Source organism: Apus apus, chromosome 6, assembly GCF_020740795.1.
Source record: "Apus apus isolate bApuApu2 chromosome 6, bApuApu2.pri.cur, whole genome shotgun sequence".
NCBI lineage: Eukaryota > Metazoa > Chordata > Aves > Apodiformes > Apodidae > Apus > Apus apus.
Genome location: NC_067287.1, coordinates 19,099,265 through 19,212,029, shown reverse-complemented (window position 1 = coordinate 19,212,029; position 112,765 = coordinate 19,099,265). Strand labels below are relative to the sequence as shown.

The 112,765-nt window shown below is 37.5% G+C and overlaps 1 protein-coding gene and 1 long non-coding RNA gene across 7 annotated transcripts; one reads left to right on the top strand and one right to left on the bottom strand.

Moving 5' to 3' along the window:
- Positions 1–8,087: 8,087 nt before the first annotated feature.
- Positions 8,088–26,865, bottom strand: LOC127386265 (uncharacterized). Its single transcript, XR_007889846.1, has 6 exons — positions 26,550–26,865; positions 26,182–26,238; positions 23,446–23,515; positions 13,395–13,482; positions 11,194–11,372; positions 8,088–9,389 (listed from the first exon to the last, which is right to left on the bottom strand). It is a non-coding gene; the product is annotated as an uncharacterized LOC127386265 (long non-coding RNA).
- On the top strand, positions 26,393–105,583 carry COBLL1 (cordon-bleu WH2 repeat protein like 1). Of its 6 annotated transcripts, none has more exons than XM_051623036.1 (14): positions 26,393–26,408; positions 70,447–70,623; positions 76,423–76,624; positions 77,464–77,692; positions 79,369–79,407; positions 80,288–80,382; positions 80,502–80,741; positions 88,868–89,012; positions 89,541–89,609; positions 94,199–94,457; positions 96,745–96,830; positions 98,197–99,812; positions 100,423–100,605; positions 104,035–105,583. In XM_051623036.1, the coding sequence occupies exons 2-14, from the start codon at positions 70,532–70,534 to the stop codon at positions 104,119–104,121; spliced, it is 3,342 nt and encodes a 1,113-aa protein (XP_051478996.1). In that variant the 5' UTR covers positions 26,393–26,408; positions 70,447–70,531; the 3' UTR covers positions 104,122–105,583. The 6 variants fall into 6 exon arrangements, with proteins under 6 accessions (XP_051478996.1, XP_051478992.1, XP_051478991.1 ...); XM_051623032.1 differs by lacking the exon at positions 26,393–26,408 and adding an exon at positions 27,154–27,604 and having other exon boundaries at positions 70,450–70,623; XM_051623031.1 differs by lacking the exon at positions 26,393–26,408 and adding an exon at positions 27,154–27,604.
- Positions 105,584–112,765: the final 7,182 nt, after the last annotated feature.

The window sequence follows — 112,765 nt, the reverse complement described above, 5'->3', positions numbered from 1 at the left end:
ATTCTAAACTTGGTTATCATTCTAGTCTTCTGTTTCAATAGCCTCAATAGATGGTGATTTATTTTTGTTATAGTTTGCTAAGTTTTGGTGATTTGTTATGTTTTCTAAAATTAATAGTAAGGATTGATGTGTATGTATATGTGTACATATATACATATATATATGCAAACATACACACCCAAATGCCTATAGAATGTGAGTAATTTAAAATTTAGTATGATACAGAGTATACTCATATTATTCAGTGCTGGGATTTTGAGAATGTTTTGGTAGTGAATCAAACCATGTACCATGAGTTAGTCTTTGCATTATTGTGATCACTGTGGTTCTTTTCACCAGTCATTCTTTGACAACTGGATATATACTGCTTACTCCATTCGTATGCTGCTAAATGACATGATGTTTTTTGTTTCCAGTTTGTCCTGCATGACAAAGCTATTTCATTCAAGACTTGTAGCTGAATAGATCTTTAAGCAAGGGTCACTAGATGGTGATAATACTCATAACACACTTTTTTAAAGCAGTGCTTTCATAATAAAAAATTTAAGTATTATAGATTTTAAGGGGTAGTGGGATTTTTTTGTTTGTTTTATGTTTCTTTTTAAGTTATAAGTCTATTAGAACTGGGTGTGTTACTCTGTTTTAATTTCCCTACATGGAGTCAATTTTGAAGGTGATTATTTATCTGCTTTCCAGGTATCATAGAATCATAGAATGCTTTGAGTTGGAAGGGGCTTAAAGATAAGCTAGTTCCAACCCTCCTGAATGGGCAGGGACATCTCCCACTAGATCAGGTTGCTCAGAGACCCATCCAGCCTGGCCCTGAACAATTCCAGGGATGGGGTGACCACAGCTTCGCTGGGTGACCTGTTCCAGTGTCTCAGCACCCTCACAGTAAAGAATTCCTTCTTAATATCTAACCTAAATCTTCCCTCTTCCAGTTTTAATCCATTATGCCTTGTCCTATCACTCGTAAAAACCCCCTCCTCAGCTTTCCTGTAGCCCCTTCTGGTACTGGAAGGTCACTATGAGGTCTTCCCAGAACCTTCTTTTCTATGGGTTGAACAACCCCAACTGTCTCAGCCTGTCCTCATAGGAGAGGTGCTCCAGCCCCCTTATATCTTCATGGCCCTCCTCTGGACCTTCCCCAGAACCTCCATGTCCTTAGGTTGGGGGATCCAGAACTGGACACAGTACTCCATGTGGGGTCTCAAAAGAGCTGAGTAAAGGGGGAGAATCACCTAGTACTATTGACAGAGAATAGATCCAGGAAAAGCTGATTTTGTCTTAGCTGTGGATGAGTGATCACTGTGCCAAATGGAATTAAATAATATTTCCTCATGGCAACTAATAAGGTCTTTCTGATTAATCAGAAATCTCTCATGAGCATTTCTGTTTTGGTTTGGTTTTGATATTATAAAATTTATTTTGTTGAAATATGTTACCCTGTTTCAAGTATTCATTACAAGCTATCCTTGATTTAGAGGCTCAATAGAAAAATGTTTAGGATGCATTGTAGTATTGCCTGCTCAACTTTAAGATTCTACTGAGGCTGTGTCAATATTAAATAATGTTTACATGTCCTTTGTGAAGGACGTGTCTTTCTGTGCCTTCTTTATAAATGCAAATTCAAAGAATATTTGGTTTATGATGTTTTTTAATTTGAAAAGTATTAAGTCTGAGGTAGTAATGGTCAGTTAAGTGTTTTCATTGCCGATAAAGCTTATTTTGCTCTTAAAAGTTTATTTGGCCAAAACTAATTGCTTTCACTTAATCTGGTGCTCAGTGGGTTGTTTTTTTTAATTAATTTGCAGGGGGACAATGGAGTTCTCCTAAGCATAAGTATAATGAAAAAGGAAAGTCAGAAGTTGTGGATGCCAGATTTTAAAGTTACCTGCTATTTGGCTTTATAGCAGCTTTGATCTGCTCCTTTTCAGTATTACATAGTGTAACTTACCTTTATTGAAATAGCAAATAATAATTTGCTATAGGCTTTCCTAGAAGATTGGAACACAGGAAGAAGCACCTTTTTATTTCATAATAAAAATTGTGATGGTCAATGATTTTTGGAAGCAGTTAAGGCTCCCAAAGGTAGAGCTGTAGCTGTCATCAACAGCAATACAGAAAGCATTTAAGGACTGAAAATAAATTTGTTATAAATATGACAGTAGGTAAGTCTTGATGCAATAGAAAAGAACAGTATGTTAACTTAAAAGGAAACATTACATCGAAGAAAGTACAACCACACTAAAGAACTGCTAGCAAATATGCTTAATTTAAGCTTCAAACAGAGGTGTCTTTCTGTGACTATAAAAAATAAGGCAAATGCAGCAATTTACAATCTGCTAGTTTTAACGGAGCTCACTGAGAACAAATAAAAACCGGTTGCTGCCTTTGTTATACTATTGGACTGATTTTTGCACTGAAGATTATACTTTAGATTTATTGTTATAAAGGTGGTTTGGTTGGTAAGCTAGAGGTATTTAGCATTGTGTATCTAGTGAGCAAATCACAACCTCTGGCTCTTATATTTCAGTATCATGAAGTTTTCTTTTTCATCTTACTATATTTTCAGGTCTTAATCTTGTTTTGGCTTGTTAACAGTGCAGACTGGGGGTTGTTCTAGCTTGGTAAAAATTCACTGAGGTGCTGTCACTGGCTTCAGCATGTGCAGGATCTCTCACCTCTCATAGTACTTCAAGAAGAAGTGTGCTGTGCCCAGAAGTGGAAGGAGGGCTGGAAGCAGTGGTATCTCTGATTTCAAATGGTCTGCTGTGACAGGACTTCATGGAGTCCAGGTGGAGGGAGAACAGCAATGCTCCACAAACACTTGCTAGCAGGGTTTCAAATTAAGAGCTGGAAGTGTGACTCACTGTTTTCTTTCAAGTTTCTCTCTCCAGCTGAGAAGGAATTTCAGGGCACCAGATGTACAGTTACCACTGTAATTGTAGACAGTTTCTAACTTTCTAGAGCACTGTGCTTTTTATCAGTCACAGGCTTCTGGACATTGGCAAAATAGTTTCTCCTGAAAGACTGCCAAATGAGCAAACCCCGTGTACCACCATGAACTCCTTAGAGTATTTTGCTTCCTCCTCAAATATCCCTATGCAGGGGGGGCAGAATGGGTCAGGTTTCACATATGAAATCTTTATATCTTATATCACATACCTTATCTGGGTTTGATGTGGGAAGGATATGTATTTATTTAGTAGATAAACTATGTAATATCGGTGACTCGATAGCAAACAGGACTTAATGTGGTGTGAGGCTTTATTTGTACTCTGGTGTGAACACTGAATAGAAGTTAGAGAGAAAGACAAAGAAGTAGCAAACTAAACAAATAAATTATGAGTGCAAAACATGAAACTTAAGACATTCCCATAGTAGGAAGGAGGAACAAATCAAAAAGCAAACATAATGCACAGGTTTATATTTTTATCGTAGTTGTTTTACCTGGAGATCTAATTGCAAAAAGCACTTCTTGAGTTTCAGCCTAAACACCATGTTGCAACACTTGTTATTTAGATAATTTTTTTATTTAGAATTGGCATAAATTCTAGAGAGTACAGGATTTGATTTTGGGCCAGTGAAGGAAATGAGCAGAAGCTGTCCAGTTTCTGTCATTCAGACCTATTGGAGAAGGCAAGATTCAGGTACATGCTTGGTACAAATTCCACTTTTGTCTCAAAACGCTTCATGGAGAGAAATCACATTTTATTATTCCTCTTCCTCCTTATTTTTCCTTTTTCCTTCTAACTAAACATTGATTCTAGGTGCTTCATAAGACAATATGATATGGAAAAGATGTAGTTGTGTAGAATTCCAAAATCATGTGCAGCAGGTATTCAGGAAGACTTCAGGAAGGTCTGAATTTCCACATGTGATTTTTTTTAAAGGACATAGTGGCCACTAAACAGTGGAAATTCCCAATAAAATTCATGGACTTGCTGAATTCACACAAGTGCAGAAGTAGTGAGCTGAAGATGAAATAAACTAAGTAAAAATTACTATTAGTCTCTGTGGGAATAAATTACAGATTCCTTTTTGTAAAAACTGCATTAGATGGCATCATGCAAATCAGCTTTCAGGGGGAAGCTTATGTCTGCCACAAGCGGTATACTTGGCAGTCTCAGCTGTAGCAGGTAGAAAGCTCTACACTGAGATAATTCCACACATCCCACTCCAGTTACCTCCTATTTTCCTTTGACTCTCCAGTGGGATCCTTTGTCTTGGTGTAGCAGGAGAACTGACAATGGGAATATTCATGTTCTGCTAAGATTTACTGAGATTACATGGTGGTATGTTGTATGCATCTCTCTTGTTTCTAGAGGCAGGGGCTGTCTTAGGTTTTTTTCTGTGTTCATGTACTGCTTAATGCAGTGGCTTCTGATTGATGACAGGGTGACCTAGGTGCTGTACTAGCATAAGCCATAATTATTATACTTTGGCCATATTCTGCTGTTTATCTGTATTTTGTCCCTGTCATGAATAAGTAACACAAAAATGTCACTGGGTAACACAGGTTCCCTTTGCTTCTATTTTTGATTCAATTATTTTTTTTGGTAAAGAGGTTAGAAGGTGTCTCTATACTTGCTTCACTGCATTTTGTGGCTCTTCTGAAAAGGACACAGGTGTCAAATACCTTATTTATGTAGCCAATAGCAGTTATTCTAGTTTTTGTAGTGCTGCATGAGTACTCTGCTTACTATACAGAATATATTGAAATACAGTGTAGTCCTTGTCCTCTTAGAACTAATTAGCTCATCCAAGTAGGCAGGGCTGAAGTCACATGACATTTGATGAAGTGACAGCAGTCTAATTTTAGCCTTCTTTCATATCTGTTAATTTGCAAAGATAATTTTGAGGCCAAAAGACAAGTATTTTATTTTAAAGCCAAAACTGACTGCTTGGACAAAATGTAATATTAAGATAGACCCTACATGGCATGTAAGTTACATGATTATAGGGTTTTATATTTCAGTCTCTTTCCCTCTACTGAGCATTAGCTTTTTCCTTTTATCCTACCTTTAATGAACTTTAGCAAGTAAGTTTCAGGCTCTTTTCTATCATATTGCAAGAGATAATGTTTGTTGAAATGAAGCAAATACAAATATCTTCCTAGGCTGTTTGACTGAAGTCAATTGACTAGTCACCAACATTAAAAGAAATGGAAAAGATGATAAAATGTGAGAATATTCAAGCAATGTTCAGGTCACATAAATACACTTTTGCTCATTTACTCCTTCTCTTTCCATCTTCTCTCTTTATTTTTCACAGAAAGGATTGTCTGTCTTTTGAATCAGGTCCTTTCATATCCCAGCTCAGTGCTCTGATATATGAAGTGCAAAGTTATTTTCCATCTGTTTTTCTTTACATTAAAATTCTTGGCAGTGGCCTGCTACAGAATAATAGATGTCTTAAAATAATGTGAATTTTCACAGAAGGATTATTACCTTCCCAGGGCTGTGTAGCTAACAGTCTTCCAGAGGAGAGATAAATCCCTAAAATTAAATTTTGAAGGAAGGTATAAGAGAATACCTTAACACAGTCTTTTACAGCATTTTAAATTAACGGCTGACACCAAGCATTTGTAACAGAGCCAATATGCCTGCATTGTGAGGCAAAGGATGTTCTCAGACTCCATTCATATATTTAACAGCATATATTAATCTGAGGATGATTAAAGGACTGCAACACTTGCCTTATGAGGAAAGGCCAAGAGACCTGGGGCTTTTCAGCTTAGAGAGGAGAAGACTGAGGGGAGATCTAATTAACGTCTATAAATACATGAGAGCTGGGCATCAAGAAGGCAGGGACAACCTCTTTTCACTTGTGCCCTGTGACAGGACAAGGGGTAATGAATTCGAACTCAAGCATAGGAAGTTCCACCTCAATATGAGGAAGAACTTCTTTACTGTGAGGGTTACAGAGCACTGGAACAGGCTCCCCAGAGAGGCTGTGGAGTCCCTTTCTCTGGAGACTTTCAAGACCTGTCTGGATACCTTTCTGAGTGATTTGCCCTAGTGTGTGATTTGGGGTATTTTTTTGTTAGTTTGTTTTTCTTTTGGTCGTGCTCTGGCAGGGGGATTGGATTCGATGATCTTCGGAGGTCCCTTCCATTGCCTAATATTCTGTGATTAAATCTGTTCCCATCCAATGACTGAGCAGTAGGATGAAAAACAAAAAGATTGCTCTTTCTAATAAAATGGTTTTTATTGTTGTTGTTTTTTTTCTAATGTTTAAACTGTACAAAAAAAATGGTATAGCCCATTTTGTCCAGCTATCTAATTATCAAAGAAGAGTTTATAGCATGCTAGTCCTTCCAGAGACTTTGTGAGCCATCATGAAGTCTGCCTGGAGAGGTGGGAGAAATGTGAAATTACCCAGTTATCATAGGATAATTGACCTTCTCAGTCTTTCAGAAATCAGATATAATTTAATCCAGGTTTCACAGAAGGGTAGGTCTGAATGGTAAAAGGCAAATATAGCTTTGGTGACATATCAAATAATTGCTGGTAGACTTTGTTGGACTTTTCTATGGAAAAAGCAGATGGATGCAGCAATCTTAAACCAGCACATTAGAGAGAGGAAGTGGAGCTAGCCCCCATTTTCTTAATAATAGGTTCAGCTTCAAAAGCAGTGGGAATCCATGGCATAACACACATTTCTGTCCTTGTAATTCTTGCCTTCAGCCCTGTGTTCCTAGTCTATTGCATTAAGTGGTTACAGAGCACTGTAGTAGAAAAAAGCAATGAGAGTGAGTGAGCTGGATCAGAGTTGTAGCTTTGGAGGCAGAGACAGGAGTGTGGAAGCTTTAACAGAAAAGGGTGTAGCTGTCAATCCTGTGGATCAGCAGGTACACTGAAGACCAATGCCATGATACTTTGAGGAGAGGTTGCTCATTGTGAAACTGGACTGTATTTCATTTCTTGCATGTGCAAAATACAGGTAACAGGGTACAGGAAGCTTGTTATTTTAATTTAAGAACTGATACTTTTACCTACTTTCTGCAAATAACCAATCTTGTATTGCCTTAACAATACCAATAGTAAAGATACTAACAATTCTTGCTGTAAACAAATTCAAGCTTTTGGAATTTATTTAGTCACCACAATCTACTCTGAAGTCCACTGCAACTATTGACTAAAAAGTCAGGGAAATGCAGAAGGCTGCAAGGAAACTTGAAACTAGTCTTTCACTTTGGCAGCATCTGCTGTTATTAAACATCATCAGAACCAGCAAATCAAAATAAGTATTTAAAATGCAAGTCTTCTTTAATACACCCATAACAGCCGGTAATAGTAAAGAACTGTGGACTTCTTAGAGCAGAATTAGCTCTGAAAGATTTTCTGAGTTCTGTTGCATGCTGCTTGGTATTATTAATTGTTGCTAGTCGGTTCCCACCTTCTTTTATTAGGATGCAGTTCCTCCTTAGATGGACTTTGTATTGTAATTTTTTTTCCTTGGAAGACTCTGAAACTTGCCAGAGGCTTCCAAGAAGGCTTATATCTTGGAACTAAAGCAGGATGCAACTAGAAAAACATCCTGGAACTTTAGTAGGGCATGAAAAGAGCCTCCTGTAACTGCGGAAGGAAATTTGTTGAAAATTTGCAAATACTCCCAACTGATGGTTAATGCTTCCAAAACTGGAGAAAAAACCAAAACACCCAATGTTGTGCTTGTTGTGCTGTAGTTAGATATAAGCTGGGAACTCACTTGGAACTTGTTCATGACATTGATATTTTAACAATGTAAACTGCATTTCATTCACTATATTTTTTTAATGGTGAGATAAGAGTGTTTCACAAATAATTATTGCTTAGGATGAGACTTAGTAACTTGTGCAACAGCTTCCAGCCATTTCCTGTAATAGGCAGGATGGTGCCACTGCAGAATTATGAAATAACAGATCCTGTGCATGAGGATGTCACTGGGCTCTAGACAGAGTATCACAGGACTGGTACAAGTTTATGAAGAATATCACTGTGATGGAAGAAGCTGCTAGTATGAAAAGATAGAGAACTAGATGCATTGAGGCAACTAGATATGCTGTTGTGTTAAAACTTTTACTTCTGTATAGAACCATGATAAATAAAAAATTGTCTATATCTTTTAATTGTAATATGCATAGAAAAGAGCACAAAGCAAATCTTAGAACTTTTGCAAAAGCAAACAAAACAAACCCCAAAAAGCCCCCACAACAAAAAACTCCAAAACAAAAAACAAAACCAAACTAAAACCAAAACAAGCTTAATTAGTATATTAAAGGAATTGCAGAAACATTTATGTTAACTTTATTTAAGGATCTTCACTTTTGGACTAACTCTGCTATCAGTATTCTTGTAAAAGAAACTCGGTACCAATGCCCTTGGGATTCCTGCACATTACCACTGGGTTAAGAATTAATTGCACTTCCTGTTTTTAGAACCATCTTGATCCAGACCAAGAACTTGGATTTTTTTCTTCTGTATGAAGTATTAGTGTTCCTTGAAGTATCGAGCATATTTCAATTCTGAAAAGACTCCATTCATGAACAGTAACCTTCTGCATGCTCTTTTACTTGGATTTAAGTTTTTGGGAGCTTCCCCAGGATTCCATGGTCTCAATCCTGAACATACATGATTAACTTAAAATTCAGAAGCATGCTATTTACTTAAAAAAAGAAAAAAGTGTTGGAATATTGTAGGAATCAAGATTTTACTCTGGTAAGAGTCTATGGTGAAATATTAACCAATACAGAATATACCCAGATTGACTGCAGTATTGTGGGCAGTACAATTAATAATTCAATTCATAGTTGCTAGTGCCTGTTCAATAATTCAATAGCTGTTCAGCATCACAACAGACCAGCATTTTATAGCTAGGCTTTGCAGGTTTCATCTTCAGTTTGATAATGGAACTAATTTTTATTGAAATTATTTGATCTTTAAAAATAGTTCAGTTCATTATATCTAGCTGTGGTATTCAAGTATTTTTGTCAGAAGCATGGGAAGAAACTGGCAAGATTCAAATTCTCTCTTCTAAACTAGGCATTACAAGGCAATTCAAACTGGAAATAAGTTTTTTAACAGAAAGCAAATACAGATTTCTTACATTACAAAATATTTTGGTAAGTGCAAATAAGCAAATACTTATTTAGTGGTCTAGGGAGAAGGAGAAAAGAATAAGGCTTCAGATTTGCTAATAGTTAACCCCATCAGAATCCATGCTTCTAACATGGGGCCTTGTCATCTTGTTCTAGAGGATATGATAGATGCTTCTTTTTCTAGAACGAAGTAAGGAGAAAGACAGGAAAAGTATATGGCACTGTATTGTTAGGAGCAAGAGGCGAGCAAGAAGTAAGCGTCATGATACATTTGAGGGTGAAGTTCTGTCTCTGATCTGAGAATCTGCAAGAAAAAAGATGGCAGCGACATCTCTTCTTTCATTCCTGACGAGTAGAGGTGACATATGGTATGTTAAGATGAAAACAGTGGCCAAGTTACTTTCATTTGAAGTGTACTGTAGAAACCTTTTCAGTTTAAAAACATCACTGTGACAGGCATATCTCAACCCATGGTAATGGCAGAGCAGTGTTTTAACCTTTCCAGCACATCTTCTCCACAGCCATCTATTATTACATGAATTCTGTTATTTCCTCTAGCATGATGGTAGTGCATGGCTCGTGGGAACTTTTAATATGTAAGAAAGTAAATGGTAAATCAGTCCAGATTGATACATATCTAGATGTTACAGCAGTTGAGAAATGGAGTGGTTGTTCTAGAAGCAGACCAGCAGATGGTGCTGAAAAATTAATCGCAGCATAACTGAGTAGTGTTGGTGAATTTTCAGTTAATTTATTTTTCTTTTTTACTTATGGAATGGTTATTACACACGTTTCTTAATTAAATAAAAATGTGAATAAGGATGGAAGAACAGAATACATAATATTTCTTGGAAATCAATCTCTGATCCCATACTAGTTTTCTTCTAGTGATAATTTTGGGGTTTATTTCATCATTTATCTTATTATAATACTTAATTTCAGTTTAAATATTAGCAGTTTGATCTTAAAACGCTAGCTTTCCTCCTAATTAAACTGAGATGGTTTGCCTTGTAGATTTAAGAATAATTGTATTGATATTTGGAGGAGTGGCGGAAGCTGCAGATAATAGTTAATACATTTTAAAAAATTAGATGTTCCTGCTTGAACTGAAGTTAAGCTGCAAAGATGCATCAGTAATCTTAAGAGCCTTGGGAATTTTATACACAATTTATTAACCATAAAACCTTAGGCAAATTGGAAATGTCAGTGTTAATTCATATTCACAAAAGAAGTATTGAGTTGTGTTAAAATGCAGTAAACTTAACATGCTCTGCCATCCTCTTGAGTGTCAGTCTGGGGCTGTGACAACCTGTTGACATGCTATATTCTAGATGCTGTGAGTGAAATGCCCAGGTACTGTGAAAGCTGGCGGCTTTGCAGTCCCTGCTTTCTTGGATATTTCACTTGCAGACATCTTGATAAATAACGCACTTCAGTTTATGCAACAAAGTGTGAAAAGGAACCTAGCTAGGCAGCTTTGGTAAACCCCACCCAAGGCGTAGAGTCAGTTTTTCATTAAATGCATTGGCAAGTTAATGAAGCTGTTTTGTTTGAACAGTAAAAGCTTAACATTGACAGTAACTGCCTTGAGGTTGCTGTACTGGAAAGACGAGAGAGATTTGACAAAGAATAAAAAAATGTGACAACTAGTATACTGGTGGTGGCATTTTTGAAGGAAGAACAAATGAGACCTTTCTCTGATAGGACAGGGGCATATACAGTGCTGGCTTCAACATCAGTGGTGAGAGCTAGAGAACTCATTATTGATGTAAAAAGTATATGACAAGTAACAAATCTTGGGCTATGTAGATTCCAGGAAAATGCAAGTAAAGTTCACACTACAGTGGAGTGTAGGAAGTAGAAATTCTGTGTGCGTGCATGCACACACAAAACAAAACCAAAACCACCCATAGATTCTTTGGAAAGGAGAACATGCAATTTAGAAACAGGAAAAACTTGCAAAACAGATAGTGTACACAGTATGCAAATAAAACAAGGTACTGGTCTTTGTCCCTTGCTGCTAAGCCATTTGTTATAGACATGGAAAGTTTAAGAGTATTAGGGTTACAACACATGCATTGAGGAAAAAAAAAAGAGTCAAGACTTACCTGCTTTCTCTTAGGTTGCACATAAAAGTCGAGGCATTGACACAGGACCTTAAAAAGAGCATTTTCAAATAATCATAGCTCTTATAGTTGCTCTGTATAATCCTCAGGGCTTGGCACAGCTGCAGCATCCATGGGAAGCACATTTCTGTACGGTTTTCTGCTGTAAATTACTGTGATTGCTTCATTTCCAGCAGAAAAAAAAATAATAAAAATTTACTAAAATCTAAGTTAGGATTCAATTAAAATCTGTGTAAGCATATGTACAATGTGATTTTCATCTAGAACTATATGATCTTTATGGTCCCTTACAACCCAAACCATTCTATGATTCATGGTCCTCAAGCAGGACTTAAGGTCTTTGAGAGACTGAGAATGAAATCAGACTACCCAGAAATTCCAAAGTCATATATATGGAGACTGACTAACTTTAAGTATGCTCTAGGCATGAAGAGAAAAAGAAAAGTATTGTTATAACTGCCAGTGTCACAATAATTCAGTTTGGAAATTGTGTGTGCTGTGACATGTCTTTGAACTCAAAGCTGATCAAAGTTTTCTGCTCCTCAGTTCTTACTCTGCTTGCAGCTTAGGCTCCTGTATGTAGAACACCTCTCTTTGCTTTTTAAAATGCAGGAATTAAGCCATTTTTGTTTTTAGTGGACACACAAGCATTGTAATGGTGTATATGGGTTTTGTGGACTGAACTTCATGGCAGAGTTAGGGTCAAATATCAGAAGTCATTTATTTATACAGCTAGAGCCTTTGAATGCAGCTGCTGGTCTGTACTGCATACAAAGCTAGGAATCAAGGCAATTGGTCAGAGTCAATCTAGCAAGATATTTTGGGCATGTTCTCTAGGAAGTGGCCAGGAGCTCCTTTGGAAATAACAAGGATGATTGTGATTATTAAAACTAAGCATGGTCATAGATTTTTCTTTGTCACACTGCCAGAGTTTCTTGGATTTGATTTTTAGTGCTTTTGTTGCTTTGTTACTCATCTTGCATATGACATTTACTGCACTCCACATGGTGTCCATCAGTCCTTTAAAAGCCCTGTTTCCTGCTCTGAATTCATAATAGTCTTCAGTTTTATTCACATTCGTCTTTGGCTAGGGGATGAGAGCATTCTTCTCTTAAACTGAGTGCATATATTTATATTTTTGTTGATCTCACCCACAATAGACACGGCCATTTGGAAAGTCAGCATGAATATGCTGAGATGGAGGTCATGGGGCTGAATGTCAGTGAGTTCAGGCACACAGTAGTTGCTGACTGCTTTTTTTTCTGTGGAGAATGGGAGATTGCTGTGACAGAGGCTCTGAAACCTCTGGCAATGTGTAGTGGACAGAAACATCAGCAGGCACAGAGCAGGGCTATATAAGCCTGATGGTTTAGCATCTGTTTTGATAATAGCTTCAACACAAAGCTGTTTTCACCTGATACTTGTGGGCTACATAACAGATGGTGTCCCCCACACTAAACTTCAGGAAAATGCAGTACTGATTACCTCAAAACCCGCCTCTTGCAGTAGCTTATTTGGGCTCTAGAGAGAGGGGACTGGTCTGTATCGGAGGCCAAATAGCATGGAACTGGTTATGTCCACAGTTCTTATCCATTGATCCTTGGTGTCCCCTGGACAAAAGAGAGCACTGCTCTGGCTCTTGGCATAATTTGTGTGTGCATGCATGTGTGTGTAAGAGAGAGAAATATTTTTTTTCTCCCCAAAATATTTAAAATGGTGTGAAAGATGTGCAGCAACTCATGGGTTAACTAAAGACACGCATAGATAACATTTTACAGAGGGTATGGGAAGAAATGCTAGCTGGTACAGTCAAACCACGCCAGGAGTGTTTTAGCAATTAAGCAGCATTGATGAGTTCAGTCTTGCTCCATGTTCCTATAGAATTCAGCAATATAGACACAGCCTGCCTTTATGACCGGTGAGCAGTCTGTAATTGATGATCAACTGTCTATCAACATATTAGGAGATACCACTGTACCACTTACAATTTTCAGACAATGTCAGCACAGGCTAATAATGACCAATATATACTTATTTTTATTACCTTCTTGATAAATAGACAAAACTGAAATCAATCCTAGAATTACAGCAGTTTTTTGTTCTACCTGCAGAGGGCATTCATACTATTCAGTACATCATTCCTCTGTAGTTGACACTGAATTCAGGGGATTATTTATGTTTACCTCAGTTATGGGTGCATGAATCAGGAGCTTTGTGATCCTTGGTTTACTGAGCGTCCCTGCTTTCTGTAAAGACTCTGACAACCTATAGCTGGGGATATATGAAACAGTTGAAAAATGTGGTTGTGAGAAGAGTTCCAAGAGATGGTCAGAAGTTTTTGTAAGCAAAAATACGATTTTGTTTGCTGCATTACTTTTCAATTCTAAAGTTTTAAAAATTGTTATTACTGGCTTTGAATTATTTGCATTTTTATAATTTTTTAATGCTTAGTTTGTTCACAGTGCTAAACTCTTAAACTCCTTTTCAATTAAGCTGCTCCACAGAGCTTGCACTGAACTTGCAGAGAGCAACAAAGGTTGCAAATACAAAAATTTTGGAAAAGACATGATGAAAAAAAGCTAGAGTGTAGAAAGATGGTATTTTATGTTCTTGGAACCAAGAAGTGTAAGAGGAAAGAGATTGTTTTATTAGGGCTATTAGTCAAAATAACTTTTAAGCATTTGTTTGTTTTAATTTTATTATGAAAACGATTATTGTTTTCTTGAAGAGGGAGCATGCCCCTTTGGGAGGCTCACTAAGTATCTTCATAAAGGTTCTCCCCATCCTGGAAGTGGTGAGGGCAAGGAATGTAGACTAGCTGGAAGAACAGGTCTGATAAATGGTAAACCAGGCCCATTGAATCAGACAATGGCAACTGCTAACAAACACTGGCAGGGCAGTATTAGCCTGCACAAGAGAAGAGCTGAAGTACAGAACACTTGAGATCCTGTTCATGAGATAGTTGTTGATCCTTACATGCCCCTGAAAGAGGACTGTTAGAAAGCAGTCTGTAACTGTTGAGAATAGGGCTTTAAGAAACAGAGAAAGAGAGGAACAAAGGGCATTTCTGCCTCTTTTCCCGACTAGTCATTCTACTTTTGGGCATTCATTCTTATCACAAGCCATAAAACAATATTTGGAGGAAGTCTGTATTCATCGTGTCAGTGTGATTGTGAAGTATATCACTGACAGTCCAGAACACTGAGATGAGATTAGGTGCTTGTCAGGAAGGTCATCCTTGGCAGCAGACTCACCTGTATTGCAGAATGCAGCTTGTATTCATGAAGCTGAGAGTGACTGAATGCTATATTCCAATTTTTAAGTGCCTGTCAGCTCTTCCTTTAGATGTGTGTATTTCCACAGTCTCTTCATACTGCCTCAAGCGGGTTGACACGCAGCTTTCTCTTCTGAACTCTCATCAGCTCTCTGACAAAGCTTATTGATTATTCCTTAGTGGTACATACGTAATAAATATTTAAGTGCAGTCACTGCAGATGGTGTGCTAAGACTTGCTGCTCTCAATAATATTTTTTATACAGAGCCTTTCAGCTTATTCACACTTCCAGTTAATAGTTTATGAGCCTTAACAATTTTAAAAGTGACAAGGGTTACAGTAATTGCCAGGTGGAAGAAATTCAGGAAAGCTTTTCTTGCTGGATGACAGATCTCTTTCTGTAGAATCCCCCAGTCCTTACAGTGGGCTCTATAATATTTCAGTAAATTAGGCTTAAGATGCCTAGTGCATGTATCTAGACACGGAGACACAAAAAATACTCTTAGGTCTGTTGGGTCAGATGTTACTATAGAGATTTAATTGTAACAGTTACCTGACTTTTGTATGCTTATGGGTAGTGAAAGGGAGGATGGGAGGAGTTGCTGGAACTTGCTGTTTGCTGTCATTTTGGCAGGAGATCCTACCCATTTTTTTATTCTTCTTTTCTGTTTCATGTACTGCAGCTTAAACATGAATACTATTCAAACAGAGTCTGCTGGTGAAGTAGATCCTGAAGTAGGTAAGAGCGAGATTTCTAGAAGTGGGAAAAGACATTACCACCCCCTTCCTTTACCACCATTTCTATCATGGCAATCATAAAAAGTTGAATAGATTAGGTTATAATTCCACTGTTGCAAATAGGTCCCATTTTTTGGTCATACCTACTATGTAAATTTGAGGCCTGACTAAGAGGTGTTGATCTGACTCTAAAAAAACAGTAAAATTGCTGTGTTTTTTCATTGGACAAGGTGAAACTACTTCGAATCTCTGGGGAGTATATTTGGTCTTACTGAGACTTCTCACATAAAAAAGATAAACTGTATGCAAAAGCTAAAACACTACAATCAGGTCATGAGATTTTCCTGTAAATTCCAGCATGCCTTTTTCTCCTTCAATAAATGAAATCCTTTCTGTTAATCTGTAACTGAAGCCGACTGTTTGCAAATGAAATGCTACAGTTCTAATCAGATTTCTGTCTACTGTGGCATTTTGCAGTGCGTGATACTTGCTGGTGTCTGGTGCAACCTGGAGAGATCTCTGGAAAGGCAGGTTTACTGGATCAACACAAGCAGTGAGCTGTGTTGCATGGAAGGATTTAAGAAACATTATTTCACTTTCTTCTTCCTGGCATCAGGTTAAAGTTGTCATGACTTAAGCACATAACAGAGTCCTGGTGTTCTCTGTCATATCGTACTGAACTTGGATAGCTTTTCTGTGCTGTGCTCTTGTTTTTTACCTGGATAATATTTGACCTGCACAGTCATCAGAGAAAGCTTCCTGATCTTAGGGTTTTTTTAAGAAACTGTATACAGCTTAGATTTTGGTTTGTAACAGTTAGCTACACATAATTGCTACAGCTCTTAAGAGAAGATTCTCTTCACAGTGGCTGTGATAATGAATTCTGAAAACTGTCCTCACTAGCTCCCCCATCTTCTATTTTTCTGAAGATTGCAAAGTGCTTCTTTTCTCATCATAAGCCCCAGATGTCTAAGATTCTTCCACAGAAGTAACTTTCAGAATATATCTTGTGATTTAATTTGGAGTTAAGAGTGAGACTCGCCCACATGGATGCGTTCCTGTGTGATGTGCTCTAGATGACCCTGCTCTGGCAGGGGGGTTGGACTAGATGATCTTTTGAGGTCCCTTCCAACCCCTAGGATTCTATGATTCTATGATTCTATGACTCAGTGAAAACTGGATAAATGGATGTGTGTAAAGATAGAACTTCAGTATCTTACAAAACTGTTGCTCTGAAACCTGCCTCCTGACTTTTTTTCTCCTTCAACATTGTGGTTCAAATCTTTATCTGAACTTAGGGAAAATTCTGGAATATGTTAAAAAATGAGACTGAAAGAGCTGTCAGTTAGGGGTGATCTTTCCAATGATCAGAAATCGTTATTGGTCCAGACATGTATATAGCACAGATGGAAATCCTGGTACAAATTCCCTCAAAAGATAGGACAGCAGTTTCCAGCTGTCTGCCTCGTGCAGGTGAACAGGCTTCTCATTAAAGTTTCAGTCATAAACTATGCTTGAAAAAACTGCTATTAAGTAGCATCAGGACTAGAAGTCTTAAAAGTATACAGGATAGCACTATGTCATGTATAAAGCAATGTACATGTCCTCAATAATAGAACTTACTAGGAAAAAGGAAGAAAAAAATAGTTTAAGGTAATTCCCCCTTCCTCATTACTCGCCATCTAAGTCCTGTCTTCTACCTGCTTTTTGTGAACTAATTTAAAGAGAAATGGGGACTTAAAATGGTTGTGACCTTTTGAAAAATTTGACTTCTTAGCCTGAATGGTAGGAAGAAGGAAAAAATTGAAAATACCTATGCTTGAACCTTGAAACATCAGGTAAATCTGCACCCCTAAGAACTGCAAAGGATCTTGCCCTTGAAGCCAGTGGGTTGGGCTTCATCCATGGTGTCTGACTGTTAGGCATTGGTGAGTAAGTAGAACAGGTTCTCTTTGTAGAGTAATTTCTGTTATTCTTTACTGGAGAAACAATGCATAAGTTTGTGTCTCCTTGACTCTTAAAATACCACAGACTCATTTTATTGTTTGCTTTGTTGTCAACAGAACATGTATTTAGTCTGATATGCAATTCATAAGCATTATATTAACTGAAGAAATATATTAATTATTAATCCGGTTAATTATCAGTTGTTTAAATCTTTATGAACTACAGTTTAATTTTTGTCAGCTACAAATTTATTCTGTAACAGCTACAATTTTTATTATAAGAAGGAGTAAAAATCCTTCATATTTTATTGAAAAACATGGTAAAAAAAAAAATTATATTCAGTAATTCCAACAAAACATTGCAGTAGTCTAAGTAATTAGAAATGTAGTTGTCTCTGCTATTTCAGTTTGAAAGGCCTCCATTCACATTCACTGTCTTTCAGGTTTATGTAGGAGTGATAGCTGCTTGATGAAGCTTCAGCACTTTGCTTCTGTTCTTTTCATACATGAAGACAGTAACAAATCCGATTTCCTGACTCACACAATTGATCAGTCATCAGTGTGCAGACCTCGAAGAGTTCCAGAATTAAACTCTCTCAGTCTTGACTAAGGATGAATTGTGGCAAAATTTGTCCTGCATTTTTCTTCGTGCAGTCTGCATGTTTTTCATCAGTGGTGTGTGAAGTGGAAAAAGGGAAAAAAGGTGGCTTCAAAAAAAAGAAAAAAAAAAAAGGAGTAGTTTATTTGCTAGAAATTATCATAGAATCATAGAATTGTTTTGGTTGGAAAGATCTTCATCAAGAGACAAGTGTTAGTTTACTTGAAGAATGATTGTGTGACTCAACCCAGATTGAATTATGGTGACTAAAGTCAACAGATGCTTATTTCTCAAATACAGTTTTACAAGTAGTAAAATAAAATGAGATGACTTAGGGTGAATATTTCCCTATATTTTCTCCTGTTTCTGCATCTGGGCAGCTCAACCCTGTTTCAATCTTTTCTCTTTAACTGTTTGGCCTAAATAGACTCTGATGCATTTAATTAACATATACATGTTTATCTGTGTGAATCTTAGCCTGGAATGAAGCCCAGGAACTTGTATCTGACTATAATAGGCTGCTTTTTAAGGTTTAACCAGGTCAATAAGTATTTCATACAGTGCTAGGGAGAAATAAAACACCTCCTTGTCCCAGTGCTGTCAGTTTCACAAACACTGGCCTCAGAGTTGTTAATAAGGCCATTCAGCATTGCCACTTTACACAGAGCTTCTAAAGTCAGTACCCAAGCAGTCCATTCAGCACAGCTGTAATTCACCTTCTAACACCATCAAACTGCCTTTACTAGCTCTTTGAATGCCTAATGCTTGAAAGGTGTGGTGCATTACAATGTAAAAAATAGGACTGTAGGCAAATTACAGTAGGTTCAAAGAAACCACAGACATCTATAGCTCACTTTTGCCTTTATTAAAAAACGAGGCTTTTCTATTTTAAAGTCAGATCTCCAAAATATCTACTAAAGAACCTCAGAACATAAGAATAGCCTCTCTGGGTCAGACCAAATGTCTTATCTAGCCTGGTATCCTATCTCAGACAATGTCAAAAAATGGATGATAAGGGAACACTATAAATGAAGGGAAAGCATATACACTTCCACAAGTATTCTTATCATCAAGCAATCTGTGGTTCAGGAACTTCCTGAGCCAGAGATGGTGCTTTGTAGTTAATAACTTTGGATGGATTTCTTTTCCATTAACTTACCCAGTCTTCTCCATGAAGAGAGAGGAGAGATAAAACTAGTGTTTTTTTCATCTTCTGACCTTTCTTTCTGGGAAAATGCTGGCTCCGTTCCACAAAGTCAGAAATAGCTGTAGTGTTGTTACAGCAGCTGAGGGCCCTATAGGAGCTGAGGCTCCAGTATAGAATGACAATGGCCATTTCTCATATCCTGGCACAAATGTGTGGCACTGGAGCCACACATTGGTCATGGAGTGAGACTGACTGATGCATTAAAAGTATTTTTGCTGTACATTTGAATTTTCTCAAAAGGTTTAAAAATAGCTTTTATGCACTACTTAAAAGTTGATTCTTTAGATCTTTTAATTGTGTAATTGTACTGCCAGGCATGAAACATTGCTCAGTTTTATAAATGTGGTCTAAAGCTCAAGTCCCATTGGTTGATCTAAGGGCATTTCTGTTTGCTGGTTCCATATGGAGCATTTAAAGCTCCAGCGCAGCTTGATTATTATTTTTATTTGTTTTTAATGAAAATATCTGGAAAATGTCATACAACTTTTGTCTCTAAATAGTACACTGTACTTTTAACTAGTATACTTAACTAGAGTGAATTAATAGAAGGTAATGTACAGTAACAAGCAACGTAAGCTGCTGCATGTATACATAATAACTAGCAAGTGAGAATTCTAAGCATCACTCTAGTTGTTTTCATGCCACAGTAAACAGAACAAAACCAAAGTAGATTGCTAGGCCTTTTTTTCCTTCCTGACTGTGTCAAGGTTACAAATGAAACTTTCGAAGCTGTGCCATACTTCGTGTGTAGTAAACAGTAACTTTAGCATAGCAGTTTGGAGGGAAGGGAGAATGAAGTAACAGCAGCTCTGATTTCAGGAAGAGTGCTTCCCATGGTGTATTAACACAATCCTTCAATTTAAAAAATGGGAAAACTATGCTAGAAAATGCTCCATACATTTCTTAAATAAAATTAAACTTAGCTAGAACCTGAAGCATTTAAAGATGCTGAGTATATATATACTGTGGTTTGTTACATGAATAGCAAAGGGTTTGCATGCAAGTTTTGTTTTTATGCAACACACACAAAGGCTAGACAACTTTTTCAGTCTGTGTTGCTCTGGACTTTTAGTTATGTGTGAGACTACCTTGCTGCTTAATTACCATTTTTGTTTACAGGGCAGATACAGTGATATGTGAATTGGTGCGTACATGCCAGAGAATATACTCATGCTACCCTTGAGCTGTCCTGTCCTATGCACTGCTGCTAAGAGATACAGAATTTAGCTTCCACAGTCTCCAGGAAACCTCACTCTGAAAATTAGTTGCTAGCCCATGCTGAGCTTCATGCAGCTGCAATTTTCAAACTGACTTTGACATGTCTGCACAAGCTGTGCTGACTACACGTAGATGATCACTAATGAGGTAACACTTTAAGGAGACAATGGCAAGCTGCAGAAAAGAAACAGAGTCAAACCTAGGCTTTGAAATTACTTGACAGTATTTATGCAAACTCTCCAACTCAGATCAGTAATAATTTTCAGTTGAAGACTGCAAAGAATTTCTGCAACTGGTGTTTCATCTCTCCCTGATAAGGCAAATACTAGACATAACAGCTCCTGTCTGTGTTCATTCTTGATTCTTAGAATCATAGAACAAGTGATAGACTCAGAAAGTGTTTTTGAAAAGGTTGTGGGAATTATCACAGTTGGTAAACTTGACCAGGTTCTCTGACAAAAACTTTTATGTAAGTGTCTTTAATGACTTTTATTCAGACTTTTATTGGGAAAAAAAAAAAAAATCCAGCTTTCTGAAAGCTTAGATCACTAATAATTTCTGGATCTGTGAAGCAGCATATGTACCTACAGTGTAACTTAAATAAAACTTGGTGCAGTGTGGTATTCTTGAAATTGCCACCATTTGAAGGTGGGATGAGCCTTTTTTTCAACAAAGAGATTTCTCCAGGTCCCTAGAATACACTGTATGCACATATGTGACCAGAATTATTTTGGATTTTTTTGAGCTGAACATTCCTGTACCATCTGGTGTTTAAAACAGACAAAATAAATACTTCTCTTTGGAGCTCTGTTGTGGAGGCCATTCCAGCAGCAGGTCCCTGCATCATACCTGACAGAGCGTGCTGCACACCGAGCAGTGTCCCTTCTCTTGGTAGCATTCTGGAGGAGGAGCACCTCTTCCTTCTCTCCTCCCCACTTACTCAGTTATCTAATCAGAGTGTGCATTTCATAACATCTGAGTTAAGGATTTAACTCCCTCTCCATGCTTCAAAAGCATCGTAATGTACAGCGTTGGATTCCACCTAAATGTACGTAGTGCCTTAGAGGTTGTCCAGAAAGCTTGAGCCCTGTAAAGTTACCCAGGCTAGTTCTGGGCCAGCTAGCTAAAGCACCAGGAGATACAAATCTGTACACTGTAAAGCTTCTCCTGGGCTAATATATCTTGCTTTCATATAACCATAGCAATATAGCTTTTAGAACTTAATGCAGCTCCTCTACTGATAGCTTAGCTATTGCTACATTTTCTTTATCTCTGTTGAAGAAATTCCCAGCTCTCTTCTGGATCTAAGTGTATCTTTCTAACAGAAAAAGGAGATTATGTTTCTTGTAGAATTATTTTATGACATAAGAAGACATAAGCTAAAGCTTTACTAATCACTTTAACAAATATTATTAATGTATTTTTTTCAGAGGTGCTTTTCTTCACAAATATTTTTTAGTGTTTAGACTTTACAAAGCAGTGTTGAGGATTTTTGCACAGCATGCTTTCCTAGTTACATTTGAACATTCGTAATTTGTAAAATGTAGTGAACTTGTGGTTTCTTCTAAACTTTAGGTAAGTTTAACATTTAAATTCACTCATATCTGTTCTTCATTGCAACTATTGTGGTTTACATCATTTGAAAGCATTAGGCAAAGCTGTTTTAAAAAATAATTAACACTGCAACAAGATTCTTCAGGGCATATGTGATTCTATATCTTAAATCACTCACTACTCCACATCATCTGAAGCTTTCTAATATTACTCAAGTGCAATCTTATTCCACATGAATACCTCACTAATTGTTATTTAATGCATTCCCCAAAATACCGTTCAACAAGCAAAATAACTTACAAATCGTGACATGTAATGTGGTAAAACATTCACCTTTATGATCCAAAGGCAAACATAAAACTCAAGCAAAGTAAACACATATAGATAGCAATTGGAATGCATTGTAGTATCATGCTAACGTTAAAGGACATTGTATCTCTAAGAAAGCAAATGCCTGTAAGGTAACAGTAGGAGTACAATATATTTGAGACATTATTATGGAAATTTATTTTTTTTTAATCTGACCCTGCATTTACTACTATATGTAGTGGCAAATAAAAAAATTACTTACTCCTATTTCTGAGAGTATATGGGGTACCTTTTTGTAGTCTCATTTGTGGTTCATTTATCAGCTCAAAGCATTAAACAGGCAACTGCATTGCTTACAATTTAGAATAATGTGATCCATCTCCTTCTCAGGGTAAAACCTGTCTTTGTGTAGATGGTCAGCATAGATATGACCTACATATATATTATTAAAATATAACATTAAACACAAGGACTGAACGATAGTATCTGTGTAATCCTGTTAAGTTTAGCAGTCTGTGACACTTTAGTTACTGTAAATTGACTCCTTTGCAAAGCAGTGCAACAGTACAAACCCAGCTGTAAGGTAATTTTATTACTACTTTGGACTACATAAATAGGAGAGTTCTAACTTGAACTAGTGTTTGACTTTTTTTTGTTGTGTAAGAAGAGGTAAATAATTCTTTTATATATTCCATTACACCTCAACAATCATCTAGTCCAAGCGGTCAGGCAGTTGGACTAGATGTTTTTTGTAGGTCCCTCCCAACTGAACTATTCTGTTCTATTTAAAAAAAATCAGTAGCCCTACCATAAACTGAATGTAAATCCAGCAACATACTGCATAGGATGTCTTTATGCTTAGTTGTTTACCAAATCCATGTATCAGTGCCCTACTTGGTAAATCCCTGGTGCTAATTTTGAGCCTGCTCATTTTAAAAACAGTTTTATGTTTTTTATGTACTTAAAAATATAGCATCCACCCAGGATGATTCCTTTTATTATCGTCATCCAGTTTTCTTTACAACCATCTGCTATGAGAGTAGAGAATACAACTAATTGTGATGTAAAGTTGCACTATCGAGTTGTGCAGTTAATGAGCTGTGATTTTAGTGAATTGCACCATCTCCAGGCACTCAGGTTATTTCACATGAGGAATAGAAATAATAATTTTTACTTCTTTGTGGTGGTAACATTTCACTATTTAGAAACGCTCCTTAGAAAAAGGTGGTAACAAAATGCTTACTATTCCTTTTTTTGTATTTATAGATGAGATGTGTATAGTGTTCTTCAATTAAGTGCTGTTTAGATGGGCACCAAATCCTGTCCCTGTGCCTACAGCAATACTTTCAGTGGCTATGTACATGTGTGTGCATGCTTTCCAAAACCTCACCTGCATACTGGAATGCAAACACAGAAAGGGCAGCTGTTCAGTGGGACGTGATGTAAGCTGATTGCCTCCTCTATAGAAAAAAATACATACAGATTTAGTTTTCAGTTAAGCAAGACTTCTTGTTTAATGTTGATGCTATAAGGATAAAAACCTGTTTTTTATCATGCCTGCTATACTGGCAGAACAAAACAGCTCAGCTGTTTTCTAATATATCTTAATTATACATCATAAAACTAATTCGACAAGGAAAACACCCTTCAATTCCGTATTCTATTTCACACTGACATTGCACAATATTATTCAAAACAACTACTGTGATACAGCATGATTTTTTATGTACAAAACTATATTAAGAGACCATTCAGGCTACATCTGTACATCAGGAGATGCCACTAATATGCTGTTCTATAGAAATACATTTAATAAGAAAGACCTTGTAAACAGACCTTTAAAATAGTGAGGAATATTGTAATACTCCTATGGTCTATGTAACACTTTCAGTAACTGTCACCACAGGCAATAATGGGCATACCTGTTTGAAAATCACACAGTCTGTTATATTTCTACAGCATCTTTCATCCCAAAATATTTGTATTCCACATTTCTGGCACCTTCTTGAAGAGAGGTGAGCAACCACCAGCACTGTCCTGCCTTGTATGTGGGTGGAGGTATGGAAATTTTCCCAAAGCCATCTGGGACAACTTCTGACTGTCATGAAAAATTCCATGGGATATTACTGCTTCTTCAGAACAGGCAAGACTTTGTTTTTAGTTATTTAACTTGTATGAAAACCCCATACTTAGTAAGCTGCCTGGAACTCCACGTCTCTACTTAAGTTAGTGGTTCTTCAAATAGCAGTTGGAATTAACTGTTCTCACTACAAGTACACCTTGAAGGTTATGCTAACAGTAATCAGAACTGGGTAATAATCTGCAAACATTTATACTGAATATACAATGGCATCAAATAAATTCACTAAGTGAAATGGGTGGCAACTAGTCACACATAAACAAAGGATGACATTATTGCAAGTGTGCAATTAATAACCTGCCACTTGGTTAACTGCTACAATGCTATCTTCACAGATCAGCTTGAAAAAGCTAGGGAGCTAAATGTTCTTTCTTTCAGCCATTCAATAGGAGAGACATGAATAGTGTGTTAATAGCTCACTTGGTATTCTCTGCTTATTGTGTATGAGAGTTACATTTGCTTTTTATGAGCAACACCTTGAGTTCAGCACAAAATTGGCAACTTCATAAAAAAAGAAAAATAAAAGAAGTATTTGACTCTGTCAACATTTTTTCAACTCAAACACAGAACTGGTCCTCTACTGTTAAACAAAAAAACCCAAACCACACAAAACAACAGACAAAACAAAACCCCCAACAAAATGCCATAGGAATCTAGAATTGTTTTTTAAAAACTGAGTTCCCTAGGAGAAATGGTATCTCCAGTATCTCATAAAAGCAACTATTTTAAGTCTAGTCACCATAAAACTGTCAGTGCAGAACATAGCCTGCAGACATTAAAGTTTAGAGCCTACAGTGGTTCTAGTGATCAGCATTTCATATGTGCTTAGTTAACAACTGTGATTTGAATAAGGCAAGTGGTAGTTTAGGAACACAAGCATAACTGCTCCATTCTTAAGTGAGATGGGCATTACTGAATTAGCTGCTTTTGTAGATAATTCCCCAGTCTCCATTGGGATTTGCCACCAGGAATAATTTTTTAAAGGTCATCTGCCTGTTGTCAGTTTTCTCCCTGGCATTGCTGAGTTTCTCTATGAGCCCATGTGAGCTGTTCAACAGATTGCTTTGTGGCATTAGTACTGGCTAAAAGAATTAGACTATAGCATATAGTCATTTTCAGATGAGATTTTAAAGAGAATGTTGTAACAGTACATTATCTGTTGGTGTTCCAGCAAAATTTCTTAGAAGGCATGACAACATCACACCAATTTATGTAATTATTCTAATATACAATCAGCTACAATGGTCTTCAGTTGAAACAGCACTGTAGTGTTGAATCATCTCACACCTTTGCAACATGTGAGTTTCATTACCATTTAGAAGGCACAGTCACTTACTTAGTGGTTTTTCCCAAGAAGTAACTGGTTGGAAACACAAACTTCTTTTGTACCTAAACTGAGACTCTGCTCTGAATGCAGAAAGTTACCCTGCCCTTACTGCAGAAACAGTCAACACACAAAGCAATTATTTGTCAGTCTTTAGCCTAGGCAGTGGCCAAACAATTTGAGGAGCATGAGAAAAGACTGTCTAAAGAGAAAAAGGGTCAGAGACTTACATAAGGTCTTCAGTAGGATTGTTCTTGAGATTCTTCTTATTGATCAATTTGTTGAACACTGTCTCATTGAAAACTGGACCCTGGAAATTCCACCCGACTCATCAGTGATTAATTTTTGGGTTTAAGAAGTGTACATAGATTAATGGGGTGTGCCTGATAATGGCATGTGGTTATTCAGGGTGTGAACAACCTCTAGGGTCTGTTAAAACAGGCAGCTTCAGGGTTATTTAATCTTAAAGATGCTGAAAATAGAAGCAGAAGAAAACCTTTACTGAAGAAGCACAGTAAAAATGAGAAAGGCATACAGGGAGAAGCAAAATGCTATTGAAATACAGTATCTGGATGATACTACATCCAGTGTTATACTAGACAATGTCCTTATAATGAATAATATTAACATAGAATGGTCAATTATAAATTTTTTCCACTTACATGATCTTGGAACTAGTCAGGAAAAGGACATTCTAAAAGCAATGTTCCACTTCTTCCCTATTAAAAAAAAACAACAAAACCAAACATAAATTATTTGTAGTTGGCTATTTTTTAACTTCTGTTAAGCACCGGCCAAAGTATTATCTGCATAAAGAGTTGTATTTTACTAGGCAATACCGTCTCCTGATCACAGGGCGCAGCTGGGAAGGCGCTCTGTGCTGACACCGGTAAGTAGCTCGTACTGCCAGGTCTGCACACGAGATACTGCAGAGGAGCAGTTGAGCGCAGGGGAGGCTGAAGTGCCGTCATTCTCAAAGAGCAAACTGAAGATCCAGCTGAATCCCCTCTTCACACCGGTAGTTAGTTACCCGTGACATGGGTGGGTCAAGCTGTGCTTCGTCTGCTGCAGCCAGCTCCAGGGGCTCGCCGGCTGCTCGCCCATCCCCGCGGCCGAGGCGGGGTGCGGGGGGTGGGTGAGCCTGGGGGTGTGGGAGACAACTGCACGGAAACTTCAGCGCACGCAGCCGGGACAGGTGCCGGGCGCGCTCGGCCACGGGCACAGGGCGAGCTGGCCTTGGTCGCTGAGCGAAACGGGTCACTCGGGGGCGCTGGACCCACCGCGGGCTCGCACCGCAGCCCCCGCTCCGGGCTGCCAGGCCCGGCCCGGCCCGGGCTCGCCCTGGCTCTCCCCACCTGTAGGGGCTTCGCTCCGCTCCCTGGTGGCTGGAATGGGGAAGGGCGGAGTCTGAGGCAGCCGCCGGGACGCTTTGCTCCGGGAGAGGAAAATTCCAGCCGAGAGGAGGGGCTCTGCCCCCGCTGGCCGCTGCCAGCCCGCGGCCGGGGCCCGGGCGGAGCGGAGTCGGTGCGGCGGGCGGGCAGCGGGGCGCCGCGGGAGGGAGAGCCCGGTGTGTGGGGGCGGGCAGGCAGCGAGAGGGAGGGAGGAGCGGGGAGCTGGGACGGGAACGGGGAGTCTATGTTTTTCTGCGGGTGCTGGAAGGGGGAAGGTCCCGCGTTTCAAGTTTCTTGCCGCGAAGTTTTTCTTTTTTTTTTTTTTTTTTTAATTATTTTTTAAATTTTTTTTATTTCCCCCCCCGCCCAAGCTGTGGTTGAGCGAGCGGCCGCCCCAGCGCGGGCAGCCCGGCGGGGCCGTGTGTGTGGCCACGGCCGCCGCCCCGGGCAGGCGCCCACGGCCGCGCTCCGCAGAGCGGGGCATGCCTGGGCTGCGGGGCGAGGCGGCGCCGGGGGCGGCAGCGCGGGGCCGCCCTCCTCAGCCCGCCCCGAGCAGGTGAGGCGGGGAGCCGAGGCGGAGTGCGGGCGGGTCCCAGCGGCTGCGCCCGCCCTGCCCCTGAGAGCCGACCTGCGCTCACCCGGCTGCCGGCATGGAAGGACGCGTTCAGCAGGCGGCTGCCCCGCCGCCCTCCGGGTAAGCGCAGCTCGCCGCAGGGGTGGGAGGCCCAGGCGGGCAGCCGGTGGGAGCCGCGGTCATGCCCGGCCGTGTGTGAGGCCGGGTGAGGCGAGGTGCGAGAGGGCGACTCGGGATGGGGAGGCCGGCGCTGTGCGCGTCCGGAGGTGAGGTGCGGCGTTCGAGAGGCTCCCGGCGGCGCGGGGCGAGTGCGTGTGCCCCTTCCCGGGCTGCGCCGGCGGAGCAGGGTGCGGGGCGGAAGCTGCGCGCGGGGCTGCAGCGCCTCAGCCGGGCTGGGGAGGTGGGAGCGGGAGGCGGGCGCAGATGGAGCAGCGCGACCGTTAAACGGTGTCGGCGCGGCGGGAGCAGCCGGTGGAGCGGGGCGGTGACCCCCCCGCCTCGACCGCACCTCGGCGGGTCCCGGGCTGGGAATGGGCTCCCCCGGGACAAGCCCGCCTGGCCTTCGGGTCGCGGGCGCCCTTCTCGGCGGTGCCCGGCTGAGCAGCGGCGTGCGGGCTGTGCCAGCCCTCGCCCCTGGCCTGGGGCATTTCCGCGGGGACGAGCTGTGACCTGCCTGTCGGCGTTGCCGTCCGGGTGTCTTTGCCGGGCTCTTGCCAAAAACCGCTAGTGCGATACCTGTCGGTATCGGCTCCTCTGAAATCTCCATGGGGAGGTGTGCCTGTGCCAGCTTTTAGTTCTCTGTACAAAAGCGGTGGTAGAGGTGTGGGAGGGCTGGGCAGTTCCCAGCGTTTTGGTAACTGCCCCCACTGGACAAGAGAAAATAAATAAATTACACAAGTAGTATCTGTTGGGAGAAATAAAAGGGTTTGTTTCTTTAAGTGTTAGGTTCCTCTCATGGATTGCTTGTAATCTGTGAGAAAGAATGGAACTTTAAGGAATGTAATTTGAAATCTAAGTGAAAGTACCCCAGTTATAGATCAGGAGGATGGATTAATTGTATTTCTGACCAGGTGAGTATAACATAAACAGGTGCAGTCCATAGTAATTTACTGCAGTATTTGCAGATGAGTTTGAAGTCACGGCTGTAGTGAATACGGAAGAGACGTAGAGGAGGGATATTTAGTCGCTTAGAGCCTTGTGGCAGTTCTACATTTACGTGTGGCCGTTGAGAAATGAAGTTTGTATTGTTAATCAATGTAGAAGGTATAATTACTGCATTTTTAAGGCTTTGGGTCTTTGGGACTTGAAACCCAGTTGAAGGCACTGAGCGTATGATAATAGTGCATGATACCAGGTTAGGAAGTGACTAAAACAGTATGTCTTGAAGGCCCTCAGTTTTACTTGTGGACAGGAACACGAAAACAAGCAAAAAGGGACAACTGACATTCTGGTTTTTCTGTCAGCTGCTCTGGGCCTGTTGCCTGCCATAAAGCTGTTGGTTATACTGAATTTTGGCTGCTGCTTGACTTCTCTAAGTCAGGAAAAGTAATCTGTTCCCTTAATGTGACTTGGAGCATCTGTCAGCATTCACATCTCAGTTTTGATAAACATGTAGCTAACAGCAGTGCTTATTTGTGTTAGCCCTGCAGATATGTTTTCAGGCCTTTTTATCAGCTGTTCCCATATAATTTGATACTTAGGAAATCAATTTACCATTCCTTTCTTGTTACAAGAGTTCTTTATTGGCAGTCTTAATTATTTCCTGAAGATGATCTCATTTACTCATCGAGATGCTGGATTTGAGGAGAAAAATACGGATGTACCACCAAAAAGGGCAACTCCCAGTTTACTGAAAATGATCCACAGATACTTTTTTTTAATAGTAAGCAGTACTGAGGTTCTCTCTCTGAGATGATAGGAAAAATTGTGCAATCTGGGAAGATTTGCAGTAGAAATAGCAATTTTCTTTAAATGAATTACCATTGTATCTCTTCTTAACCTGTCTAGCCAGGTAGAGAATGTTGTCATCAGCTGAAAACTGTTTACCAGTAAATGTGTTCTTAAATCATTGTTTGAAGTTACATATTTACTGATAACTCTTCACAGCTTATAAAGTCTATTTATGCTAAGTGCCAAGAAGGCTAGAGGTGTTAAAGGTGTTTTGTCAATTTTCAAGCATTGATGTTTGTTTAGCCTTGGAACTTCTATATAGTGTTATCATTGGTCACCCTTCAATGTGGAATTTTGTTATCAGTTTTATGGGGACAAGCTTTGGGAAAGGATCCTGTAACTACATGCTGGAAGGCAGTGTTTTTTCACACAGGGATATGCTTTTCTGTAGAAAATTCATTCATTAAAACTGGTTGTGAATAAAACTGCTTGGAAGGGGGAAAGGTGCAAGGGTATATACCAGTGGTATTTTCACTGTGCAATCGAAGTATATCAGTAAAGATTTTGAAAAACAGCCTCTGCTGGAGTTTTTAATATAATTGAATAGAAGGTGTGCCCAGTAACAGGCTGGATTGTTTTTGGAATATGGTGAATAGGAGGTGTGTCCACTGACTAGCTGGACATGACACATAATTTCTTCTGGTAGCAGAAGAAAGTTGTCTGGACCTACTTTTAAGGCATTTTATAACTCGTCTGTTTTGCCTTGAATCTGAGCGCAGTGCACTCCTGCCAGGCCAGTTGACAGAGTCTGTTCTTGTTCATCACAGAGCTGAACTGGCTTCGTGTATTGGCTACATTACAGGATGATAGGAAAAATGTGTGTTTTAATACTAAAAAAAAAAAAAAAGTGGCTATGGTTGGTATCCTTCCTCAGGAACACAACTTTCCTACTGTTGCTGGATAGCAATCCTGTACCCTGGAGTAAATAATTTTTCTACATTACCAAGTAGATTCACTAGTTGACACAGGCTTTTACCATTAAGAACTCTGTTTTAAGTTAATATTTTGTTAAAATACTGGAGCATATTTGAATTTCAGTAAATGGAGGATTTTCTTCCCTTGAGATATTAGAATGCACATTGAGGTCCACCTTTAATTAAATTATAATAAGTTTCTGATAATTTTACTTTATTTAATTTGTTTTCTTATACTAAAAGTTTTATGCTTTTTCAATAATAACAGCTTTGGACCTAAACAAATGCCCTTTGTTTTGTAATTTTCTTTTTGTGTGTCTAATGAAAACATGCTTAGGAGATACAGCTGCTCTCCAGAAGCTGAAGGTAGTGATGATTGTATTGGGGCAGGGGCAAAGCCATCCTAAGCCTTGGTTAACTTACTGCCAGAAACACTCCTCATGTGTGTCTTCATGCTCTCATTCCCTGATTGCTTGGCCTGGTGAATATATTTGAAATGTTTAATAAGAACAGGAGATAAGCCTTTTTTTTTTTTTTTTTTTTTTTTTTTTAATATGGTTAAGGCTGACTGCGGGAGTGAGAGGTATTTTCGGGGAAAAAACAGAGAATTTAGCTTTTTTCTTGTGTGTGTAACCATTGCGTTGTTATAAAATAATTTCAATCAGATTGTGGATCTCTGGAGATGTCAGCTGTGGTTTAGTGTTGAGAAGTGTCTGGCATCAAGCTTAGAATACTGATTTGAACTCTCTGTCTCTCTTTCATGTTTTTGATTGAGTCAGTTCACAACATAGCCTCAGGTTTGTTCAAATAGAAATTAAAGTCCTTCCTGTTGTGGAGTGTGGGATGAGAGAGAAAGTGTAGCAGCATCTTCAAACCAAGCATTTTATTGCCAAGCCACAGCAGTACTTTGGAGGGTATGTGTGTCTAAATTTGCTCAGGTTGGTGAAATTTAGGTTGGGGTTGATAATACAGATTTATCTTGCAATGAATTAGCAGTTGCTATTGCTCTGTAGACTACATTAATGTATTCATATATTTATGAATAAATGCAGGGCCTTTTGTACTTGTGATACTAGATGGTTGCACTATCTAGGGTCAGAAGTTAGGCTGGCCTGAGTGTAACAAGCAGTCCAATACAAGGTGTGCTTTATCTTAGACTGAAGACTTGGAGGGGGAAAATGAGCTATTTTTCTCTGACTCTGAAGTCAGAAATGCTGAATTCAGCAATAGCAAAACGGAAAGAACTTTGAGAATTCGTGACAATAGTGTTTGCTGGATGTTTGAAACAGGTAGTTAGCTACTTTGTGGGTGGATCCCCATCAGGAGCCGCCTGAATACTAATCATTCCAGGAGGTAATTTGCCAACTGAGTTCTGAACATACATGTAATACTTCTTGAGGTGATTGTGTTGTTCTTTTTAGTGTATCTGCCTTCACCACCACAGCAGTGCCATGAACTGAATGTTGTATTTAAAAGCTGATGCGATTACTCAAACTTTGTCAAGTCTGATGTCATAGCTGGATGCCTATCAAGTAATCAGTGTTCACTGTTGGAGTGTGTTGCTGTGGGAATGAGATCAAGGAAACATTAGGGGGTTGAGGAATGTGGATACTAGGGTGAAAAAATGTGTAGGAGGGTAATACACAAATAGAGAAAACAGCAGAGTTATTTCAAAGCTTTGTCCAGTTGTGAGGGTATCCTGTGAAAAGGAAAAGTGAGAGGTAGTAATCAGTGAGGCATCAAAAGCATGTGAGGGGAAAAAGTGCTTTTGTCTGGAAGGTGGGTTTCAGTGTTATCTTAGGATAGGTTCCTTTCTATTGTTGCTGTTTTTTTCTGGTGAAATTTAAAGGCGATTACAGTGTTTACGTAAACCTGAAGATCACTGTTTATGTTGAGTAAGTGCATCTGCGTTGGGTGGAAGAAGAAAAGAGCCCATTGTAGGGAACCAAAAGCTTAGACTCCAGAGGAAAGGGAGATCTTTACAGGATTCCTGTAATCAGACAGATTAAAATACTCCTAGTGAGTTAAGTCACAAATAATTTTTTTCTCCTGTAATCTGGCAACATCTAAATGGTTCTTCCTTCATGAAGTCCAGTGTTGCTTCTGACTTTCTTGACTGTAGCTTGGAAGAAAGTGTTTAAATGTGCAAGTTATTTTAGCTTGACTGCTGTTATTTCTAGCTGCCACTGTTGTAGTTTTCTGTGTGCTGGGGAGCAGCAGATGCCAAATTATCCAGACAGCCATGGGAGTTGTAACAATGTTAGCGCCTGCCCAAATAAATACTTCCCCCCTCCCCAGAAATTAACAAGTCAATACGAAGAGTTGCTCTCTTTAAATAGAGTGGATACAAGGAATGTCGAGTGTTCTCTTTTAGGGCTGCTTGCACGTTAAAACATCTGATTTTGTGTTTTCTTCCCTGTTCACCTGGCTCTCGCTTCCCCGACAGCTGACGTGCTATGCTGACTTTAAGTTCACGTAGCTGCCTGCTGTTTGAGAGAGTTGCTCTTTACTGTGGGTATTTGCTGTCAAAATGTATTGCTCTAAAACTCGGCTGACGTAAGGGCATTAGAGGATGACAGGAAGCCAAGATGTTGGCTCCTAGATTCCTGTAGAGTTCTGTGGACATGCCCAGCACTAGCACAATGAGGAGGAAAGTCTGACTGTGCAGCATGCAACAATGGGGAGTTCAAGGGGAAAACCACCCCCTGCTGTTTTGAGCTGGAATGAGCAATTAAAAACTTGGTTTCACCTGAATTGTCTCTCAAGGTAAGGTCCCATGATTGAAAATGCAAGTCTTTGTATGAAAGTAAACTTATCTTTTGCTAATTGGAGTTCCAATAGATTTATTCTGACACAGAGTCTGCATGGTGATGGACTAGTGGATAAAAGTGCATATTTTTCATAGTTTAAGAAACATTTTTATGCATCGTTATGGAGTTTGGGAGTTTGTTTTTTATTTGCTAGGAGGTCACACTATTCAGAAGGGGCATATACATTTCTATATGTTGCTTGCTGGTTGTAAATTACCATAATCCCTAATCTATCTGTAAAATGTCTCCCTGGGGAGTCTGCATATATGTCGACTGTGCTGTAAGACCAGGGTTGTCAGGATTGCTGTTTTCAGTTAAAGAAAGTAGAGCACATGAATATTTTTAGCTAAGCATGGGCTTTCTTCTGAGAAAAAACACTGACTGCATTGGAAGCTTTAGTTCTACGGAGGTTTTAATTGAAGAAATAGCTTCCAAACTGTACTTTCTTAGCTGTACTTTTAAAAATCCGTTCTGCACATTTACTTGAATTTTACTTCTGTTTCAAAAATATAGCTGCTTGGTTTGGAAAACATAGATCGATCTTATTTAGTAACAGACAAAACAAATAAACCTCTTCTCTTCCCCAGACAATGCAAGCAATTACTGTGTGCTAAATAAGAAATATTTGGAGCTTGAATTTTTCTCAAATACCAACAATGGTACAGTTGTTGTTCTTTACCCTACATCTCTTCTACAAAGTGATACTGCCTTAAGGAAACTCCAGAACCACTCTGTCTCAAAATAGCAGCATGCAGACTGTATTTTTCTTTAAAATCATATCCCTTTTTGGTTTAATATTACTGAATATTTATTGTTTTAAATATTTTGTTCTTTTAATGAACCTTGGTTTTCTCTTGGGAATCAGTTTTACCTTTGGGCATTTTACCTGGCTTTCTTGTCAGACCTTCAGATGCATTGTCTTTCAAAGGCTAAGGCTCTGTACACAGATTTTTAGCAGGTAACTTTTAAATGCTTTGCTATTGGAAAGGTGAAAGGATCTCTTTTAGCTTTCTCTATAATACAGGCATATTATTGACCAAGTTTCCTGGAGGAAAGAATACAGTGTGTAAAACTTGGGGTTTGTCGTTACTATTTTACCATCTGTTTAAGTATCACTGTATTGCTCTTGACCTTTATAAGACCTAGTACAGTCATTCAGTACTGTCAAACTAGACTGATAAAACAACTGGATGTAATACTGCAGGTAGATCATCTACTGAAGTATTGTTTAACTGTCCGTGTCACAGCAATGTTGAAAGCTTTTTTTTTTTTCTTGAAAGGAGCAATATTTTATCTCTGGATCTAGTAAAAAAATGTCTGTTAGTAACAAAGTTGAGAAAACAGGTGTTTACAACTTGTCATGCTGAGCTGTAACTCCTTCAGGGCAAAAATAAAGTACATCTTTCTACAGGACTAGCTGTGGACTTAAACCTTTTGTTCTTCACATGAAAAATTCATGTTGTGCAGAATTAAATATGAAACAATTCTGGCTTTGAGAGCTTAGAAACTATTTGTGTGGATGGATGTTTTTTTTAGTTCTGTAGTTTGTAAGACAAACAAGACGTTAGTTGTGAATTAGGTGGAGTTTCCAGAAGTGGAATTTGTAGTGATTCTCAGGAGTTTGTGTAAAACCAGGAATTCAAGCCATGACAGAAATACAGGCTTTGACTTTTTTTTTTTTTTTAAATTTAGAAACTTTAATTCCTCAAAAATCAGGTACTGCTAAGTGTTGAAAGTTCCCCTACTTTCATTTCTTAAGAGTTATTTCTTTCTCCATCTACTCTTTGAAGCCTCCAAATAGAAATTTTTCAGTATCCTCTGCTGGTCTCTGATTCGTGGTCTCTCACTTCCCCTTGCCTGCAATTTGGATCCTCTCCTTCCACCCACACTGCAAAACAGGTTCACTAATTCCATCCTTGGCACCCTTCTTCAGGTATTTTTACCCCATTCAGTTTTCGAAGTACTCGCTACTTGGAGAAAGTTGTTTAGCTGAATCTTAAACTTCAATGGGCTACTGATTCTTTTCTAAAATCCTTTCTCGGAGATCATGATAGGAACTTTGAAGAATTGTAACAATTCTGAAGGCACCTTAACTATTGTGGTTTTTAACATTTGGGAGCTGGAGTGGTCTTTCCCCATCTGTTTTTATTGGTGGCAGATACTCTTGAAGACAACACATGGGTTTTCGGTGTTGTTGTGTTTTTTTTCTTCCTCCTCTTAAATTGTTTTGCAATGTATGACACTGTCCTGAAACTCTTTGATAGACTCTTCTAGCTTTTTTGGATTCCTTTTTTGTCTGTTTTTTAAATTTTGAGATTTAAAAAGGACCTTTAAAAAGTCCTTCAGCTTGGTCCTTCTGTTTGTTTTTGTCTTTTTTTGGTGTTTGTTTTTCTTATGTGTGTGTCCTATCCTGCCTGTGTCTGTTTTCTCTTCCCCTGACTTCACCCTGAAACTATGGATTCTTCTTTTGAAATGTGACTTTGTGTTTAAATATTATGTATCACATTTTACCCTAGGTTAATGCATCTTATTCGCTTGTACTTACATGGGCATGGAGACTATTTTTGCTACAGTGTTCAAGGGAAGAAGAGCTTCCCAGGCCCTTTCATATTGCACTTTAAAGAGCGGTCACTGGCTGTTTCTGCAGTTGCTGTTCTGCTCACTTATCTGTGGTTGAGTAATGCCTTAGACATCACAGGACTTGGAACTGAGATCTTAAGGCAGCAGTGATAGCTAGAGACATGAAATAGGATTTATTTTTTTCTCTGTTCAGCTTTGTTGACTTTGCTGGGTTAATAGCAGTAATGCTGTCCTTCAGAATTAAATATATTTCATGTCTGCATGACAGGTTATCAGGATGTTTGTTGTAGAAATGAACTGATGGAACTGGGTCAGATGTGTCTCTATTCCTTCAGCTCCTAAATGTTTCTCTTTTGTTTTTTGTTGGTTGGGTTTGTTGTGGGATGCAGAGGGGGATCCATTATTCTTCTGAAGTGATATGTTTAAGGTTCAGAGGATTTTGAAATCTGTGTAAGTTCTGTTTTGTTTGGTTGTTCTTCTGCAGTGCAGGACACACAACTAACGCCTCCACACACCTCTCTGCCCTGTAGGTATGATTGAGTTAGTCTCAACATACCAGGCAATGCTTATTCACTTTTCTGGAAAAGGAAGGTGAAAATCTAGAAGGTATGGAAAACGAAAGCATCTTATAAGTATTCCTTTGAAGCTGATTGTCAATAATGAGGGGGATAGGAGAGAATCTGAAGCATCTTATTTTGGAAGTGTAATAAGGATCCGACATCATTGTCTGAACTGTTGGGATCACTGTCCTATTTCTAAGCATCTTTCTTTGACTGTACTCGTATTTCCACTGCCCAAACATTCTCAAAAACTTTCCAGTCTGCCTCCCCAAACATGTTGCTTTAATGCCTCTTTATCTGTAAATCTCAAATAAAGGAGAAGGAAGGAAATGAAATTAATTGTAAACGTAAGAGGAGACCTTAAAAATATACTATGTTTGATTTTATAAAAAATAAAATAAAATAATGGGGTTTGGTTTGGAAATATCCAAACAAATCAGTCGGGTTTGTTTTTTTTTTCCTTTCTGGTGGTGTTCTTTGAAATACTGCTTATAGGCTTCTGTCTTTTTTTTTCTTCTCACTTTTACTTACTAAAATTTTCCGGGATTCTGTAGCTTAATTATATAAAGCCTGCCAGCTAATGGGTTTACAGGATTTTTTAATATTATTTTTTTTGGAGGCTGATTGCCAGCACTTAATGCAGAAGAAGTTTTTATGGTAGAACTGAGAATGTTTAGGAACAATGACACATAACAAACATTTCATCCTGTACAATGCCAAGCAGTATTTTGGACACATTTATACACATTGACTGTAGATGGAAATTTAAAAATCATTTGGTACCCTGACTGAGTGGTCTCATGGAAAGATCTGTATGGTGTTAGTCAAAGCTCTTCCTCTCTGCAAAAGAGACAAATGTCCTGCATGCTGTCTCCACTGGAGAACTTCTGAATTTTCCTTCACATTTCCCAAATGAAATCTGTCTATACTCTGACAAGCTGATGCTGCCTCTTCATATTTTTGGTGCAGAGCTCAGTAGAAGGAAATGAAGTATCCAGTGAACTGTTTTTTTTGTAAACACATGTTTTCCAGAACCATTTGGAAGAACTTTAGCAATTTTAGATAGCAATAACCTTGCAAAATCCTGCCCTGAAAGGTAAGTGTGCAGTTCATTTGCCAACAGCAGACTCTCAGAAAGGAAAATGGTTGTGTATGTAAAGAGTTTTTCTATTACTTGTAAACAAAAAAAAATCCAATATAAGAAGTAATAATATTGTGAGGTTTTAACTTTCATTTAGAAATAAAAGCACTGTGAGATCTGGAAAACTCTATTTACAGTTAGTGGCGTCTCCCACATCCTGTCACTTCACATTTCACATTTGTCATACACTGAGAATGTTTCCTTCAGCCAGTTTGTGGTATTGTCTGAATAAATGGTCAATATCGTAGAAAGATCTTCAGTGTGTTTGTAAAAGAGCATGTGATCCTTTATCAAAGATAGGAAAGGATAGCTAAACGTGGTATAGCTTTTGTTAAAATTGTCAAATTAAGTAATGAAACTCAAACCAATAAAAAGACTTTTGGCTTCTGACAGTAAAATAAGATCTGTCAGGAAATGTGAATCACATCCTCAAACTGATGTAGCCGTAACAATATTATGTTCCATTGTGTTGATCATTTGCTTTGATTAACAAGTATTTTTTGGTTAAATACCTAAATGGCAGTAAGAAAGAAGTGGCTTGGTGACCCCTCCTGAGAAAGACTGATTAACTGGATATAGAGATTCACTCTTTATCCCCACCCCTTTTGTTTGTTTGTTTTGATAGTAGTCAAATAATTAACAGAAGTTGCATACCTGTCTCCTTCCCTCAAGTACAGTCTAGGTGGAAGAAAATTTCAGTGTCTTCTGAACTGAGTAGGCTTGCTGCTTTTGAGCTGGTGCAGTAAGTTTGTTGCAGCTTATTTGTCCTTTCCTTTGGTTAGAAGTCAGGGATAAGCTGCTTGTAATCCCAAAAGTCTGAGGTCATTACTTTTTCTCTTTGTAGGTTACGTAAGATTTTTGATTGGTTAGGCCCTCTTCCTTGCCTGTATTCATCTTAGGACATTCAGTTTGGAAATGTTTTTGAATTTCTGGATCCAAAGAGAGCCTTTCTGCTTTAAGCTAGCAGTGCTGTCGTGGAAACTATAGCTATGTAATAAAAATTCCAAAAATTCTGGTTGTTGTCATTTTATGTCTGTCAAAAGAACATCTGGCACAACTTGAATCTCTTCTCCAATATGAAGACAGAGGTTTTTTTCCATGGATTTCCTCCTTTGGACAGTGTTCAAAACCCAACCTTTACTTATTGGGAGAGAGAAAATGTAGTGTTTAGGAGAGGTCAGTGGGGTTTGTGTTACTGGCACTTAGAGTTTTACATGGTTGAGTGAGGGTGAACATTTCCATTTCACAGAGTTTGCAGCTGAATTTTAGCATTCTGTTTGTGTCTCTCTTTGTTTCTCTCTGTGTAGATAGCTGCATGTAACTTTTTTTTTCCCCCAGATTGATTGCTCTGTTTTTGAGCATGTTAACTTCAGTTTTATAGCAGTGCTGTGAAGCACTGATCTGTTGCAGTTAAGTTCAAGGAGTCAGGACAAATTTTGGAGAGATTTTAGCAATGTAACTGTCTGCAGCTTGTCTCTGACCTAGCTCCTACCACTAAGTACAAGAGTAGAAGCTCTGATCCAGGTGATGTTCTACACACTTGTCACTGAAGCTTCTATTACTGTAGCTGCCTTGGTGGTAGTTTTGCTTGTCTTTCCCCCTTAATCCCTACTGCCCATCCCACTCCAGGCCTTTTTTGTCCAATGTAGGCAAGGTTCTCTAGTTCTCTTGAACCAGATTCATTAGCTTCTAATGGTGAAGTTTTCCCCATTTTGGTCTTAGTAATTGCCTATTTCTTTCCGCTGACAATCTCGTGGCATGCTGCTTACCACTTGCTTGAAGATGAATTGGTAAAAACCATTAATTTCTTATATCTACAACTAGCAATACATTCTTCCTAAGGTTTTAGTGATTTAATGTATTCAACAAGCAACAATTTCTTCTAAAATTGTTTTGAAAAACTGTGGTGGTGAACAGTTAAGCACTCTTGGTCTTTCTATTTCTAAAGCATGACAACGTGTGAATGGCATGTTCATGAGTTACTGCATGGTTACAGAGTATGAGCATGTAAATAATTCAAAATTATATTTGACTGGTTAATGGGTAGGAATGTGGAAAATTCTGGATTTCTGACAGGATTTTGACTGTGATAACACAGGACACAATTCTTAAATACTTAAAATAATCTGAAAGGTGTCTAATAAATTTTTTTTATACATATGTTCTCTGTTTACAGAGATTCTCTTATATTCAGAGAAAAGTTCTAAATCCAGGGAGAACATATAAAGACTGTTTTAGATCTTAGGAATGTATGTGTGTTTTAAGGGCTTTAGAAGATGTTAGAACTTATGTCATTTGAGCAGTATTTCTGTCCTTTCCTCTGAAAGCCATAAAGTAAGAAAATACTTTTGCTCTGAACTTTTTAAGGTGTTTTTACATTACTTCCTGGTGGCAGAAATGTGTTACTTTTATTAGTTAATATTTATAAACTGAAGTCGCCACATTTCAAAGTACTTAATATAGATCTATATACTCTGTAATTCAGGTAGGTACCATATTTTCAGAAGCAAAGAACTAGGAAGATAAAATGCTGCTAAATTGGAGGGTGCTGTTTCTCATAATGCGAAGGCACCCAGAGGAACTCTGATAAATAAAGCCCATAGACAAACTGCCCAGCTGTACTTTAAGATGAAAACAGGATGTTGGTTGTATTGCTGGAGGACTACAGTATAAATCAAAGGATATGCTATTATTGCTGTGTGAGGAAGCTGTACTCCCTTAGAGTAGTTCTGTATATAAAAGAATGGTAATTGCCATGCTTATCAAGGACTGGCAGTTCTCTTTTTCCAATCATGACCTGGTGAATCCACCTCTAGTTCATGACTTAAAACAAAACATTGCCATTTATTTTAATTCCCTATTCAATAGGAGAAACAGAATGTGGTTATTTTTATCTCTTTATGGTTCCTTAGATTATGCAAATAGAAAACCCCTTTCCTGTATTTAAGCCAAAGGCTGTTTCTGAGGGGGGTGTGGATTGTTTCCCCAGTGTCTTTTAAAACCCTGCCAGTTCAAGTTGTGGCCAGGTGGCTTTCTCTCCTTGCCAGTGTCTGACCTTTCCTTCTTGTAACTGCTTTTTCACTTATAGTGCCTTACATTTTTGTTTTATAGGTTCACCTGTTTTTTGTTTATTCTCATGAGGTCTTTTAAAGCACTCTTCTGCCCTATTCCACTCAGTGTACAATTCTACTCTTTCTCTGACTGGAGTGGTATTGCCTTTTATTTTTTTAAGTTAATTTAAGATTTTTTATTCTTCTAAGCACTATATCCAAGTACATTTGCTCTCTTTAGGAAGAAAGGATATCAAATTACTTTTCTGGTTTTTGTCTTCCACCAGTTTATTTATTCTTCAGGGAAATCAGAGAATTGTTTGTTTTGGAGTGGACCTTTGAAGAATAGTTAGTCCAAGCCCTATGGAAGTCTGCGGTGCACTGTAGAATAGTCTGTTATTTAAGAATTATAGGTAAGTTTCTCTTAGGTAGATTTGCTGAATCTGGGACAACAGTAAGTATATGGATAGACTAAATTGATGTTTCTGTAATATTACATGTGTTTTTTTATAGAACATTTTTGAGTTAAGTCCTCAGAACCAGAACTATTTTGGTAGTGATTATAGCATGGCAGTTTACACTGGTTAGTAGAGAGTGGTGGGCCGCTTAGTGTTTGTACTCAACTGCAGAGTTAGCCTCCCTTCAGTAAGACTCCTTGTGAATTGGATTTGAAACCAGTCCTGAGGCCTACACAGTAGAAGAGCAAAGAGTCTGATAAGGAAGTGAGAAGGCAATGGTGAGTCAGATATGCAGAACTGTAAGGGAAAGAAGGTGTGCCTCACTCTCAGAGTCTTCACTCTTGAAGGCTTTACAGCATAAACAGTATCGTTTTAATATTTATTTTACTTTACACTGAATTATAAATTCCTCTTTCAAATGCATAGTTTTCATGAAGTTTGATATTCAGAATGACTCTTCTATTATTTGCCATCTCTTACCTACTTTTCACTGAAGTTCAGTGAGAGAATGATGTTGCAGGAACTGTTTAGGCTTATGGAACAAGTCTTCGTAATACCTAAGGAAAAAAATGTCTATAATACGGTGTTCCAGAAGACATTTTAGTCTTGTTGTTTAGATGGTAGAACATTTAAATAGCAACTTCTTTCAAGGGCTAAATGCTACTGTTATTTTGAAGCATTATAATTGCTCTTACAAATTTTCGCAATCGAGAGAACTGGTTGTTTTAGGTTAAGCAAGGTACACTCCTGGTGTTTGAGCTGTTTTCTGAATCACGCTTCAGCTGCCATGTTGTTTGTGTATGCTAGAAAGCTGCTCAGTTAAAAGTACTGGATGCAGGATAGTCTCAGGAGATACCTATTTGAGCACTTTCCATTACTTTTTTTAACATAAGTGCTCATAAAATAGCTTTAAGACTGGGGTGTCACTATATGCCAGTATCAATCAATGGATGTATTTCTGAAGAAGTAAGGCCTCACTAAATCTGCTTCTTTCTGATTTTTCACAGGGGTCAAATAGGAGGAAGAAATCTCAGTTTTGAATTTGATTTGTAGTTGTACTAAACAGTTGTAGGAAGGAATTAATCAAGAATGAAATCTGTTTGTTTGAAACACAATGAGTTGTGTAGTACAGATTGAGTTCTCTTGAAAGTACTTGGGAGGATACCTTATTACATGTAGCGATATGTTCACTCTGTGGAGGGAGAACCTTTTCTGGGGCCAGAAACTAATTTATTTGAAAGCGTATTTGTCAGTTATCAGATGCGCAAGTGTCTGTAGCGGTGGTTCATCAAATAAAGGTATGTAATGATTTGTGGTAGACCAGTGATTTTGGAAATGTATATAACTTTTAAGTAGTCATGCCCTGTAGATACTAAAGATAAATGTTAAGCTCTAGCTGTTCATGTAAACACAGTGTCCTTTAACACGTTGGAAGTGTGGCTATTGGGGGACATGCTGTGGAATTACCCTGATGTGACCTTGTGACTGGTGGATTTGAAAAGCATTAAGCATTATTTGCACTGGTCCAGTACTCTGAAGGACTCTTAATTATGCTACCACTATTATTTTTCCTGCAACTTCTTATCTCAGTTACGCATTCACACAGACAGTTCTTACTGTGTAAGTTGTATTGTACCTTAAAATGATGGTGACTTTTTGTTTGTAAATTTTTGAGCAAGTATCACAACTTTTCATCCACAAAGCAAATAGCTGTTTATTTTGATTAAACCTTGGCAAGTATGTAAATTCCTCAGCAGGGCACTGGTTTTGAAGAGCTACTTATGTTCCAGTGAGAAATCTTTTGAACAGATTGTTTTAGAACATGTGATTATTTTTTTTTAAAAAAACTTTTTTTCCTGCTTCTGTACTACATTATCTGCACTGATTTACTCCTTTCCTCCAGGATACACATTTGCATGAAATATCCGGTCTTCTGTTTATTTAGTTCCTGCTGCTTGTTGCTTCTATGCGGTCTGCTTTGACGTTACCATTAACAGAAAAAATAACTGAAATCCTGGGAATTAAATCAAGAAGAAATTAAATACAAGCAGCTGATAAGTTCTGGTGGTTCTTTCACTAATCAAGCTTCTGTTTTGACATTCAAAGATCATCAGTAGAAAAAATAAATAACAATATCAAAAAGCCCCAGAAAGTGTATCTTTTTCTCAGCATCTCCAGTTCTTCATGGAAGGCCTTAAACTACAGCAGGCAGGGATACTACTGGTTCCTATTGTTAAATGTTGGCTTTCTGATCAGAAAAAGTGTTTGCTGGAAGATACTCTAACCAGGCTTGAGTCAATTTTTATTTATATGATTTGTTTTGGCTAATTGTCTTTTAAGTAAAATATTTATAATATAGCAAAGCAGTTCATAGTCCCAGCTGATATACCCCAACTGCTATTTAAAATTGGTCTGCTAGTGTAAGGATTCTTACTGCAATTAGTGCAGTACTGAAATAGTAGTAACTATAAGAGATCACTCAACTTGCCTTTAAGCTTAATCACATACAGCAAATCCAGTAAAGGTTAACAGTGGTAGTTCTGAGATCTGCTTAGTTTCTTTATATCGTATCATATTATAATGTTGTTTGACATAAAAAAGACTGGTGTGACATAAAATTGGCATATCAAATGATTGAAAGGCTTGATTGCAATGTTATCTGCTTAATGTCATTTTAAATATCTAGACTTGCTAATTTGTTCTGATTTGAATGTAACAGTGTCACACTCAAAGGCAGCGGATGCCAAGAAAGGAAGGAGATGATTTACATCCCTCAAGCTTCCATAAGTGGACATTTCAGATTGGAATGTGGCTATAAAATATTCTGATTTTTCAGAAGGAGCCACATGATAAAACAGGGTGGGATACCAAGGCCTGTAGCTGAGTCCTTTGGCAATAACATGTCTGTGTACCTTTTTCAAAGTGTAGGAAAAGATCTGGTCTGTCTTGGCAAGCAGCCAGCTTCTTTCAGTTTCTACTGTCTAGAGTTTGATGTACTTATGTGTTTAAAAAAGCCAAAAAGCTTCAGGCTAGTATCATAAACAAGTTCTGCTGTACATCTTGAGACTGTGCTCTCCTGTTGCTAGCTCAGACTAACCTGAAGATCTAGTTAGAAGACCAGATATAACAATACCAAGCCTTAGTATTGGTGAATATATGGAATTGTGTTGTACTGTGCTGATGAAATTAAGCTATCCATGCATCTGTCCATATTTTTTTGTGGCCTATAAGCAAGAATATGTTTTGCCGGTGAAAGGATCTAACTCAATTCTAATAGTGGTTAGTCATTTACTCATTTGACTTGTTCTGTGGATTTACATAAGCTCATACATTCTTTATGTGAGTATACTCACTGCCGGTGTTTGAGTTGAAGCATTTTTCTTTGTTTTCTAGAACTTAATCTTACAAGTTCTGTGTTTTCAGATAGCAGTGTTGTATATGTTGTCACTCTTGGTAGTTACCAACAGTAGAAATAATCTGCCAAACATTAAACTAATTCTGATTGCACACTTTCTTAAACACAGCTTCTAAAGAAAGCTAAATGTCTTGTATTCCGAGTACACAAGCCACTATGCACAATATAAATTTTCTTCTTCGGGAATCTAGTGGCAGCTGTCACTGACCACAGTGTGGAGTTTCACATAAGCTCAAGAAGGATGGATTGTTCTTCCTTGTGTCTGTTTGTGTTCTTGTTCACTTCCTGTTCCTCTCACAAGAAGCATGGAAGGCTGGGACTTCTAGCCAGTGTTACCCAGTGGGATGTTGCGAGTTTGCCCACTGTGAGCAAGTTATTTTTTAAAAAAAACCTAAAAGAGTATGTACAGGAGTGAACAACCTGAAGAGGTGGTTTCACCCCTCCAATGAATAAGGTGAGGATTTGGCAGTGTAAGGTTTATGGTTGAACTCAATGATCTTAAGAGTCTTTTCCAAGCTAAATTATTCTATGATTCTGTCTTTTCCTTCAGCAGTCACTTAGTTGCATTACTTAGTATTGGTTGTGAAGAAGGTATTTTATAGACAACCGTTTTTTAGCCTTGTTAATTTTCTTCTTTGTTTAGAAAACAAATTCAGCAGGGCTGTTAGTGAGTAGTTAGAAGGTGTGGTCTAGTACTTCATACTGTGCTTTGCAGTGGGATCCATTGAGGCTGTATAGTCAGTGACTGGTCCTTAGGTGTAGAAGATGGTGAAAGTTTGGTGGATGTTATTAAGAGGAGGAGAAGGGTGAAGGCATGAAGAATAAGGCTGTTTCCTCTGTACCTACTGTAAGCCCTAATTTGACGTGTGAATTCTGGTATCTCCTAGCCATAAGTCTCAGCTTACTTGGTCCTCTGTACGTACCTGAAGAGACAAGTAAAGCCATAGCCTGTTTTTCTAATCCCTATCTGTATGACTGAGTCAATGCTAGGCTAACTGTGTCTAACAAACTTAATTTGTGGCTGTCCCTGTACTTTAACATAAAACCACTTATGTATTATGGTAGGTGCAGTTACTTGATTACATCAATTTTTCATACACATTCACTCTTTAGTTCTACTGAAATTGTCTCCATGTATGCAGGCTACATTTTCAAACTGAGTAGAAGTCCAGGAATGGAAATACCTTTTTGATCCACAAGAAAACCTTGATAGCTGTTATTAATCTCTATTTTAACTAGATGATAAATAAATGTATTTCCCTTAGAAAATACAGAAAGTTAATGTGTTAGTCATGTCAGCAAGAGACAGACACAAGAATGTCATAGTGTGATGAGGCTTCTCCAACTTTTTTTTTGGACTCACGGGAGTGATGTGTTCATGTCTAAACAGTTAAGTTTTTAATTTAGCAGAATTTGTACCTGTAAAGTATGCCTGTACTGTTCAGTGAAATAGGACCTTTTAGCTCATGCTGCCAAGCATACCATACTAGCAATACAGATATTTTTATTTTCTGGATATTTTTTTTTTATCTTGCAGTAATTGGCTGTTCATTTAAAGGAAGCCATTTATATTCTAAAAATGACGGACAGTTGTGTAGCCAAGTGACCTAGAGAAGATGAGTTCCCATGGTCTACGTGTATGGACAAGTGAGGGGGACCAGAAATTGTTCTTTGTCCAATAGTTCAGTTGTGCATGGCCTCAAGGGAACATGTGGCCATGCTCCTTGTACTGTTAACTTTGCATGGGAATGTAAGAATCTGTCTCACAGTGCCTGTCTAGAGATAGCTGTGTGTGGGGGTTGTTCTGTTTTTTAAAAATTTGTTTTCTTGTATCTCAGTTCCTGTGGGTTGTATAGAAATTTGGGCTACATATTAATTTCACTTCTGAGTAAAAGCCTAAAATTGTGTGATACTGCAGGTGTTAAAAATTGGACATAAATGCCTTGCATTACAGTGATAAAAGCTGTTATTTACGTTCTTGAACAAATACTTCATTGTAGGATATTTGAAAAATTAAGGGAACTTCTTAGTCTTCTGTATAAATAAATAGGTATGAAGTTCTCAGATACCTGAGATGTGGCAACATAGATTTTTTGTTTGGTTTGGTGGTTGGTTTTTTTGTTTGTTTGTTTGGTTTGGTTTTTTTGTTTGTTTAGTTTTTTGTTTGTTTGTTTTGTTCTACAGTGGGTGAGACAGGATAAAATTTTAGTACTTGATTTTATTATTTTTTTTTCTGAGGGGTGTGTGTATGTGTGCAAACTCCTAACTAGAATTGAAAAGTTCTGTGATGCTGTATCATAGACCAAGTGCTGTTCCAGTTCCTAATGACCAACTATTGAAGCTCAGTGCATTGGCTAATTTTGAATTATGATTAGCAATTTGATTATTGCTAGTATGATGAGCAAAATTTGCAGTTTAATTGCTTAGGGTCCCTGGTGTCTTCCTGAGGCATTATTCTAACCCCAATATGTGCAAATTAACTGTGAACACTTCTCTGACAAGAAAGACTTTCATACTTTCAAACTGAAAACTTAAAATTATCCAGGACTTTGGGTGACTAAAACCGTCATGCATAGCCATCTATTAGTTTAGAATCTACTGAAATACCAGGTTTGTAACTTAAAGAAGCCTTTCATTTCATAGAGTGGAAAGTAACTGTTGCAATCCTGGATGACCTCCAGATTTCTTTTGAAAATCAGTTTCTTCACTAAATGAACAGGAATAGCTTTTCTTGCACATATTTTGGCTTTTAACTGATTTGCCAGGGATTTGAGCTTTGTGTGAGAAGCCGGCAAAGCAGATTAAATAGACTCCTAAGTCTAGCTTTGAAATATTGCAGTGCTAAGTGTTCTATTTTGGATGAAAATATAAAGGAAAAATGTTTTAAAAGGATGCGATGGTGTTGAATGCATTATTAGGACTTTTTTCACAGACTTGTCATTCACTTTCTCAGAAGTTGATACTGGTGTTCCTTTCAGAGAGACCTGTTTAGAGATTTTCCCATCTTGGCATTGATAAAAAGTCACGGTACAGAGAAAATGTTTGTATGAAAATGCACGTGCTTTATTAAGGTTTTTCTTTTATTATTAAAAATGGATCGACAAACTCCAAATAAATATAAATTCTTAGAGTATCTGCAATAGCATTCTTGTCTTACAGCCTTAAATACCATTTAATGGATTTATAAAAGACCATGATACATGTGCAGTAGAGTACCTCTTTTAAGATGTGATTTATATTGTAGGGAAATTTGTTGCTGGACAATACAGTGTTTGATGGAAAACTAATGAGGCAGCCTCCTGTTTTATCCAGACAGGAGTAGCTATACTCTGATTTGCCTGGAAAAGAGTAAGAAGCCAGGTAGATTCAAAATACAGCCTACCTGCAGTGCCACCCTGTGGCTTCTTTTTACATGGCTTGTCTTAAACTAAGCAGTTTTTGTTCCCTCATCCCCAGCGGGAAGATTACTTGTGAAATTCTAAAATGTCTGTGTTCCTGGCTGCAGGCCTGATCTAACCAGGGTAGCTCAGCACATTTCCTTGCCCAGCCTCTGTGAGGCAGCGTTATTTGTCCCTGTTGAAACCTGCTCATAGAGAACCAGAAAAGGATTTCATTAACCTGCCACATGAAATAATTGAATGATGGCTGGTTTGATCATTGAAAATGAAAGCATTTGAGCTTGAAAGCAAAAAATGTGTCAATTCACAGCAATAACATGAAGGAGCTTGTTAATTGATCACATCTGTTCCAGCAACGTTGTGTGTGCATATGGTTTATTTCCAGGTAGTCAGTTTTCTAGGAAGATGATTTTATTTTAAAATCAGATTGTCTGGGTAGACACAGCATTTGTTATGGAAGTAGTTGATACTTTTCAGCAGCACATCAAGACAAGGCATCTAGAAATATTTGTGAACTTACCATGATGTAAGAGGCCTGTTAGTGGCTTTGTCTGACTGTACTGTTTGCTTTCCTTCTCTCCTGCTTTCATCAATGTTGTTCTTTGTAAGCTTTTTCATTTGATTGGATTTCTGTACTGGTACTCCATATAAAAAGAAGTGTTTGAATACTTGTAACATACAAAATTTCATTAAGCATTTGTCTTTTTACTGTTGCACAGAGGAGACGGTCTGCACCTGTGGCGGAGCACTGAGTGATGAGCTGTACATCCATGCAATACAGGGTGGTGTTCCTAGTTTCTAGAATATCAGGTTTATCTAGTAGCATTTCCAAGGAGCCTATGAGCTACTGTTGAGGTAATGCAAGGAGGCTTTCTACGTTTCAGTGGGTGTTCCAGCAAAATATTGGAATGATGTAAGATGAAACTCTTAATTTTTGCCAATATAAAATACTTTATTCTCACCCCCCCCCCCCCCCCCCCCCTCCCCCCCACCTCCATGTGATAGCTTATGGCAGGAACATTTTTCTAAGTTAATACTATAGATTTTCTAAAAAGTCTGGAGTTATGGCTCCAAACCAAATTTAAAACTCTTTTTTTTTTTTTAATAATTCTAATTGTAATAGTCCATACCATCCCTGCTGTATCTAGAATAAAGGCTGTATTTTGGAAGGCATAGATGATGCTTTTCAGCTTTGTTGGTTTGAGCTTTCTTCTTTTGAATGCTAGAGAGAATCCCCAAGCATGACCAGCTGCCCCTTCCAGAAGTTGGTCTGGTACACTCCCAGTTTAGTTGCCCGTGATACTGATTCCAAAGATACGTGCTTATCTGTGCACATATTAAATAAGAAAGAACATATTTTTCTTCCTCATTCTTGGGGTAGGGAACCTGAGGCATGTTCCTTCCCACATGCCATCTTTGCAGCTGTGGGCTTTTGCTCCCCAGGTTTCTTAACCCTTTGGAATGAAGGCCCTCCTGTAAATTAGTTTCAGCTCCTGTGAAACAAACTGTGATCTGAATTATTTGATGTCACTCACCATGGAAAAGGGAAGGACTTTTTGTTACAGATTTTAGTATTGATCCCAGTGCAATTAACTGTAGAATTTTTCCATTGTGTCATGTTTACTTCACTTTGAGGAAGCACCTGCAAGTTTCATGACAGACTTTCTAACAGTAGTATAACGTTTGCTTTTTTTCCCCTTTTTTGTTTCTAATTTATTATCTGATAAGTACAGGAACTCAAAAGATTAAGGCAACAGCACTAGATACTCAGTTTTGAAGAAACTGAATAACTGAGTGGGTGAGTGGTGGATGAAGCAAACACAAGGTGTCCTTGCTTCACAAACTGTTCAACAGTGAAACATTATGATTACTTTCAACTTTTTGTTTTGGGAAGAGAAGAATGAGTGTTATTAAACTTGACCAGACGTACAGGTTTTTAAAAACAGCATTGTATGATACGAGTAAATGTTCAGAACAAGAAATTGTTCAACCTCTTATTAAAGCTACATCTAAATTCTTTACAGCAACAGTGCTATAAAAACATCCATCAAAGTACAAACTATTCTGTCAAAGAATGGGTATGATTATAAAAACTCTTATGTGAAACTGAATCTGAAAGTTTCTGAATGAAAGCATGGGATTTTCCAGAAGAAAATCACTGTGGGAGTTTTATTTTGTTTGTCGTTTTTTGATAAAGTTTCAATGCCCGTGGGAGTGATTTAAGGAAGCACAGTAATTCTGTTTGGAGCTTTAATTCTATGATCTTCAAAAACACTGGTGTGGGGGTTTTTGTTTATTTATTTATTTCTTTATAGTGACATTTAGTGTTCCCAGAAGTCTTTCTTGTACGTGGCTCCTGCTTCCTTTGGTTAAGGAGGACAATACTGTTTCTGTTCTTAATGTTGTCAAAATAAATTTTGAAGAAGTGGGAGGGCTCAAGAATCTTGCAGAATAGTCATAATTAATAATAATATGTTTGTTAGATAATAATGTGTTTTTTTAGAAAATCCTAATTCCCTTTCCCTGTGGTTCTCTGACATAAATGAGTTGGAGGGGCTTAAAATTATTAAATTTATAATAAAATAAATATTATAAAATTATTAAAAATATTTTTAGCATTGCAACTTTTAAAAATAGTTGGATACTTTTTAACTATGCAACTTCAGTCACAAGTAAAGTTTTCCACATTATGGTCCTTTCGTGGTGGCTTGGCAGTAGCTATCATCTTTTGAACCTCTAGCACTTAAAGTGGTACTCTTGTTTCCATTGGTCTTTGCCTGGTAACTCAGTGTATGACTGTACAAGGGTGCTGTGATTTTCTCTGTGTAGATTGTTGCTGATGGCAGTCAAAAAGAGACAAAACCCAACACCCACATTCAATCATATTTTGGGACCTGGTTCTGGCAAGCTACCAGTGTTGTTGTGCCATAGCCCTGGCACAGATACTGATTATCTGGGGCTAGGCCTGTACCACCCCCACCCAGCACAGGCATGGCTGGGGCGTGGGCATGGCTGTTCACTGCAACTTCACTCTCGTACCATAAGCAGCACAGTAATGAAGGCGCAGTAATTGTGAGTACCTCATCCTTCACCACTATTTTAATCATATTGTTTAAATTACAGTTATGCCTGTTTGTTTGAAAGCAGTAGCTTCATTTATGGAAATGTACAAGATTTGTGGCGATTCTTTTTTTTCCTCTTTCTAGATGTAGTGATATCTATATTTCCAGCTTTAGTGGTATCTTGGTGTGCTTTGAAGGGTGTGTTGTATTTCAAGCTTTTGTGAAGGATTATAAACAGATTTAAAAAAGGAAGTATTTAAGCTTTAGTCAGTGATCTTATGGTAACATTGTAGCAATAGACCAAGAGTTGTTGATCCTAGCTTTTCTGTAGAGTTTTTATTGTAATGTGTATTTAAAGAATTGTGTGAATGTAAATTGCTATCTCTAAAACAAAAACAATCTGAAACTTCCCAGAGGCAGCTGAATTAGGCATGCTCATGACTTTTCTGCCTAGTACTCTGCTGCATAAAATGATACAGTTGTTTCACAAAAAGAGGAAGGGTTATAAAGGTGGCTTTTCTGTGACATTATATCTGTCTTGAGAGCTTTCCCAGAAATATGAATATAGTAATTATATGATTAAAAACTAAGTAAACTTTTTAGGTTGTGCACTTCCTTGGGCTATTAACCTAACCACTAATTAACCAACAGGAAATTCCAGACCTGAAAGTTCCATTATTGCTATACTGAACTGTGAAAATGTAAGCGTGCTAATGAGGATTTCGTTATAGCCATCTGTAGCTTGTTTTTAAATTGTGTCAAAGTAGGAAAAACATAATATACCATCTGTTGCCTAGCCATGTTAAGTTGACATGAAAAATATTAGAAAAAAGTTCCCCCTAATTTACAACCCTAATTGTGTCTTATTTCCTATATTTTATTTGTGACATCAGCTAGTGCCATGGCACTAGCATTACTGTCAGTTATCTCTTAAATAATGTATTTTGTTTAGCTTACAATTTCTGTATAATTACTTAAATATTTTTGGGAAGAAGAGGTGCTGACTTTCTGAAATGGTAATTTCTGGGCAATTAGTGACCCCTTAATTTCAGTGTCATATTCTCTTAAATATATTTTTATTATCAAAAGTCAGAAGCTTGAGGTTGTCTTGCAATTTACAGTTTTTTGGTTTTAAGTAAATAATTTCTCAATAACAATTAATAGTATTCTCTCTTTCTCTGAATAGTAAACATGAATTGAAGCATTTTGCTCTCATCAGACTGGAGTTTTTGCTGCTCCTTTTACTCCAGCCGCTGTATGCTCTTTTTTTTATGGGTTCTTTTTTTCCAGTATTTCCTTGTTTCTCTGTAGGGCTTCATCTGTACAGACTTCCCCAAGTCCCTTGATTTGTGGTTCCCTTTGAGCTTAAAAAGAAGGGAAGTTGTAAGGTATTACCACACACTTGCCAAGAAGTATTATGGGTTCTTAATTGTCAGAAGTTTATAGATGTAATGCAGGTAGAGCATTAAGCAAGAAGGTGGTGGTGCCATGGGAAAAGTTAAAAAATTGCTTTTGGAACGAGAATTGGCACAGAAGAAAATACTAAAACAACTGTGGGATAGTGAGGCAGATCCTTAGCAGCTGAGGGGAAATACAACTCAGTAAGGTCATAAATGTGTTAATGTTTGCGTATTGCCTTTTGTGCTGAGTAGAGAGAGGAGTGATCTATGATGCAAAAATGAGGATAAAAGATTGTAATTGAGATAGAGAGGTGGAAGTGTCATGCAGCAGTTTAAGGGGACTCACGCCTTGGATAGGCAGCCCAAAATATGGGCCTGTCCTTTTGTCCCCAGGTTTTTTGACTAGGCACACTTTTTGTCTTGAATTTGCACAACAACTGGCACAGCTTTGGTGAGGGCTCTTAAGTACTACCTTAATATTCAAGACCAACTATAATTTTGGTGGTTGAACATGGTAACAAAATCTGTTTCTCTGCAGACTGCAGTGCAACAAGCGTAGGTAAAATAAAATGAGGAACTCTTCGATGTAGCTGTTGTATCTACAATGTAAATGTCTCAATGCTGTAAAAATACAAAAATAATCTGAGTTCTGGGCTGACCATGCAGATGAGGAAAAGCCAGATGATGCAATCTTTTTGGTCTTTCAAAAGACTTCTGCTAGTCTCTAGCCTTTTAGGAAAACTAAAGAAACATGACGTTAGATGTTAGACCTTGCATGGCTAAATAATTTGCTAAAAAATGGGAAATTGTCTACTATGAAGGTAAAGGGAGGCCACTTTAGAATTCCACAGGCTGCTGTGCTGAGCTCGTAGTTTAACATGTTAATCTAGAAAAATGGCTGCATAGTTAGGTGGGAGTTTGGTGGCAGTCAAAAGTCATTATTCATATTAATGAGGAGATAGTGGGAGAATCTAATAAAAATAAATGGATAATAAAATGAGATTAAATTAACTTTATAATAAATTTAATGCAAATCAGTTTACTATGTGTATTAGTAAATGAGTAGAGAAGAAAAAAGAGAACATGATTATGCCACTGTATAAATCTATAATACCAATACAGTTCACGGTTCTGGTCTCTGTCATCTCCAAAGGGTATAGTAGAACTGGAGGAGGTTCAATGAGGATTCCCAGGGATGGCCTACGGTGTGATAATGTACATAATGTACATAATGATGTGGTCTCCCTGCTGTCGTATTCTTATGTTTGCCATTTGTACGTATACCAATTTGTTGTATTCTTACTGTTCCAAGTAAGTGAAAAGAGAACATGCAACACAATTGTCTAATGATCCTTAAACCAAATGTTAATACTGGAAAAATAATTAAGTCCCCCTTAATGTTGAGTTGTTTTACAATCTATTACCAACTTTGTTGATGTGTGACTTGTATAAGAAAAACAAGTTCTTGGTCTGCTTCCAAACCATTTGGAAGCATCTTGTCTGTGCTCTCTTCTCCAGTTCTTTTTAATAGAACAAAACTATTTGCCTTCCCCTGGAGACTTGGCTGTGTTGATCCATCACAGATGAAATGCCACTTCAGTAGGTACAAAGCAACTGAAGAAACAGTGTTTAATAAAGAAGGAATTTAATCTGGAAGAATGCCTATTCTTAGCCTAGTAATCCAGGTTTCCTGCTATTCTTAGTGCTTTCAGACTTGAGTTTCTTGTGGGTATTATTTTAAAAAAATAATCATTATTATTTCAGGGTTAGATGAAGAATCAGATAGTTAAAAAAAACCCAACAAAACAAAAACTTTCGTTTATACCAATAGAAACAATAGGTTGAAAGAGCTCCCAGCTTCACTTTCTGTTGGGGATTTTTAAAAACCAGATAATTCTGACCAGCTTTTCTTTATGCAGATGATTGATAAACATCCATTGAGGTCTAACAGACTATTGGGCTTTTGGAGTTGTTTCAGCATGGCAGAAATACTCATTGTTCTGGGTAATGACAGAAGAGTGATTCAGAAGGTATTTTAATACCTCTAAAACTGAATATTGGGAAAATTTTGGTTCACAGCCCTCACTAGTATATGCAAGCCTTCATACTCTTTCGGTCTTGGAAACAATTCTGTGGATTAAAGTGCATGAAACATCTGTACCAAAATGTAACCTATACAGGACCTCCTTAGAAAGTGTTTTGTACTAAGCACTATAGTGTCGTTGTATTTAGCAAAATTAGATTGTTTACTTCTTTTAAAGTATACATACAAGAAAAAAAAAAAAAAGCCATGTTTATGACCCATTCCTGTGCATTCGCTTTTGTTGCTAGTACTAGTCAGTTGAATCTTCCTTTTTAGGGAGTACTTAGCAATGTCAAGATGAATAGTTTAAGTAGATGATTTATGGAAAAATGTGAAGTATTTTAAAATTCTAATCCTAAAGAAATTATAACAAAACGTTTTAATTTCATTCCCTTAGATGTTCTGTTTTGTTTTTTTTTTTTCCCCCTAAAACTCCATCTAAGCTCTCTTCCCATTTAGTCTCCTAGAATTCTCAACATTTTACCTGTCACAAGTGTTCTAGAAACTTACAAAAAAAAAAAAAATACTGGTAGCCTAAGCTCAGTGATATTGGTGGGGCAAAATGTAAAAGTAACCTCTCTGAGATGCAGTGAAAGTAGCCAGGCACATATATGTAAGAAATGGAAAACCTTTCCTTTCTTCTTGATCAGATTATCTGATATGTCTGGCATCTGCTTTTATCATGGTCAATAGTACTAAATTCTATTGGTGACTTACTGAATGAAAACTACATGATTTTTCAACAGTGGTAAATTTACTGCTTTATATGTGAAAGCCATAAGAAGGGAATTGTTAAGTAGATAAACAGTATGCAAAATTTAATACTGTAAGACACCAGCAGGACTAAAAAACCTCAGAAATTTAATATTCTTAATGTTAATGGAATATTTCTAGCCACAGCTATTAGGCCCAGGTAAGTAATGAAGGCCTCTGAGGGGAATTCCCAAATGTTTTGTGCTGTGTAGGTCATAATAACTATAGATAATGTGTTGGTCTTTTAAACAAGATTTATACCTTGTCTGCACTGAAACATTTACTACTGACAGTCTGGTTCTTCAGATCTGGCTCTTGTCTGCATTATCATTGTCCCCAGCTTTTCAAGCAGTTAGATTTGCTTCAGAGATTCTGTCTTCTGTATTGTTAACTCCAAGTCTGGTTGCAGAGTGCAGTTGACTTGGAACACAACCAGCAATTGATCTGTCTCATTACACACATTAGGTAAAACAGACTTAGGTTTTTATTTTGACTGACACAGTAGGGGTTGGGTGCTGGTTATAGGACTTTCAGGTAAGACAGACTGGATGAAGAATTGTCAGTAATGTTATTCGCTCAGCACACATGCAGTCACACAGATGTTGTCCTCTCACTGAAGTGGTATGCAAGACACTTCAAAACACTTATGTGGCCTGATACAGATACAGAAGCAATGTTTGCCAATGATAGGAACTTAAAGGATGTTGCTGTTGATGGTAGCACGTGCCCCAATGGGTTTGTTGACCTCATTCCTTCCCATTCCCTGGGGAAACTTAATTGTAAGCAGATCTCACATGGCTGTGTGTGTTTGCTTTTACTTTAGGCATTTGCCTGTGCTGCCTAAGTTTTCCAATGATCACTAAAATTTGCTCACCTCAACTGTTTAGTCTTATAGATAGAGAAATAGGAAAGGCTAAAAAGCATGAATGGAAGGAATAGTCCTAATTTTGAAACTTCCTGTTAAACTTACTTTGCAAAATTAAAAAGGGCCTGGAGAACAGGATTGGATGCTTTTTATGGTATAAAGCCACAGAAGACATAATAAAGCTACTTAATACTTGCTTTTGAATTGGCTGGAGTAGATATGTCAGGATTAATGGCTGTACAAATCTCCAGATGTACTCTGTAGGCTGTTCGGTCAGGTGGTGGGATTATAAATAGGTAGGCTTACTGATGTCCCCAGGAACAGCAGTGAACTTGTCATGCGCACACACACCATCCCTTTCACCTACATATGCTATTGAAAGAAATTCACCTGATATTAATGGAGAAGAAAAACTTGTGTTATCTTGGAGGTAAGCAGAAAAGTAGTTAATTTTAGCTGTTCTTCTCCCATCTCTTTGTTTAGCTGATCCGCAGAATGGCTTCAGTTACCTTACTGGGGAATGTCATACTAACAATAATTTTGTTCGCTATACATGGCTAAAACTTTGACCCACACAACTGTTCTGGTTGGTGAAAATGGGAATTTTGGGAGTGTTTGATGTAAAGTGACACATATTTTGCAAGACTAAGGATGCAAATGTTGGACAGAATTTCCTTGCTTGTTTGAATGTGGCCTAACACCTGCTGTGAGAAAAAGTATTTACCAATAATTATGTATCTGCATTAGCTTTTAAGTCATTGGTCTTTGAGAGAAAGCATAATTTGGGTGTAGGGCAGTACATAAATTGCCAGAACTCAAACACAGGCCTGTAAAAAGAGAATAAGGTCTTTTGTCCTGTCTTCAGAGCAAGTATGTAATTATTCCAGTCCAAGGTACAAAAACCTGTTTCTATCCCATTTTTGGCTCAAAAGTGAGGGTGTATAAGGACCTGTAAATTTATCAATGTGGATGGAGTGGTGAAATTTCAGTGGTGCATTTCTGGATATAGAAGCTGTTCCATATTTTATTTTAATTTCATGATGAGGGCCTAGAAGTTCAAATGAGGCTATTGAGATTATTTTAAGTGAGACACGTTGTTTCATGCAGAGTGTGACTTTTCTGTCTTTGATTGTCTTTCATCTGATTTTGATCCAAAAAACAATTGTTTGTTACAACTTGTGAAAATCAATGCCCTTAGTGTTCAATAGCAGAGTCCTTGCTGTGTATTCTGTGTATGCTTTGAATATTATGTATGACTTTATTGTGGAAAACATTAAAACAATTCTGAAATACCTAAACAGACTAAATACCTAAATAACTTCACAATGCCAAGATGCACTTTGCTTACAGCAACAAAGAAAGAATTTAACAAATCTTGTTCAGTTTAACTTCTTGTAAAAGTCAGTATGCTTCTGGCACTGAATCATATGTTAATAAGTTAAAAACTCAGCAGTGAAAAATACTGGGTGTAAACTTGTGATGCGGAAAGTTGAAGAGGATGAGGGGGTGAATACAGGAGTGAAGCATAGTAGTTAGAGTAAATTACTCATCAGCATAATTGTATAGGAAAGTTTCTCTGCGTTCTGCAGAGCACATTGCTGCTGATGATTGAAATCGTTCTAAAGGTTATTAAGAAGTATGCTTCTTGCTTTCCTAAAGGATTTTTTCCTACTTTATAGTTCATGTTGAAGCCCTGTAACTTTTTTCAGAAAGCACAGAGGCTTTCTAGTGGAAGTAATGTCATACAAAACAGCTGTGGTGTTACTACCATTGTGCATTGTCACCACCAGCTTTCTTTGAAGAAGTATCTTCCTTCCTTGTCTGTTGCAAGAATCCAGTAAAAAATGTACCTGCGGGATTCTTAGTACGTGGAATGGGCCTAACAACAGCTATTGTAGTAGATGGGGATGAGTTTCGGGGAGGAAATAATTGTATTCATCTGAGACCCTGAATTGCCAACCAATGATGGAGTTTAAAGTAGGGCAAAGGGAAGGGGACTTCCGCTCTCAGCAGCAGCAAAGGTGGCCAAGAAAACTGCTGCTCAGCCTCATGCTATGAGAGAGCTGGTAAAGGACTTCTGGCTGTGCTTCATACCATTTATCTCCCCTCAACATCATTCATAGGAGATCAGGCTTGGGCTCCAACAGCAGCACTGGTGTTCAAGGAGATAGGGAGTGAGTGTTGAGGAAAAAGCTGTGAAAGATTAGCAGAAGAATTTGGTGGCAGGTAGGTACTCAAAGCGTTTTTTCTTCGTTTTGCAAGGAGTGTTAGCCTGAGATGCTTGGTGCTTGCTTGGGGAACTAAAGCTACCTTGGTCATAATTTGGGAGAAACCTCCTTATTACATCCTAGCTTTCAGGATATTAACTGCCAAGATGCTTCTCTTGAAATCTATTAAAGAAAACACATTATTTAATACAATTTCTTAGCCTGTGCCTAACTTTTTTTTTTCTTTTTCCTTCCTGTAATGAACTAGGATGCCTTGCTTGCTGAGGTGGTTGTCTGGGTAGGAGCCGTCTGTCCATTCTTCATGTGTCACATAGCATCGCTGTATATGGTTTTAGGGATTTTTTTAAGCTTCGTACTCAGACAGGAAACTTTCCCTGCTTCCTGTTCTCTTCCAATACTTGATATCTTGTTAGTTTACTAAACCCTGCTATTTCTAGGTTATGCAAATATACAAAGCATTTTGAAGTTTTACCCAACTTGTGTAGCTAAAGGACGTAACTGCTAAGAGAAGGCTCCTGGAGGCTGAAGAGCTTTCTACAAGGGAGAAAGCTCGTTCTGTTCTGAACACCTGCATTAAAACCACAAATGAGCTGTAGTACTTTCCAAAGTTGCATCATTGTGTTTGGCTCAATTATTCTTTGATATCTGAGCCTTCAGCCGGGAAATGGGACAGTTGTAGTTAAATCCAACCTTGCATAGCAGCTAAAAGGAAGAGGGAGTAAAATTTGTCTTACCTGTTGTTACTGCAGGGCTTCTTAGTTGCTGACTTGCATTGTTTTATCAATTACACGCCTGCACCCGTGTACCTGTATTTGGGGATGTGTGTTTGTGAGGAAAAAGGAAAGGGTCCTTATTAGCCTCTTTGCTGACCGCTGTCATACCGAGTGGTGATGCTATTCCTTACCTTTCCCAATGTCTAAATCCATCTGGTGCCTGCCTCCAGTGCTGCTTTTAAGACATGATTTTGAACAGGAGGGAAAAGCAGCAGCAAAACTCAGATAAATTGACAGTTCTTAACCTCTGTTGATGTTCAGAATAGCTGCTGAAAAAGCCCTGAGCAGAGCTAGGTGTTTCATCTGCAGGCTTTGAAAAGGCAGTGGTGTTATGCCTGCTTTCATGACTAGGAAATAATGGACCAAAGGGCACATTCAGGTTTTGCTTCATTTGAGAGCCCTTAATTGAACTTTTCTTACTGGTCATGGGAGAAAAACATCTGTGTGAGAATTCTTTTATAGCAGTTCTTGGGGAAAAAAAGTATTTGAGGGTTTGTTCCTGGTGGATGTAACATACGTTTGCTTGAGTTTTAAGCATTTGTTAGGTTTATTAGTGTATCAGAGGTTAAGCTCCCCCTTTCAGTTCAAGCTGCTCTTTGTTTGTTTTTTTCCTGTTTATTCAGCCAGTTATATATTACTCAATTACTGTTACAGATTGACTGCTTTCTCTTCCCTGCTCTCCTTCCTTTCTGTTAGGCTGTTTTCATAGCTGTAAATATAATAAAGGCAAAGTGAGTCGTATGAAGCTTTAGTAGTTTTGAATGTAATTTAATTTTTTTGTCCTTTCTTCTGGTAGTAAATCTGGGTTATTTTTTGCATTTGATACTTTGTGAAAAGATTGCAAGTAGATATAACTATCTGCTTACATGCCACTTTTGTAATTTTATGTTGTGTTAGCCCTGTTTAATTCAGAAGTCAAGTTCTTATCCTCCTTAGAAGTGCTGTCTTTGGAGCTATTTTTTTTTTTTTTTCACCCTTTATTGAGGGGTTAGGAGAAAAGTAAATACTTCTAGCACAACAGAATGTGCTGTTGCTGTAAAGGAATGTTTGTATCAGAACACATTTCTATAATTGCTCGGTAATAATAATAAACTTTATGCTAATTCATAGTTTAAAGTATTTTTATCCTCTGCCTGCTTAGACTCTGAGCTCTTGGCTGTCTTCCAAACAGCAAGGCAGCTCTTATGTCCAGAGGGGAGTTAACTATGTTTTGCTGGATGGTGTAGGACAACACTAAGTGAGTTGGGTAGTCCTTCATGTGTATTAAGGGAACTTGAAAAGGTTGTAATAATAGTTATGATTTGGCTTTGAAGAGCAATGAATTAATAGTTTTTTCTAGAAAAGTTTTAAGCTGGTACTTAATTATATTACGTAAGCTTATACTGGAATTTGTGCCCCTTTTAATATGAAGAGGGGCACAATCAAAAACATGCCCGTACCATAGAGATTTTTGTTTACATTGTCTCTGAATCACCACTTTTTCCTGGTAATAAGAGAAAAGATTGAATGAATTATAGCTCAAATACAGACTTTTCTGTTTTCAAGACTGCCACTGCCATGGGGACCAACATTTAGAAGGGTGTCTGTTCCAAGTGTTCTGGAGGGAACTGGAGGATTCATTTGCTGCTTTCTTGCTTTTAGTGTGAACCAGACATCTAAAGATTCCATTAAGCTTTCACCTTACTGTTCCAGTTACCATCCTCGTCCTGTGATTTATTTCTCTCTAGGATAAGATTTTTGAAAAAAAAAATAAAATTCAGAGCTATGAGACTAGCTAGGGGGATATTCCACACATCCCATTGAATAGGAAAAACATATCTGTAGCAAGAGTTTTGAAAACACTTGATTCCAGGGATGCCTTGTTTTCTTAATTCAATTTATTTATGGAAATAGAGTGGGAACACAGTTATCTTTTTTTGCTTTCCTCATAGCACTCATCTGAATATGTGCATAAATAAGAGAACATCTGCAGTTCATTTTTTTGTTTGCTGGAACCTCATAGAGTTAAACCCCTAGGGATAATCTTCAACTATGAGTTTATTAGTAATCTTATCACCTGTAGCATTACTACTGGCATGTCAGTTGTATCAGTTGCAGAATATGTTTTGGTGTTGGAAGTGCTATTTACCCAGTGTCTCAATTATCGTACCATCTTATTCTTATGTAATATTTTTAAATGCCAGTATTATTTGCAATATTGGTCTCCTTTCAGCCTTGGGAATCTGTATAGAGAAGTGCACTGTGAAATACCCTGTTATTACAGAATATTTGCAAACATTGTTCATGTTTGTTCCTCTACCTGGCAACTAAACTTAAAACACGTTTATGAACTTCAGGAATTTTGGTACTTATTGAGCCACCTTCTGGACACAATATTAATACAATATAACTTCAGAATCTTCCCAAAATGACTAAGCAGGTGAGTTTAGAAACTGAAAGTTCATATTTCTCTATGGAGCAGGAACAGGAAATTATATTTTTCTTTATTTTGTCCGATATTTATCATAAGCCTGGCTTGAAGAGATAACCAAAGAATGGACAGTGCCTGACTCTTCATTGGTCCATAGCTTGATCTTACCACATCCATCTGGTGCATTTATAGTAGAAATAGAGAGACTGTGTATCAAACAGTGATACTGATCTGAAGTGGAAAGCCTGGCATCAAGGCTGATAGACATGTTATGTAGATGCTGTGTGGCTGGTACAGCAAATACTTAATGCTGCTTAATATTAAGAAGAAATATTATAATACTCCAGTATGTTAAAGCTAAGTTACAAGTAACTTTTCTGCAGCACTTCTGGGAACCCAAAGTTTGTGTTGAAGCCTGTGTGCCTGGTAATAACTTAGTCAAGATTAATAGAATGTAACATTTCAACTAGCTAAATTCCAGCTAAAAATAATTTTTTTTAAGTTCCATGAAAGAGAGAGGTGCTTTTCATGAGCAGTGGCAAACTTTTCTTTGAGCATGATTCTTAAACATTACCTTGTCATATATTCAATTAGCTCTAAAATGACAAACCCAGTAATTTGCAGGAGCTGTAGAGAAATAAATTCCATCTAAATTGTCATCTGTTGAACTGGTATGGAAAATCAGTTGGCCTACTAAACTTTGAAAACTTCAGGGAGAAGCAGAGATGATGGCAAATTAGAAACTGTGTCTTCAGATAAATGTTTTCAGGCTTATCCTAGGGTGACCAGACATGGTGAAGAAGCTCCATTAAGAATGTAATGAGAATAGTTCTTAGATGTATTTTTTGTTTACCATTCCATGTGTGGTGGGTCTGTTCTTACAATACTTCAGCCACCATCTAAATAGGAAGTTAAGACATTGAGTTTGAGGGTGGGAAGATGTTTCAAATTTAGAAACTACTCAATATGGTACTTAAAAAAACCCCAAACTGTAGGTCTTCTAATATGCAGAACAAATTATAGTGTTTTGGAGTAGCTTTTCTCTCATGTGCCAGAAGTTGTCTGGTCCTAAGGATTTTGTTTAAGAAACTGTATTGGTTTAAGACTTTCATTAAAAGATTAATGTGGACAGTGCGTTACAACAGTAGAGAAGGCAGCAACAAGCTACTGAGAATTCTCTTTTCTGTGATCCAAGTGCAGTTATGTGAAATCAAAGTAATCAGTGTCCAGAGGAAGACACAATTTTATTAGGTTTGTGAACTTTTTTCTTTTATTCTAAATTCTTGGCAAACAGTGTTGGAATTGAAAGCAAGAGTTGAATGTGCCACACAAGGCTACCTTCAGCATTTAATTTCCTGGTGTAAGAATAATTAAGGGGGTGTTACACGTAAGAAGGGAGGAACAAAGAAGTTTGATGGTGTATACATGCAGCCTTAGATCTTAAGCAAAGGTAAGAGATTCATGCTGAGTCTAATGATTAAATACCTATTCCATGTATTGTAAAAAGGTGAGTCAAAGCTGGGAGTGGTTGTGATGCTTTTGGCATCTGCCATTCTGTACTACTTCTTTCAGGTTAAGTTTCTGGACTCTTCAGTCTTTAAAACAGATCTACAATGACCAGGAAAAAGCAATTACTGTTTTTTCCTTCACACGTTCAGCATTTTGATTCCTTTGGTTGGTTTGCTTAGTTTCTCAGTGCTGTTGTTTGCTTCAAGACTGGTTCTTGATCTCCTTGTAGATTGTTGTAGTTTGTTTTCCCAGTTTCTGAGCCTTTTTTCCTGTTAAACTGTTAATTTGTCTTATTCTCTCAGTGCAAGACCCAAACACATTATGGGCTCTACCAGCAGACACTGACTTTACCTGAAGAAAGGAGACATGATCTCAATTGGCAGCCACTTATCTTGGTCCATTGCAAGGACTTCTGCTGTAAACCCTGGACTCCACCGAAGATAGTTTTCAGCAGTTGCTTCACTTTAGTATCTTCATGCTCACCTCAAGGTTGGGACTCTTTTTGAGGAGTAAAGTCTGCTCGACTGTTCTGGAAGTTTGCCTTTATAGCCTAATGTGCTTAGCAAGTCATAAAGATTCAAGAAAATATCTTGGCCATTTCACATACCTTTTCTGTGTAGTGCTCATTTCCTGCTATGGGGGGGTCATGATGTTAATTCTGATTTGGAGCAACTTTAGGGCAAACCAGCAGTGAACATCTGGAACTGACAGAGAGACTGAAAAAAATAGAAGGACAAGTTGAGACATTATATTAGTCTCTGAATGGTTTATTTTACAATCTTAATCTCTGAGGTTTTCTTTTATCTGGAGGTGCTCCTAAAAATATGCTCTTCTGCAGTCATTATTCTCCATTAAGTTTCACTGATGGCTTGCAGTCTAATTTAGAGTATTAGAACTAAAACTGGGACAATGCAACTGCAAAGGTAGCATAAGGTAAGTAAATTTAGTGACTTCTCATTCCAAGCCCTAATCAGAGAATCTAAGCAGTGAACAGTAAGTTGCCAATGAGTGTGCCATAACATTAAATGTGTTGTACAGAAGCAACTGTACTTTCTCTGGCAGGACTATTTTGTGAGTCCTTGTTCTTACCAAACATTACAATACGTAGATCTTTGCTGATACTAGTTAGTATTAAAATCAATTGCTGAATCACAAGAACAGTACAGCTGTGCAGAGTGTTTTGACACAACTGTAGTGTAACTTTTATCTTCTTGATCTACAACTTTCTGACTGAAAAAATTCTAGAATATCTTTCAAGCAGCTTGTTAGAAGTGTGTGTATGGACGAGGTAGGATGCAGAAAACAGCAGTATAAGGTGGTTAGGGTATAGTGTTACAGATGATAAAAATATCTTTTTCTGTTTTTGGAAAAAGCTAACTCTTTTGTTTTTTTTGTTTTGTGGGGTGTTTTTTTTGTGAGAACTCATGGGGCATTGTAAAGCAAAGGACTTCCAGTTGGTTCTTTTTCTGTCATCTTCAGACTTGGGCTGGAAGAAGCCAGGATGGGAATGGGTGAATCCAAGATGTAAAATTTTTCACTGGAAATGAGAAAAACAGATAATCTTGTGTTGTGGCATGAAGTAAATACTGTTCTAAAGATGCACTAGCAAGTGGACTCATCAAGAACTGCAAAATGTTAAGATATGTGCTTGCAATATTTATGCACATACGCTCCTGTAGGTATATATAATATGGCACCATTGACTTTAACTTATGCAACTTATATGCAATGTTTCTACATAATGATTTCTAAATCCTATGCTCAAATATAGGCTTTTTGCTGGTAGGGGTGGGGAGAGTAATGGTCCTGTTTCTTAAATATTTTAATTTTGTTCCATCACAAGGTTATACAGGGTGGCTTTACACCACCTTTGTAGCTAATGTAATAAGAAAAGTGGTCTGTTCCTGTTCTCAGGCTAAAATGAAAATACTCCATGTGGAATAGATACATCAACGTGATAGTATTCGGATTAAGAACAACAAACATGAAAATTGAGCAGCATTTTATTAAAGGAAACAAAACCAAAATATAATCCATAATTATACTGTTGCTGAAACTTGTTTTTCAGACTGGCTGATAGATGAGAGACACCATTGTAAAGTATTCCACTTCTCATGTGTTTGATTATGTTATTACCAAGTCCCAGTTTGGGAGCTCCAACTTGCAGACTGACTTAAAATGTGGATTACTGAATATTTATGTTTTATTAAATACTCCTCCCCGCCCCCCCCCTCCCCCCCCTTTTTTTTTTTTTTAAGAGTTTATCCACATAAACATTTAGCAATGATTTTTTTGAGTTACTTATCTATATAAATTTCAGGTAATAATGATGCAGTTTTCTCCAAGCTTTTTCCTAGCAAGTAGTGTTTGATCTTGAAGTTGTAGAGTGGTAATGCTGTGAAAACATAATCCTCAAAGAGGGAACTGAATAAACAGAAGGGAAGTTGGGATTTTCATGATCTTTGCTAACTGTAGAAGACACATTTGTTCTGGGAGTGTTGAGGATGAATATTGGGCTGGGAATGCTTGTAGGAGATACTAGGGGCTTAAATATTCTGTATACCTGTTGGCCAAAATTGATGTAGAATTCTAAACAAAACGAATTGATGTACTTACTTGCTGTAGGCCTGAACTCTTGCTCAGCTGTTACTTGGCTTAGCAGATGATGTGCAAGGTTTCAGTGGAACAGCGTTATTTTAATAATTGAGAAAGGATTATAAGAACTGCTTGGAGTGAGAGGTCAAAGGCAAGAGAAGCTTTAGAAACTTTATTGCAGTAGCCTTTTTCTAATAGAGTAAGATCTTTTTCTGATTTAGAGAATAAAATTAAGCATTCCTTGTACTCTTGGCATATATAATTTGTAAAGCTTGATATAAAAAAGTGTGTAGTTGCTTTTTGTATTAACCAGTATTCTCCATGGTGCCCTAAGTCAAATTAACAAACTTAAGCCTAAGCAGTAGGAACTTAAGTAGTAGAAAATTTGTATTGCACTATGTTTAATTAACTTTTTTAGTGCCTGAGAGATGACCAAATTGCAGAGAAGGTCCCTTTTGACCTTTCCTCTCTTAGGTGATTGCTATGGAAAACTTGAGAGATGGTTCTGATGTTGGAGGTTATATCCAAAATAATTTTAGCAGGTGGCTATCAAGCTGTCTTAGTATGGTGTCTCTTGTAATTTTGTTCAAGACAAGAAGTTAAGTGGTACAAATATTAATAGTCTTTGATATGAAGATTTGAAGAGGTGGATTGTTTATGCTGTAGCCTTTGGTTATACACACATCTATCAGACAGATTTCTGCTTTTATTTTCTCCAGTTTTTTTGGGAAAATGATCCTTATTGAGAGGAACTGCTGGTGATAATATCCAGGTCACTGTAAGTTCAAGTGTTTCTCATTATTTTGAGTGCCATTCTGTAGTTAGAGTTAAAAATATATTGGTTATACCTTTCTAACAGGAATTGAAAGCTTGTTGGTTTTTAAAAAGGTAACACCAAATAAACAGCTGCTTTATTTATTTACTCTGTTTTTGAAAAATGCTTCCACACATTCAGATCACTGACACTATTTTTTTTTTTCCAAGTAGAAAATATGTTGAGATATAGCAATGAGACTTTATTTTGCAGAATAGGGGTATGAAACACCTAAAATACTGACTTTATCACCTTGCATTTGGTTTTAAAATATGGATTTTTTTTTCTTAACAAAATTATGAAATCTTCTATCTGCCTTTGGCTGAAATAATTCTGTAATGTCTTTACTGGAGCTGTATTCTGTCACAAAGACACGTGGGAATTGCAGGTGGGGCTTCAGAAATTTAAATTTCTAGAAGAGATACGAATAAATTCTCTGGGGAACAATATAACCTCACAAGGTGAGGGCTAACTAAAAGACTTGGCATAAGCAGTAGGTTCCAAGTGCAGCGGTAACAAGTGTAAATACAAACTCTGCTCAGGCTGCAGAGTTTATGGCTGTTTATGGGAGCCAGTGAGAGTGCTGCAGTTATCCATCTGGATGCCTTTTCCAGAGCCAGGAAGAATCAGAGAAGAAAGATGACTGTATTTTTTTTTTTTCCTCCTACTTTGTCTTAAGCAGTTGAGCAAACAGAAGATGACATTGAAGCTGTTGCAGTGTAATAGATAGCTGGAATTGTTTATCTGGTGATAAACAGTGGGGAACACATCTCTTCAGGTGAGTAGAGATTGGCAGTTTTAGTGCCTGGTGTAGGGAAAGTCAGTCAGTTGATGAGGCTGAGACCTATGGAGACAAGGAGTGAATGAGGACCTGCATTGTGTAGGAGACAGCAGCACAATTTCCAGAGGAGTTTTTATGATGACTCGTGACCTTATTTTGTTAAAATTTCACTTACAGCTCCCTCTACGTCATGGCTAAATAGGCTGTGCTTTGTTTTCTTCCTTCAGCTCGCCTTTAGTTTCGTAGTAGCCATGCAAATAAAGAGTATGGGTTTTTTCCTTCTAACTGCTTGTAATGTGTACTTTGAAAATCAGATCTGCTTAGCTTCTAGCATATCCAGAAGCTATCTGAGCATGAAAGGTGCCTGAGAGTGAGACCATTTACTGAACACCTTTTGCTGAGCTAAAGACTTAGTTTTCTATGTTTTGGAGTTTATTCCCCTTGTTATGGTTGTGTTTTTGTCTGACTAAAAATCAGGAGTTTTCTTCTTTTCAGGAGAAGAAACTACTTTAACCACACTCTATTTCTTTACCAAATTCATTAAAAACCGGCAGCTTTCCTGGTTTGTGAAGTATCTGTTAGAGGTAAAGAGGCAAGAGAACTGGGCTTTTTGGTTTGTTTGTTCTTGGTGATGGATGAGTGTTTGAAATGATAGCATAGACTTGGAGTTACTTGGGTAATGCTGGTTTTACTTTTTTGGTGTTTGACTGCAACAATGTGTGGAGGATGCCTTTGTAATCTTGGAGGCCTCATAGTGCAAAGAAGAAGAGGTGTTTGTGGGTTGAAACTAGCTCTGCTATGTGTATTTCCACTCTTTTGTCACTTCCTGCTTTGGATTTCCACCTATAGATGTAATAATGGTAATTTGACTTTTTCTTGCTGCCCAATACCAGCAGGTTATTGGGGTGCTGTGGGGTGCTGGGAGTGCAGGGCTTCCCTTATCTGTCAGGCAGCCTCTCCTGTGGCAAGGTAGAGGCAGAAACTCAAGAAAAGAAAAAGCAGTAAGACCCAATGTAAATACTTTGGGTGAAGACTGAGAGATGAGGTAATGGGTGAAAAGGAAAAAAACACATGGCATCTGGAAACAGAAAAGGAAAGTATTTGCATCCTTGTTTTTTAATAAGAGGTTGCCAAAAGCTCAGCATGACTTCTGAGAAAGAATACTTGGGAATTTTTCCACCGTTCTGTGTGGTGGGAAATGTAAGCATAACTAACCATAAGGAAGATGAAGATGTGCTAGATGTGGGTAAGGCAGTGATTTAAGTGGAGGGTCAGCTGGCCGTGTTAGGCTGCCTGACCCCCATGTGTGCATGGTCTTTATAAAAACATGGAACTTCATCTATATAGCTATTGCACACAAGTTTTGACAAGAGTTTTTATCTGTTCAGGCTCTTCTCATTGTAAGTTAGACGCTGTACAAATGAAGCCACGTTTTACTGATGTTGACCATGCATTTATTGCTGTGTGAGATTAAGGACTCTCTAGGGATTGTAGAGTTCCAGCAATGAAACAGTATTTGTCTGCTTAATGGGAAATGCAGTTCACTAGCATTTGCAAACAAATGTAGCTTCAACGATTAAATTCTGAGTTCAGTTGTAATAAATATCATTGAAGGTCAGTCACTTAAAGTCCCTTAAAGATGTAAGAATGAGTACAGAAGGGGAAAAGCAGTACTGCTTTGGGATTGGATTTTTTATTTTTTGTATCAATAATGTGTCATAGGGTGAGGTTTTTGTTGTGTTGCTTTTTTATTACTAAATAATTGTATTGATGTTCTGTATTGCTTAATAATTTCCTTTTGACAGTTATATGAAAGCTAAATATTGTGCCCAAAAAAAACCCCAACCAATCAAGTGAGGCAGGAGTAAAAAAAAAAAGATTTATTCATACATTTTGCAATGTTCACATAATCCAGAAGCAGCCTAGGTGAGTTGCTGTAGAGACTGAAGTTAAATTTGCAGCTAATGCCGCAAGTCTTGAATTGGTTGTATAGTACACCAAAACTAATTTAAAACATTAACAGAGAGAAGGTATAAATTGTGATGGCAAATCCTCATTGAGCATATTTGGAAGTCTGTGTGTACTCCTGATTAGCTGTGAGGACTGTGAATAGTTAATTATTCAGCACAGAGTTCTGAAGTTCAGAACTCTAAGCGCTTTCAGAACAGACTGGTCATGTGAAGTCTCATTACACAGTCGTCTTTTGCAGTGCTGCTCTGGACCTTGTTTGCTCTTCATTGTGAGTGACTTTAAAGTTTGTTTTCCCAACAAAGATGTGTGTTTCTAATTGCTATACGCTAGATCTTTTGTTTTAATTCTGTAGGACAATTACAGAAGTTAATTTCTTTGGTTATGCTTAAAACGAACTTTGGTACAGCTCCAGAATTTAAACTGAAAGTGTATTTTTGCATCCTTTGTGTATTCTGTTTTCAATGTATTTTAACTTTCTGTGAATGTGGCTCCATTCAAGCTTTAAAAAAAATGTTTGGAAAAGTTCTCATGAGGTAATGTCTCCACAGTGCATTTTGGTTTTGTTTCTAATGACAAAATTCTTAATAATATCTTTCACTTGTAACGGTATTGGTGAATTTTGAAAAGGTATTTAATAAAAAGGAGTGCTAGACTGTATGTTGTAGGAATTTACTGCAACATAAATATATTAAGAGATATAGAGAGTTTTCCTTTTATTTCCTTTCCCTTTTATAAGTTAAATTTATTTAGTGATCACTCTTTACGTTCAAGAGTACACTGGCTTGTTACTAAGATTGGAAAGGATAGTGAGAAAATGAAAATAGCAAATCATTGTAGGTGAGGGGAAAATATGTAAGCAAACTGTAACTGAAACGTCAAGAAATGTTGAACACAGCATTGATTATACTGCAATTTTATTACAGTATGGAGGTAAATAAGCTAGGGCTGGTAGGATTTGTTTGAGTAATTTGGATATTCAAAAGAAAAATTTGGAGCAGAAAAGTGTAATTATTCCCTGGTGTATCTAGCCTGTGTATTAAACATACGGTCAGTGCAATTCAGCTTCATACTGCATAGTACAGTATTCCTGTTTATACTAATCCAGTAAATCTGTTTGGAGAATGCAAAAAATAGGATTCTTTGTGTAACAAAAGGAAGAAAAAAATAATTACTCCTTTTAATGTATATTTACAAAAAAAACTTTTTTTGGGGGTTGTTGATGTTTATTTGGCTTTTTTTTTTAATATGGTAGATACCATAGCCTGTTGTATCGTCTGTCACCATTCATCATATGTTTAACCTCACCCATTTTTTGCACACAACAGTTACACTGTCTGAGTGAAAAGAATTGTGTGCTTAATTTCCATTCTGAGATTTGTTATTTTGACTCTAAAAATAATATATATAAATACATACTTTTAATTTTTATCCATGTATTTCAGAAGAAAATCTAAAGCACCGCCTCCTCCATCCGAAACAAAACCTGTTGCTGTTTCTCCATTTGACGCAGAATCAGCCAACCTCATCATGGAGCAGAAAGAGAATGTAATTGATAAAGACATTGAGCTATCAGTGGTGCTGCCAGGAGATGTGATCAAATATACTACAGTTAATGGCAGGTGAGTTACACAAAAAGACATTTTTGTTTAGTTCTGTTTTCTTGCTCGAGTTTTCTTCAATCTTCATGCAGTCTTTAATCACTCAGTAAATATACAAGTTATGTTAACCTGAACATTTTTGGATAAGTGTGGAAACAAACATATACCTGATACATTTGCCTACCTTTTTGAGTGTTTTTTGAGAAATTCTGTAAGGCACATATCAGGATGTGTAGCCATACCTGTTGCTCTTTTTGTAAGAGTGACAAAATTTCATCATGTAAGTTTTTCAGCTTAGACCCAAAGATGAGTGCCTGCATCCTGTTTGGGTACAAAGTCATGTGCTGAGCACTTGCTCAGTACTACCACCTCTAGAGTGCTAGCAGTCCTAAAAAATGTGTCAACACTTTAGACAAAATGTATAATGCTTCAAAGAAATATTTTCTAGCTAAAGCTTTTTTTTTTTTTAAGAATTACATATATTTTGTTTAAGCTGGTTTTAATTTGAAGTATATTTTAGTCTGCTAACTGGTAGTATTGATTGTTCATATAACTCTTAAATCACCTTTAGTTGAGAAAAACCTGGACATTAACTGTTGAGTAGGAAACATACACTCTGGGGCTTAAAATGTTACATTAATTATCATAACAGGTCTACTAAGAAGAGTCCTATGCAATGCTTTGTATAAATCAGAACAATTAGGATGCTAGTTTCTTGCTTTCCTAAGCTAAAATAAAGTAACTGTTTGTATATAGTGCTTGTGTCAATGTATTGCCAGTGTTTTTACTGCTGAAAGCAAGCAGACTCATTTAAACCAGGTGATATAAATACATGGTTACACCTACTTCACTTTGTAATGAGAGATAAAGACTTCTGTGGCTCTAGCCTCTTTGCACAGATTGTCATTTATTAGAGTTCATGAGGTCACTGCTTAGATGTTAAATACCAGCTTGTTCACCAGAGCTGCAATGGACCAGAGCTTTGTGGATTTATTTTCTTCCCCCCTTACTCCCTAGGCTCCGTGTGATTTTCAAGATAACTTCTGAGGTTATATTGCTCAGAGGAAATTCGCTAAAATGATTGTTGACTACTATGGTGCTTTATGGTGTTCTTGCTAGTGTGTTTATGGTAAAGAATGTTGCTGTCTGTAAATACAGTGCTCTGCTTCCTCTGCTTTTAAAATTTCTTAAAGTTGAGACTGTCAGGCACTTCTCTTTCTTCTTTTCACCCCCTGTGTCCACACTTATGAGTACTGCATTGCCCTTACCTTGCTCTACTGGGAGCAAGTGCCAGAAAGGAATGTTCCGTGTATCTTCAGTCGGCCAAATTACATTGTGTATAATTACTCAGTGTTCAAGACAGGCCTCACAGGCTTATCAGGAAGTGCACACATTTCCTGATCAGTTTTGCTGTATTACAGTTACTGCATTTTTTTTAAGTCAAGGTGCTGTATGGGATTGATTTGTTAAATGGGTCTCTTGCAAACCAGAGCTTACACGGACACTGCTAGGCTCACTTAGAATGAGTGGAAATGCTGTGCAGGAACATAACTTCATACTATCTTTTAATCTGGTTTTGCTCTGTCTTGATAGCTGTATTTTGTGGACAAATAGTCAAGATCCTCTAGAAATTACATAAGCAGATAAGTTGCTAATTTGTCTCTTTTTGTAATCAGAGATGAGCATTTTCAGAGCTTCTACGGAGAGAATAGCTTCTTAAGTCTTATACTAGGAAAAGCAAAACTGTTTGTACAGCCATGTACTTAAATGCCATAGTCCACAAGAAGAAACTTCTCTATCATTCTCAGATCAAGTTGGATTGGTTTGCCCTCTGCTTTGGGGCAAGACCTATGTAAAACAAAGCAAGACATTACAAAGAGAAATATTCTGAGAGAGTAGAAGAAGGCAGAAGAAGATCAGAAAGAAGTAAAAAAAAGTGTTGCACAGGAAAGGATTACGAGAGAGAATAATTTTTTTAATCCTTAAATTGTTCTGTGGGCAAGTAAAGCAAAAAACTAGGACTGATTCTCTTATTTGAGCCTAGATGACCATCTGTATTTTGTAGTACTTGGTGATAGTGTTTCAGTTTCTGTTCAGAATCTGATGGTGGCATTTGTGCTGTCTTATCACCAGGACTCCTGCTAGGGTGCCCAGGCAGACAGTTATTTTCAAAACATCCAAAAACACTCCCCCACCTTGATGCCCCCAAAACATGGTAAAAGCATTGAGTGATAGGAAGTGAAGGAAGGAATGAGTGAGGCTTTTGTGGTTTGGTGTTGGGTTTTTGTTGGTTTTGTTTTGCTTTTTAATTTTTTATTGGAATGTTTTTCAGAGTGAGGTTTCTAAATCTTCTCCTTTGGTTCTAAATCCAGCATAGGACTGAATTATTTTCTGCAGCCAAAGAAGAAAAAAAAAAAAACACAACAAAGAACAATTTTATTTAGCAGCCTGGTAATTTTAAGTTTGTTTTCTTGTTTTTCCACAATGAGGAAATGCAGAGTTTGAGAAAATTTTCTTGAAATTAAAAATTAGTTTCAGTTGAATGCATCATTAACTTACAGGTTTCAAGGATCAATATGTCAGTGATATGCATTTTATTTGGAAATATTGTGTCAAACATAGTTCTGCAGAGTAGTGTGTTTAGGGCTTGGGTTTCAGAAGCCTTTCAGAGAGACGTTAGCTTTGCTGAATTTGTTTTCTTAGAGTCCTTTGTGAGTTTCCATTTGATCCCTTCTTGAGTATTTTCAGTCATTAGGGTATTCTTAATAAACTGTTGGTTTACTCTGTATAGCTAGCTGGTGAATAACAAGCTTTGTAGTGTTGCCCTACTTTTCAAAAACTATTGTACTTATATTTGCTAGCAACAAATTCTGGGGGGTTTGGTGTATTTTGTTGTTGTTGTTCATTTTAAAAAATGTCTTTTTCTATTTAAAAAAATAACATTAGTAAATATTTTTGCAAGGAATTCCACGGAGCCATAGGCTTAAGTAATCAGAGATCTATAGAAATCCAGACTGTATGTTTTCCTTCGGTCACCCCCTCCCCCCTTTTCCTTCTCTCCTCCCCTTTTCCTTTGATTTCCATAAAACCAAGTAACGTTTTGAAGTTAACTTACAAATAAAGCTTTAACTAAAATTAGATGGAGGACAATCAGATTATTTACTCTGAGACAGTTGGTGGCCACTTCCTGGAGTTTTACTAAATATCATTTATGGAAGCTGTTATATTAACTGTGATATATATGTTCAATTCTTGAATGCTTTAGCAAAAAAAAAAATAGTTTTATGAGTTTTGGAGGATGTGATTACAAAAAAAGACAGCTTTTTGCATCAGTGTAGGAATACCTGTCTAAAGCAGTTGTTGAAGATGTCTCTGCTTCTAGTGGAGGGCAGACACTTAAAGTGTAGCATCTGCCACAAAAGCAGGTAATTTCTGGAAGTACCAACGGAAGCAAATTTGCACAGAACCAGTGTTTTTGTGTACTAATTTGCGTCTGTCTGTTGTTTGTGAGCAGCTATGTTTCACACTTATCATTCTGTCACTTCTTGTGACTCTGGTTAATGTGAGGGCTTGCCCCTGTCACTGTGGTGGATTTCAACAGAATGGCTTTCAGCAGTCTTTGCTGGTGAATTCTCATTCTGGTCATCTTTGATGTTTTTGCCCTTCTCCAATGACTGAAGGCCAGAGGAAAGGCAACTTTTAAGGCTAGTCAGTGTATAAAAATGCACCAGAAAAAAAATTAATGGGTAACTTACCCGTCAGGCTGATAACCAGAAAGGTCACTACAGAAGTAGTGTCTGCTGTCTTCCCTGGCTCTCTTCTCCCCTCCCCTGCCCCACCCCCAGTGAAATGGGGAAATGACATGATTTGCATTTACATCTCTTATTAGGCTGAGATGGATGTACTTGTTCTATTATGGGTTAGAAGTACAAGAAATGGAGTAATTCCTTCTTTATTCTAATAAGAACAGGTTGTGTTAAATGTGACAGAAGAATGGAAATAAACTCTCTGCTACGTGAAAAGAGAGGAATAGTTATTTTTCTGCAGTGCTCAGTGCATTTCTCATGGTATTCCCCAGACTGATATATATATCATCTAGATGAAGGCACAGGAGTATATTGCAGTCTTCTATACCTCTTCAGACCATCAGGTGGCTGCTTTTTGACACCTTGGAGCATCATTTATCTATGTTTTTTGCTTTTATTGTTCCTCCTGCCTTTGTTGCTTGAGGCAAGTATTCTCCTGCCATTTAACAGGCACAACCTTTTCTCTGGGGAAAGAAGTAATGGGTCTGCAGTAACTGTATCTGTCAGCTTTCAAACTCTTTCCATCTTCTGGAAGTGCTGCCTGTGCACCAGAGTCCAGCTCTGCTTCAAGAAATCAGAAGACAGTTTGCTTGAACACGTGTTTTTCAAGACCAAGTGAAAAGAGGATTTGTATTCTGAGGTTGATTAAAGGGAGGGAAAACAGTGTTCAGAGTAATTTCAAACATTGTGATGTTCTTAATTCTTTTTACAGAACCAAATCATATGAAAAGTCTCTTTTAACTTCCTAGTGAATAAATGTATTCACTATCTTTATATTTTCTAAAATTCTGCTTAGTTTGATGGGTCTTTATAGAAGCTATTTTCACGTTTGGCTGTGCTACCACAATACTTGCATCTGTTACAAGATTACATGAAGGATTTAAGATTTCTGCTGAAATTTCTACATTAATTTTATCTTCCATGCTTCAGTGTTCTTTTCAACATACTGTTACAGACTTTTAAATTATCTTCATAATATCCTTTTGAGACAGAGCAGGTGATTTCCTTGTTTGTAGCTGTAACTGGGAGATGCAGAGAGTGTCAAAAAGAAATGCTTCTTATAAATGACTACCCAACTCTAAAAATGATTGAGAAATGACCAGTTTCAGTGACCTAATGGTACTATAACCTTATTCAGTTGCTATAACTTGCAATGAGGGTACTACACTTACTCTATTTAAACTTACTCTATTTAAAAGTTTATGACACTTCTGTTTAGAGTACAGTTTAACAAATTTATTCCAGTAGCAACTGATAATGCTCAGCCTGTCTTAATATGCTGGTCTGTGGTCTGCATGCTCTTCATTGAGCACAGAGAACAAGGATATACAGTTAGTGACTACATAGGAAAAATTCAGTTTACCATACTTGATTGTGAAAAGGAAATTGGCATCACACAGAGGTTCTCAAGAGGTGGCATTCAACTACTGTATTGTCATTTAGCTTTTTCTCTCTGTCTTTATTAAACACTTGGCTCTTATTTTGGGATCCCTAATGGAAGATGGACTTAAAATGAGATTTCCACTAACTTCATTTCTCCTGCTTCCTCTAAGAGCCTCATGCTCAGAATTTTCTGAAAAATAAAGTCCCTTGTAAGCTCAGAATGGATATAAAAAATTTGGTCTTTGGAAAGACTCTTTTATTAATGAATAGGAGCACATTTATCACCACCGGTGCAGTGCTACAGTTTGCACTTAAGTCAAATGAGGTGGCTAATCCACATCTTCCTGCAGGCCTTTGGAAAAACATCACTCATAGAAGCAAAAAATTTCCCCATTTGCTGAAGCATTAAAACACTTGGCATGCTTTTGTTCAAGCTGGCTTAATTTTATTTTTAGGGATAATTTTTTGTTTTGAGTTTTTTTTAATGTTGAAGGTAGTTAGTACCAGGCACCAACTTTTAACTGTTTAGTCATAGAAGGGAAAGGATGACTTGGATTAAATGTTTAGCAACACATTTTGTTATAGCCTGCTTAATTGTCATCGCTGTGACAGTTCCATTTGTATTTTACAGGAAGCCCATGATGGACTTGCTGATCTTTCTCTGTGCACAGTATCATTTAAATCCATCAAGTTATACTATAGAATTGGTATCAGCAGAAAATAGCCAGATTAAATTCAAACCCAACACACCAGTGGGGATGCTTGAAGTGGAAAAGGTGTTTGTAAAGCCAAAACAAATGGATAAGAAGAAACCTGCTCCAGTTATACCAGAGGTGAGAACTAAAATTAAAGCATCTTTAGAAATTAGAATAATTTTTGTATTCAACAATTCCAGCTGGTAGCTCAGCCTCTTGTTTCAGCTTTTAGGCTCTCATCCTCTTATCTTGCACCACTATGAAATGGTTGGCTCTGTGTTCTTGATAACCTCCACTTATGTAAAATATATCTCAATTTGTGTTAACAAGCATCTTTGCTGCTGAAAGAAGGAAAGATTACTGTATTATTTGAAATCTCACACCTTATTGTCCTTTTGATAAATTCTGCAGATAAAGTGTGGCTGAATACAGCCTTCCACAAACTGAAAGACAACTTGTACCATCTGTCATGCTATGATATATATGCCCTTCTGATTGTGTGTTCATTTTCCTTTAACATGCACTGTACTTCTTGATTGTTTCTCAGCTTTTTTTATGTACCCTTAAAAAGGCACTGCAGGGTGTTGTCCACATTTTTCCTTGTGCCTTTGTCCTTCTGCTGTATAGAAGAATACTGTTTTTTAATTTATATAAAGCACTTAGCAGGGCCAGAGGAGCTCTACTGCTGCCCTTTTACCCTCGTCCTACGTGTGATCACACACACACTAATGGCTCATTGCTTGACTTCTACAGCTGCCTGATGTAACCTAGTAGGGCATCTTGCTCCAGGCCTTTACCCTGCTGGACAAGTAAATAACAGGTGCTAAAGAAGTAGCAGACTGTTTCACGTGTCCTTTTCTTAAGTTGAAGGGAATCACAAAATGTTTCTGAATCTATAACATTAGTGAAGTTGCCTCTCAGGGGCAAAAGTTGTTTCAGAATTGTTTTGGTATTTATCGGAATTTTCTTTTCTTTAGCAAACAGTAAGGGTAGTGATAAACTACAAGAAGACACAGAAGACAGTAGTAAGAGTTAGTCCACATTCACCCCTTCAAGAGCTCATACCGATTATATGTAGTAAATGTGAGTTCGATCCTTCACACACTCTGCTGTTGAAGAATTACCAGTCTCAAGAACCCCTTGATGTGACAAAATCTCTTAATGACCTTGGATTAAGAGAATTATATGCTATGGATATCAGTCGAGGTAAGATAAATTTTGTAAATTGCAGTTACAAAAAAGATAATTACTGAAGTACTTCAATACTGTATTTGGTTTTTTGTGTTTTGTGTTTTTTTTTTTTTTCCTGCAAAGAAATTAATTTCTAGCAATTTAAAATATATTTCATTGGTCTTCCACAAAACTGAAACTAGGACAAGTTTACTTAGTATATTTTCTATCAAAGTGTTAGATACCAGCAAAGGTGGCTAAGTACAAATCATCCCTTGAGGCATCCCATTCCCTTCCTTCTCCCACCTCTTCTCAAAAAAGATCAACACTATTTTCTTTAGTTCATAGAAAAGACACAATCATGGTGAACTGGAAAGAACAGAAACATTAGAAAAAAGGAGCTTTATTTTAAGATTATTTCAAAATTTAAAAGTGATAGAATATGATGGTGTTTTACGTATATTTCTAAGTGCTGTTTGCTGATTTTGTAGATTGTGAAGGAATAATAAATCTGTTTTTAATCATAGCCCAACAGGGGCACTATAAACTATCTTCCTGTTATTTGTACAGGAATTCCTATGCCTGGTTTTTTCTTTAGCTGTAAGACTGTCTTTTTCAAGAAGGGTTTACTGTACTGTGATTAAAAATTCTATGCAGTGTGGTTTGTTGTAGTTTCAGGCAGTTCTCACAGGAAATTTTACATCAATATAGAATTTGGCAATATTGGCTCACTCCTGTTCTTGACCACTGTTCTTTTGTTTTTTTCTTTCTACTCTAAAACTTGAGGGGTTCCATTGTTGGCTTTTTTTGTGTGTTTTCCCCCCCCTTCTACCTAAATAGGGTAACCTTATTGTTTGGTTATAGTTTCAACAGTTCTGTCAGTTACTTCCCAAAGGCCAGTTACCTTGAAAAAGAGGAGAATGACAGATTTGGGAAATTCGTCCTTTTCCCATGGAGAAAACAAAAATGTAGTATCTTTCTCTTCTTCACTTCAAAACAACATACTTTTACTTGCCTAACCATGGACTACATGTACCCATAGTGCATTGTCTTGTTTGTTGTCTGACTGCTGCTTTCATCTACTGACTGGCAGAGCTGCCTTTTGCATAGTATGACCTGTGCTTCCTTTGAATGAACAGCCAGAAGTCCTTAGGAGAGAATACAAGGGCACACACACTTTTGACAAAGCAGCGCCCCGCTAGAAAATTCAGATAGACTTGAGCTCTCTTGACACAAAGTGGTCAGCATTTCAATTTTGCAGACAACTTCAAAGTGCTGAACTTTCAGCTTGCTTTATGAAACAAGATGGTGAAGTGTGGACCTTTACTTAAAAGAATTTAAATTCAAATATTATTTTATTCAGATTATATTTTAATTATACATTCCTTTTTGTTTTCCAAGTTTGGACTGCCTGATAGTTGATAACTTACAGACCAAATTATTCTTTACACTAGTTTTCCTCTTTCCTTCAGAAAGCAGACCCTGTCTTCTTTTTTACAAGGTTCCAGTCTGTGTTGCATGTCTTTAGGCTCAAGTTTTTAAAATAGCACCTAGCGTTCTGTAGTGAAGATACACATTCTTTTGCTTCAGTGAAGTATCCTGTTACTTTTCCCTAATATTGAAGATCCCGCTTGGCTTTCTGTGTTTGTAACTTATAATTTCATCCTTGATTCAGATTCACATTTTCTATCTTTCTTTTTGTTTCTCTATAGCCACATCACCAGTTGATTTAAATTTACCGTCTTTGCAAGGTATGATTTACTGAAATAGGTGGTGAAACTGCAGCACTTAATAGCATTACCATCAGCTTGTACTGTAACATTTGCTTAACTGTGACATGAGTAATTATTTCTGTCCTATCATAAATACATTTTTTAAAAAATGAAGACGTGGATATACCCAGATATGAGTATTTCTGTATGGTTTTCCCCTGGACTAATGGATTAAATTTACAGTCATGTTTACATTGATGCTTGTAGCAAGAGCCTATTGTGGCCTTGCTGATTGTTGTTGCTTATTACATTTGCATTCAGTGGGATTTCTGTAAGATAGTCAAATCTTGCAAGTAAAAATTGAGAAGATTGACAAATCATCTGCATGAATAAGAAAATGTAAGGCAGATAAGTTCTGCAAGATGCCAGAGTGGACTTGACTCTCTCTACAATGACTGTCATGCAGTTCTGTGTACAGCATCTACCAGGTGTTGCAGTGATCTTTCTCAATAGTCATACCATGTGCAGGCTTGTGCCTGACTTGTCCCACTTCACATTTTGCCATTAATTTACACTGTTAGGAGCTGAGAACTGGAGAGGCCGATGCTTTTTCCCTTTTATAGCCTTTGTGATATGAACCATGACAAATGACAAGTGGGATGGGCTGGATTAAGTTCTGGGGATATTAGTAGTATTTGAAACTTGCCTATTCCTAGTTCTAAGAGAGACCAGAAGAACATGGATGGTAGGAAATCTATTCATTTTGCAGTGTTTAGAAAAAATATTTAATATAGGTGATCCGTAGTATGTGTTTTGTGTGTCCTTCCAGGAGGCTTATGACAGACAGTGCAATAGTAAGAATGCAGGAGAGATAATCTGTGCAATAAATAACATCTAGAACAATTGTTTTCTGTTTTAGACTCTTACCAATCTGAAAACTTAGATGGTCTGAAAGAGAAAGAAAACAAAGGGTTTTTCAGCTTTTTTCAACGAAGTAAGAAGAAAAGAGAACAAGTAAGTTTCACTGTATAAGTGAAACTTCTAGAAACATTCATATTGTGCAATCAATACTGTTGCTTGTTTTCCATAAATTGTAAGTAACTTAGATTTTTTCCTTCTCCCTGTACCCCAAGACTGCCAGTGCCCCAGCAACTCCATTGATGAGCAAGCCAAGGCCAACATTTATCATGAGATCCAACACTGTGAGCAAGCAGTATGATTCAAACACTCTGCCAGCTGAAATGCCGAAGAAACGGAGAGCTCCTTTACCACCTTTGCCAAATTCTCAGAGTGCTCCCCAGGAACTTGCACAAGCCCAAGTCAGACCAGCATCTGGTACTGTGAGGTCTAACAGCCTAGATAGGAATGAACAGGTTAGTTACACTGGATTCTCTTCCCCTGGATCAAGAAATTTAAACATAATAACTCTGTTGATATCTGCTGAGGCTTAAAAAAAATTGGAAATAAAACTGTAGTACTTACTTCAAATATTTTGTTTTGAAAGTAACTACAGAAATTGAAATACATGTTCCTTTTAAACTTTCTATCCTGTATCAAAAGTAGCAGCTGCATTTTGAAAAGGCAAAATCAGCTTCTTATGTAATCAATATTATGAACACTTTTTTCTTTTCAATGACTATATATTTAAGTGTGAGAACATTGTCTCACTCGATCATATCTAGTAGTCGATGTTTGATACAGCCAATAATTTTTAATGTTTTAGTTACATGTGACAAAGAGCAGTTTGTTCTTTGCTTATAACAGGTGGAGATCTTGGGAAGAAGTCTTAAAATCCTTGTGCTCTTAGCAAGTTAAAGTAAGGTTTTATGTGAATCAAATAGGGATGTATCCAATTAAAGCTATGAGATGTAGGCTACCTATTTAAGTAACCTGCGTAACCCGTGGAAAGCAGGAAGTCTGCCAACAGAATTTGGGAGAATTGATGCATTAAGTATTGTCCCAGTTTTGCACATATTGGACTTGTGCATTCCAGTTAGAGATCAAGACCAAAATTGTAATAATTTTTAAATTTCTTACCTTGTTTTGAATGCACTATCTAAATGTGAGCTTTAATACATGAGGTTATTGGCATGCTAGAAAAATAAAAAACAGCCCTAAATGAAATACAAGTCTGAGGGATTAATTTTGTGTTAGATTTGGAGACGAGAAATTTCAAACTGTGACTTTATCTTTAGGCAATGATTTACTATTTCATTGATGCACAGAACCACAAGAGAGCACTGTTTAACAGAAGTTCTGAATTTGTGTATTGTGTCCTGCTGAAAAGCTTTATCATTTGAAGAAGACAAAGGTTTATTTCTGTATTTTAATAAAAGGAGCTTGGGGTGTGGAATTAATTATTATTTTTTTTTACCTCATCATGTTTGCCTTTTAATTGAATTCAGGTTTTTTGAAAATCTTTTATTAATGTCAACATGCTTTAAATGATTACTATCTTATGATGTCTAACAGTAATGTATGACTGCTGGGCTAGTATTTGTCACTCAACAAAATTTCTTAGATTTATTATTTTGTACTGACATTTCTTAGTCATCTAAAGTGATTTGCCTGAAGCTGAACAGCTCACAAAGAAAGAAGTCTAGATTAAGTTATGGTTTTGTATGTATTTTTCCTTAGAACTTAGAAGTCTATGGCATATATTTTTTAAGATGGCTTCTGTTTCATTCTGATTTGATTGCTCAGTGATTTATCAGGTAATATAGAGCTTTGGACTTCAGCTGTGCAAATATTTGTACTGTGCTTTCATTCCTGTAAAATATTTTGGTTTTTTAGTATTTATTATTATTTATTAGTAGTAGTATTTATTATTATTATTATTAATTAATTAATGACTTTGAACAGCTTAGTACACATTGCTCACCTTGATCAGGGAACTCTTGGGAGACATTCTGTGAGAGACTTCCTTGCAGGATATAGCTGCTCATTGGAAGAGTGCTGAGATAGTTTCAGAGGCAGCCTTCCTGCAGCACAAGAGCGGTCCGTCCAGAGAGGTATTTCCTGGGCATGCAGAGACACAGTTCGGAATGTAAAGGCAAGTCTGGAGCTTGAAGTGGGTGGAGATACCAAGAGTAACAAGAAAGGCTTTTGTAAGTTAGTGGCAAGCAGAAGTCCAAGGAGGAAAAATGAGATTATCTGTCTTTAATTTAGCAAGGTGTTTGTCACAGACTGCCACAACCTTTTTTGTTCAAAAGACAGTACAGTACAGACAAACCACAAAATACGACCGAAAACTAGCTAAACAACTTAAATGGTGGTGGTTAATGGATCAAAATCAGACTGGTTGTCAGCCAGAATTCCTGAGGAGTTGGTAGTATGGCCAATACTGTTAAATATCTTTATAAGCAACCTAGATGATGGAATTGAATGCACTCTCAACAAACTTCTGAAGTTGACACCAAACTGGGTGGAGATATAGGTACACCAAAAGGGTGACAATGACAGCCTGGAACTGCGTAAAGTTTAAAAAAGATGCACATGAAATTCCATATCTGTAATGGAGTAATCCCAAACACCAGTATAGGCTGGAGTCTGACTATGTGATCAACCTTGAATCCAGTGTATTTTATGTTTTTTAGGCTATGTCTGTGCTACTATGTCCAGGTTTGGTTCCTGCAATTTGAAAACAGGCAAGAGTCCAGTGGAGTTATACCATGATGTTTAAAGTTTGGAGAATGTAAATGTTCTAGTGAAAAGAAGGCTCAGAAGGGATCAAATTGCATTCTTCTGATACCTAGGGTGCTACAGGGAAAGTAGAGTTATATTCTTCGCAAGAATGCATGGTGACAGGATGAGGACTAATGGGTAGTAGTTGTATCAGAGGAAATTCCATCCAGAAACAAGAATAAATTTAGTAACTTTGAGAACAACTGAACATTGGAATAGGTCACCCACGATAAGTGGCAGAAGCTCCCTCACTGAAAATATTCAAGATGTGACTTGACAGGCTCCTGAAATAATCTAAGACCTTGCGTTCAACAGAAGATTGGACCAAATGATCTCCAAAGGGCTTTTGCAATTTAAACTGTTCCATTTCACATGAGTGAATCAGACTCCTGAATTTCAAAACTGTAAGCACATCATTAGGAGAACAGACAAAAATATAATAGAGCTCCATCACTAACAAAAACCAACAAATACTTATTTTTGCTGTGAGATCAAGCACTGCTAGAGTAATGTTGGCAAGGGGAAGGTTTGGAAGCTTGATTCTCAGAGCTTCCACTGAAGTCTCTAAAATAAACAAAAGAAGTATCTCTAGGTATTGAGACTTCTGGATTCATTTAAATGTAAAATAAAGGACAATTCCATAAAAACATAAGGTGTTAGATGAGAGACAATGTAAAGTAATGTTATTTAAATAAAGATGTCATTTACACGATTTGCAGCTTTAAAATGGAATTGGGCACTATTTAAATACACAGTAAGAATCAGTCTTTATTTCAAGGATTTACATCCTCAATATGGAATTTGAAATAAAACATAAACATCGTAGAATAAAGTCAGTTTTGATGGTTACACAGTATTTCTTCATCGGTATCATATGCATTAATGTTTTCTTAACCCAAAGTGGCCAATTTATCATCATTTAGTCCATGTCAGCTCTCGATATTGAGGCAAGTACAATGGTCACACTAAACTGCAATTATTTCATTGAAAATGATATAAGAATTTGCTCTCTCATATTCCCCACTGTTGAAAATGAGCATCTTGTTTTCAGACTTTGAAGTCTTTTTCGGGTTGCTGATTAGTTATTTGCTGGGCTGTTTAGTGTGTCTGGGAATTTCTCTGTTACTGCAGTGACCCATGAAGTTAATTTACAGAACGTAGGATATACTTTTTTAAGGGTTAATTTTAATCTGCTTTTGTCTGACAAGAAACATTTCCTTGCAAATCATACTGCTTCTAAGAACGCCTGAGTTCTGGAGCATGCCCTTCAGTTTATTTGGCAGACTGGATGCATACTTTATTTTTTCTATGGACCAGGATGACCTTCTGTATGTGCCTTATTATGGACAAATCTCTTGTAATATCCACAAGGAAGGCAAAGTGAAATGTCAGTTTTGCCTGGATAAACTGTTTGTCTGGCTTTGATAGAAACATGCCGAAGTAGTAACATCAGACAACAGTGAAATGAGCCAACTTTAAGGGAACAGTGTTCTCAGTGTTGTCTTTCTTCAAATTCACAGTGTATTGTAGTCCAATTTCTCACAGTATGAAAAAGGGTTTTAATATTTACCTCCTACAGCTTCTCCACTTTCCCTTAAAAAAGAAACTGCTTTCTCTTTATATGAGCAGTTAAATTCTGCTGTGAGGATTGGAATTTCTTCTGCTTCAATTTTAAAGTGATTAGAGAATTAGTTGTTGGAGATAGGATCCTACTTTTTTAGGGGAGACATTAGTACAATGGTTGTAAGGATAGCTTTTACAAGTTACTATGTAGCTTGGTTTGCTCAATCTTTATGAGACTCAGAAGATGACTAGTACAGTTTAAATAGTTAATGTTTGTCCTGCAAATTTCTATGTTAACTCATATTGGAAATGAGCATGTTAGTCTCTAATATTGAAATCCCTCACATATTTGCTCATTTTGGGCAGAATGGCTCTTGTCAGCAGTATGTTTAGAACTAGCAAGTTTAAATACACTTTCAAGCAGGGAGGACTCTCAAGGGTTTTTGCAAATTGCTGTTTTATAATGCAATATGTGTATCTTCACAGTTCTCATAAAAGTGGGTGCAATCTTCTAGTAATAAAATTTCTTTAAAAGAAAGTTTATTTTGAAAGAAAAGCTTTTGATTATGTCCAAAATGCCACTGCTGATTTTCTTCCTACTGCTTTATTTGTAAAAACTAGACTGTGGTATCTTTATCCCGTGAAGGTTTGTCTCATTCCACTTTTTTCAGTTACTGTAAAGGAGCATAGACAAACTCACTTGGGTAGTAACAATTATGAGGAGATTTTTAGTCAAAACATTTACAGTTTTACATGCTGGATTGAACTTCTCAGCTGTAGAAATAAAGCTTGCTTTTATTTGCATAACCCCAACTCCTAAAGAAATTTACATCTCCAGTCTACCCCTTAGAAGGAAAAAAGATGGGGGAATGGGGGAAGCAAATAAACCATCAAGTATTTCTGAAAATATTTATTAGCAGCTGTCATGGAATAGCTTAGTTAAGATTTCTGGGAGGGGTGGGTTCCATGCTTAAGAAGTCATGCCAGAGACTCAGTTGCCTGAAACTTGATGGTCAGCCTTTTCAAGAAAAAGTTGGGCAATGATGCAGAGAGCACTATGAACATCAGGGAGGTCTTGAATAGAACCAGTGTTGCCTGGGAGAAGACAACGCTGAAGACTATCTGTTTGCTCTTTCTGAAGTTTGCAGTACTTTCTTTGTGGTATCAGCTATACATTACATTCTCTGTAGTACTTAGGCTGTGTTTAAGTATTTTGGGAAGCTTAAGTCATGTAAGAGATTGAGCGCATTAATCATTGTAAGAGCAAGTACAGTTTATTTCTGTTGCCTCTTGGACATACCTTTGTCAGCACACTTGTGCAAAGGCAAGAAAGAAATGCTAGCAATTTGCTCGGATATCCCCCTTGCCTGTGTAGCTTCTGTTAAACTTAGTTATCTATGGAGCAAAAGAGGCAGGTACTGATGGCTTGAAAATGTGTGTGTAGTGACCCTTGGGGTGAGGTGTGCTTTCTAGCACACTGAAATGCTCCACTACCACTATGTTCTTTCCCAAACAGTTGTGGGTGTTTTTTTGCTTTCTGTTTGCAAAATTACTGTGCCCTAATTGCCTTTCCTTTGCTTTTTGAAAAGATAAGGGCTAGGCAGCAAAGCTGCCACTGCTTACAGAAGCTGGAAAGTAGGAAGCACTGGCCTCTATGAATGTCTGCTTGGGGTGGTGTGGGGTTTGGTGCCATAACTGTCTGTATATATGAAGCTAAAAAGCTTCATGTCCACCTTTGCTTGTTCCATGGTGTTAAATGTGGAACTTCTGCATATGTTGTGGAAGTGATGACAGTTTGCTGATGTTTCTGCTCAAGCATGGTTGATTAGTGATTCTAACATGGTTTTTAATTTAGGTGTAGGTGATAAAACACTGGTGCACAGATGTATGTTCTGAAACTTTGTCAGAAATGTCTTAATACTATTATCGTTTTTTCCATCTGTTTAAAGCACAATTTTCACATCACAGGCTTTGTTAGGTTTTGAAAGCTCTTAATATTCATATGTTGAATAATTCCTGAGAAAATCTGTTCAACACTTGAACCTTATCTGGAACATTTAGTACTTTCTTGAAATCTCTTTGCAAATCATTTGTTTCTTTGGATGCAAAGGGCAGTAGAAAGGCTTATAAAAATCTTCTGGTAGCATTTGTGCTCTTATGCTGAGAACATTATTTCCCCCCTACACAGATACTCTTTCTGTGCAGGAGGAAACTCTGGTGACATCTGTTTAGTTGAGCGAGTATGTGCAGAACTCTGTGCCAGCCGAGTCAGCTGAGGGAGCCCATGCAAAGCAGATGAGAGTGCAGACCTTGGAACAGAGAAACAGTGTCTGCAACAGAGGAGATGGGGGCTTCAGCCTGGAGAGAGAGCTGCCAAAGAGAGGAAAAATAGAACTGCCCAACAAGGATGAAAATTATTTAACAGCAAAACAGCCTAACTTATGAAAATAATACTAAACTTGACTTCCATAAATTCAGATACTGAATACTCTTTTTAATTTTTTTTTCAATATTTGGAAACTCTTGTGTGATATTTTAATCAAAAAACTGAATTGCTTAAAAACTATTCAAGTATGCCAAGTATTTTTAATTAGGACTGGAGTGCTATGTTCAAATCCACTGCTGTTCTTAAAAGAACATTTCACCTTGTGCTTTGTTTTTTCTTCTTAAATACCCAAATCGTGCTTCTGCTGTAACAGTTTCGAGTTGCTTGCTTTGGCACTAAAGTATTTGGTAGAAGAATGGTGTGCAAGTTTTGGGCAGTGTTGCTCCTTACAGTGCAGTAAAATATCTTAAGAGATCTGTCATGCATGACATCAAAGTGAGACAAAATAGATGTCTGAGTATGCCCGGAGTAGCTCAGAAGATGGTTTTCACCATCCCGCTTCATGCATTCAGGTATTCTGTTGAGATCTAACAGGAGCTGCCAAACCCTGCTTCACAGACATCTGCCAGCATCCTTTCTCTTGTTTGTAATTATCTACAGTTTTGATTGTGTACAACCAAATACTCTAGCTTTTGGTCTTTAATATCCACTGTACTGTCGGATGTGCATTTGTTCAGTGGTAGCTTTCCAATGATGAGCATCTTATTCTATGGATTCTGTGTTAACACAGTCAACAATTCTGTTGTGAGTGATGTTTTTGAAAGGATTGTCAGTGAAACAAAAATCTGTACGTGTATTTGCCATCCCTGTTTCTCCATATTCTGCTTTGTCAAGTGGGCAACATCAGTTGCTGTGTGGATCCATCCAGAAATTAATGTCATTGCTGGATTTTATTCTATTGTTGAGTAGACAAGTGATAGGGTTCAGAATTACTACAGAAATAGGCAGCTGTGTCTAATGCCAAATACACTCCTTTATTGCTGGGATCCTGAACATGATCCTTCTCATATATGTGGAAATAAGTTTTTACAGGATAAGGCAAACTGCAAGAGTGGCAGGCACATTTACAGTTACTGTCTTTTTGAGACACCATGTATTTTAAAACACATTTAAAACGCAATTGGACTGCTACATCATAAAACTACAAAGTCATCAGTAGGTAGAATTTGTCCAGTTCTAAAAATTGTTTTATTTATGAATGAAGATTTTTTTTTACTGCAGTAATGAAGACTGCTATAATTTAACATCAGTAGGTATTATAATTATTGCTATTAAAATTTATTACAATTTAATTTCAGTAAGTATTATGATTATAGGACTGTTAGTGCTTTGCAAGGTAAGTTTTGAAAGCTGGCATTCAAAAAATTTCTGTAAAAGTTTAAGTATTGTAAGTAGAGAAACAAAATCCTAATAATTGTGTATATAGCCCAATTAGGACTGCTGTTGAAGGCATGGAGAATGAAACATGTCATGTCATTGCAGTGGGGTGTAGCTGAAGCTTCTTTCCATAGTGTGATTTTTAGCTGCCTGTAGGAAGAAGTATTTGGTGTTTGTAGATGGCCTTTGGGCATAAAAAAAAGCAAATTCTCTTTTATGCTATATGTAACAACTGATTTTTATTTTTTTTTTTCTACTGCTGTATCTTGTACCTCTGTGAATATATTCAATCACTCTAGAAACTTTTAAATTTTTTTTTAACTTCTCCTTGGAGGAATTAAGATGCAGCAGAATGCATTTGGTACTAGGTATATATGCTCTCTTTCCCAAAGGTGTAATGTAAATACTTTTGGAGAATAATTACTAGAGCCATTCTTCTGTTTCTCTTTGATTGCTGATAATCTTCTTCCTCCCCTGCCTCCCTCCTAGGCCCCTCTAGGATTGGTCCGGACAGGTTCCCTGGCGCTCAGTGACACTGCTGCTGTCAGCTCCTCTCTGCGGAGGATGAAGCGCAAAGCGCCCTCACCACCCGCCAGAGCACCAGAACAGCAAAGTGACAGCAGCAATCAGACTGGTAATCTCTTTATGCTCTTTGAGGCACAACAGAAAGTATGGCACTTTGGCTAAACATTAAAGAAATACCACCCTAAAAGAACTTCAAGTACAACTATGAGTGCCAAATACCTTCAGATTGTAAGAAGCAGTATTACTGCTTTAGGAGATTGGCTTATGCAGTGTGAGAAAGTAGGCAGGTTTTAGGGTATGCAGATCAGAAACAAGCAGAAAATACCAAATTAGGTTAACTATAGCAATTGTGTTTGTGTTAATCAGACAGCTTGGGGTGGGGAGAAAAGATCAGCCTCTCTGAAGAGATTTGTAGGAAATGGACTAAGAAGAAGAATTGTAGAAAAAGTTCTGTTCTTCTGTAATTCTTCTGTTTGAACAGAGATTCAATTCTTTCAGGTACAAAAATACCTCATAGTTGAGATTAACATATCTGGGCACTGTTTGCTTAAGAGAAGGTGCATTTCTAGAAGAACACTATTTAATAGAACTTCTGTTGGTGCAGAAATTGAAGCAATAAAAACCTTGTCTTTTGTAGTAACAGAGTCAACAGAATCAGCACCTACTAAAGTGGAAGAAAGAGCCACTGAAATGCAGTCTGAAACAGGTTGGTTCTTTTTCCAATTGCATTGATAAAATCTACTTCATAGCAAGCTATGATAATTCATAGCAATAAAAATTGTGCTATAGATGTGTTCTGAACATAAAACTGATCTTAATACTTCAGATCATTTAACTTTTCCTTTGAAGTACAAATACAGCTTTCTAAAATAAAGCTGTTTTACTGTTTACAGAAACACCCTCCACCCCCACAAGATGTAGACAAGCCAGAAATTCCATGATTTTTGTATACCTCAAAACAAACCTTTCAAAAGCTAAAGCCCAGTATTGTTTTCAGAACACTGCCTTGTGCTGCCCTTGACCTGCATAACCTAGGGGTAGGAGCAAATCTATGCTACCTTTTGGTTTGCATCTGAGTAGCCTTTGAAAACATAAGTTTTAAATATAAACTGTATGCATAGTTGTTTATGCATTAAATTAAATAATTTGTTGGGTGCTATGGAAAAAATGTGATATATAAAAGTATAGCTGTTTAAAATACAATTACTCAGTTGCTGAACATAATACTTTTTTAATTAATTCAGTTGTACTGTTGTTTGTAAGCATCAGATTGTAGGGGTCAGATATACAGCATCTAGGAGTCTTCTGAAATGTGGAAAAGATTTTAGAATAATCAGTACAGTCTGGAAGAATCACTCTTCAATGTCTTTCACTAAGGATGAATATATAAACACTGAGCATATAGAGTGCCACAGGCATTATGTGAAGCTAAATACTCAGTTTCTTTGCTAGCTGACAGGAAGTAATTTTTTATATATTTTCTTCAGGATGCCAATCAAATTGGTTGGAGTGGTATGATGAGGCTGTACCACAACAAGAGTTGAAAAAGTCACCTGCCATCCTAGGTTTTGGCAAAGTGGGGAAAAAAAATCGGTCATGAGTAGATTTGGGCTTGGTATGTATTTAGGGCAGTTTATGTAAATAGTCAGAAAAGAATAGAAATAATATGTAGCTTAATAAATGGGAAGTTTGAACCTATACTGTGCAGTCTGAGGCTGAAGATGTGTAATGGAGCTGCCACCTTTCCTTTTCCTGGTTGTTCTAGCAGATGAATGGCTTGTAATGATGTTTATTAGTACTTAATTTTATGTATTGAAAACACTGTTTATCTGCATGTGAAGGGTCTAAGGGGATGATCAAAGTTATCATAATATAATGAAGGTTTCCTGAGCTTGCTTCTATCTTAAGATTGTGGATCCACGCTAGAATGTCTTCATTTTCTATCACTGTAATGTCCAGGTGCTGCATAGATAAACAGCCATGAGCTTCAGAGAAATGGCTTGTTAGCTTTTCCATAGATTTAGAAACCTCTGCTTGGGGCATTTGAATTTTGTAATTAAATATTTTAATTTTAAGTTATAATGTAACGAAAAAGAAAAATGTAATAATCTTCATTGGTCTTAGAACAGTCTGTGTTGAGCCCTGGGTTTTACTTCTGCAGTTAGCCAGAGTCTTTAGTTCCTTATTTGGTGCTGCTGCCGTCTGCTGAACACTTGATGCAAGGCATTTTTAAAAATGTAGAGGCAAATCCCATAGCACAGCTTCATTGCCTTTTTTTAAATTTTTTTATTATTTTTTTTTTTCTTCTCCTCATGGGATACTGCTGCTCTCTGGTGGCATCTCTGAAACTGTCCTGAGGCCTGTTTATAAAGGGTCCTCTTAGCGAAGCCCACAATACTGGAAGAATCATATTCACCTGCAGCAAAATCAATTATAGCACACTGGCCCTGTTCCTAGTCTGAAAATTAACCACATTTGGGTATTGTTTTAAATAGATGAAATAGTTCCATGTATCTTTAATTGCTAAGTTGGACATGATTTTAAACTTTACCTCAGTATCTTTAAAAAGGAAGAATTAACTTGTTTTCCCAAGAGCAGATGGACCGAGACAGGTCAAGGCAACTGGCTAACGTGTAAGGAAAAGACAAAAGAGAAGAAATCAGACAAAAAAGCAATTTAAATTATATATGTACTTACATATAGAGCATGTAACCAATAAGGCAACAGTATTTACCCAGTATTGTCACTTGGAAACAAGTCATAAAACCTGAACTGATCCTCTGGGGAATTAACTGCATGATATATGTCAAAGATGGCTGTTAAATGTTGTTTATGTATCAAATGCCTTCAGACTTTATTCTGCTGCAGCAGTGGTGCCCAGGTCAGGAATGAGATTCTGTAACAGAGAGAAAACCACAAGTTGAAATTAACTCCAAGCAAGGCTGATATTACCCTGACAAATTACATGGAGGGCTTTGGAAAAAGTGTGAGGCTTGTTTTTGTTTAGTACTACACAATTGTAGGTCAGGTTAGTCCTCTCCAAAGCTTGCAAGTCTTCCTAGCACAGCAAAGGACAGATTTTCATGTAGCAGGAATGCCAGAAATGTCTCCTACCAACCAAAGTTAAGTTTCCATGTCATCAGTATAGATACAACTCAGCCTTTGTTATCCTCCCCTCCAGAGGAAAAGCAAAAGAGATGACAGCAGTGGCTGGGCATGAAGCCATAGCAACTCCAGAATGCTTCCATTTGTCTTGTCAGAAGTCCTGGCTGTGCTTTGTTTTATAATTTAGATTTCCACAGAGCATTTAGATTGAAGGTCTTAGTCTTTGTTCTTGTGGCTGTTGATGGCTCAGGCCCATGGCATACAAGTTCGAATCAGTGAAGGAGACTATTCATGAGGGCTGGTTATGGGCTGTGGAATAGTCTCAGCAGGTTTGATGTTTGTTGCCCATATTCTGTTATGCTTTTTTTGTGCCTTGTGACAAATACTTGTCTTTGTACCCATAAAATTGTACTGCTATCATTAAAATCATCTCCCAGTGTTAGGCTGCTGGCATGACTTTTCCAAGGATGGAGATGAAAGGGTCTGGCAGAAGGAGAAAGGAAGAGAAGACCCTTACTAATAGTAAATTCTTAAGGAGTCCCTTTAATACCCATGTGGCATATTGGTATGTACTAGTGCTTAACTCGCATGGAAGGACCTCACCTGCACCACTTCATAGTCTTGCCCCTTTTTCCCTGGGGATCTAAATCACCTCTGCCTTAAGGGCTATGACACGTTTATCATATTCCCTAATATGTAACTACAAGGCATTATTACAAGAGTGCAATAGAAAAAACTAGAATTAAATAGTGAATTGTTTGGCTGTGATAGTTGCTCTGTAACTGTGAATGAGTAACTTCAGTATTACTGAACTCTTAACTAATGACTCTATCGGAAAAGTCAAAGTTTCCGTGCTGAGATTTTCTCCACTACGTAAAGCCCTCTATTGCAGCCCTATAACAGAGTACTCTGGAGAATTGTTGGAAGCATTGTGGGATACCAGTCTGTACAAAAAAGTCAGCCTTAAGATTTTTTGTACTTTGGGATATGCTGCTTTCCAGCATTGCTTGCTTTAAGCCAGTATTTTGTTTTCATTCTTAGCCTTGGTTTACACTTGGAAATTTACTGATACAGCTCAGAAAAATGTGAAACCTAATAGCCCAAGTGCAAGGCCTGTACCTAACAGGTATTGGTGCTTGCAGAACTGACAGAAATACCCTGGTGAGGTCAGACAGAGGGCACTGCTTGTATGGCTTTGTTGTCAGTAGCCTTCTGTGGTACCATATTGCACTTTAGAGATGCAATTACTATTTTCTTTGTGTTATAGAAGGCAAATTGCAGAGCCAACAGGTTAATTGTATGGTCTACTTATTAATATTCAAAAAATGTGAGTCATCATCTTGTAGGAAGATTCCTGGCAGGGAAGTGAAGGTAGAGAGGGTCAGTTCCTCTGGATACCAAAATAGAGGGATTTTTAAGTTTAACTTCACGTACACTGATTTATGTGTGTCCTAATCCAGTAACTAAACCTTTTTGTTTAACTATGCTCTAGTTGAAAACTTAATTATTTTTATCAATTAACATCTTTCTATGTACTTTATTTTTGTGCTCTTCCACTGTAACACAGGGCACTACACAAGATGCTACTATGTTTTAACACACTTAAGGTAATTATGGGAAATTTCTGATAGTGGGGAACAAACTTGTTCAAAGAATGCACACAAATGAGATTTGGGTTGCTCTTTAGTTCTCTAACATACCTACTCTGGTACAAAGGAATCATGTATTTTAACCCTTACTAGAGAGCTAATAGAAATATTAAGAAATCTGGGTAAAATAAACTGCCTACCTTCATTAAATTTGGGATTATGATCTTGTTAAATACATTTTGACCTATCCTAATCCAGTACTTGGTTTAAACAAGCAAAATGTTATACTGTAGTTACAGATTCAGAAACAGATGGACAGTAGCATGGCAATGAGCATATTCTCACATGTAAAAAGAGAGAATTAGAACCAGAAAATAAATAGTGTGAAGTTAAAACTGAGTGGTTTTGTTTGTTTTGGTTTGGGTTTTTTGTTTGTTTTTGTTTAACCTGGATTAGAAGAGAAGTCTGCTTTCCTCCTTCAAATTACTTAGGTTTACTTCACCAGACCCTTTGTATCTACACCCTCCATTGATAATTGTGGGTTGTTTCATTTTTTGTTTAATTGTTTTTTGTTTTGTTTGTTTGCTTTCTGTGAGTGTAGGTGTAAGGAGCTCAGAATACAACCTGGGAGAAATTGATGAAAAGGAAGAGATAAGTGTGCAACGGAGAGAGGGCAGTGAAAGTACAAACTACTCTCTCGGGACAGGAGAGGTTACTGCAGCCTTCAGCTCTGCTGAGGTGCCACTGGAAACTGAAAAAAATTACCTTGCTTCATCAGCTCCAGTTCCCAGCAGTGTTTCTGTAGACAACTCTCAAAGCTTCCAGGAAGAAAAACAAGAAAATGTGAGCACAGATGGCAAGTAAGTACGTTTTGTGACAAAGAAAGGAGCACTGGGGAGGGAATGGGGGAGGCAAAACGTAGAGTGCTGTTTGATTGTGAAGCACAGAATGGAGAATTTTGAAAGAGGAATGAGCTTAATATGCTTAGCTTTCATTGTAGCTCTCTTCTGTGTACATCAATTCATGAAGCTTTTCAACAAAAAAGACAATGAAGTGTTCTGCAGACTATTCTGTTTAAGTCTCCCTTTCCTTACTACTCAAACAGCTGGACCCCAGAAAAACTCAACCTGGATCTAAAATAACCAGCATATTTATTAGAGCAGCATGCTGCAAAAAAATTTTGATGAGAATTTAGAAATTCTTAGAGTTGGGGAAAACCAGATAGATTGTCCATTTCTCTTCTTCCAGGCACACTTATCTATTGTTTGCATATTTGTTATGGCTTAATTTTCTTTTGTCTTTTCCTTACACGTTAGCCAGTTGCCTTGACCTGTCTCGGTCCATCTGCTCTTGGGAAAACAAGTTAATTCTTCCTTTTTAAAGAATAAACACATTAGTTTTCTTAACTGCTCTTTTTGCCTTCTGGCGATGATGTACCTTTGCCCTTCAGCATGTTTGTTAAACTACCTGACTCAGCAGGTTTCCAACATAAGTTAGTGCCTGCATGAAATAAATGTTCATTGTCCAGAGAAGTCCCATTGTTTTAATGTAATTCACTATTTCTCTGTTCCCTGGGGCAGCTAAACTGGTTACTGTTTCCAATTTAAATTGAGAGAACTATTTCATTTATTGCACTGCAGCCAAAATGTGTATATGCTCTAGTAGCCAAAAACTTTCAAGGTAGCATGGAGGGCTTTGACTTGTGTATCAAGGGTCTGTTTTGTCAGTCCAGGGCCAAGTGGGGCTTTGGATAAATTGTTGATGCTCTGTCTTGACAAGTACATTGCCAGCTGCTTGGGTGTTTCTACTCTATGGGGATCTATGTGGGGAAGAATAAGCCAAATGTTATTTTTAAGTTGGTTTGAACTTCTGAATTATCAGACCTGTGTTATTGGGCCAGTTAGGCTAGTTGTCCTGGGGATGTTTCTTTTTTCACTCCCTAACTTTCAGGCCTATAATCCTGGTAAGTGTCATCTAACATTCACTGCACTCTTATTTTACCATTTGGCAATCTTTTCTTCCTAGAAATATCACAGGGATTCTAGAATGAGGACTAGGGCTTCTCTGACGTTATATTTCTTGAAACCTTTTGATAATTCAGTTCTTTTATAAAAGATCTAGTTACTTGGAAGAGCTGCTTTTAATCAAACTGGGGGATATATGTCATATTGCAGTGAAAACTGCTGATTTCTGTACTGATGCTCTGTGCTGTTCTGTGGCTCTTGGGGTTTGCTTTTCTTGTTTAAACAGTTCAGCCTGTTGTGAATACTTGTAGATCAGTCTCTCAGCTGTGTTCAAGGGAATGGAGATAAGCAAGAGTACAGAGTGCAGGACTGAGCTTTTGCTTTCTTCCAATGATAATTTTGAGAGCATATGCTCTCAAAGTTTCCCTCTTGGGCACTTAGAGCATATTTTGGACTGTACAAGCAACATGTGAGGGTGGATGGTAATTGGGGAATTTATTATTTGAATTAATTCAAAGCAGGTGCTTCTGTTTAAAGCATTTTTGTATTGTTCACTGGGATCTGAAGACCTAAATTCTATGCATTTGGATTATGTGTAGTATGCAAGTCACATATTTGATGCCTATGTCTTTGCTGTTCTCAAGGTATTTCGTGAAAGGGACAGAGAATTTTTCATCACTATTTTGAAAAGTCTGTACTGCACAGTTCATATGTTCATATGCAGTTAGTGTCTCATGCAGCTTCCTGCATATTGTGCTGGGGACAAAATCAAGGACACGTTTTAAATGTTGGGGATGTCAGAAGTCTTCACGCTAAGAACTGTTGTGTGAATCATAAACCATCACCTTTGTGGCTTCAGTGAAACTGGTTAGTGCAAAGTGGCTTGTTCAAACTGCAAGAGTAAACAAAAGTAGGGGAGGAAGGGAAGGAAAACCGATCATCTACTTACACAGAAGACAGTGAAGCTGGATGTCATTTTGGTAAAATATCATAGCAGCATTTCCTTTTTTTTTTTTTTTTTTTTAAATACAATAATCTATTTGGTTGAGTACTCCAGTGTTTGGCAGAATCATTCTATTTTGTCCATCTGTGTTTGGAGAGTATTGCCAGTTCTCTTGCATCGTTTCTTGTGTTTACTAAAATGAATGGTACCAGCATATTTAATGTACTGTGTGCTTTGCAGAGGACTACAGACTGAGATAAGCAATGAGCAGGCTGCATTTGAAAAAGACAGGAAGCTTGGAATTTTGGATGAAAAGAAAATAAATGGTGAGTAGTTCCCACTCATTTTTAGTACTTCAAAACAATGTTGAAGAGAACTTGTCTGTTCCTCTGAAAAAACTCACAATACAGTCAGCCCTTGAATTCCTGTAATCAGATTGTCTTTGTGCTTTCTCTAGTTCTGGTTTATCCTCTCTGAGATGAAGTGGCAAGAATTGACTGCAATTTTGGGTTTTTTGGCTTTTATTTTTAATATTTTTAAATTACTACCTATAGCAGTAGTCAATGCTGCATTGTGCTGTTGTAGGACAGTATGGGCGGAGCAGTGCCGAGGAGAGGGAGGCTGGACACAGAGGTGATCCTGCCACATGGTGCAACATGGGCACTGCAGCACAGCAGGGAAGGAGAGGCCGATGGTGGTTGTTTGCTTATGAAGATAGCATGAGTTTTCTGCATGAAAAGGCAAATATTTTCAAATACTAATAGAACAGAATGGCATGGTGATTTGAAAAGAAGTTACAACATCCTGTGCATTTAATGGATGTTAAATTTTTCTCTAGATTAAGTGACCTGACTTACCCTTTTGTGACACTGATTTTCAGATTTATATCTTGGGCCTTCCAGTCTTTTACATCTCTGTTTATAACGCAAACAACATACTGCATGAGTCCTGTTTATACGTGGCATAAGTCTTAACTATCATAACATACTTGAAAGGAGGTTAGCCATTTTTTCTTGCAAAATACCACCCCAATTTATTATTCCTGAAGAATTTAATTTTTCCAATATTATGTTTAAAACAATTTGACCCAAATATTCCTGTGTTTTGGAGAAGACTACGTGTGTTTAGTCCAGGGATAGAAGACTGAGTTTATCAGATTCTTGCTAAACTTGTTAAACTTTTCAAAAAATAGACTTGGAAAATGGCTTTTGTCCATATGTTTTCCAGTTGTCCCCTTTTACAAATACATAAGGTGTAGCTGACAAATAACATTTGAAATGTTAAAACTAAAGAGTAGCAGCCACAAAAGTATGGAACTACATAAAGACTGCATCTAACTTAATACTGGATAGTCCTTGAGCTCTTGAGTCACTGCTGCCGATATAACCAACTGAAATACATTAGCACTTCTTAAATTATTCTAGAATAGATTTTTCTATTAAGCTGATGCATGGCATCAGTATCCTGTTAATTAAGAAAGTATTCTAACTCAGGTATTCTATTATTTGGCAATATTAGTCAAATAAATGTATCTTTAAATAGCCTTTAAAAGTGTTCAGGAAAATTCTAACATAAGTGAGGAGCCAGTCCTTGTAGTTAAATACATCACAAAGCCCTGAATCCAATGTAAGGGGGAAGGCTGAAACTTTTTTGGCATTTTTATTAATTTTGGAATCTCTCTTTAACTTAAAGATCACAGTGAGCCAAAATTCCTTCCCACAACAGAAGAAGGGAAAGAACTTCAGACAGTTGAAATTAAAGCAGGAGATTTTAAAGAAAATAACAAGCTTGAAGTTGACAGACTGTCAAACTGCCAGCCATGTAAAAATGACATCTCTGGAAGTCACAGGAATTATCCTCAGCTGATTCCAGAAAAGCAAAATCAGAAGACTAATCAAACCAGCTTGGACACAGTAAAAACTCAGGATGTTGCAATTCAGGCAGGCCCACTGGATAGCAATTTGGGAAGGACTGCACAGAAAGAAATTACTGTGCCTGGAGATTGTGAATCATCCACATTCAGAGGACTGGTCCCTCAATACAGCACAGATACAAACAACCCACTTCAAGTGAGGCACAGAATACAAGAGGATGAAGATACTCAAACAGAACAAAATATTGAGAGACAAGAAGTTACCCATGAAAAAGTAATGCCTGTAAGAGAGCAAAGTCACATCTGTATGAATGGCAGTAATTTTGCTCCACCAGACACAACTCTAAAATCTCCAGAGGGCTCTCCTGTAAGGGGTTACCCTCTTTATAGACAGGACACCAAGCCTAAACCCAAGCCCTCTAATGAAATTACAAGAGATTACATACCAAAAATTGGGATGACTACTTATAAAATTGTGCCTCCAAAATCCTTAGAAATAATGAAGAGTTGGGAATCAGAAATTCCATCAGATTATAAGGATCAAGAGGTATCTACTTTGGAAAACTCTCTGAAGCATGAAGATCCTAAAGAATTCATGGTGCAAGCTAAAATTCCTCATCTTCCAAAAAATGGGGATCACTTACAGACGGGTTCACAAAATGAACCTGTGGCAGCAAATGATCTGCTGCACAGAGTGAACAGCATTTCGAAACAAGTTTTGATGACTGGAGCTGAGATTACTACTGAGAGCAACTGGATGGAAACAGTGTCTTCCAAACAGCGTGTCCCACTGCTGAGCTTGGATAATACAAATGCTTCTTCTGAGACTCAAGACAAGTCAAATGCACTAAGTCCTACAATAAAGCCTAGTTCTTTTTATCTGCAGATGCAACGAAGAGCTTCAGGTCACTATGTGACATCTGCAATTGCGAGAAGTACTGTTTGTGCTCCTAATTCCATTCAAAATGAAGCTAAAAATGCAGAGATGGGAAACAAAATCTCATCACCTGATCCAGCTTATTTGTCTTTACATAAAATAAATGCTTCCTCTCCTCCAGCAGATGAAGATAAAGTTGATGAAAAAAGAGTTGAATCCTCCACTTCTCCTGTTACAAGCAATAAACCTTCAAGTTTTCCTTCCTGTCCAGAAGCACCATTGAACCTAAGAACCCTAAGAACTTTTGCAGTTCCAAAGCCATACTCCAGTTCGAGACCATCCCCTTTTGCTCTTGCTGTCTCATCTGCAGTCAAAAGGTCCCAGTCATTCAATAAGACGCGTACAATCACTAGCCAGGCACCGAGAGAGGCGTTTCCCGTTGAACTATCCTCTGCCGCTTCAGCAGCTGAATTTTCCTCGGCTACTTCTGTGCCTCAAGTGAAAAATCCTTCCTTAGAAACTGTAACAGGAGGGCCACAGAATAGTCTAATGGATAAGGTAAACTTTATCTCTAATATTGGTTGTCAGTTAATCCACTGTCCTCTAGTGTGACTAGTGTAGAGGCTGATCAGAAAGTGCTGTATTCATACAGTGTAAATGCGTTGTGGTGTCCAGCAGTAGCACAGCTTCATAATGAAATACAGGAATACAAGGAATGCTGAAGTGAAAAAAACCCTAATTCAGATTATTGGTAATATTTATTTCTTGCCATAGTTAGCATCTCCTACTTCAAAGAACAGTACATTAAATAGAATAATTCATACCGTGCATAACTACTTTGATGTTCAGAGTGCGTATGATTTGTTCTTTGTGGTTCTCTATGTTGATTAATTTAATTCTGAGTGGTGTGATCAGTTTCGCTTCAAGTGATCAAGGCAGAGACACATTTCAACAGGGTTATAAAATTTTGCTGGCATAATTACCTGAGGGAGGAACTATGTGCTGTAGTGGAAATGTGGCTGATCTCTGAAATCTCGAACTAAGCAAACACTAGAATGGTGGCAGTTTGATATGCAACCTTGTGCCAGGTTGACGTAGTTTTCTGTTTGTGACTAATTCAGATTAAAGGTTTTTGTTTTGTTTTTCCTCCTGCTTTCTCCCTTTACAGAAAGCCAGCAATGTGAGTAGTGAGCAGAAGAGTGAGATGCTATCAGGTGCTTCCACAGACCGCTCAGCCCCTGTCACTAAAAGACAAACTATGGTGACCCTTCAGCGCTCTGACCCAGAACAGATCCACCAGAGCTTGATGGCTGCAATCCGCTCTGGAGAAGCTGCTGCCAGATTGAAAAGGGTGAGTTTTCATCATTGCATCCATAACAATGAACTCCTGGTACTTCCTTTAAAATAACCATACTAACGCCTGACACTAAAAGTAGTTAGCTTTATCACAGGAGCTGCCAGGAGCTCCCTTAACAGTGGGAAGAGAGGTGGAGAAGAGAGTTCAGTTTTGATGAATGAACTGGTGAATGCACACACAAAGCTTCCTGTCCATATTTTCAAAAAGTACAAATCCAATTGGAAATCATCCTGAAATGAATTAGAAATCTCAAAGTTGTCAATTAAATATCTTTTTCATAAAATCAGGCAAGTTTTCAGCACAGGAAAGACATGGATCTGTTGGAGCAGGTCCAGAGGAAGGCCACAAAAATGATCAGAGGGCTGGAACACTTTTCCTATCAGGAAAGGCAGAGAGGGTTGGGGTTGTTCAGTCTGGAGAAGAGAAGGCTTCAGGGAGACTTTATAGTGGCTTTTAAATACTTAAAGGGGGCCTATAAAGAAAGAAGAGGAGACACTTTTTAGCAAGGCCTATAGCAACAGGACGCGAGGGGTAATGGTTTTAAACTAAAAGAGGGTAGATTTACACTAGGTATAATGAATACATTTTTTACAGTGAGGGTGGTGAAACACTGGAACAGGCTGTCTAGAGAGGTGGCCATAGCCCCATCCGTGGAAACATTCAAGGTCAAGTTGGACAGGGCTCTGAGTAACCTAATCTAATTGAAGGTGTCCCTGCTTCACTGCAGGGGGGGGTTGGACTAAATGACTTTCAAAAGTCCCTTCCAACCCAAACTATTATATTATTATTTTCAATTATTTGTTTGTGTTTATATGTTTAAAGTGGTATGGTTTTAGACACATGCCAAGACCCAGTCTACCTGCAATCTCTTGCAGGCAGATAACACACACGTTGTGAAGACTGATTTTTTTCTATTTATTACACTGTCAGGTCTTGAATTCTTCTTAAATGTATTTCAAGCCGCCTGCTTCTGTTTGATAGTAGTAAAATATTTCTCAATGTTTTGTCAACAGCCTTGGTAGGACCATCTTCCCCTACCCCCTCAGGTTAAAAGTGTGGCATGATCTTTCTTTTCTCTCCTAAAATTCACCAATACTGCTCTTGTTGGGTAAAACATCGCACACTTAAAAAATCTGTGTTGTTTTAAATTTGTAACTAAAAAATTTAATCATAGTTTCACACAAAGCTTTCTTGACCCAGCATTAGTATTTTGCTTTCAGTATGGAGGAGTAATTTCTCATTGCGGAACATTAAAGAAATTCAATAGTTTTTGTTTCTCTTCCCTTTTGAACTTAAAACTTGAAAGAAACAAATCATGTGTCATGGGTGAATGTGAGGGGTTTTTTTGTTTGTTTTATGGAAGTCTTTCATTCCCTAGGGTCAAAATTTCTCTGCGGATGGTCAGATATTAGAACAATCCATTTAATACGTAAGGTTTTGTTTCAGTGTAGCACTGCAGCAGCCTTTCTGAGACGTGTAGATCTCCTATTATTTCTACACTGAATAGGAAGATTCAGTTTGCTGGAAATGTACAAGCATGCTTAAGTAGTTTTTGACCTCTAGTTAGTAAAAGTAGTACATAATACACCATAGTCACTAACCACAGCCACTTTAAAAACCAGATAAAATTAAGTAAATGCTGTATTGTTCAGAGTCACCTAGAGGTCAGCTCTATCTGTTCTACCAGAAATATTGTTTGGATTTAGTTTACATGTATTTTTATTAAGGTGTTTTTGTTTGTTTGTTTTTTAATCCAATGCATAATTACATTCTGAATAACACTAAATTTTAATTACCTTGTATAGTGTGTGAACTTTGTTATATGATTCTGTGGGAAGTATGCATATGCATGGCTGTTGGCACAGTAGCTTATAACTTAAAAAATAAAGTTTGTAGTGTGCTTTTCAAAATTCAAGATGTGTGTTTCTACTAGAAAGAAAACAAAAAAATTATGTGGTTATTCTTTCCTTATAGAAATCGTCTTAGGGTAGATTTGACCCATATAGTGTTTATCAGTCTACATACAAGAACAGCATGGGGAAGAAGAGAGAGATGATAATTGAAGTCCTTTTCCACTTCCCTTTCTCTTCTGTGGGCAGGAGTATATCTGCTGAGGCTGGGGGTGAGGAGAGGGCTATAGTTTTTAAGGAGAAATAATAATAAAGATACTGTGAGCACAAAAAAAGCTTTCTGCAACACAGAAACCTGAAACAGGCTTCAAAAAAGTCCCCTGAAACACACAGAATGCAGTGAAGAACCCATTGAATTTTCGGCAAACATAAAACTGTATTTGCTGTGTTTTTTTTTTCACTCTTACCCAGAGTACATACACTGTGTTACAGGCATGTCTGACAGCAGAAAAAGAGGTTTTTTGGCCTGTGGCGATTTTAATAAAAACATTATCTCATTTTATGTTTAACTTGTAGAACTGGCAGTAGTAGGGCAAACAGAGAAATTAAGCATTTTGTATCAATAACTTACTAGCACCCAAAAGATTACCATTACTAAAAGGGCTTATTTTAAAATGCATTCACTTTATAGCTTCCACTATCATGCTGCACTCAGTAAAAGGAGCAATAATCTGATCCATTTGAATTGTGAATGAGATCTGTCAGGTGCTTTCTTCTCTTTTTACCTCTTACCAATTTCTCCCTTCTTTCAGCTCTGTGAGGGAATCATTAAAAAACTAAAATTATTTATTTTTTCCCCCTCTTTTACTTAATATGTTGTGCATATGCAATGCCTAGATCTATGACCTTTTGTGTTGCTGGTTTTTTCTGTTCAATAGGGCCCTCAGTAATGACTAACATAAAATGGGTCAAGTGAGGTTTCTTTTGAACCATTTTTCTCTTCAGAATGTTTTCATTGTGTTTAGTAAACCGTGAGCTGTGTTATGGGGTTCTCATGACTGTGAAGCATCCACAGATCCTGTTAACTCCAACTGGAGTTGGTGGTTTATGCAGATCCCCTAAAAATCTGGTCTTTGCTATCTATCCAAGAAGCTGCAATTTGCTTCTGATGAAAGAAACAACCATGGTATAAAGGAGTGTTAGAGATTGTGTTAGAAATCAGCTCTATTCAATTGAAAAGTGAAAAGTGTTTGGTTAATGACGTGTTTTCAAGTATTTCTTTGCAACCAGGTCTGGAGAATGACTGAAAATTGTATGTTTAAAAACGTTATATATGGAATTTTTGATAGGATAAAATATGTTTCTAAGTAATTTCTTACATTTCCGCTTCAGTAGCATATGTGCTTTGTTCAGAAATCATACAAGATGTCTTTCATTGTTATAAGAAAAACACTAACTGAGGTAGCAGGTTTTCTGTTGCCTTGAAGTAATACCATGTAGCATACACAGAGAGAAGAATCTGAAAATTAGGTTAATATTTCTTTTTTCTTTTTTTTCCACCCCCTGCCTCCAGGTCGGTCCTCCATCAAACACCATATCTGTCAATGGAAGAGCCAGGCTTGCACCTTTGTATTCCACAGAAGCAAAAGCTAATCACTAGATATTATACCAAATATTTTGCACTTTACTACTGCTTCATACGCCAAGTTAATACTAACTAAAATGTTTTGAAAGTGTAAATGCAAGTTTATGTTAATATATTTTTTGTCAATTGTTATAGGAATTTCAAGCTGGGTTCTTTGATGCCTTGGAAATATTATTAGAATATGTAAATTACGGTAATGTTTTGCCTTTTTCTCTTTATAAATGCTGACTATGCTGCTAAAAGATTTCAGAGAAGGTGCAGATGAGCTTTGCTTATGTTAGAATGAGATTCAAATATTCTTGATTTTAGCCTTCAAGACTGAACAATATGTAGCACTATGCTGAAATTACAGATTTAAAGCAACCTAAGAATTTTAGATAATTAATTTTCAATTGTATATTACTTTAACAGATTGTATGAATTTAAATCTACCACATGCTGCCTCCATATTACTTTATTAATTTAAATTTGTAACTAGCAGAAATCTTAACTATATGCAATACTTTATTTCTCTTTTAAAATAATGATGTTTTTGTTCCTTCAGCTGAGAGTAGTTGGGATAAGTATTTTGATATTTTTTTTTTATCTCCTTTGATTTTTTTTTTCCTGGTTGCACACACAAAAAAAAAACCCCAGGACATAAATTATTGGAAATTTTTGTATTACTTAAAAACTTTTCTTAACAGCAGCACTACACAATATTGCTCATCTACTCTTTGACTACCTGTATATAATATTTACTGAGCACTCAGATAAGCAATACTTTTGTGAACTAGATCTATTTTAGTCATCAGCATAGAGTCACTTACTGATAAAATGCAAATTCCAGTTTTGATAATTAAATATAAGAAAATTTTTTTCACTGGAAGTATGACTAAAGAATTAACTGCTTTGGATTTATTAATGTAAAATATTTTAATCTTAAAACAGCACAATAACACACTTACAAAGCATTCTAGTGTCTGAAACGGTCTATTTATAGATTAAGCATTAAATACCAAAATGGGAATATATGTATTACAAAAAAAAAAAAGCTTCATATTACATTTTATCTGTTTTCTATTTCTTGTCAAGGTTATACATTTTGGGGAGGGGGTAGAAATATGATCACACTCATGATGAAATAGCTAGATTATGGATGCATGCAGCAAGTGCTGGGGTATTTGCCATATTAAAATATTTTCTTCCTGGACTTGATTTAAATCAAATAATTGTATTTTGTTTCAATTCTTTAACAATATATTTATTTTGTGCTTTAGAGACATTCTGTAACTCAGTTTCAGAAACTGATCTATATGTGCATTTCAAAGGGTTATTAATGGTTTGCTGCCAGGTTTTTGTGCAATAATCTCAGAGGTCTCATTACTTTTCTAGTACAGAGTCAATTATTGATTACAAATAACAGTGTTAACTTAATGCTGAAACCCTTCAAGGAACATTTTGGTAAATAAAATTCATAAAGAGCTGATGAACATTTGTTCACTGCTGTTCTCTCATGTTTTCTCTCCTATATCTTAGTCCCCTCTCAATGTGTGTTACTGCTTCTATCTCCACTTTGTTCTTGCCTCCCATCACAGGCTAATTCCAAGGGCAGGGGGAGCCCACATGGTAGTTCAAAAGATGTGTTTCAGGATCTTATTGCAAAAGAATTATTGCTCATCCTTCACTTGAAAATGGTGAGACTGAAGAGGTAGGGTTTTGTCTAGTTTCCAGCTGGGCTTATGTTCTAGATTTCATTGTGTCTTGAGGGACAGACTTGAAAATTGTAACTCTCACAGGATTTTAGTGTCTGTGTTCATTATACTATTTGAAGTGTTTTAAGCATTCTAGTGGTTTAAGCCTTCCTGTACAACATGCTGATCTCAAACTGCCACAGAGAGGTTGCACTGCAAAAGGAATCTCCTTGTTTGTACTTTGGGTGGGAGGGGATTGAATGTTTTGGTTTGTTTTTTTTCTCAAACCTTTGTATTTTTTTTATTTTATTTTTAATAGGGCTAATTTAATCTCCATCTGTGGTAACACAAGTCTACATCACATTTCACTATTTCAACACATTTCACTATTTCAACCAAAGTAGTGGAGTCCAAGTATTCTGGTTTGGGGGAAAGATTAAATGACCTTGCTTTGTTCTTGATTTCTTTGGTTTTGACTACAGAGCTATACTATTGTATGTTCCTTAGTCCCATGTGTTAACTCCTTAGGGAAAGATAATGTAACAGAGATTAAAACTAAAAATGCCTTGCTTGAATTTTAGGGTTTCTTGTCTTTTTATCTGAAGTTGTCTTTGTATCTGAAGTTGCTTGATAATTAACTGAAATTTCTACACACAATAGTACTGTGAAATTCTTCAGTGAGATTTTCTGTTAGTAGCTGACAATATTGTTTAGCAAAAACTTTCTCCCTTCTTCCAACAATTATAAATAAGACATTTTAAAATCTTGGTATTGTGTCTCCAGAGGCTTTTTTTTTTTTCTTTTTATACTCTTGTATTAAATTGTACCAGAAAAACTCTTGTTGATGAACTTGACATGTTTATTCATTGTTCAAATAAGAAAACATTTCTGCTCAAGTAATGAGTAAGAATTCCTAACAACTGCAAGCCCAAGATAGACAGCAGTAAATTTTTGTTGTGGGTGCCTTACATGACATAAAACAGGCCCAAGAATACTTACAGTTTGGGCAACCTGTATTAGAGATGTCTTTCCAACAGAATACAACTATTTATGTCATATCACTTACAGCCCCCTTCCTGCTTTTGAATGGCTGTCAAAGTGTTTAGGGGAGGGAAAGTCAAAATGTTGAAGGAAATGAATGTCAGTGTAGTTGTGCAGACAAAATAGCAGACCCCAATAAAGGTGTGCTGTGATATTCTTTGAAGAAGCAGCACAGTGTAGCACATGTAGCACAGTGGGTCTTGGTCTATCTCCGATTCCAAGACTTTATAAGTAAAGAGGGCTAGAATAAAGGATAGATAGTAAAAATTACTGTGTTAAGTTATTACAGATTACACAATTCTGATTTATTCTACAGAAGAATAAAATTAAGAGTACAGATGTACCTGGAGAAGGGACCAGTTTTGCTGGGAGAGCATCAACAGATATTTGGAAATACTGTTGTGACTAGAGGTTTTAAGGTCAAGGCAAGAGTTCTTGCAGCTGAAAATGTTAAACTAGTGGATATCTGTATTTTTGGGAAGTATATTTAGTAATCAATGCCCTACCTTTTATCCAGCCACTTGTGATTTCTGCCCTTGCATATTGTAGCATACAACATGAACATCTCTAAGAGTGAAGAAGACCTTCAAATAACATGGATATGGACAAGATGCGTGGGATCGCACATAGTAGGTAAAGGATGAGAATGTAACATGAGAGCAACTAATACTTCTCAGTTTGTACTGTTACCAGCCAAAGCAAACCTTTTCAGTTAGAGCTTCTCAGAATCCTATCTTAATAGACAGTTGCAGAGAAGGTTGAAAGAATTCTGTTAAATAGAAGCAAAGAAAAGATGTTGCTGAGCAGTAAGGTGTACATCCTTGAATGTAATGCTTGGCCAGAGTGTATGTATCAGGTGTTGGACAACTGCAACTAGATTGAAGAGTAACTGTAAGTGACTAAGTTGATGGGTCAATAGCCAAGCAGATAGAACTCTCTGCAGAAGGGAATATGTGTCTTGATTTAATCATCTATGTCTGTGTTAAGAGAATGTGAGGCTGAAGTCAAAACAGTGTGTTTGGACTGAAGCTGCCATCTTCACAGGCACAACAACTGTTTCTGTGGATGGTGTGTGTTTCTGAAGTTGCAATGCTCTGTTCAGTTTAGCTGTTGACTGGATAGCTGAATCTGAAACATCATTTGTTACACACAGATGTCCTGAAGTCTATTTTGATTAATAAGCAAAGCTGTAGCAATATCAGTGGAAATGGTTCCCAGCTTTTAATTGAAAAGGATGCTTTCTCTGTGGATTACTTTATACAATCCAATTGAAAATCACAGGTAAGGTGGATTTTTTTTTCTTTGAAATTTCTAATTAGGTAGCTTTGTGAGAGGGAAGGTATCCTTGTTAAGTGACGTTCAATTTGCAAGTAATGGGTACACTTTAAAAAAAATGCCGAATTTTGTTTTGTGTTCCTTGTAAGAACTATGTGACATGATAATTAACACAGATGTTCATCAGAATCCATCACCATGTATTGTACATAAAATTGCATTATTCTCTATCAGCTATTCCTGCTCTTTAGCACAAGCACTTAACACCTTAATTTTTTCAGTGTATATGGTTCTTCAAGGAGCAGGTTTGGAACAGACATAGTTTTCTGGTTTTAGCTGTACTAAATCTCGCATTCACGTAACAGTACAACAGCTGGTGGTGAAGTGAAAGAGGACTGGATGAACATTGTTGTCTCCTTCCTCCATCATTCTGAAAAGACCGCTAAAACTGTTAATAGACTTAGTTATTTCTAAAGTATTCAACACACTTAAAAAAAATTAATGGGAGAAGGCAGGAGAAAGGGATGAGGCAGAGAAAAAAACAAGAGTAGCTCTGCTTTTCTTAATTAAGACAATCACCATTTCTGTGAGAACAGGCTGAAGGATATTTCTGTTCCTTCCCTGTTTAATGCACAAAGGAGTTATCTTCTCCAGGCAACTTATCAGTTGAGGAATTACTTTACCTGCTCCCCAGTGGAAGATGTTGAATGAATTTGCTATTCTTCATTCGTGTTATAATAGGAAGTATTGCTTCTCCCCCCACTTTTTATATTTTCTGTCTTCTGTTCTGGCTTCAGAATTCTAGAAATATTGTATTGAAAATGCAATCCTGTGTAGGAAATGAAAGAAAGTAGTAATGAAAGTAGTAATGAAAGAAAATATCTTAGTATTGGGAAAGGGAGAAATAACTGTATCTGAAAATTACCCTAAAAGTATTAGGAAAACGTAATCATTCTTTCAGAGTGATTGTGCATGTGTAATTTAGGGCCTGGAAATAACAAGGGCTGTGTCATCTCCAACAGAAATAGATACAACTCCAGTGCCAAAAAGAATCCTGAAGAGCTGGATTCAGATAGAAATTACTAATTCCTCTGTGAAGTTCTCTGACTTTGAGAACAGTCTTGTGTCAGTAACACACTAAAGCCAATGTGATTATACATAAATGCCATTGACATTTACTAGTTACCATAAGAATTTCAAGAAATGCTCATTAAATATTCCATCAGTCTTCAAAGTTTCAAGTCAAACATCAAAAATAGAGCAATTTTATTATAGAGTGTTCTGCTGCTGCTGTTGTCATGCTCAGAGAATGTCAAAGCCATCACCTCTTTACAATTTTAAGTCTCTATTCAGATTTTTTAAAATCTGAATTTCATATTTAACTTAAACGTTGAACAACTGTGCAATTGTTAAAATGTTTTAACATCTAATATCTTTGTGTGAAGGATCCCCAGATGCTTAACAGTATATAATTAGGTAGACCCAATCACATTCATTAATAAAATACTGTCACTTAAGGTATACAGTGGCTTTGAGTAGAGGCATCCCCTTATTACATGGCCTAGAACAGCACCTAAGGCTGTCTATACCATGCCAATAATTCCTGAAATATTAAGCTGTTCCTGTTTTAGTGGTCGTGGCTCCTTCACAACTATCTTCAGCCAAGATGTAAATTTAAGCCTGTTCTGATTTATGAATAAGAACATTGTGTGCTGCTGCCACTAATGCAAGAGTAAGTGCATAAGGAAGTTAACATTACTAATATGAAAGAAACTAATTAACTGTTTAAAGCAACTTCCCACAAAAACTTAGGTTTAGTCATTATTTCCATTCTTTATGAGAACTGAGATTTAACTGGATCACAAACTATAGGCTTGATGCACAGATCACTGCATGAGGTTATACTATTACCACTGCATAGAACTAGATGGTCACAGGGGTATCAGATACCTGAATTCCTACAGATAATAATGGAAAAAGAGTGTACCCAATTAATACACATATCAGAAAATTTTGTTAATTCTGAAATAAGCTGATACAGAAGCAGGGAGGGGAAAAACAGAACATAGTGATGCATTACAAATAGCAAGGTTTAACTAAAAAGGCAAAACATACCGTTAGGTGAGTACTTTAAAGAAGTCTACCACCTGACAGTTTTTTGTTAAAATAAGGATTGGAATTATTTGAAATGCTGAAACTGAAGTTCATGGATAATTGTTTTGTACTTAAGAAGGCTTATGGGAGACCAGTACTTAAAGGGTGGCTACCAAGAAGATGGAGACTCCCTATTTACAAGGAGTCACATAGAAAAGACACAGGATAATGGGCACAAGTTGCTCCTGGTTAGATTCCGTTTGGACACAAGAGGTAATTTTTTCACCATAAGGACAATCAAACATTGGAATAGTTTCCCAAGGGAAGTGATAGATTCCCCCACATTGGACAGTTTTAAGTCTTAACTTGACAGGGTGCTGAACCATCTCATATAAACTACAGTATTACCTAGAAAGGTTGGACCAGATGATCCTTGAGGTCCCTTCCAAGCTGGCATCCTATGATTCTATGATACTTACCAGTCACGTATAGACTGTGGCATTAAAGTGTTGTCAGTCTCTGCAAGTGTCAAAGGGAAGTTGGGTGCAGAGAATGTAGTTACTCGGTATAGTTGGAGAGCTCTACAGAACTGACTTTGTAATGCCTAGTAACTGAACAAAGCTCTTAGTCCTTCTTTTGTGTCCTTTTTAAAAATAAATAAGCAAATTTAAATGCAGCAGGGTTTTCTAATACTGTTTGCCAATCTGTAACATAGTAAATGAAAAAGCAAAATGCCAGCTACAACTAATACAGCACCCTCTTCTGTACCACAAAGAGGGTAATGACACTTGTTTCAAGTCTTCCCTCTGAGTACTAAGCAGCACTGACCTTGCTTACCCTGTGATATTTGATATCATCATAGCCAGAGGAACAAGAACGCACTAAAATTCAGTGCATTCAGTGAAGGAAAATTTCACAAGCGACAGGATAGTTTAAAAAATGGGAATGTTAAAGAATGAGCTTGCATGTGTGATAGTGAGCATCCAGACGACTAAAGGAGTTGAAGCACAGATTCAGCTCAGGGGAAGAATTAAGGCCATAGAACCTGCAGTAGCAACAGCTTTTAAAGAATAAATCTGGCCAACAGTGGCCACTTACAAGTACTGGTGTACTTAGTGTACTAGTGCTGGTGTACATTAACCACTAGTGTACTTGCTAATGGTTAATATATTTCTAGTTGAAAAAATAATTAATAGACTCAATTTCATAAGCTATATGTGTGTCTGCCTGTTTACTTTTTCTTTTTTCCTGTGTGATCCTGAGTAAGAACTAAGACATGATGGCTACAGTCACACTTAATCTGAAGTGATAAAGCAAGGACAAATGAATTTATTTTGCAGTTGCTTGAAGCTTTATCCAGCTCTCATTTATCTAAAACATAGTGAAAATCATATTTAAAATAGTTAAGCTGATTGCAGTTTTCTAAATGAAACAGTTGAACTAAACAGGGAGACGAGGGAAGGAATATGGAGACAGCTGCAATTGGTCACCTTGGTAAAACAGCATGATTGATCCCCTCAGCAGACACTGTTTCATTTCTTCAAAAGCTAAAAGCTAATTCAACACTTATTTTCTGCAAACTGAAGTATATTTGGCCACACACCTGTGTGGGGACACCTGCAGCTACAACATGCATGTACCAATCCAGTCCATCTGGTATGTATGCCAAGCTGCTGCAGTTCTAAACCTAAGTGTTACAAGGAGGTGTGAAGTGAAGGCTGAAGAAGAGGATTTCAGGTGACTTTGTTTTTAAATTATAGGGGACTGGGAGAAAAATGGGCAGCTGGGAGAAAATCCAGGCAGCTGCACAGTGAGGTGCTTCACTTTCAAGGATTAGTATACTGTTGTTAAAAGCTGCAGTACAGCTAGGGTTAACTCTTGAATGGTCAGCAAGACTGTTGGGAAATACCTCTCCTGGAGCTGGTATGTTTTAACCATCTCCAGAGTGCTGAAATCAGGAAGTTCTCTCACAGGGACGGTGTTCACCTGAGTCTCCCTTTACCAAGGTGACTGAGGGGTGGGAAGACGAGAGCATTACAATTTGTGTAGCTGCTGTTAACTGAATGGTAACTTTCCTACACAGCTGTGTAAGAGATCTACCAGAAGCTATTGTGAGACATGGGCATGACTTGTATGCATGGATTTTCCCTGGGGATGGCCCATCATGACAAGGGACCCTGAGAGAGGGAGGTTTGGGGGAAGTGGGTTTCAGGGCTCTACCTGGAAATGGTACATTTATTATTTTATTATTCAAACTGTGTCTGTGATCAATGCTTTTTTAAAAAATGAGATTTTTCAAAGTGAAAAAAATAATTAACTATTCTAGACTGTCAGGTGTGTTTGGAAGTTCATTAGATGTAAAAAACATATTCTTTGGTGCCACTAAACATAAAAGGCTGAAAAGAGAGGCAGGGAAGGGTCTCCTAGACCTTCTTGTCAGGAAAAGGAAGTGGGCGAGTCTTGTGCAACTTACATTAAATTAACGCTATACCTTGGTGAAATCTAAGTTGCCTGATCATCAGTGGGGAAAACAACTTAGCAGAAATCAAGCTGCAATCCAGCAGGAGCTATTTTAG

What these genes read in the sequence shown, in the direction of transcription:
- COBLL1 (XM_051623031.1), top strand. Translation starts at nt 27,561, where the DNA reads ATGGAAGGACGCGTTCAGCAGGCGGCTGCCCCGCCGCCCTCCGG. An exon ending in TATACTACAGTTAATGGCAG is followed by an intron (nt 70,624 to 76,422) that starts GTGAGTTACACA and finishes TGTATTTTACAG; the next exon opens with GAAGCCCATGATGGACTTGC. An exon ending in TGCTATGGATATCAGTCGAG is followed by an intron (nt 77,693 to 79,368) that starts GTAAGATAAATT and finishes GTTTCTCTATAG; the next exon opens with CCACATCACCAGTTGATTTA.